This window comes from Pleurodeles waltl, chromosome 7 (assembly GCF_031143425.1).
Source record: "Pleurodeles waltl isolate 20211129_DDA chromosome 7, aPleWal1.hap1.20221129, whole genome shotgun sequence".
In the NCBI taxonomy this organism is placed as follows: domain Eukaryota; kingdom Metazoa; phylum Chordata; class Amphibia; order Caudata; family Salamandridae; genus Pleurodeles; species Pleurodeles waltl.
The window spans coordinates 25,810,358-25,954,536 of NC_090446.1; positions in this window are offsets into that span (position 1 = coordinate 25,810,358).

A 144,179-nucleotide genomic window follows, 5' to 3' on the forward strand; every position below is an offset into this window, starting at 1 on the left:
GTCTTTTTCTGCCCATCCACCTCCCCTCTGTCTTTGGACACAAGACCAGAAAGTACTAATTAATGTGGACATACTGCTTGAAAAGTCTTTTGATTTTGGTGTGCCTTATGGTATATGTATCCTTAATACCTAAGTCAAGCAAGTCAAGGAAACAGAGCATGGTGGAAGAAGGTTATATGTAGAGAATGAAGGAAAGAGGACAGAGAACTGAGAAATTGTGGCACAAGGCATAAAAGAGGAAGGCATGAGAGGAAAACATCCCTTTCCCACATCAGCTGTGTTGGAATGGAGACAAGCTGCCTGCAAAGAGAGATGACAAGACAGTGCAGGTGGAATGAGCTATAAAAAGAGGTCCGTTTATGAATAGGGTCAGGAGTGTGTGGGCATAACATTCATTAAGAGGAGCCTTGGCTTCCACAAAAGCACAGATCACAATGTACTACAGGTGCTTTGTGATTCACATAGATCTTTCTGTTTTGCAAAGAGAATTTGGTGACTCTTTCCAAGATGCAGATCTGAGGAACAAGAAAGGGTACCTCAAGCCCTCTGTGATTTTCCGTGAAACATACCAATGGGATGCAAGAACAATAGTGACATGGAATGGATACTCGTTCACAAAAGGGAAGTTGTCCTCTTGTGTCAAAGTCCAACTGGTGAATCATAATAGGCTCTCTTTGGGCAAAGATCACAATGGAGACTACTACATTATCTTCTCTTGACGGTCAACATTTTTGTAAGAGACATGTACAGCTTTACCAAACTGTTGGAAGAGATTGAAAAAGTGTATAAGAAGTTGTGCTAACTATTGCAGTCCTCCATCAGAGTATTCACAGGTATTAACAGGGGATTGCATGCAGATTAATGATCTTTTGTGACCTCTTGCAAGTTTGCATTTTACTGTGGTCATAATTAGTACATCAGTAGCATTGCAAAATGAAGGGCAGATCGCAAGCATCTAGGGGCAGATTTAAGAAAAGTAGCGCTGTACCCAGTGGCAGTTCCTTGCACTCCTTAGTGCCCCCCCTACCGCCACCATGTGTGCGCCGTATTCAAAATACGGCACACCATGGCACAAGGTGGCGAACAAGAGCATCAGAATTTCAGAGGCTATTGGTGTACTGTTCAGGGTTAGTGTCAAAATTGTGAACAGTAGATAGGGACCCATTGAAAAAAATGGAATGTCCCCTTTCAACACCTGCTCTGAGCAGGTGTAAAAAAAGCAGAGAAAAATGATGCAAAGAAACCTTTTAGATTTATTTATTGGCCCCCCTAATGTGGGAACACCACCTTGCATACATTAACCTTATGCAGGCATAATGTGGCGCAAGGGGTTACAAAGTGGCGCAATGAATGCATTGTGTAACTTTGTAAATTTAGTGCAATGATTTGGCCTCATTGGGCCACATTAACATAAAAAAATGACGCTAGTGTGGCACAAGGAGGCCCTAGGGACTCTTAAATATAAATATGCCCACTAATGTGCAAAAACAATGACTGTTTTGTGACCCACTCTTTGTACATTGGACTCTGTCCCGCAATAGATAAAACATTGGTAAGGTATATTAAGAAAGATTACATTTTGGTGATATATTTTGCAACAGAAATATTACAGCAAAACTATAGACAACTGAAATATCGACAATGCAAGTATATGTATGTAAATATAGGTTTCTGAACTCCACTTACATGCACATGTATATTTATGCAATACATCTCCCATACATATATAATATATATTTATAAATGTGCATCTATGTCCATATATATATATATATATATATATATACATATATGTGTGTGTGTGTAAATATATATAGATATATATGTATATGTATATATATATATATATATATATATATATATATATATATATATATATATATATATATATATATTATATATATATATATAGAGAGAGAGTTAGGAAGGTAAAGAAGAAGCGATAGGAAGATAAGGAAGATATATCTATATGTGTGTCTGTAGTGTGTGAGCTATTTCTCTCAGATGGTCCTACTTAGTAGGTTGTGTGCTAGATATTAATTGCAACCTTTGGCTGACACACATTTGTGCTGACAAGTTTCAGAAGCCATTAGTATCCTTCCGATAAAACTATGCAAATGCAATAAATATATAAATGTATGAGAATAGAGATTTTGGGCCTGATTTTGAGATCAGGGGAAGGGATGACAAATCCACCGAACGTCCAATAGGGAGGCTGATGCCATACTGACTACCTCCCCACTGGGCCCATTATGACTTTCCCACTGGGCTGACGGGTGGAAACCAAGGTTTTTGCCCGTCAGCCCAGCGGGAAAGTGGAGGCAGCATTTTTGCAGGCTCGCAATTGAGCAGAGAGTGAGTGCAGGGGCCCCCCGTGGCTCCCTGCAACTGTTCTTTGCCAGCCTTTTCATGGTGGAGAACCAGGTCATAATCAGCAGGGTGGCAGTGACTTCATCACTGCCCTAGCTGATTCCGACCTCCGCCACCGTCAGCCTTTCGGGATTGAAGATCCCGGTACATACAGCAGTAGGTTGGCGGGGCTACCCACCAACCTCGTAATGTGGTGGCCAGACAGCCACCGCCAGTGTGGCAGTCTAATGACTGCCACACTCATAACCAGGCTTCTGATTGCTGCCCCAACTACATTAAGTACAGGCAATGTATCACCAATCCAGTAAGTTTTTAGGTCTAGGCTGCAGACAGCATTAGCTGACTCTAGGCAGAGCTATTGTTTTTAATATAGACCATATATTATGACTTTCTGGTCAGCGCTTGTTACTCCCTCCTGTGTGGCTTCTGTCTGCTTTCTGTTTCTCCCTTTTCTTTTTCTACTTTTTGCTTTCTCTGGTTTTCACTCTTTCCTTGCATTTTTCTACCGCTTTTTCACTTTTGTGTGTCTCCCCTTTTACCAGCTCCCCTCCGTTGCTGCAGCCCCGCTTATACCTGTGAAGCATTGTTCCCACCCTCCCGCCTCCCAGCCACCCAGACCCACTAACCTCTCTCCCCTTCTTAAGGGTGGCTGCTGCGCAGTGAGGAGCAACTCCACTTACCTTTCTGGTCAGAGTTTGTCACTCCCTACTGCGTGGCTTCACCTGCTGCTGCCACCGCAACCCGTCTGCTCAAGAGCCTGCTGACCCTGAGATTGAGGCCCGCCTCTACTCGATGGCACCCACCTGCACCTCATTCCTTGTGGCCATCTGCTTCTGTTTGCTTTCTGTCTTTCTCTGTTTTTCTACCTTTTCTTTTTCTACTTTTTGCTTTCAGCTTTCTCTGTTTCTCACCCTTTCCTTGCGTTTTTCTACCGCTTTTTTGTTTTTGCGCCTCTCCCCTTTCCCGTGCTCCCCTCCCCACTGTTGCTGCCCCTGCAGCCCCTCTTCCACCGGGAAGCGTTTTTCCCACCTTCCTGCTGGTAGACCCTCCTCTTCTTAAGGGTGGCCACTGCACAGTGAGGGCCGACTCCACTAACCTTTCTGGGCATCGTTTGTCGCTCCCTCCTGCTTGGTTCCACTTGCTGCTACCACCGCAACTGATCTCCTCAAGAGCCTGCCAGCCCTGAGATCGCCCGCCTCAATCCGCTGACACCTGCCTGCGCCTCATCTCTGATGGCTTAGTGGCCATCTGCTTCTGTCTGCTTTGTCTTTCTCTCTTTTTCTCCCTTTTGTTTTTCTACTTTTTGCTTTCAGATTTCTTTACTTTTCACCCATTCCTTGCATTTTTCTACTGCTTTTTTACTGTTGCACATCTTCCCTTTCCCGCGCTCCCCTCCCCTGCTGCCCCTGCAGCCCCGGCCGACGAATAGCTTTTCCCACCCTCCCGCCTCCCAGCTGTACAGACCCTCCCAACTCCCTCCACATCTTAAGGGTGAACACCGCGCAGTGAGGTGCAACACCACTGACCTTTCTGGTCAGCGTTTGTCACTCCCTCCTGCGTGGCTCTACCTTCTGCTGCCACTGCAACTGATCTCCTCTAGAGCCTGCCTGCTCTGAAATGGAGGCCCACCTCCATCAGCTGGCACCCGCTCGTGCCTCATCCCTGATGGCTTAGTGGCCATCTCCTTCTGTTTGCTTTCTGTCTTTCTCTGTTTTTCTCCCTTTTCTTTTTCTACTTTTTACTTTCTGCTTTCTCTGTTTTTCACCCTTTCCTTGTGTTTTTCTACCACTTTTTCACTTTTGCTCCTCTCCCCTTTCCGTGCCCCCCTCCCTGCTGCTGCTGCCCCTGAGGCCCCACCTCTGCCCACAAAGTGTATTTCCCACCCTTCCAGCTGTCCGGACCCTCCCAACTCCCTCCCCTTCTTTAGGGTGGCTTCTGAACAGTGAGGGGCGACTACACTGTCCTTTCTGGGCAGCGTTTGTTGCTCCCTCCTGCGTGGCTCCACCTGATGCCGCCACCGCCACAGCAACCGATCTCCTCAAGAGCCTGATGGCTCTGAGATAGAGGATTGCCTCCACCCGCAGGCACCCACCTGCACCTCATCCCTGGAGGTCTAATGGCTATCTGCTTCTGTCTTTCTTTGTTTTTCTCTTTTTTTATTTTCTACTTTTTGCTTTCAGCTATCACTGTTTTTCACCCTTTCCTTGCAGCTTTCTACCACTTTTTTGTATTTGTGCCTCTCCCCTTTCCCACGCTCCCCCGCCACTGCTGCCGATGTGGCCCCACCCCACCCACAAAGCACTTTTCATTTCTCCTACCTCCCAGCTGTCCAGACCCTCCCAAGTCCCTCCCCTTCTTAAGGGTGACTGTGGTGCGGCTGTGCTGCTGGCCTGCCAAAGGCATGCCACAGGTAAGCCCATTGGTGCCCATCTGCACCTGTCCTTGCCTGGACCGTGTCCAGCACCATGGACCCTTGTCCTTGCTCAATCTGCTGGTTCAACTTCAACACACTATGGGGGTCATTCTGACCCCTGCGGGCGGCGGGCGCCGCCCACCTGGAGGGAGCCGCCATATGGCCGCTCCGCGGTCGAAAGACCGCGGAGGCCATTCTGGCTTTCCCGCTGGGCTGGCGGGCGACCGCCAGAAGGCCGCCCGCCAGCCCAGCGGGAAACCCCTCCCCACGAGGAAGCCGGCTCCGAATGGAGCCGGCGGAGTGGGTATGAGCGACGGGTGCAGTGGCACCCGTCGCGTATTTCAGTGTCTGCAAAGCAGACACTGAAATACAAAGTGGGGCCCTCTTACGGGGGCCCCTGCAGTGCCCATGCCATTGGCATGGGCACTGCAGGGGCCCCCAGGGGCCCCACGACACCCCTCACCGCCATTCTGTTCCTGGCGGTCAGAGCCGCCAGGAACAGGATGGCGGTGAGGGGGTCGGAATCCCCCATGGCGGCGCAGCAAGCTGCGCCGCCATGGGGGATTCCCAGGGCAGCGGAAAACCGGCGGGAGACCGCCGGTTTTCCTGATCTGACCGCGGCCAAACCGCCGCGGTCAGAATGCCCAGCGGGGCACCGCCAGCCTGTTGGCGGTGCTCCCGCATCCCCGGCCCCGGCGGTCCTTGACCGCCGGGGTCGGAATGACCCCCTATGCGTCCTCAACCTGGAAAGATCTTCAGCCTGCCACCTAACTAACCCAAGGAACACTCATGGACCTTTTTTGTGCAGTGCATGCTACCACACCCTCCACCAACCACCACATGATGCCAAACCAAGCACAGAGGACCGCCTCAAGTGCATTCTCCTCAACACACACTCCCTCGTCAAGCATGGAGTATATGTCTTGCTGTCCTCATAGAGATGTAAATCACCACCAATTTGGCCCTGGATATCGCCACAGCAATCCCAGAAAACTACAGAATCATCCACAAGGACAGAGCCAACACTCCAGGAGAAGGCATCTCCATATTCTACAAGAACACCCTCTGCCTCACAACCACCAATGAATCACAGTTTCAGCCAACCCAATAACATCTACACTTCCAGATTCAGACAAACCCCAACTCCTCCCTCCATGGCACACTCATCTACAGGGAAGCTGGACCCCGACCTCAAATCTGCGAAGACATCACCAACCTTGTCGCCCCCGAGCGCTCGCCTCCTCTGACTACATCCTACTAGCCAACTTCAACTTCCACCTTGATATCCACGATGACCTCAACACCACAAACCTCTTGGACAACCTTGCAATACTCGGCCTCAAACAACTTGTCAACGTCCTCACCCACAGAGCTGGACACATCCTTGACCCCATCTTCTCAACAGGGAACAACATCACTATCTCTCACACCTCCAAACACCATTGGACTGATCAGAAGTGCATCCACTTTACCTTCACGAAGAACACTGCACGCCACAATGCCCCCTGACCTCTGGCAGATGCTGGGGCAAGTTGCAGAAGGGCAACTCACTAATGTTCTTAGCCACTCCCCACCACCGGATGCAGTAAATGCTAATGAATCCCCATGTATTCTACTCCGCTGGTTATCAGACTGCGCTAATAGAGTAACTCCCCTCAGGAAACCCGAGGGAAACCGAAATACCAAAACACCTAATTGTTTCACAACAGACCTAAAGAGTCCAGACGCTCCTGCAGACAACGGGAATGGAGGAGAAGCAAATCAACCAAAGACCACATAGACTACAAGACACAGTCACCACACACCACCAAAACATCAGAGCTGCCAAAAAAGCCTCCATTCAAGAATGGCTCAGCCCTCACAACAGCATGGAGCTCTTCTCCATCATCAGAGTTCACAAACTCCAGGACAGACACCTCATCCATCCCTCCCTCCCAAGACCTCTGCGACAACCTGGCCACCCTCTTCCACTGGAAAATCCAGGACATATACAAAGGCTTCAACAACCCAAACCTGCTAACACTGCCCACAAATACCACCATGCACCACACCAGATCCTGAACTCCTGGATCTCCATCACAACAGAGGACGCCCAAAGACTCATGAACTCCATCACTCGGGAGCACCCTCAGATCTGTGCCCTAATCACATCTTCAACCTTGCCAGTTCCACCATAGCACCTGCTTCTGCCGAACTATCAACCCATCCGTCAAGACCACCACCTTCCCATCAGACTGGTAGCACACAGAGATCAACCCGTTACTCAAGAAACCCACTGCCGACCCAACAGAGCTGAAAAACTACATCTCTCTGCTCGCTTTTCCAGACAAAGTAACAGAAAAGGCCGTCAACCAGCAACTCACCGAATTCTTCAAGACACACCAAATCCTAGACCCATCCCAATCCGGATTCAGGAGCAACCGCAGCACCGAAACAGCATTTCTAGCAGCCACGGATGACATACGTGCCATATTAGGCCGCGGAGGCAATGGGATGAGAGCAGCCATCGCCTTGATGGAAGCCAGCTGCATCAAACTCAACTCAGACAAGATGGAAGTCTTCGTAATCGGGTGCCCACATCTTCCACCTGGAATGACTACTGGTGGCCTACCGCACTGGGAAAGTCCCTCGCTCCCACACACCACACAAGCAATCTAGGCATCATCCTGGACTCCTCTCTGTCCATGACCCACCAAGTCAATGCCGTCTCTTTGTCATGTTTCCACACCCTCCGACTCCTTCAAAAAATCTTCAAGTGGATCCCCTCCGACACAAGGAAGACAGTCACCCAAGCACTTGTCACTAGCAAGCTGGACTACAGCAATGCACTCTATGCCGCCATCACCAAGAAACTGCAAACAAAACTACAAGGAATCCAGAAGGCAGCATCCAGGTTCATCCTGGACATCCCCTGACACAGCCCCATCTCCTCCCACCTTAGAGACCTACACTGGCTCCCAGTCAACAAGTGCATCCCATAAAAACTTCTGATCCACACCTACAAGGCACCACACATCACAGGGCTGGCACACCTCAACCACCGCCTCATCTTCTACATCTTCAACAGACAACTCTGTTCTTCCAAGCTCGCCCTTGCAGCCGTTCCCAAAATCCGAAAAATCACAGCAGGAAGAAGATCCTTCTCCTACCTTGCAGCCCGGACATGCAACGCAGTACCTCTCAAACTCAGACAGACCGCATCACTGAAGCAGTTCCGGAAGGACCTCAAGACCTGGCTTTTCGATTGAGCAGCACTCCTGCAAACAACACCTTGAGACTCTACAGGTGATTTGTCGTGCTTTAGAAATATTGATTGATTGATATCATTTGAAGGGGCTTTGAGTCACTCAGGCTTTTGTTTATCTCAGTTGTCTCTTCTTAATTTAGTGGTTTTTCTCCCTGTCTTTGTGTCTGTGCTGCCCAGTAGCATTTCCTCCTCACATTGTTCTGATTCAATGAGCTGTATACTTCTACTGCTTACTAAAGAGTACTCTTTATTTTATTCTCAGCACTCCATTGCACTGCATGTGTTTGCTGCCTTCCGATGCTCTCATACACTTCCGCCTCTGCTCCCTAAAGACCCATGTCCTGCTCTCATCCTGCAATCAGTAAAAAACATTGGCACAGCCGAAAATATGGTTAAGCCGATACCTGTCAAAGTTTGTGTTTTGAGAGCTACACCTGCACAACATGGCACAACCGTGTCGCTTGGATTACTAGTTTAGTTGGATAACCTAGATAGTTTGTACAGTAGATTTTAGTGTATTCTGGAGATGCAAAACAAGAAATTCCAGCAGAAGGTAGTTGCTTGGGTGACAGAAATGTTTTTCATCTACTCTCCACAAAAACCATGAATTTGGAAACTAATGTCACCTAAATCTGTCTTGAGAAACTAAATAGCTTTCCCCCAGAAACAGTTTAGAAGCCTATACATAAAATAATAGCATTGAAGCAATTTATAGGCCACGTGCAGCGGTTTCCAGCTGTCAGGAAACAAAAAGTAGCCTTTAACCTAAAACTTACCGTAGAGATCCAATAAAAATGCAATAAATAAGAGAGAATAGTCGATTCATTCCTGTGTGCCACATACGAGTAACAGGTTACACTGAAGCGATAACACCTCTATCTTCTTTATTTTATTTGCAGGTTTTATATATTTTGGGGTATATGGTGTATGTTAGACCAGCCCACCTTAGGGTGGTCTTCCACTAGACTTATTGCCTTTCACTTCCTGTTTTTACTGATAGTTTCTGTTCGCCTTAGGACTCTGAGCACTTCACCACTGCTTAAGAGTGCCAAGGGGCAGGTGCTTCTGCCTATTCATGGTGATATTAGAGTATACACGATTGTCATATTTAGTTTATTTGTAAGTCCCTTTTAAAGTGGTATACCATATACCTAGGGCCTATAAATTAAATGCTACTAGTGGGCCTGCAGCACTTATTATGCCTCCCACATAAGTAGCCTTTTCAAATCTGTCTCAGGCTTGCCACTGCAGAGCTTTTGTGTTCAGTTTCCCTGCCACTTCTATTTGGCATTTAAAACACTTTGCCAAGCCTTAAACTCCCTTTTTATTAGGGTTGAGCCAAGCGCATGCGTATCACTAGCAAGACGCTTTAGGAATTAGAAAAGGGCTTGGAGCCCCGTACACGTCACGTCAGTGTATTTCATTGGTTCGTGGGCTTGCCTGTTAGAATTAGCTTGCTTTCATTAGTGGAAGGCATGCATACGTCATGCCTTTTCCGGTGGTTAGCCCTTCTCGAGCGCAACGATCAAGTACTAAAAACATGCAAGGCTCGCTGTTTTTCGTCCGGTTTGTGGACTACTTTTTATATTTTTTTGCAGTGCGATCTCGCTTGGCAGAAGTCGAGCGCTTTGCATATCATCGACCCTGTTACATACTTAATTGCACTTTTTCCGGTTACATAGATAATTGCACTTTTGCCAATAGATTTAACTACGAGTGAACTGTAGCAGCGTGATCGTGCTGTTTTTTTCCATTCAATATGGCAAGAAAAATCTGTTTGGGAGTTTACAACTGCTAATAGCTGTAACTCGGAGAAATGCGAGACCCTAGTGCATTGCAAATGCTTGTTATACTTGTCACCCCTAAGGTAGGCTCCAGATAACACATAGGGCAGGGAGCTGTGTAAGTAAAAAGTAGTACACGTACTTTCAAGTTTTGCCTGTCCTGGTAGTGAAAAACACCCAAACTAGTTTTTCACTACTGTGACACCTACTCCTCTCATAGGTTAACATTGGGAATTAGAAAGGAATAGCTGTGTCATGTTTCATATCTAGTGATGAAAAATACTCCTTACTGGTAAAGATTGAGTTAATCCTTACTATTTTACAAATGCCACTTTTAGAAGGTGGACATTTCTCTGCTCTTACTTCTCTGTGTGCCTGCCGCCTGTCTCCAATACACCCCTGTGATGGGTGACAGCTACACTCTGTACATTCCCTCTAGACAGCCGTAAACACAGGAAGGTTAGGGGTGTCTGAGCACTCATCTGCATTCTGATGGTCCTTCCTGTACAGGAAGGGATGGAGGAGCTGACACATGCACCTCAAAGGCCGGTATCCTGTCCCCACACAAAGTGCTAATTACCCCCCACATATAGGCCCTCATTATGATATTGGCAGTAAATGCTGCTTACCACCGCAGAGATGGTCACCAACATACCGCTGCGGTGGAGAATATCCGTTCACCATATTATGACATACACACACACTAAACCGACAGAATACTGCCCCATACACAAATCCGCCAGCCCAAAGGTCAGTGGTAAAGTGTCGGTACGAACACCCATACCGTTATGCCAACAAAACAATGCCCACCACATTATGACCCACGAATCACCGCTGCGGACATTCAATGGTGGTAAACCTTTGGCAGTACACACCGGTGCACTCAGAATGGCCACCCAAATACAAAACAACACAACATTGGCCAATACCAGAAACACACACCTGACACTGATACACACACCACACCCACTTACTCATAGCACTATAAAATACACACCCACATTACACACCACCCTTTACTAATACCAATAAGCGCCACAGTCTAACACAAAGACCACTGAGACTACACACACCACAAACACCCATCCATTCATCATGCACCCCACATTCTATACCCCACCACATCACTGAACACCCTCTGCACAACACACCACACAACATATCACAGATGAAGAGTTGCGTGTCATGGTTGAGGAAATAGGGTAGAGCCACAGCTGTTTGGAGCACAGGTATAGCAAATATCCATTGCCAGGAAGATGGAGCTATGGCAGAGAATTGTGGGCAGGGTGAATGCCATGGGACAGCATCCACGAACAAAGGATGACATTATGAAGAGGTATAACGACCTACGGGGGAGGGACGTTTCGTGGCAGCAAGGCACCAGCTCACAGCAAGGGAGGATCAAGTCTTGGTAATACTGCATCCTGAGGGACTCACTTGAGTTGCCAGAGGACTGCACGCTTGTGAGTCAACATTTACTACTTATCACCCCCCATACCTGCATGCCATCTCACCCCTCACCCTGACTCCCATCACTCCACTCCATCCCACACAGTGCACCTACACATCTGACTAACCCCAATGCCAAGCCCTGCATGCTATACCAATGCATGGACAGCCCTCCCAGCCCTGCATGGACACCCAATACCAAAGCATGCACAGCATGGAGAACTAACAATCACACAATACATCACCATACACAAACAAAGGTGGCAGGGCATCAGCAACAATAGAGGGGAAGCAAGGGATGTACAATATGTCACAGACATGAAGTATAATATGTCACTAACATCCCCACAGGTGCCCCATACAATTTCAGCGGCAAGGAGGTGCCACGACTATCCAGGCCCCCAACAGAAGATCCCCCCAGTGATGACAGTAACTCTGGGCTTCAGGAGCTGGATGAACTACCTGGTCCATCAGGGACCACTGGTCAGTCGGCCACCCCAGCCCACTAACAGTCCACCATAGAGCCTCCCCTTTCAGTATCCAACACTACAGCACCCACCGATTGTCCCCATGCATCTGTCCCAACAACACGTCAATTAGCAGTGTGCTCACCTGTACAGGGACCCCAGTCCGCACCTCACCCCCAAGACAATCAGGAACCTGGGGTCAGTGGCAGTGGGCACATCGTTCAGGAGACAGAAGCACAGGGGAACAGGGGCACTGGGAGGACCGCTGTGCACCAGGGGGAGGATAGGGCCAGGGAACCGACTCTCCAGGAGGCACTCACTAATGTCCTGGGGGCATACTAATAATCCCAGGACAAGATGGGCCAGATCCTTCCCAACATACAGGAGAACAAGCGGCTGCAGAAATGACACCATCAGGAGATCAGGGAGGATTTGCAGGCCCTCAACACCACCATGGTCTCCATAACAGGGGTGCTGGCAGATATGGCAAACATCAAGAGTGAATGGACAGCACACCAGCGGGCCCCTACCACTAGCCAGTCTACTGACCAGCCCACCACTTCCGCTGCAGCTAGTGGGCAGGAGGCCCTGCCACAGGACCCACAGACACCAGCAAACCTCCTCCTGCAGGAGGTGAACGACCCCGCAAACGTTCCCTGTGACCCAGACAGAAGCCAGAGACACTTGCCAAGACCACCACCAGGAAATGAGCCCCTCCTGAATATTCCCCTTGTGTCCCACCTTGTCACCTTGTCCACTTTGAACTGCCTTTGCTCCCCTTCCTATGGCCCCTTTGATACTGGACATGTGCTACAAACAGATTGGAACAAATACCCTGGACTTTCCTCAACCACCAGCCCATTCCATTGCACTTTTCTGTCAGTTATTTGCACTACAATAAACTCCCTTGAACACAACCTGAGAGAAAGTGTTTTATGTGATGAAAATGTGCATATATGGAAACAGTCACATCATGTGCAAATGATCTGAACACTGTGAAAGCATATATTTAATGGCCTGTATCGGTCTGTAGTCATCACATCAGTACACAGTAGTTATATCACCAACATCTGCAAAATGAGAAGCCATAGGTGCCAGTAAGTAACGATGCAAAGGAAGTGAATGCCATCCTACTACAGCCACACAGAAAACATCAATAATCAGAGGAATGGTCAGTTCCTCTGTCTCACCTGTTTGCCATTGGAAGTATTGATGTATAAATGATGTTCTGTTGTCCACATACTCATCCTCTGCCTCCTCATCCTTAATGTCCTCAGGGTCCACTGCTGCCACAGGGGCATCTCCAGTCTCCTCCTCCTGCAGATAAGACACATGTCATCTGAGGGCCAGGTTGTGCAACATGCAGCATGCTACTACTATCTGGCAGACCTTCTCGTGTGAGTAGCACAGGGATCCACCTGTTAGATGGAGGCAACGGAACCTGCCTTTCAGGAGGCTGAAGATCCTTTCAATAATTCTCCTGGTTCACCCATGTGCATCATTATAATGATTCTCAGCCCCTGTCCTGGCATTCCTCACAGGGGTCAGGTTTAGGTAGCCAGAGTCACCTGCAAGTATTGGGGGACAGACATTAGCCTTACGCAATGGTATTGGGTTAACACCAGAAGGCATACACTGACGTACATTGGGTGGGGAGTCAGGCTCACTAATTAGCCATTCCTTTGCCTCTGTAGTTCTGCCATCACATTTGGGATGCTGCTATTCCCCAGGACGAATGTGTCGTGAATCGACCCTTGGCAGTGACATGGGAGATGTACTGATCTGCGAGCCACACCACTTGCACATTGAGTGAGTGGAGCTTCTTCTTATTCCTGAACACCTGTTCATTCTGGTGAGGGGGGACATACGCAACAAGTGTACTGTCAATCGCCCCAATAATATTGGGTATATGTCCCATTGCATAGAATCCTTCCTTCACAGTGGCCAAATCTTCCACCTGGGGGAAAGCAATGTAGCTGCACATGTGTTTCACCAGGGCAGGCAAACCTCTTGCCAGCATGATTGAGAACATTGGCTGTGACATTCCTGCTGCCAAGCCGACTGTCACTTGGAAAGAACCAGTTGCCAGGAAATGGAGAACTGATAGAACCTGCACTTGAGGGGGGATCCCAGTGGGATGAGGCATAGCTGATATCAGATCAGGCTCCAATTGAGCACACAGCTCTGTGATAGTGGCCCTGTCCAGTCTATAGGTCAGTATTGTGTGCCTGTCCTCCAGTGTAGCCAAGTCCACAAGGGGTCTGTACACGGGGTCTTGTCTCCTCCTCCAATTCCTCCGCAGTGGTAGGTATCTAAGGGACACAAGAGTGAATGAGCTGTCACAATTTGAATGATGGAACCACCATCTCAGAGTACATAGAGCAGTAACGTGATAGGACAATGGCAATGGCAATGTAAGTGTAAATTATAGAAATGACGCAGTTCTTGATTATCTGAATGTTGTCCACCACTATAAAATGGTGACGCCTGTCCTGTATGTAGGGACAGGTGGAAGTGAGGTAACTCTGACGGAGCTGTGCGTCATGGCTGAAGGCGGTCTTGCACCGCTGTGCTATTCCTCATTGGATAACATGGGGCTCTATGGAGTATAGTGACCAATGGGGATCACCGGCGATGGTGACGGTGTACACCGCCGCGGTCGTGACTGCCATTTTCTGTCTATAACCTCACTTGATTCCTGACTTTCCACAGGACAACACCTACATTGGGTGTGCTGCTGTGACCTTTGTCTGGATCCTGCCATGGCCCGTGTGACTGGTGAAAGGGTCCCTGCCTTCACTTTGGAGGAGTTGGACTGTTTGGGGGATGGGGTCCTACCCCAGTATGGGAAGCTGTATGGGCCTCCAGACCAACAGGTGAGTACACCTTGGGTACGAGGCATGTGACAAGGTTGCATGGAGATGTATGTGCAATCATCATGTCATTTGGGGGGGGTCGTATGTCTGGTTGTAGTGTACATGGTGGGCGCTGGGTGATGTGTGTGCCAATGGGGATGAAAGGGGATTTGTGGGCCATGTGTGTGACAGGCTGGATTGTATGTGTAATGGTGTCCTCCTGTCTGTGTTTCCTCTGCAGGCCAGCGCTCATCAGAAGAAGGGATTGTGGTGTGCCATCGCCAAGGACGTGCTGACTCTGGAGTCTACAGCAGGTGGAGCATCCACTGTAGGAAGAGGTGGGAGGACCTGAGACGCTGGCCCTGGAAGACTGCGGAGGCCCAGCTTGGGATGGCCTCCCAATGAGGGTAGGGTGCCTATTGGAACCTGACCCCCCCCGATGGCCTGCATACTGGCGGTGGCCTACCCAGAGCTGGATGGGTGCTTGAGGGCATCACAGCAGCCACAAGCGGGTGAGCACAGTGGGTGTTACAACTATGATTGGTAGGTGGCATGGGATCCTGGTGGTGGGTGTCAGTTAGTGGGTTCCCCTTAATGCCAGGTCAGGGATTGCAGCATGATTCAGCTCAAGGGTAATGCTTGTATTGCTAAATCTGGTAACCTAGCTAGGTTTCACTCCATGTCAGACAGGGCTTAGTGACTCCCAGGAGGGTCGCAGTTGGCTCACATCTTGATGATGTACCTAGCCAATGGAATGCCAGTGTGATGCATGGTGCTCAATCCTGATCCCTGTATGTGACAGGAATGTGTATGCGTTCTGTGGTGTTGGTGCAGCAATTGACCCAGTGCTCCCTTTCTCCTCCCCCTTTTCTCTTCTGTCATCCTGTACATGTGTGCCTTAGCATCATCTGGTGGAGGAGCAGGGCACCGGTGACAGAGGGAGTTGCACCTCCCAGGATCCAGGAGGCAGAGTCCACTGACGCCGAGGGGACAAGTGGGACGGAGGGAGAGGGGAGCACCACGGCGGAGACAGGAGGTGACAACACTGACTCTGATTTCTCCTCCGATAGAAGCACCCTGGTGGTGGCGGACACCTCTGGGACCACCCCAGCTACAGGTACAGACGCCACCCCTCTACCAGCAGCGCCCTTCCAGCAGCCCCTCACCGAGTTGCCCGTGCCCGCTCACCCAGGAGGGTGGGCATCTCTTCGCCCGAGGCACCTCAGGCCCTGCCCCAGTGAGCCCTGCTGCCCTCATTGAGGAGGATATTGACCTTCTGAGGTCCATCTCTGTAGGGCAGTCAACCATTGTGAATGCCATCCAGGGGCTGGCATCCCAGATGCAGCAATGCAATGCATTCCTTGAGGGCATTCACAGTACATTGGTGGCCCAACAGAGATCGATCCTGGCTCTGGTCTCCTCTATGATTGCAGCGATTGTCCCTGTTCCTACCGTCCCCCTGCAACTACCACTTCTCAGTCCCAATCTCCTCAAACCCAACCCATCACATGCACACATACAGATAAGCATGCACACAAAACATCACACAAGAGTGACACAGACAAACACAGGCAGCACACTTCATGCCACAAGCACTCACACAAACAACAGACAGTTGCACACAACATCCACTGCCTCCACTGTCTCCCCCTCCTCCTCCCTCACTGTCACATCTACACTCACACCTGCATGCACTGCATCAACAGCCACCACCACCATCACCACACCAAGCAGCACACACACCTCACTTGCAGGCACCTCCACAACATCCATCTACATGTCCCATGTGTCCTCTCCCACCCTGTCTGCCCCCTCCTAAGAGACACAAACACACGCACTCAGACACCCAACAGCCATCCACCTCACATCAGCACACTGCCCATGCACTTGTACCCAAGTCCAGCAGACATACACCTCCAACAACCACTCCCTCCACCTCCACTCGCATCCCTCCTCCCTCATTCCACCTCACCATTCTCAAGAAGCTTTTCCTTGCCCAACTTGACCCAGTTCCAGCACCTTAGCCAAACAGTCCACGGGGACAGTGGAGGCACCTCCTAGTTGTGGAGGCAAGAAAGGAAAGGATCCCACTCCACCACGCAAGAAGGGGAAGGATCCCACTCCACCACCCAAGAAGGGGAAGGATCCCACTCCACCAGCCAAGAGGGGGAAGGAACCCACTCCACCAACCAAGAGAGGGAAGGATCCCACTCCACCACCCATGAGATGGAAGGATCCCACTCCACCACCCATGAGAGGGAAGGATCCCACTTTACCACCCAGGAAAGGGAAGGTTCCCACTCCACCAACTAAGAGAGGCAAGAGGCCCCCTCCAACAGCAGTCGGCAAGGAGCATCCCCACCTCCTGCAGAGGCTGGCAGGGTTTCCCATCTAACAGCATGGGCAAGGAGCCCTCACCTCCAGTTGGGACACAGCAGCCCTGAACTCCAGTTGGGACACAGCAGCCTTCACCTCCAGGTGGGACACAGCAGCCTTCACTTCCAGCTCGGACACAGCAGCCCTCACCTCCAGCTTGGGTACAGCAAAGCCTCACCACCAGCTGGGACACAGCAGCTCTCAACTCCAGGTGGGACACAGCAGCCCTCACCTCCAGTTGGGACACAGCAGCCTTCACCTCCAGTAGGGATACGACAACCCTCACCACCAGCTGGGACACAGCAGCCTTCACCTCCAGCTGGGACACAGCAGCCCTCACCACCAGCTGGGACACAGCAGCCCTCACCTCCAGCCGAGACACAGCAGCCCTCACCTCCAGCTGGGACACAGCAGCCCTCACCTCCAGTAGTTGGCATGTAGGCCACCCTCCAGGGACTGTTGTACAAAGAGCCCCCTCCAGAACCAGTGGGCAAGTTGCCCACCTCAGAGACTGTAACCTTGCACTCCCCAGCAAAGAGAAATGGGCATGGAGCGCCCTCCAGAACCAGTGGGCAAGTTTCCTACCTCAGAGACTGTGACCTTGCACCTCCCAGCCAAGTGAAATGGGCAAGGAGCCTCCTCCAGAACCAGTAGGCAAGTTCCCCATCCCAGAGACTGATCTTGCATTCCCCAGCAAAGGGAAATGGGCATGGAGCCCCCTCCGGAACCAATGGGCAAATTCCCCACCTCAGAGACTGTGACCTTGCACTCCCCAGCAAAGTGAAATGGGCAAGGAGCCCCCTCTAGAATCAGTGGGCAAGTTTCCCACTTCAGAGACTGTGACCTTGCACTCCCCAGCAAAGAGAAATGGGAATAGAGCCCTCTCTAGAATCAGTGGGCAAGTTCCCCATTTCAGCTGAGGTGCCCCCCGGCCCCCTTCCCGTGAGGTGCCCCCCAGCCCCCTTCCCCCTGAGGTGCCTGACCATTCCCAACATGATGCCCCTGCACAGTGTAGTGCAAATAAAGTCAGGTAACGAGTTGGGCATTGGACTGTGCCCTGTGACCATGTTTGTACTTTGGACTGGCCATTGGCCCTTTCTGAACAGTGACTCATGTATTTCTTGTCACATGGACAATATGGTGGCTGTTAGCATCAAAGTGCACTATCAGTTCTGGATAAATGTTGTCCTTGCATTTTTATGACGTGTGTCCTATGAGACTGGTTTTCCTCTGCAGCTGGTTGTGTGTATGGTGTGTGTGTGTCTGGTGTGTGTTGTCCGTGTGCGTGTCACTCTCCTTTTCCTCCCTCCCTCCCTTGTGTGCTAGACGGCTGTACTCACCGTCGTCGTCTTCGTCGGCATTGGTGTTCCAGGTGGAGCATGGCGTAGAAGAGCATCGGGAAGACTTGAAGTTCCAGTTCCATGGCGGTGATGGTCTTCTCTGTGTCTCTGATGGTGAGTCTTTCGTCTTCTGTGTTCTGTTTCTGCCAGGCTTTTGATGGCGTTGGTACTGCCCCAGAAATCGTGGCAGTTAGCTGTGTCTTAATATGGTGGGAGGTACCTTGTCTTCCTCCTGGCTATTGATGGCTACCACCGTGCTCAGTGGGTGTTAACACCCTGGCGGTTGGAGTGGAACATTGGCTGCCTATGGGAGTTATCATGGTTATAATTTGGCAGTAATTACCGTAAGCCTGTTGGTGGTATTACTGCCACTTTTAACAGTCACCACCAAGGTCAAAATTACCACCATAGTCTGAAGCCAGGGATGGGACAAAAGAATCGCTGTGCATTTAAAGACCCTTCTTTGAAGTCACCCTACTTTCAAGGCTTAACTGGGTATAAGCACTGGGCCTCTTTTTAAATTCTTTGAAGAATTCAATTGTCAGGTTGTCAGAACCAGGGGTGTTGTCACCCACAAAGCCGTCTAATGCTATTTTGATTTCTGTCAGAGTTATGGATGGTGGTTAATATTTGTGTATACCTCCCTCCAACATATCAATGTAATATTCTCCAGAACGGTTTGCATCTGAGCTTGTGAGTGTTGTAGCATGGTAGAGTAAAGGTCTGTTTAGTATGCATGGAAGGTTTACAGAATTTCTGCATTGCTGAGTACCAGCTCTCCAGTATGTGTTCTAAGTAATTTTGCAATTGTCTTGGGCTGGGCTCCCCTTAGTAACAATGATAATGTTCTGCTGGGTTTCTCATCCTCGCCATACATGTGCCTGTATATTTTTCCCTAGATAAGAAACCTCATAATCTGTGGCCTTTCTAAACATTTAGGGCCTCATTTCAACCCTGGTGGTTGGTGATAAAGTGACGGTAATACCGCCAACAGGCCGGCAGTAACCAAAATGGAACTATGGCAACAGCAGAAAACGCTCAGACAGACAGCCACCTTAACACACCGACCGCCACGTCGGAATCAACAAGCACCACGGTGGTAACCGCCAACAGCCAGACGGAAGACAATGTACCGCCCACACTATTATGACTGGCCTATCCGCCCCCATTTTCCGGGGTGGTACCAACGAGATAAAAAGCATGGCAGAAACAATGCACAGGAGTCAAAAGACTCACCTGTGGAGACTCAGGGAACAACCACGACGCCATGGAGCCCGAGCTGCACATACTTCCGGTGCTTGTCTACCTTCTGCTGCATCAACCCCGGCAAAGACGACCACAGTGAGTATTGCCCCCTAGCACACAAGGGAGGGGGGAGGAAAAAGAGAGTGACACACACACGCAACACACACCCCGCCACCCCCAACAACATACACACAACCAGATGCACAAACATTACATATTCACCCCGTACCTCTCAGGAATAATGCAAGGACAAAATGATTTGAAGAACGTGAGTGTAATACGATAAAATAACATGAATAAGTGCATCAAAATACAAACGGATATACATATTCCAAATGTAGGGACACTGCCCAGTCCTCAATGTCCATGGGCCACAGGGCCACAACACATAGGCCAAGTCCCCACCTCACTCCTGCAACAACACAGAGAGAACACTGCAGGGGCATCAGGTCGAAAATACACAGGAACCTCAGGGGGATGGGGAATGGGGGGGCACCGCAGCAGGAAGATGGTACAACACCACTGGTCCTGGAGGTGGCAACATGTCCTGTGCCCTGTCCTGGGGAGTGCAAGGCCACAGACTCTCAAGTGGGTGGTTTGCCCACTGCTGGTCCTGGGGAGTGCAAGGCCACAGTCTCTCTAGTGGATGGCTTCTCCACTGATTCTGGAGGGGGCATTGTGCCCAGTATGCTTCATCCTGGGAAGGATGGGGTGAGTGGATGGCTTTTTCCACTGGTTCTGGAGGGGGCATTGTGCCCAGTGTGCTTCATCCTGGGAAGGATGGGGTGAGTGGACGGCTTCTTCCACTGGTTCTGGAAGGGGGATTGTGCCCAGTGTGCGTCATCCTGGGAATGATGGGGTGAGTGGATGGCTTCTCCACTGGTTCTGGAGGGGGCACTGAGCCCAGTGTGCTTTATCCTGGAAATGATGGGCTGAGTGTATGTCTTCTTCCACTGGTTCTGGAGGGAGCATTGTGCCCAGTGTGATTCATCCTGGGAAGGATGGGGTGAGTGGATGGCTTCTTTCACTGGTTCTGGAGGGGGGATTGTGCGCAGTGTGATTCATCCTGGGAAGGATGGGGTGAGTGGATGGCTTCTCCACTGGTTCTGGAGGGGGCATTGTGCCCAGTGATGCAGATCTTGGAGAGTGCAAGGTCAAAGTCTCTCACCTGGGTGTCAGACCCACAGGATTTGCAGTGGCCAGAACACACAACAGCCCATGGAGGCAGGACTTCACACTGTCCGCTGGTGGTGATGTCTGCTCAGTGGTGGCAGTGGTGCTGGTGTCGGTGCTGGCAGTGGGGGGGGGGGCTCCAGCCCATCCCCTGCAGCCTCGGACTGCTGTTCCCTGGGGTTGCTGCTGCTGGCAGTGGTGCTGGTGGCAGTGCTGACAGTGGTGTGGGAGGCTCCAGCCCATCCCCTGTAGCCTTGGACGGCTGCCCACTGGGGCTGCTGCTGCTGGCAGAGGTGCTGGTGTCAGTGCTGGCAGTGGTGGGAGTAGGCTCCAGCCCTTCCCTTGCAGCCTCCGAATGAGTCCCAGCACCAAGCCTCCTGTCCTTCCTGCCTGCTGGTGCAGGCCCCTTGCCCTTCCTGTCAGCAGCCAGGGATTGCCCCTTGCCCTTCCCTCCTGCAGCTGGTGGTGCCTCCTTGCCCTCCTAGACACTGCTGGTGGTGCCTGTAGGAAAGTACCATCTTGCTTGGCATGTTACCCCCATTTTTACTGTATGTATGTTTGTTTTTGCCTGTGTCACTGAGATCCTGGTAGCCAGGACCCCAGTGCTCATAAAGTATGCCCTGTATGTGTTCCCTGTGTGCTGCCGAACTGTATCACTGAGGCTCTGCTAATCAGAACCTCAGTGTTTATGCTCTCTCTGCTTTTGAAATTGTCACTGCAGGCTAGTGACTAATTTTACCAATTCTTATTGGCACACTGGAACACCCTTATAATTCCCTACTATATGGAACCTAGGTACCCAGGGTATTGGGGTTCCAGGAGATCCCTATGGTCTGCAGTATCTCTTTTGCCACCCATAGTGAGCTCAGACAATTCTTACACAGTACTGCCACAGCAGCCTGAGTGAAATAACGTCCACGTTATTTCACAGCCATTTTACACTGCACTTAAGTAACTTATAAGTCACCTATATGTCTAACCCTCACTTAGTGAAGGTTAGGTGCAAAGTTACTTAGTGTGTGGGCACCCTGGCACTTGCCTAGGTGCCCCCACATTGCTCAGGGCAAATTCCCCGGACTTTGTGAGTGCGGGACACCATTACACGTGTGCACTACATATAGGTCAATATCTATATGTAGCGTCACAATGGTAACTCCAAACACGGCCATGTAACATGTCTAGGATCATGGAATTGTCACCCCAAAACCATTCTGGTATTGGGGGGACAATTCCATGCATCCCCGAATCTCCAGCATAGAGCCCGGGTACTGCCAAACTAACTTTCCGGGGTTTTCTCTGCAGCTACCGCTGCTGCCAACCCTCAGACAGGTATCTGACCCCCTGGGGCACGGGCAGCCCAGTCCCAGGAAGGCAGAACAAAGGATTTCCTCTGAGAGAGGGTGTTACACCCTCTCCCTTTGGAGATAGGTGTGAAGGACCTGGGAGGAGAAGCCTCTCCTGGCCTCTGAAAATGCCTGAAGGGCACAGGTGGTGCCCTCCTTGCATAAGCCAGTCTACACCGGTTCAGGGATGCCCCCAGCCCTGCTTTGGCCCTCTGGACAAAGGAAAGGGGAGGGACCACTCCCCTGACCAGCACCTCCCAGGGGAGGTGCCCAGAGCTCCTCCAGTGTGTCCCAGACCTTTTCCAACTTGGATGCAGAGGTGTGAGGGCACAATGTACAGCTCTGAGTGGCCAGTGCCAGAAGGTGACGTCAGAGACCCCTCCTGATAGGTGCTTACCTTTCTCTGTAGCCAATCCTCCTCTGAGGGATATTTAGGGTCTCTCCTGTGGGCATCTCACTAGATAACAAATGCAAGAGATCAATAAGGATCGACCGCTGACTGCTCCAGGATGCCTGCAAAACTGCAACAAAGTAGCAAGAAGACAACTAGCAACATTGTAGCGCCTCATCCTGCCAGCTTTCTCGACTGTTTCCTGGTGGTGCATGCTCTGATGGCTGTCTGCCTTCACCCTGCACTGGAAGCCAAGAAGAAATCTCCTGTGGGTCGAAGGAATCTTCCTCCTGCCAACGCAGGCACCAACTTTCTGCATCACCGGTCCTCTGGGTCCCCTCTCATCCTGACAAGCGTGGTCCCTGGAACGCAGGAGCTGGGTCCAAGTGTCCCCGACAGTCCAGTGTCCCTTCTGTCCAAATTTGGTGGAGGTAAGTCCTTGCCTCCCCACGCCAGACAGTAATCCTGTGTACTGCATAAACTGCAGCTGCTAGGGCTTCTGTGCACTTTTGCAAGACTTCTTTGTGCACAGCCTAGCCCAGGTCCCCAGCACTCCATCCTGCATTGCCCAACTCGCTGAGTTGGACTCCGACTTCGTGGGACCCACTTTTGTTGTGCTGAGTTGGCCGTCGTGCTCAGATCTTCTGAACGCCTGTTCAGGTGCTTCTGCGGGTGCTGCCTGCTTCAGCATGAGCTCTCCATGTTGCTGAGCGCTATCTCTGTCTCCTCCTACAAGGGGCGACATTCTGGTCCTTCCTGGGCCCTGGCAGCACCCAAAATCCTCAACCACGACTCTTGGAGCTAGCAAGACTTGTTTGCAGTCTTTCTGCAAGGAAACAACTCTGCATCCTCCAACATGCCGTGGGACATCTTCTGACCAAAGGAGAAGTTCCTGGCACCTTCTGTTGTAGCAGAATCTTTGGCTTCTTCCACCCAGAGGCAGCCCTTTTGCACCTTCATCCGGGGTTTAGTGGGCACCTGCCCCCCCCCCTGGAAACTTGCTTGACTCTTCGACTTGGTCCCCTTCCTTTGCAGGTCCTCAGGTCCAGGAATCCCTCTTTAGTGCTTTGCAGTCAGTTGTTGTCCTTGCAGAATCCCCTATCTCGACTTTACTGTCTTTCTGGGGTAGTAGGGTAACTTTACTCCTACTTTTCAGGGTCTTGGGGTGGGGTATCTTGGACACCCTTAGTGTTTTCTTACACTCCCAGCGACCCTCTACACACTACACTAGGCCTGGGGTCCATTTGTGGTTTGCATTCCACTTTTGGAGTATATGGTTTGTGTTGCCCCTAGGCCTATTTTTCCGTATTGCATTCTATCGTGTTCTACAGTGTTTGCACTACTTTTCTAACTGTTTACTTACCTGATTTAGTTTGTGTGTGTATATTTTGTGTATTTTACTTACCTCCTAAGGGAGTATATCCTCTGAGATACTTTTTCGCATATTGTCACTAAAATAAAGTACCTTTATTTTTAGCAACTCTGAGAATTGTGTTTTCCTTATGATATAGTGCTAAGTGATATAAGTGGTATAGTAGGAGCTTTGCATGTCTCCTAGTTCAGCCTAAGCTGCTCTGCTATAGCTACCTCTATCAGCCTAAGCTGCTAGAACACTACTAATCTACTAATAAGGGATAACTGGACCCGGCAAAAGGTGTAAGTACCACAAGGTACCCACCACAAGCCAGGCCAGCCTCCAACAGTGCCTCCTTGCCCTTCACTGTCGCAGCTGGTGGTGCCTCCTTGCCCTTTCCTGTTGCAGCTGGTGGTGCCTCCTTGCCCTTCTTTGAAGCACCTGGTGCAGGCACCCTCTCAGTGTTGCACCCTGGTGCCCGGGATCCTCTTCAACCTGCAGTAGCTGTTGACACTACTGTGGCTGTCGACTGGGTGGCTGAGGTGCTCACCTGGGTTCTGACCACCCTGGCCCGACGTGAAGGACAGGGGGAGTGGTAGGGAAGAGGTCAACAGTGGAGAGGAAAAGCTTCTTAGGGACATTGGGGCAGGAAGAGGGTGAAGGTTTGGGAGTGGAGGAAGAGGAAGTGTTTGTATGAGATGTCTGCTGTGTTTGGGTGCAGGTGCACGGGCTGGATGCTGTTGTGAGGTGGATGGCTGTTGGGTGTCTGAGTGCTCGCATTTGTGTACTTTGGGAGGAGGGGGCACAGACACACTCGGAGAGGACACAGGGGACGTGTGTATGGATGTAGGGGTGATGAATGCCAGTGACGGGCGAGTAGTGATAGGCGTGATGGTGGTAGTGGGTGAGGATGTAGTGCATGCAGGTGTGAGTGTAGGCACAACTGGGAGGGAGATGGATGACGAGGAGGAGGGGGAGACAGTGGAGGCAGTGGATGTTGGTATGTCTGCATCTGCATGGTGTTTGTGTGAGTGCCTGAGGGATGATGTGTGGTGCTTGTGTTTACCTGAACCACTCCTGTGAGTTGTCTTGTGTGCATACTGGTCTGTCTGCGTGCTTGGGATAGGTTGGGGGTGAGGGGAATGGGATAGGGTAGAGGAAGTTGGAGGGGAGCGGCTAGAAACTGAGACAATGGCTGCCATCAGGGAGGAGGACAGAGCCTGGATTGATCTCTGTTGGGCCGTCATGCCAGAGTGAATGCCCTCCAGGAATGCATTTGTTTGTTGCAAATGGGCTGCCATCCCCTGGATGGCATTCACAATTGTTGACTGCCCAACAGAGATGGATCCCAGGAGGTCAATAGCCTCCTCACTCAGGGCAGCAGGGCTAACTGGGGCAGGGCCTGAGGTGCCTGGGGCAAAGGAGATGCCCACCCTCCTGGTTTAGCAGGCACAGGGAAAACGTTGAGGGGCTGCTGAGAGGGCGGTGCTGCTAAGGGGAGTGGTGGCTGTACCTGTAGTTGAGGTGGACACAGAGGTTTGTGCCACCACCAGGGAGCTTCCATCAGAGGAGGTATCACTGTCAGAACTGTCCCCTACAGTCTCCACTGTGCTGCTCCCCTTGCCGTCCGTCCCACTGGTGCCCTCACCATCGGTGGATTCGGCCTCCTGGGCCCTGTGGAATGCAGCTCTCCCTGTCGCCGGTGCCTCTGCTCCTCCGCCAGATGATGCTAATGTACATGAGGACATGGTGACAAAACAAAAAGGGAGTGGGAGACAAAGGATACCCTTGGTCAATGGCGGCAACAACACCACCACTGGCGTACACGACACACCCACACAGGGAACAGCCCTACGCACTAGGAACAGTCACAATGCTAGTCACCAGCCCATGGACAGGGATACCTAATGCCAATTGCAGCATACCTGAGACCCTCAGACCCCTGCCCAGTAGTGGCTGCCAACTACCTTGGTTGGAGGAGGTTTACATCAGACCCTGCCCAACATGAGTCCTACCCTGCAATGTCCGGCCTGGCGTAGGGGCACCCACAGGCCCACATCCCCCACCCGGATGCCACCCCACCATGCGCAAGTAGTATATTGGGGCACTGTACTCACCCCCTTGTGGCTGCTGTGATGCCCCCAAGCGCCCATCCAGCTCCGGATAGGCCACTGCCAGTATGCGTGCCATCAGGGGGGTCAGGGTTCGACGGGCACCCCTTCTAAATTGGGAGCTAATCCCCAGCTGGGCCTCAGCCGTCTTCTGTGCCCAGTCTCAGGTCCTCCCACCATTTCCAAAAGTGGGTGCTCCGCCTGCCATAGAACCCCAGGGTCTGCATGTCCTTGGCGATGGCACACCATATACCCTTTTTAGGTTGAGCGTAGCGTTCAACGTGTTATATACTTTTTAAGTATACTTATACTGGGGCTCCAGTGATTTCATTTGGTGGTTCCACTGTCATTCAAAAACCCTTGCTTGCTAGTGGTCAGTTCTGCCTCTTTGTCCTTCCTTTTTCTGTTTGGGAGCAGCACAAAGTACTGTCTTATTACGGTATATCCTGTTAATCTCTTCTGTTGGGGACTTTTTTTCTTTAGAATTTGTCTGTTGGTCTTACACTGTGGGTGCGTGTTCAGTCCCTCCTCCCACCAGCTCCCTCTGCAAATAGAACGAACAGCACAGAGGGGTTTTTCCAGTCCCCCTCATTTATCTTAGCTCCCACTTAGGTTTGGCTTGGAATGGAGAGCTTTAATTTCCTTGTTGCCTCTGACATAGCCGTAAAAGACCAGCTGCTGTGCTCCAATCGGAGCTGCTTCAAGGGAGCCCTGCTGATTAGTGTCCCCTGGGCATGGCCATTGGGCAAGAGGGCATGACTCCTGTCTTTGCTAAGACAGGAGTCATTTCAATGGGGGTTGGGAGTCGAAAAAAATGACGCAAATCGGGTTGAGGCGAAAAATTTGCCTCAGCCTGACTTGCCCCATTTTTTGACGCCCAAGCTCCATATCCCCCTACGCCGGCGCTGCCTGGTGTACGTCGTTATTTTTCACGCACACCAGGCAGCGCCGGCGGCTAACGCCGGCTAACGTCATTGATTAAATACGGCGCCCACATGGCGCTTCAGAATGGCGTTAGCCGGCGCTAATTTTTTTGATGCAAAACTGCTTTATCCACGTGATTTACAAAGGACCAAGTCAATATCTTGGCAAACAAACTTATGTCACATCACGGGAAGTCAAGGTTGAAAGTAATTATCTGGCAATCGCAGAATGAGTTGTAAAACGCTGCTACTTTCTTGTGCATAGCTGTCAGTCCTGGAACGTATTTACTATTAAAGGAAACCCATTCAAAAATTGTCTACACTGCCTTTTGACATAAGCATGTGCATTAATTAGTGAAAGACATGCATACATCATGCCTTTTCCGATGTTTAGCCCGCCTCTAGTTCTATAGGGTCACAGAAATGCTCAGTGACTTGCACTATCCTTTTAAGGTACAGCAGGGATACTTTATTCCATACCTAATAGCATATCAAGAATAACATTGGACAATGAGCAGAATAAACAGTGTTGAATATTTGTTTCTATAATTACCCAGGTGTTGCATTGCATGCAGCGCACATTCACACTATTTTCATTGCGCATTTATGCAGACATTCTTAGTGCAGCGGAGACGCTCATGAAACTACTGTTCTATGCCTTTTAAATAGTACTTTGAATTGAGTTAAGTAAACAGCCATGTGTTTTACTAATGTGGATAAAATTGCAGGTTAGACGTAAATCTGTGGACTATCTCAACACATCTAATGATATTGGGGCCAGTTAACAGACTCTGTGGATCCCCTACCATTTGCCCCCCTCCATGCAGCAGCAAATGTACTATGTGTCACATTTGGTGCAAAACGGCTTAGATATGACACGCCGCCAGTCTTCTCTTTCGTCATACTATTTGAATGAATCAATGAGGAAACAAATTGTATTCTGCGTGTAATTTAACTAGGCCAACATCTGCTGTCTGAGACAAAGTAAAGAATCATTAATTAATCATTTATGTGGGTGACTTAATTGTAGGCCCGAGTGTGGGTAGGCATCGGTGTGCTCTGCAGGAAGGATGCAGGCCCCAAAGAATGCCAAGAGGCTTCGGAGAGCTGCGTTAATTTGAAAGTATAACCTTAGGCAAGAAATGAACGTTGGTCTTCACACTTCTAAAGTCTGTAAATATAAGCTTATAGCGCTGCAGGCACCAACACAAAACTATTAATAAAAGCAATTGTCAAACCTTCTGCCGTCGCTCGGTGAAGGCGTCACACTGAGTGACTGATAGACGGCCATGCTAGGTAGGGCAATCTTGAATTAGTTTGCAATTGAAAGCAGTCTTATGACATGGGACCCGTTTATTCTCTGATGCGACCTGGACAACATAGCAAATATCAGCAAAAGCAAAGTTCATAATAGGAACACTTACACTACTACTAATAAAAACAACAATTATTATTAGAATTATTATTATTATCAGTATTATTATTAATAATATCATTCTATTTTCATGTAGTGTTCCATACCAGTTTCAAAGCACTGTAGGGAGAGGCTTCCGCCCTATTACTGGGTACAATGCCGTGCCACTAGAATTATATATCAGAGAGGACCAAATTATGCAGCACGGTTGAAAAATTTCTGTGGCAAGAAAAGTCCAGTTATGCATGTACAAAGCTAATAGCTCTAACTCAAGCAAATGCGAGACTTTTTGCATTGTAAATGCTTGTTTTGATGGGTGCTGACCTGCAGAGAAATACACATAGGAAAAGGTATCAGGCAGACCGCCTTGTCTGTTACTCTAATGGCCCACCATAGCCCTCACATCCCCTTACGCACAGACATTGCCCACCATACATGCAGCACACTGCCCAGGGCCCTTCCACCAACCCCCCTGCACGAGGCCCACACATACAGCACTCTATGCATTCATGCCCATGCATCATGCTCACAGTGTACTCACCTGTTGGTCTGGAGGCCCACACAGCTTTCGGTACTGGGGTAGAACCCCATCCACCAGTCTCTCCAACTGTGCAGCGGTGAAGACAGGGGCCCTTTCCCCAGTGACATGAGCCGTGTTCGGTTCCAGACACAGGTCACAGCAGCACTTGCAGTTTAGGTCCTCTCCTGTTGAAGGTCAGGTAGCAGTGAGTGAACAGCTAGAAAATGGCGGTCACGACCGAGGTGGTGCGTACCGTCACCGCCGGCGTACATCACCATTGGCCACTATAACCCATAGGGCCCAATGGTATCCAATGAGGAGTTGCACTGCGGTTCTCGACCGCCTCCCGCAACGGCGCACGTCAGCGCAATAACCTCATTTCCACATGTCCCTCCGTACAGGACAGGAGGACGCCATTTCAGGAGGGGGCAGGCCATGACACCTAACTGCGTCACAGTACACATAGGCACCATTTGGGCCTATCTAACAATATACTGTTACAGTCACAACATGCAATGCAGTGTAGTGTTTGCAAATATGGAATACTGACCAGCTGCTCACTGTTTTGCCCCCTAGATTGCAACTGCTGCGGGTGAAAAGGAGATGGAAACATCCCCCATGTACAGGCACCTTGTGGACTTGGCAACAACGGAGGACAGGCACATTATCCTCACCTATAGACTGGACAGGGCCACAATCACAGAGCTGTGTGCCCAATTGGAGCCTGACCTGGTATCTGCTATCCGTCAGCCCACCGGGATCCCCCCTCTGGTGCAAGTCCTATCTGTGCTCCATTTCCTGGCAACTGGCTCCTTCCAAGTGACAGTGGACTTGGCAGCAGGAATGTCTCAGCCAATGTTCTCAATAATGCTGACCAGAGTGGTGTCTGTTCTGATTAAACACATGCACGTCTACCTTGTTTTCCCTGGAGGTGGAGGATTTGGCCACAGTGAAAGCTGATTTCTATGCAATGGGACATATCCCCAACATTATTGGGGCTATTGATGGTACACATATTGCATTTGTCCCCCCCCGCTCCCCTGGAGAAATGAACAGGTGTTCAGAAATCGAAAGAGCTTTCAATCCATGAATGTGCAGATAGTGTGCCTGGCGGACCAGTACATCTCCCATGTCAATGCAAAGTATCCTGGGTCTGTGCATGATGCCTTTATCCTGAGGAATAGCAGCATACCACATGTGATGGCTCAACTCCAGAGGCACCGGGTGTGGCTAATAGGTGAGCCCTGGTTCCCACCCAGCAGGTGTTGGTGTATGGGTATGGTTTGGGCTCTAAGGATTAGTGTGTGTCTAACAGTTGTCCCTCGATATTTGCAGGTGACTCTGGTTACCCTAACCTCTCATGGCTACTGAGCCCTGTGGGATATGCCAGGACAAGGGCAGAGGAATGTTACAATGGGGCACATGGGCGAACAAGAAGAATCGTAGAGAGGACATTCGGCTTCCTGAAGGCCAGGTTTTTCTGCCTCCATCTAACAGGTGGATCCCTGTACTACTCACCCACGAAGGTCCGCCAGATCATTATAGCATGCTGTATGTTGCACAACCTTGCCTAACGTCACCAGGTGCCTTTTCTGCAGGAGGAGGAGGCTGGAGACGGCCGTGTGGCAGCAGTGGACCCTGTGGAACGTAAAGATGAGGAGGCAGAGGATGAGGATGAGGACAACAGAAGTGCAATAATACCACAATACTCCCAATGACACACAGGAAAGACACTGTAACTTCACTTTTCATTGACAGTTTTGTGTTTGACATTGTCACTGGCAGGCTGATTTTCCCACTACTATGGCCACTTACTGCACCCTTTGGCACCTCTATTTTCAGATAGTGTTAGAGGCTCGAGGGTGTGCCACCGCCTCCCTCATGGTGTTGGCCATGTCTGCCTGCACCCCTGCAATGGTGACCAGGGTGGTGTTGATGTCCTTCAAGTTCTCCCTCATCCCCAGGTACTGCCCCTCCTAAAGCCACTGGGTCTCCTGCAACTTATCCAGTATCTGGCCCATCTTCTCCTGGGAATGGTGGTATGCTCCCAGGATGTTGGTGAGTGCCTCCTGGAGAGTCGAATCCCTGGGCCTTTCCTCCCCCTGTCACACAGCAGTCCTCCCAGCTTCCCTGTTGTCCTGTGCCTCTCTACCCTGAACCGTGTGCCCACTGCCACTGACCCCAGGTCCCTGATCGTTCTGTGTTTGTGGGGTCCCTGTAGTGGTGGACACACTGCTGATTTATGTGTCCTGGGGACAGAGGTATGGGCCCGTTGGGGGGGTACTGTGCTGGTGTTTCCTGAGGGGGGAGGCTCTGTGGTGGTATTGGACTGTGCCTGGATAACCGACTGTCCGGAGGTCCCTGATGGGCCAGGTTGGGCATCCAGATCCAGGCATCCAGAGCTGCTGTCATCACTTTGGGCCTGTTCTGGGGGGCGACTGGATGTTGCTGGCACCTCCCCTCTGGTGACGTTGGGTGGGGGACCTGTGGGGATGTAAATGCAGTGTTATTGTTTCTGCGTGTGACATCTTGTGCATGGGTGTGTTGCCTTCTATGGTTGCTATTGCCCTAGCTGCTTTTCCTTGTGTGAGTAGTTATTAGTTGGGCTAGGTGATTCTCTCTAGTGTGCATGATTTAATGATGGGTGTTTATGCAGGTCTGTGATGGGGGTCCGTACATTGGTGTTACATGCAGGGCTTGGTACTCGGAGTGGTGGGTTGCGATAGTGGGGTGTGTGTGAGGTGGGGGAGTGATGGGAGTGAGGGTAAGGGTGGGGATTTGTGATGGCATGCAGGTGGGGTGGGTGATAGTAATAGAATTTTGACTTACCAGAGTCCAGTCCTCCTCCTACTCCTGCCAGGCCTTGAGGATGCATGATTGCCAAGACTTTCTCCTCCCATGTTGTTAGTTGTAGGGGAGGAGGTGGGGGCCCACTGCCAGTTCTGTGTACAGCTAGTTGATGTCTTGCTGCTGTGGAACACACCTTCCCCCGTAGGTCGTTCCACCTCTTTCTGATGTCATCCCTTGTTCTTGGGTGCTGTCCCACGGCGTTGACCCTGTCCATGATTCTCCGCCATAGCTCCATCTTCCTTGCAATGGATGTCTGTTGCATCTGTATTCTGAATAGCTGTGGCTCTACCCAGATGATTTCCTCCACCATGACTCTTAGCTCCTCCTCTGAGAACCTGGGGTGGTGTTGTGGTGCCATGGATGTAGTGTGAGTTGTGTGGGTGAGGGTGTGTGGGGTGATCTGTTGGGGTGTGTGATGTAAGGTACGTGGATGGTGTATGTGTGATGGTGTTATGTGGCTCTGGTTGTGTGAGTGCTCTTGCTGTATCTCTCTCTTGTGGCAATGCTTTCTAGTCATAAAGGGATGTGGATATTGTGGGTGGGTGTTTTATAGTGGTGTGTGTGTGTGGGTGTGGTGTGTGTATTGGTGTCAGGTGTGTATTATTCAAATCGTCCAATGTAGTGTTGTTTTGTATGTGTGTGTGTGTATTTTGAGAGCAGTGGTATGTAGCACCAATGGTTTACCGCTATTGAATGTCCGCTGTGGTGATTTGTGGGTCATAATGTTGTGGGCGTAGTTCTGTTGGCATAACGGTGTGGGTTTGGCTACCGCCAGTTATCACTGACCTTTGGACTGGGGGACTTGTGTGTGTGGCTGTATAGTGATGGATTGCTATGTGTGTGTCATACTATGGGTGGCAGTAATCAGCTGTGGCAGCGGTATGTTGACGGCAGTCAGCATGGTGGTAAGCAGTACTTACCACCAATGTCATAATGAGGGCCTTAATGTTGCCAGAGTGTCAATGTCCCTAGATGCTTCTGAAGTGCGTTGAGATGTGGCACATTTGTCCTCTACAGTTTGTAGATGTGTTTTGATGGAGTGGAATACCGCCTCCTTTTCTGATATAGATACACCAGGAATATAAACCTTAAAGGACTTTGTTACAGTACAATATGACAAAATCTATTTGTAGCCACAAAATTCATTGACAGGTGTTGCTATGTCAGCTCTGTATAGTGGGGCTTTTAGGGGAGCAAGGGTAAACACCAGGGCTTATCAGTACTCTGTTGGTCCAACAGTGCAAGCACCAACACCACTGGGGAGCACTCAGAGGGCATTAGGGGTAAATAATTAATAGATTGCGCTCATGGGACTGAGTCTACTGATTGATGCCAGAAGTTGATCTGGGATTTTGAGTTGTGTGCTGAGGAGTAAAATAATTATGCTGGAGTGTCATTGTAGATTGCACGCCAGCCATCTTCCAGTTGGTTATGGTGAAGGATGTTGTTAATATTGTGTCCTGCATTAGCGTTACCAACCTTTGCGCAATCAGGTATAGGATTAAGTAATAAATAAATGTCAGCACCCCATTTGTTGAGGTGATAATTATCAAAACAAAAAACTGGCAAAGTTGTAATGAAGGCCTAATGCAATACAAATTCTTCTTGTAACCTTTGTTAAACAGTCCTGGTGTGCAAATGCTAACAAATGAAAGGTCTAAGGAAAATCAAAATTTGAGAATGAAGGCACAACCTGTTGTCACCACTAAGAAAAACAACCCCACCCTGGTCCATCTATCTCTCAACATAATTAGGAGATCTACGCACAATAGATAGGTCCCTCTGCATAGCTCTACAGAGCCTGACCACTTCAAAAAGTCCATCATAGCATGATGTACAGTTTTGACTCACATCTCAATATTCACAACAATCATGCATACGTGTGTGCTGAGGACTACTTTAACATGGAGTGAGACATGGGGAAGGGATCTGAGAATGGGGTGTGTTTTATCTTATTTGCTTTAAGGATGGAGTGTACTTGGGAGTTCCATGTGGATTGTGGAGCTTGAGAGGGAGTCAGTTGCTGCCGTTGCACTGTGGGATTCAGTTATAGATGACTTAGCTGGAGATAATCTTTCTCAATATACACAATATCCAATCATGGGTGGATTCTTTCGCCGGCGACGAGGAGCTAAAGGACTGAACCCTGTTTACTGTCTAAATGGTGTGCGACTAAACAGGACAGAACATACGCAGAAGCAGTGACCCGTGATTTAATTGAAAGTGCTTTATTAAGTGTGAAAGCATAAATTGCCAAGAGAAACTAGCATAATCTACTGCCATTACGGACGGGCCTATTAGTATTTTTAGATTCCACACCTGGTGCCATGATGTGAGTGCTTATTAACTGTAAAAGATTATTGAACTAGAACTGCAGTGCTAAGAAGAATTTATTTAACCGTAATGAACTTTCCATTGGCGTTTCAACTAACTGCCACAACAATTCAACTAACTCCACAACAGTGCCTCATTTAGAAAGTTATGAATCAGCTCCTTGTGCCTTTAACTCATGCCATATCCAGTAGCCCCGCGAAAAGAAGCATTGCAAGATTATCACTGCATGAAAAGGAGATATCCGGCACTAAATATGTTCTGATGCTGTCCCCGATGGGACAGTGAAGGCAGTTATCTCAGCCAGGCGCATGCTGTGTTTGCAAAGCACTTATCCCTGCAGGGGACATTGCAGTAGTGAAGTCTGTTTACTTAAACTCACTGTGGAAGAAGCATTTAGCATTTAACCTAATTTTTCCATCATATGTGCCAAAGCAATTTTGTCTTCAGGAAACCTCTACACTCAGCAGGCAGTCTTGATTTTCTCAAGTGGTAAAATGTAATTGGCCAGTTATGAGCTTTTTTCACTACTAAGGTGAGTTTACTATGGGGAGGAGTTTCAAAGCAGTGAGACAGTTAAAAGACTACATTAGGAGTACTACAGCAAGGAGATAAAGAAAGGACTACATTTTTGGTCATAGCAAGGAAACAGATAAAGGACTACACTAGGAGTTACAATTGTAAAATAGGAGATTACAAAATCATAATAGAAACTCCAAGACACAGAAAAAGAACAGGCACAAGAACACAGTACACAGTACGTTCATTGTTTTAGTTATTTGTATTGGGCTTGTGTGTGAGTGGCTGTGTAGTATGAAATCTGTACTAGCACTACCAATGTTCCTGCATTATCCTGGGCAACCAGTGATGTTGTGGGAAGATTGTAAAGATGCATGTGAGGCATAACTTGAGGCTATTGATCTTACTCAAACATAATTTAGGTATCGAAAGTAGACACATTTGTTAGAAGTTTATCATCCCCTAACACTCAAGATGATGAAGATGAGGAGGAGGATGTTAATGACAAAGCTATCAAGGTCTTAAGTGATCACCATAGCAAAAAACTAAATGTCATAGAAGAGCAACATAAATTATTTTCAAGAGGTCAACAACCTGGTGGGACTACAAACCAGTACCAGGGATGTTTGTGAGTACTAGCGACGTCATGCAAGTTTGAGGATATGTATGATGAAATCATACTTGATTAATTGATTACCCGTACTCGTAGTCTTGAAATTCAAGAGAAATTATTAAGTATAGAAGAACCTGCATTAGAAAGGAAAATAACTATTGCTACAAAATTGGAAGATGCCTCCTCCTACAGCTCAGTATTAAAATCAGAAAGTAAGTCTGTACTGAAATCCAGAGTAAAGAATCGCAAGTTAATTGTTGTGAAACAAGATTTCAAGAGGTAAATGTGGTGACTAAAAAAGGAGTTGTGCAAATCAAAGTCTAATGTGGGTTGTACAAGAAGAAATAAAACTCAATGTTTTAGGTGTGGAAGTTTCACGCATGTGACTACATGTGAAACTAGTCCAGATGCAACAGCTAAGCGTGATCATTGTAAAAACTCTGGGCATTTCTCCAGAGTGTACAAAGATTTAGATGAGCATGGGTCAGGAGACAGAGGAGACAAAAGTTCAGTTCAAATGACTAGGAGGATGTATCAGATGATGATGAAGTTTTAGATGTCAGTGAGTCCGATTCACTTAATGATGTTTTATTTATACACTGAAATTAATCAATGTAAGGTACAGAACGTGGAGGAAATATATTATCCACCCAAATGCAGAGTAATGATTGCTGGAGTAAATGTGAATATGTGGGCGTACACTTGCTCACAATACACTATAATTGATAAAGATATGTATATCAAATTACCTCATGTGAAGTTGGTAGATTACCGTGCAACTCTTGTAGGTTATTGTGGTACAAGGTTACTCTTGTTGGGTTGCTTTGATTCTCAATTAAACTTCAAGAGTAAGCCCATTATGCGTAGAGTGTATGTAGAAGAGAAAGGCAAAATGCTATAGGAGTGGAGAGAGCAAAAGAAGTTTGGAATAACACTTAGGCCCTGATTATGACCTTGGCAGACGGCGGAGGCCGTCCGCCAAGGTACCGCCGCCAAATGACCGCACCGCGGTCAGAAGACCGCGGCGGCCATTCAGACATTTCCTCTGGGCCGGCGGGCGCTCTCCAAAAGAGCGCCCGCCGGCCCAGAGGAAATGCCCCTGCAACGAGGACGCCGGCTCAGAATTGAGCCGCGTAGTTGCAGGAGTGCGACGGGTGCAGTTGCACCCGTCGCGTATTTCAGTGTCTGCTTTGCAGACACTGAAATACTTTGCGGGGCCCTCTTACGGGGGCCCCTGCGGCACCCCCTACCGCCATCCTGTTCCTGGCGGGAGACCCGCCAGGAACAGGATGGCGGTAGGGGGTGTCAGAATCCCCATGGCTGCGGAGCGCGCTCCGCAGCCATGGAGGATTCTGTAGGGCAGTGGTAAACCGGCGGGAGACCGCCGGTTTACCCTTTCTGACCGCGGCTGAACCGCCACGGTCAGAATGCCCTCGGGAGCACCGCCAGCCTGTTGGCGGTGCTCCCGTGGTCGGTGACCCTGGCGGTCACCGGCCGCCAGGGTCAGAATGACCCCCAAAGTATCTTCTGAAGGAATTATTGAGCCCTTTGAGGTATCTGAATGGTTGAGTCCCATTGTATTAGCTAGGAATGTCAATATCAAGGTCAGAATATGTGTTGACCTTCACAGCCTCAATGACAGTATATGAGTGGATCGCCACTTGTTACCAAACATAAACCACATGTTGAGCACCTTGGAAGAGGGTAAGAGGGTCATTCTAACCCTGGCGGTAAAAACCGCCAGGGCGAATGACCGCGGTAGCACCGCCAACAGGCTGGCGGTGCTCCTTTGGGCATTCTGACCGCGGCGGTTCAGCCGCGGCCAGAAACGGAAAGTCGGCGGTGTCCCGCCGACTTTCCGCTGCCCTTGAGAATCCTCCATGGCGGCAGAGCGCGCTCCGCCGCCATGGGGATTCTGACACCCCCTACCGCCATCCTGTTCCTGGCGGGTCTCCTGCCAGGAACAGGATGGCGGTAGGGGGTGCCGGGGGGCCCCTGGGGGCCCCTGCAGTGCCCATGCACTGCACTGCAGGGGCCCCCGTAAGAGGGCCCCAAAAGGAATTTCAGTGTCTGCCTAGCAGACACTGAAATTCGCGACGGGTGCTACTGCACCCGTCGCACTCCAGCAACTCCGCCGGCTCCATTCGGAGCCGGCTTCATCGTTGCTGGGTCTTTCCCGCTGTGCTGGCGGGCGGCCTTTTGGCGGTCGCCCGCCAGCACAGCGGGAAAGCCAGAATGGCCGCCGCGGTCTTGTGACCGCGGTGCGGTAATTTGGCTGTAACCGCATGGCGGGCGGCGACCGCCGCCCGCCGCGGTTAGAATCACCGCCTAAGTGTTTTACCACACTGGATGTGCCAAAAGTTTATCACCAAATTGTTTTGCATCCCGATAGCAGATATCTCACTTAATTTGTAAAACCACAAGGAGCATTTAGGTATTTAAGAATACCATTTGGTTTGGCCTCTGCAATTTTTCAGCGACTCATGCAGAGGATCCAGGAAGGGATAGATCATGTCACCGTGTTCCAGGATGATACTTTTATCAATGGGAAGGACATGCAAGTGCATGATGGTGTATTAGAGCAGGTTTTGAAGAGATTGCATGTATCTGCACCAATTATAGGGATTGACAAATGCAGGTTTGCAGTGCCAGAAGTTGAGTATTTAGGCCATGTAGTTGGGGTAGAAGGCATCAAGCCCAAAGTAAGATTGTTGGAAGTTATCAAACATGCTCCCAGTCCAAAGAACAAAGATCAACTCAAATTGTTTCTTGGGCTGGCTGAATATTATGCAAAACTTGTAAATCATGCTGTGGATTGAACAAGAGCAATGAGGTTACTTCTAACAAAAGGTGAAAGATTTACATGGTCCGATGAGTGTGAAAAATCCTTTTGTGCTGTCAAGGAAGGTATTGGTAAGGCTAATTTATTGAAGTTGTTTAATCCTGAGAATAAAACTGTACTTAGCACTGATGCAGGCATATATGGGCTGCGAGTGGTACTTTTACAATCACATCAGGGTAAATAAAGAGTCATTGCGTTTGCCTCCAGAACTTTGATGGAAGATTAGGAGAATTACTCTTTCATTGAAGAAGAGGTGTTGGCCTTTTGGTGGGGGGTTTAACATTATAGAACACATTTATTGGGAACCAAATTTGAAATCAGAACAGATCACAAGCCTCTGGTGAATGTTTTCACAACAAAAGGAGGAGGGAGAGACACTCCTTGAATAGCAAAATGGCTATTTAGACTTCAAGAGTTTTCCTTTAACATGAATTATGTCTCTAGTTCAAGAAATATTAAGGCAGATTGCCTATCACGGTTACCAATTCAACCAAGTAAAGATGATCAGATGGAGCAACAGGAGGTGAATGATTGGATGGTGGCCACTGTAGGACTGTTAGAAATGGGGTTTTTGGTTGGTAGTCAGGTTATGCTCTGTCCAAGCAAGAACCCTCACTGAGGCCCATATTTATACTTTTTGATGCAAAACTGCGATAACGCAGTTTTGCGTCAAAAAAATGAGCGCCGTCTAACGCCATTTTGAAGCGCCATGCGGGCGTCAAATTTATACTTTTACGTACGGTGGCGCAACCAACAGGTGGGAGTCATTATTTTGTGACGCACACAGCGTCGATCTGTCGTAAAGGAAACCAACGTAAATGCGACGCACATCACTGTGGGTCGATTTACGACAGCGCAATTGTGAAAACGCTGGTTTGTTTCACGCTATTGCGTTACATTTTTGCGCGAAAACTGCCCTTTCAGCAGAGGAGAGCCAAAATGGATCCCAGATGCCCCAACAGACCCCAGGAGGATGAGAGCAGACCAGGAACCAGCCAGGAGGATCCATACAGGAACCAGGACATTTAAAAAAAAAAAAGAAAGTGTTGCTTCAGTGAAGAGGAGCAGGAAATCCTGGTGAAAGAGGTGACGGAACACCAGCACCAACTTTTCATCTCCTCAAAATTGCCACTCAGTAGGAGAGAGGCCATCTGGAAACAAATAGTGGACAAGATCAACAGTGTGGCTGAAGAACGCCGCACAGTCACTGAGTGTAAGAAACGCTGGCATGACTGCAAACGTAGGACAAAAGAGAAAATGGCCAGGAACAGGAAGGCAGCAATGCAGACTGGAGGGGGGAGTCCAGCACAACAGGAGGCCCTGGACCACATGGAGGAGATGGTCGCAGCCGCCATCCCGGAGGAGATCGTCACAGGGATTCAAGGACTGGACAGCGCAGACTACCACGACACAACGGACATGCAGGGTAAGTCGCATGGGGAATTAAAATGCAATAATGGGGACTGTAAGCAGGGGGGGGATACCTACTACACAATGCATGTAAGTTAGCACATATATGAAGTGGCATGGGTAAAGGGGCACGGCAGGGGGGCATGCCCAGTACTGACCGAAGCTGGGGCACGACAAAATTCAGCAACAACAACAGTCCCATGGGGACATCCTGTAATTAGAACAAGAGAGCCAAGGGAAAGCAGTGACAGGTGGGAAGGCCACTACCTCAAATCCACATCCAGGCACTTGTAGTGCAAAATCTAATCTACATCAACTAGGTCCCTATCTGTAATGCAGTAGCAAAAACAACAACTGCAATGTAACTGCCACAACAGTTGACAATAACACCTCTCATCTCTGTGCAGCTATAGTACCAAATGGCAGGAACCCCCCCCTGGAACATACATACCTAAATTAGGGGGTGAAGATGACATCCGCAACTACTCCTAGAAATAAGACAAAGGTACCAGTACACTCAAATGCCGAATGTCCATACCTGACACATACATAAGCCTAAGTAACCAGCAATAGGAGCCACACAGCACTAACGACACACACATGCTGCATACGTCAGGGTCCCTCACGTGCCTGGCTAACAAGGCTACATCACTAATGTCATACTGCTCAGACAACAACATTGAGGAGGGGACACAGGCAACTGGTCACTGAAACACACCTGCACAGTCTGACAAACAAATAGGACATTCATACGATAAACAGGCCAATCCAGTAAGACACACATGACCCAACATCCTCTTCAAACATCAGCAATGTTTACATCCATACCACATCCTAACATTGACATGCATAGGTAATGCCAAGTAACATGTACAGTTCATGCAATGTGAATAAAAAGTGTATGGGGCAGGGCCTGAGAGGCAAGTGTGCTGGCAGGGCAGTCACAACACCCACAGTCAGTCAAAGTGTATTGTGGCAAGTGAAACGTATACATTGCGCATTAGCTTCAGGCTTTAGGCCTTTGTGCATCTTACCCTGAATGTACTTATACTCATTTGCTCACATCTAAGAGCCTCAGAGCACTTTGCACTAAATGATTCTCATTGCCCTTCCTATCAGTTAATGTAGCAAATAGCCAGTCTTAAGGTGTGGTCAATTAGTCAAATCACACTGTTTTGCCTACTTCTGCACTGGAGTTTGCCAGAACATATTCACTCTGTGCCCCAGTCAAGGATACAGTCTGGTATGTTGCTGATAGATGTGGTAGGGGTTAAGGTTTGGCATTCCTGCGTAGGAAAACTTTGTCATCACCATGACATATGACTTTTAAAATCACTTCCTTGTCCCAAGACACGCAAGAGGGAGTTTCCAAACAGAAAATCACAACTAGATGCTGCCTGCCTTGCTGCTGATGCACAACCAGATCACAGCCCATTCCTCTGATATGAGGGATGATGTCTCCCCTGTGATTCAGACAGGCAAGCTCAAAACTTAACATGCTGTGCTATACATAGAACAAGCAGAGGGAGAGTAGAAACTGTTAGGCACCATGATAGCTGTGTACTAATGTATTACTCTCCTGCGGACTATTTCAATTCTAACAGTGTGTATTGTTTGGGTTATTGGGGCTCACACCTAAATTTCTACAAGTCAGTTGTACAATGAAACTTCATTTTAAACAAATACTGTCTTTGTCCTTTGTGTATGGGAACATACCGGAAAAGACATAATTGTGTAGGATCTGAGTGACCACGACTTCCCTGAGAAGTTCCAAAGATGTCATGCGCTCGGATGTCTAAACATTCCTTTGATGTGGGAGACCAGAGGCACTGCTAGTTAGTCTGAGCAAAATGAAATATCTAGGTGACAGAGTTATTTATAAGTGGGTCAGACTTAGTCCCCCACACCATTAGCTATCCTGCTGCTTAGAAAGCCAAGAATCACATGTAGGATAATGAGAGCACACCCAACAAAATGTCCCTCCATAACAATAGTTAAACACCGAGGGAGGAGTAGGACAAAAAAAAGCCTATTCCTAAATTATTACAAAGCAACACCTAGAGGCGACCTGGCAGACATGTCTGATAGCTCCATATCATACATGTGACACACAGGTGGGCCATAGGCCTACAACAATGCCCTATGACGGACAGCAGATACCAAAACAAACACAGAGTACAAAGTTAAGGCATCCAAAGGCTTGTATCTTAGTGCAAAATTGTCACAACACAGACACACTAATTGTACCCTGTTTCATTGCAGAGGAACACGGATCTCCTGCCGATCTGCCTGTCCATGAGTTCCCTGATGACATGGATGACGAGACCATCAACCTCCCACCAGAGACCATTCAAATGGTCCTTGAAAGCCTCCAAACCCCACCTTCAGTCACAAGGAGAAGCACAGAAGAAGCAGCCACCACAGGAGAACCACCCGCCACCCCAATTGTAAGACCTGCCAGCTCCAACACAGCTGAGGACTCTGACGACACTGGCACCAGCTTTGAAAGAACAGTCATTGGGGTCCAGCGGGAGCTGGCCAAGGAGGTGCGGGTGGGGATGCAAACTATGGCAGCCAGCCTTGAGGGGGTGCGTTCGTGCATGTTGTCAACTGCAGATCAGGCAGCTGCAATGCAAGCACGAACATCGCTCTTGGAGGAACTTTTAAAAAAACAGAAGGAAATCTGCACAGCTGTCATCCAGTTGACACAACAACTCCAACTGCAAGCCAGTCAACGTGTGCACGAATGCAACTTAGAACCCCTCAGGGCCGACCTGGCTGCCTACCATCGTGATGTGGCTTCCATTCTGAAAAACCAGCAGGCCCTCCTTGCTGCAGTACTGCCCTTCATTACTCGACAGGGAGCAGCCCCCGGGATGTCTGCCTCCATGTCTTCTAACACTGAGGTGTGTGTTGCCCCTTCACAACCAACAACCACAAGGACACACCAGGCAACACACACATCAGAAGAAGAAGACATGGAACAGATTACATTCACACGCAAGAGTACCCGGAAGCCCTAGTCCCTGCACCATGGCCTACTCTGACCAAGGTCCTACGTTTTGACACATGCCAGTCTCACTACAACTACACTCAATGACTGTTCGGCAATCCACTGTATGACTTGTCCCTATTGCCAGTGAATGTCTCTCTCCTACTATTTGGCAATTCCTGTTCCTCTGCACTGTCTGTGACATCACCCCAGCATGTCAGGAGCATCATCCACACCCCGTCTGTAGGATCACCATGTAAGAATGCACCAGAACGGACTCAGCTAACATTGTGAATGGACATTTTGCACTACACCACCTATAAAAAAATATCACTTGCACACCTATTGTGTCTCTGTGTTATTTCACACTTCAAATGTGCAGTACATAACTCCAAAGTGGCTGTGTGGCAACCATGTAGATTCTCTATAGTACTGTCCTGATTTCATGTATACTGAAACATCTGTGCATCGGCCAGGATTGCATCATAGCCTTACTATACTGAGGAAAATAACTGATGAAGGGACTAAGCACACACAATCATGCTGTGTTGGACAGAATGATGCACCATCTATAGCTATTCTAGACAACTAATGGTGGCTGAGAAATGTAGGCACCATGCAATACTAAAATTAGAATTAATGCTGTAAAATGTGAGGAATCTTAAACAAATTACACTGCATCAATCACCCTTACGGCGTATACTTCCATGAAGGAAATTCATGCTGAATCAGTACACACATGATGTAGGTCAGCAATGACAGCAACAAGACAAGAGTGTGAACAAATCCTCATCTACAAAGATCTCCCTGAACTTCACACTGCTGTCCGACCTATCTATTTACCTACAATAACAAGTCTGGAAGCACTCTTTGTGAAGTAGGATACATGCCAACCCAAAACCTTGATGATCAATGCACACTACTAATGGTGGGTCTCCCACATGGTGGATACTTACCAAGTTAGCACACGGGTAGCTGGCATGTTAAACCTCAGTAGCCTGGGGATAGCGAGCATAGGACACAAATGTCATACTAAAACATTCTGCTACACTGATGTCAAGGCCATGATAATGTAGCACCTAACGCATCATGTAAAGGGTTAACTAAATTTTTATTTCAAAGAAGTAATAAAAGAGGCAACTAAGGGAAAGGTAAACCTACACTAATCTAACCTGACTACTACTAACCCACAACTGTCCCTAACTAACCTAAGCTAAACTTACTCTACACATGTAACGAAACGATCTAAACATCAACCCCCCACCCTCCATTATGAGACAAGACACATGCAGGACAACACTTACTAACCTACACACATACTATACTATCCTATACAAACATATATTTTTTGGGGTATTTTTATTTTTTTATTTTTATTTTTTATTTAAACAGGAATCCCAACATTGCCCCCCACCCACCCACCCACACAAATATAGAAGATAGAAAGAATAAGGACCCACCACCCTCTTACCTAACACTAACTAAGCTAATTACCTACACTTATCCTATAACTAACCCCCCAAACCCAACTAACAGTATAAAATAGGAAAGAGGTGAGAGGGGAGGGGTAAAAGTTCAGGAGGGCAAACGTACTACAGATTTGCCCTCCGTAGTGTGCGCCTGAAGGAGCGCACCTTCTTTTTGACCTCATTCATGTCCTCCGTCAGGTTGTCCACCTTTCTAATCAAGTTGTCCAATTTTCGGGACAATGCCTGGAAGGCCGCTGGGTCGATAGGAGGGTCAGTGCTGGTTTGCGTGCCTGTGGAGGTGGATGTTGTGGCAGGAGTTGTGTGGCCACGGGACAGTCCTGCTCCCACCACACGGCTGGGTCCAGGTCTGGAGGAAGATGCTTGGTCCGTTGCTGGTTCCACTTGGGCAGACCTGGTGGATGTAGTCTCGGTGGTTGTTGGTGGCACCGTTGGGGAAGCCTGTGGTGTGGCCCACCACGCCCCGGAAGCCCGATCTGAATGGTACTTGCGGGCCATCCTCCGATACCCACACTGCACCTGCAGGATGTGCCTGTATCTCATCGCACGGCGCTCAAAATGGTTGCGATCAGCGGCACTCAGGTTTGCAGCTGTGAAGAGAAAAGGCAAATATTTAGCTTTGGATTTCCAGTGGGTGGAATACCACAATGGGTCATTTGTCCATTACTAGAAATGTATTGGTTGCAGCAATTGTTACAACATAGTTCACGGAAAGGCTCAGAGGAAGTACATGTGAAGCATGCATACATAAGTGCATATCACACCTAGCATATCCATGTCTCTACATGATGTATGACATCACCCTAAACTACTCATCCAAATCATACCTAAGGCATTTGACATTATGGCACCACCTCTTCCGCATACTGACTTCACTACATATGTCATTCTATGTGATAACAATCACACTCCTCACTCAATGGCATTTGGAATTAGTTGTGTGCTAAGATTGAACCCCTGGCCCAGAATCACATGTCCACACTAGGGGCCAGATGTAGGAATTTGGAAAATGCAACTAGCAATTTGCAATGCAGAATGGTGTCTCTGACACCGTCTGCGAGTCGCTATGGGGTCCCTAAGACCCACCTCATGAACATCAATGATGTGCGTTCCAAGTTGCGCCACCTTAGCGACTATGGGCACTCACGGGGATGGAGGCCTGCTGGGAACAGCAGACCTCCATGGACGTGACTGCTTTTAAATAAAGCAGGTTATTTTTCCCCAAGTGTAGGCCGTTTACCTGAAAGGAAAATGAGCTGCAATTAGTTAAACATCACAACAAATTCAATCTTGGATCATTTCACGGTAATTAGTGGTCCCTTAGACCACTGGCTGTTTTGTGCAGGATTATTTTGGTCCACTCACAAAGGTGAAGGGTTACAATGGGGACCCCTTCCAGTTAGCAAGTGGGTTACCATCCACTTCAAGTGGATGATAACAGCGACTCACTTTGCAACCACGTACTCGGTTGCAAATGGGATTGCCTACCACTGTGAGTTGCAAGTAGGTCTGGTAAACCCCTTAATATTTTGCAATTTGAAAAGCATTTTGCTAATATGTTCATGACCACCAATAACAATTTGGAATCGGAAACAGACGTTTGCAACTCACAAACAGAAATTTATGCCATTTGCAACGTGTAGACATTTTGCTACATCTGGCCCTAGGTACTCCCTCAAGTCACAAAAGGTGTCAAGTACGTGTAACATACTGGTTGCTACAGTCCTAGGTACCCTGTTTCACAGTAACATCCCAGTCTTTGTGGGTGGTGTGGGAAGAACAACCAACAATCCCATGTTCAATGCACACCCAGGAGTGTTTACAAAGTTCCACAAGTATGTGCCTTCACACACAACACCTATGAAGGGCTAGCAACACATTGTAGTCAGCCAAACATTGTCACATCCCAGGTCCACACATGTCAAAATGATATGACTTAGGCCAACATGACATACTATCAGTGAGGCATGTTTTACAACACACACAGAGGAGGTCGAACACCCATTCTGATGATTCCACAGAACACCTAGGCCATTGCACTCAAGTCACACACACTTCTAGTTCACCTTGTGGAAGTACATGCCCCCGGAAGATCCGACCTACAGTGTACACAGTCCATCCTCAACTAGGAAGAAGCACTTGTCATCAAAGCCATGTGCCTAAGCTATCTGGGAGACTGTCAGTCTGATATGCAGACTCAGTTCATGGCAAGTCCCTGACCAAGTCTAACATTGACCAGTGAATTCCAAATGAGTCATACCATTCCCCATTGCCACACAACTGGAATGACCTACAGCCCCTCAAACTGAGAGATGGCTAGGTATTGCTTTACAGAAACAGAAGTCCTATTTGATATCACACTAAAACAACAATGCCAATGAACGGCGAGCGCCTCAAATCATGAATTCTCTTGAACACACAGTAATCCATCATGCTTCTTTACCAAACAATGAAAATGGCACTCAGGCGACACTCACTGTAGGTATTGGGTTCGTCAAAATGTGCCACCTCTCCCACGGTGTACGGGGCTGGTCCACCTGTAAAGCATGAAAGGAAGAATATACTCAGACTGGGTGAACTGACAAAATAATTTAAGTTACAATGACACTGTGTGAATATGACATGGTAATGATAGACTTTCAGACATGCTCATACTGCATGGATGACTTTGTATTCAATATTATCATTGGATGAGTCTCCTGCTACAGTGACACACCCTACTACACACATGCAGTGGCCAGGACAGTCATGTGTTGGCCAAGTTAATCCTCCATTAGTATGCCCCACCAATAATGTTATCCATACATCTCAGCATGTGCATCCCAGAGAGACATTCCAAAACTGGTTCCATGAGGACTGCATGACCCCTCACAATCAAACAGGCTAGGTGGACATGTTCAACACACAGCAACCACACACACATGTGACATATGTGTGGACAACATAACTAACTTCATGTGACGTGAAGCCAACACACATGTATAGCATCATCATGGGTATCTAATTTTCTGTCTAGCTATGGCGTCTACATATGTAGGTATGTTGTTTCAACATGACTTACTCACTGGCCATTATGACCAGTAGAGTACAAATAGAGCCGTTCACGTGTTGCTTTTCTGACACAAATGCAACACTACATTACATACAGCTACAGGCATCTGGTATGTGTTGCAAAAATGAGCCATCGGACTGGTAGCATTGGTCTTCATACACATTCTGCAACAAATACACATTAGGGCACATATGTATACCTTTGTAGCGCATCATTTGCATCATTTTGTTACGCAGAGAGGGGGCTACTTAGCAAAATACGGTTAGAAGTTGCAATTTTCTGCTCTTCTTGAGTGAAAATGTTTTGCAAAAATGGGGATATATGTGTATAACCATGGGCCTAGGTTTACCTAGCATTACACACAGTCTGCTACTTATTTAGCAGATTGGGTAACAATCATCACATGTTCCCACACAGATTTCTAATTTTCCCATGTAATTGATTTGTACTCACCAACATGGCCACCAATCCGGAGTCCCAGGTGGTCCAGCAGGTCCTGTTCCCTGGTGATCAGATCTGCCCAGCGGTGCTTGAGTTGATGGACATTTTGCATGCTCCCGTAGACCCGGACCAGGTGATGGCGCACCTTCTCCCACCGGATTTTCCTTGCCTCCGTGTGATACCCCTGTATCACACGGCCCCCAGCCTCCAGCATCAGTGGGAGGAAATGGCTAACTAGCCATATGAATCCCCCCAATTCATCTTCACCCATCCTGGAAAGGCGAGGCCTACCTGACATATTTAGAGCTCTAAAAATGGACAAATGAAATATGAAAGTAAAAGTGGGAAATGGGGAAAGGTAGAGGTGTGAAAGAAAAAGAAAAAGTAGAAAAATAGCCCAACTAACCCCCCAAACTATGCTACCCACAACAGACTCCCACAGACAATACAAACTATCACAGGAATAGACAAAACAATACTAAACAGACAGAGACAATGTTATACAACAAGAATAGATTGACAAAAAGACAAAATACAAGGGACACAGGACACAAAAGCAGTAAAACACAGGACAACACCTTTCACACAACCACACAGTCTAGATAAATCTGAGACTGCAAAGTGAAAGTGAAAGTTAACTCCCAGTACAGATTTGGTAAACAGGATATCCTATTACATCACTTCCTGCATAAAATGGCCGCCGTTTTTATTTTCCCGTTATGCGTCATATTTTCACGCATACACAATTGTGCGTCATTTTGCAGTAGTGCACATGATGCCGAGTCAAAAAATATGATATGAATATGAATATTTTTTATTGTACATGAGATGACCAACATATTGTCCATGTAGCGTCAATTTTACCACGCATACATCATGGGTGTCATTTTTTTTCCACGTACAGTAGTGCACATGATGCGGAGTCAAAAAATATGATATGAATATTAATATTTTTTAATGTACATGAGATGACCAACATATTGTCCATGTAGCGTCAATTTTACCACGCATACATCATGGGCGTCATTTTTTTTCCACGTACAGTAGTGCACATGATGCGGAGTCAAAAAATATGATATGAATATGAATATTTTTTATTGTACATGAGATGACCAACATATTGTCCATGTAGCGTCAATTTTACCACGCATACATCATGGGCGTCATTTATTTTTCCACGTACAGTAGTGCACATGATGCGGAGTCAAAAAATATGATGAATATTAATATTTTTTATTGTACATGAGATGACCAACATATTGTCCATGTAGCGTCAATTTTACCACGCATACATCATGGGCGTCATTTTTTTTCCACGTACAGTAGTGCACATGATGCAGAGTCCAAAAAATTGATGATGTAAATTATACTTTGAAGGCGAAATATTAAGACACTTTTGGATACATTCGTATTTGACTCTGCATTGTGTGCACTCATGTACGTGAACAAATTATGACGCCCATGCTGTATGTGTAGAATATGGAGCAAATTTTTCCTTATGTCTTCATGTTTTTACCTTTGGAAAGGTGATTTGTCATGGTCAAACGGTGCGATGTGATACACATTTGTGTTTGGATATGACACATGTCCATTGTTTTATGTATAGAAGGCATTCACACTGTAATGTTTTGGATAGGTTAACTAATGTATTTACCATATTTGTCAACATATTTGGGTTAATTGCTGATGGCTATTTTGAAATGATGGATGGGATACCATGATGTATTCCTTCTCCAAAATGTGTCCACAATTAGGATGGTGATGCTTTTATCTGTAGTCCTAACAGGGAGTGGAAGAGTTGAGGTACTGGGTTTTTCAGAACCGGTACTGATCCGGTAACCCAGCGGTGCCAGGGTACACCCAAAGACCTCGGGTACTTTCCTGATTCAGACTACAGAAACTCAGAGTCTTCTAGGTGAAGTCAAAGATCGAATTTATTGGCTGCAACCAATTGACAAGTGTCCTAGAAGTACAACAGCACGATTTGTATGTTCTCAGGAGACTGTGTTTCAATGCAAAGTCAGGTTTCCTTATATACAGTTTTTTAAGCTTCAGGCAAACATTCTTGACATTTTGGTTGGTCATTCACATGTTTTCACTACAAAGGAAAAAACAGTGTCATGATGAAACCTCATATTTCATGTCATCCAACCCATAATAAATTACCCGGCAAGGCCTAGTATTTTACATCAGATAAGTGTGGACCCCTAATAAAAACGGGCACCTCCCCCTCGTAAAGTAAGAAGAAGAAAAGAGCAGGTGCAGGTGTGAGCAAGTTAGGCAGGGTGTGTGAGCGATAATAAGGGTTTTATGGCCTGGTGTGCCTTGATGCTATCTGATTCGGCCACTGGGAGAGGGACTGACCAAACAGGTTTGGCCTGAGGCAATGGTTCCAGCTTGCCCAGGTCAGAGAAAAGTCAATCAAGGTGTACGTGTCCTTGGAATCAAATCTGACTGTATTATAAGCCTATGTGAGGGCAACTTTTAAAAATGGCTGCTGTGTATAAAATGGGAGCCACGAGTGCAGGACGAAAATGGCGATTTCGAGGTGAAAACGTTGCTGGAATTGAGCGAAAATGCTCATGCTTAGTGTACTAGTCATTATCGGTCTTTTGATACTAAAATCGTACTGCTGTGGCAAAGTAAATTACATGGGTCCAGAATTTTTAGAACCACAAACCCTCCTTTTGCCCTTACATAGGCAATAAACCTACTCTCATGCTAATCTGAGTCCAGGTCTATGTTTATAAGGCCATGGAGATGTTGCTGGAGCAAAATTCTAGTACTTGGTAACTCTCTCTGGACAGGTCTCCTCGAACATGAAGTAGCACAAAAGGGCCACATATGGCAGACACCTCTGTGGCAGACACTATAAACAATGTGCTCTTCATTGATCAAGGGCACAAATCATCTCGTGCAGAGGCGAGCACCATTAATTGGGAAATAGCTCAAGCTCAGCAGCACTTTCAGACTCCAACACTCATTATTTAGTGTCAGAGGACGCTCAAGCTGCTCTTTCATGGGCACCACAATATAGTGCCTTTTTCCAAACTTGAAATCTCCGGTGCACTGCCCTTCTTCCGTTGGAGCAAAGAAAAGGGGGTGTGTGGCCAAAACTCAGGCCAAGGGGCTCAAGGGATTGCACACTGTCAGAGGTTACCAGCACATGACAGGTAGAGAAATGAAACCTCAAAACAGCTCTGCCATCAACAACAGGAATCCTTCTCTTTAGCTCTTTTACACTGAAACTTTAGTTTTGTGATGTCCAACGCCGTCTGATGGAGCAAGTACGATACCCTGCGCTGGCGATCGCTGTCCAGCTTTGCTACTTCCTGGGTGCTGAGACTGTAGGGCCAAGACGTCCATCTTTCATCTGTAGCTGTCACTGATGGGAATTAGGCTTAAGTCAATGTCCTGCAGGTTATTATGACTTGATACCTGCAGAATCTAGTGACGTAGGAAGTGTGCCACAGCTGTTAGTTTCCTTCAATTTAGTACAAAAACAGTTCATGGTTTTTAACAAGGGGACTGCAAGCAGGTGGTCTGCAATCTTCAAAGGAGTAGCCATACACCATGGGCATAAAATACAAAGACAAAGGCAGAAGGGCAAAACAGGGTCTCTAGCATCTTTAATTGGGTTCTCTCCATTATTCTCTGCCATCTATAGCTACATGAGAATTCTATCTGAATGGATTTCCTCACACAGTGGCATTGTCTAATGGGGTAAACACATATTTGCCTCAATGATTAAGTCTAGGTGTTCCTCCTTACCTTAGAACATCTCAATAGAGAAATCACATGATACCGATTATCAGGGACATGTAGAAACCTTCCTTTAAAAACTGTGCATCAGGTACACTATGCAATACACAGGCTAATAGTCAAATGTGCAAACAAAAAGACAAGAACTAGAGGGTCCTGATATTTGCATGATTAGGACACATCAGATCCCACCAAAAATTAAAGTAGCAGGAACAGAAGGGAACCGAAAACCAAATTGAAATAGACATTGAAAATTCGTCATGTTCAAAAAGGTAAACATAAGACATCTCCTATTGAGATGGAAAACTTGTCTTACTATAATATTGAGTCAGTTAACCAGTCTATCGCTACCCTGACAGTCAGGCTGGAAAACATTGAAGCAGGCCTAAGGCAAATTCTTGAAAACCAGTCTGGTCATACCAAAGGGAATTATACATAACATGGGGGTCCCTGGTATATCACTGCAGTCTGGAAATGTGAACCTGAACAATACATCAATAATAATAAAAGGGCTGACTGGTGAAAGGAATTCGAAAAAGAGAAATGGGACTAGGACATAGCTAAAATCTCAATAACTAAGCATGATGCGACATTGGTCAGGGGAAGTAACAAAAGAAAAAATCTATAGGAAGAACAAAAAAAAATTATTTGGGTGATAGTCAGGCATGTGACACAACACCGAGAGTACGGGTGATACACAAAGGCCAAAGTTACACAAATTTTAACTCTACCGTTGGCGACTACAACATAAACGGTACTCCTAGCTAATGTTTCAGTTCCTTCTTCAGGAAAAAATGAAAACCTGGTTTTCTTTTAAGGAACGAAAGCCATATGCTACTTAGGAAACACAACATCATTAACTAATGTAATATAGAAATTAGGCCACCTTGAGTCACAGATCTATAATTTCATCCTTAGGTCCAATCAAGGATACATAAATGTAGGGCTGCCTGTTCCTTTAAGGGAAGGGGCAGTAACGTGACTAACTGCAGGTGACACACTTTGATCCTGTATATCTCTTTTTATTTTCCTTCAATACCATTATAGCCAAATAGACATTCACTGGTGAAGTGTTGTCTTTTATGTTCACAGCATGAAATATCATTATCTGTGGAATTTAGTAACCAGAACAAGTTCAACCAACTGTTGCGTAGCGATGGGCATCGTCATGACCATCCCCTCACAACACAGGGGAGCTTGTAATAGTATCAAAAGCAGCAACAAACATGCAAAAAACAAATAAAAAATAATAAAAACGCACAAAACGTCAAGCCATCAGATATACTTGCTGTGTATCAAGCACAAAAAGCATAGACAAAACAATAGCATGTGTGAATAAGCGGTGACACACAACACCATGTCATGTACTTTATGCACTGTAAACCTGCAGCCCAAAACCCAATTTTTGGGCCTGTTTAATTTGTCAGGTTTAAAATCCTTACCCTCCTTTTGACAGTAGATCACCAGGCAATGGAAATCTGCTGTCAAATATAACTTTACTGTTTCTCTTCTAACATACAGGACCAGCAAGAACAATTCATGATAGGACCAAATACATGAAAATAAATTTCCATTACTTAACTGTTACCCTCTTGTCAGTTACTTCGCAACATCAAGCCACCTTAGTTTTACCTTTCTAAAAGTAAAAATTGTTACACTGACACTCCATATTAATTTGGCACCTACAATTTCCACTGTGAAAAATAAGTCTTAATTAGCAAATCGTTCTCATTAAGGCATGTAGCCTTCAAAATTTGAGAAAAGGGCTGCATCTTATTTTCGGTCTAAGACTTAATGCAACACTTCGTTTTCTGTCAAATAAAAGCAACTAGCAGGCATCATTTTATTTTTTAGAGCGGAGACACAAATGTATCAGTTCTGCAGAGCATTTAACATGATGTTGGGACTTTCGAAGAAACCCCTTTTTTTTATTCTGTAGCTCTCCTAGCTTCTGCCACTCTGAATCTGTCAAAGACAGTAGGCCTTTCTATTTTCATTCTAACCTGCAATAATTCACTCTATTTAAAAAAAATATTTTTTCCTTTTTAGGCGCTAAAAAAAACTATCTCTATTTTCAGATTATTAAACTACATTTACTGTGAATAATTCACAAACCTTAATAACACACATACCAGTTGTTAGAATAAATGCTTGTTGCAATCCCATGCAATGGTACATATTTCATCAACCTCGAATGAATGAACGTCTCAGTAGGCCCAGCTGAAGTTAGAACCTTCAACCTCGATATTAAAACAAGCCTTTGTACTGGCACATTGACTCATTGAATCATAAGAAGGCACAACCTGCAAATATATATCAAACCTAAATGTATGCATTTACTGAAGCCTGAGACACTTTAAAAAGTACTCTGAATGAAAGAAAATGCAGTTTAAACAGTGCTTTTGCCCAAAATCGACTTTGATATTTTAGGCATTAAAAAATCAATATCCTACAATTTTCTTGCATAATATGCATTACCAGAATGTCTATTACACAATCCATGAGTCAGCCATTGAAAATATTAACTTATACTTTATAGAAATGAGCTTGTTTGCTCCTGCGCCAAGGGAAAATTGCACATACAAATGTCATTTTAGTGGTGCAACATAACTTGAATTAAATTTTAATGTTAGGAGGTCATAGTATAGGTATTAAGCTTTATAAATATTAAAAAACGATTTTGAAAGGCACTTATTTTTTTAAATAATTTTTCCATAATTAATAATTTTCTTTAAAAAAAAATAAAAACCCAATTATTATTTTTTTTGGTGATAATTCCACATATAAAAGCAAGCTGCATCCCTTGCCTATTATTTGGGATATATTAACTCACAAGCCTAAGCGCATAAGCCTAACTTGAAATGCGTCACATTTTTGCGCCACTTTCATTTAAAAGGAAGGTTATGCAAAATTCCACCCATGTTTAACTGGGAAAGTGCTGGCTGAATTGAAAATAGATAATTTCGTTTTTTTTTTGGGGGGGGGGCCTATTTATATCTATTGAATGTGTTTTCTAATTTATTAAGCATTTAACGGCAGTTTTGTATATGTGCACAATTGCTCATTCTATAAATTAAAGAGCAACATATAGCTATGTTAGCACATCACATGGTTCATTTCTGGATTTTTTCTAAGTTTCTACTTAATATTAATTAACCAACATTTTACTTAACAAACTGTAAACATCAAGAAGACCCACAAACACACATTGAGCTCATTTCAGATATAAACAGAAAACACTCAGTACACATAATACAGCGCGCTTTAGCCATTTTTCATAAATAGCGCCGTCGCAATTTACTTACAGAACCGTTTGCAGATCCTAGTTGTAAGTCATATTTACAAGAAAAAAAAAGAAAACTTTCCTCAATTATTTCCAAGAATAGCGGACCCATACTTTATTAAACGTGATGGGGCCCACTCCGTGCTTCACATATAGTTCATAGGTTGGAGTTCCAATCGGAGGAACCGGACATGAGTCCTCCAACCGGGAGTCCCTTTTACAACCAAGACAAAACAAATTTCCAAGTCTGCTAAGACCAGGCATCTTCGCTCACTAGTCTAGCTTCAAACTTCAAAGGATTATCGTTTACGATAGTCTCGTGAATACACGAGTCCTTCGGCTTTGGTACTTGCAAGTTCCAAATCAAAGTGATCCCAAAGGGATACCAAACCAAGTGTCCAACTAAGGACCAAACCAAGTGTCCAACTAAGGACCAAACCAAGTGTCCAACTAAGGACCAAACCAAGTGTCCAACTAAGGACTGGGAGACGCTCCACTTATACTTAACTGAAAATATCAATGACGTCACCAGAAGACTCGTCTTATCGTTTCGCTCTACCAAAAATCAAGGGTCCAAATCAGGGCGATAGCCAGGGCAGCAGTCCTTCATAGCCGTCGGGAAGCGGGGAACCTCGCAACAAAGACTTTCGGACCACGTCGACATGCAGGGGTCGATGAAGTGGCGGCCTTCCTCCAGAATTTTCACACGAAGCTCCCCACGGACCTCAGGCTTGGACCGGTACCGCTGGTATGCCCCACGTTGGGCGCCAACTGAGGTACTGGGTTTTTCAGAACCGGTACTGATCCGGTAACCCAGCGGTGCCAGGGTACACCCAAAGACCTCGGGTACTTTCCTGATTCAGACTACAGAAACTCAGAGTCTTCTAGGTGAAGTCAAAGATCGAATTTATTGGCTGCAACCAATTGACAAGTGTCCTAGAAGTACAACAGCACGATTTGTATGTTCTCAGGAGACTGTGTTTCAATGCAAAGTCAGGTTTCCTTATATACAGTTTTTTAAGCTTCAGGCAAACATTCTTGACATTTTGGTTGGTCATTCACATGTTTTCACTACAAAGGAAAAAACAGTGTCATGATGAAACCTCATATTTCATGTCATCCAACCCATAATAAATTACCCAGCAAGGCCTAGTATTTTACATCAGATAAGTGTGGACCCCTAATAAAAACGGGCACCTCCCCCTCGTAAAGTAAGAAGAAGAAAAGAGCAGGTGCAGGTGTGAGCAAGTTAGGCAGGGTGTGTGAGCGATAATAAGGGTTTTATGGCCTGGTGTGCCTTGATGCTATCTGATTCGGCCACTGGGAGAGGGACTGACCAAACAGGTTTGGCCTGAGGCAATGGTTCCAGCTTGCCCAGGTCAGAGAAAAGTCAATCAAGGTGTACGTGTCCTTGGAATCAAATCTGACTGTATTATAAGCCTATGTGAGGGCAACTTTTAAAAATGGCTGCTGTGTATAAAATGGGAGCCACGAGTGCAGGACGAAAATGGCGATTTCGAGGTGAAAACGCTGCTGGAATTGAGCGAAAATGCTCATGCTTAGTGTACTAGTCATTATCGGTCTTTTGATACTAAAATCGTACTGCTGTGGCAAAGTAAATTACATGGGTCCAGAATTTTTAGAACCACAGAGTCACTTACAGTTTTTATGGGGCTAACCATGCCCCATTATGATTTTGTGTTTCAGATTTGTGTTGGACTTATGACATGTAGGCCACACATGTGCCTTATGCATGTGTTTAGTTCACAAGTACATGATTCTTGTATGTTTTGGGGGCGGTAGAGGTGGACTTAGGCCCCCAGCACCCTAGGATTTGACCATCCAGAATAGCTACTGTATCCATGGAGTATATTTATTATATCATGGCAAACCTGCAGCAGCAGGCTAATGTAAGGCCATATGGTATGAATGACTGTTGACCATTCATTCATCTCATTAGCCCATTTGACGTTTGCAGTAGTGATGAATTGGAGCAAACTTGCATACCATTTTCAAATGACTATGTTTGCAAGACTCTCAGCGTTCCCGATGTGATAATGAGAATAATTTTGTTGTTGTCTGTGTCCCTTTCTGCATAAACTGGTTTAGTGGCATGTTACAATCTTCCTGCTAGGTTCAAACTGGGACACAACTGTGATGGTCTACTTTCAAATATTAGGTTGATTGTATGACATATGTGTACATGTGTGTGGGAATGTGGATCCACTATCACCTGTCTGGGTGTATGTTGTCACTGTGACTTCAAGGTCTCCTCCTGAGTTAGTGGCAGCTGATGTTGTACCAATTGGGTATTGCTCATATCACACACTTGAGAGAAGCCATTGATGACATGGTCACGTACACATGGATGGTCCCACCCTGTCTCTGAACACGTGTGATGTGACTTTCAAATGAGCTCCAATTTTGGGCTGGATGAGAGACTGTTTCAGTTGTTTGGTTCCGGCATGTGTAATTGCCACATTTGTACTCCTGTTGTGCTCTGTGTATGGTAATGTATCATGTCACATCCTACCCTCTGTGCATACATTTGTGATGTTTTTTTTTGGTGTGATGAATGTTATAGCATTCTTGCTCAATGAGACGACATTCATCTTCAGCAATTTCAAAATAAAGGTGGTCAGAAATGAATAGGCCAAAGCATGATGTGGTGTCTCTTATCTGTGTTTATTTACAAGTGTGGAATACAAGTCATTATAATAAATTATGAATTTTTTTTATAGACAAGCTGTTGGCGCCTACGCACTCCTGCTGCCATGTTAGGTTGTTCCCCCTCCTGTTGCAGGCCAGCATCCTCCTCTTCGTCATCCTCAGGCATGTCTGGGTCCGGTTCAAGGAGGGGAATGTTCCTTTTCACACAAATATTGTGTAATATGGCACAAGTGAGTATGATCTTACAGACCATCTCTGGGGAATAGAGTAGGCTACCGCCAGTGATGTCAAGGCAGCAGAACCTTGACTTTAGGATCCCAAAGGTCCGCTCCACAATGCTGCGTGTCCTCTTGTGGGCGTCATTGTATGCCCGCTCAGCAGCAGTATTTGGGTTCCCATATGGTGTCATTATCCAAGGCTGGATGCCATACCCCTGATCAGCTGAAAGAGAAACACAGAATGGTATCAATTAGATGTAGGAGGCACTGTTGTACGTATCTTTGATGGCAGTAGTTGTGTTGTGTTGTCTGTGACTATTTTGTGTACTAATGTGACAACCTATGGTTGTTGGTGAAAACTTTGGCATTGTTTTTTTTCCTTGGCTGAGCAAGTGTTTGTTGGCTAACTGTTTGTCAGCAGGATGTATTGGTTTCTCCAGTACAGTGTGCCCTCCCTTGCATTGTGACTTGTGATACAGGTGTCCGTGTGTCCTCACTGGGGGTGTGATGATAGTTCCATGCAGAGTTGAAACATGAAAGTGTATTAGAAACGTTCATATGAACATACCCAGGCCATCCCATCCCTTTCAACTTATGCATTGTATTAGTGTACAGGTTATTGTGAGCCTTCAAATTTGCAAGGTGACATTTAGGCAACCACAGTCTTTAATGTCTTCACACTAAGCTGTAGAGTAAATTCCAATGTGTGAGAGGTTCAATGGTGACTTGTGAAACATGGCTAGTGATGTGAGTACCTCAGTGTGTTCCTGTCTAGGTGTTGCTATTGTGGTGTATGTGTTGTTTATCCTAGAGGGTTTCTGGGCAGTGTGTATATGAGTTTGTTTTTTGTCCTTACCAACAAGTAGTCCATTGCCATACCGTCCATCCTGGAAGTGTTGGTTGATGGTGGAGTGGCGGAAGATGAATGCGTCATGTACACTCCCAGGATATTTAGCCACAATGTTGCTGATCAGTCCTTGGTGATCGACTATGGCCTGCACGTTGATTGAATGTGTGTGCTTCCTGTTGCGGTAGAGGTGTTCACTCGCAGCAGGTGGCACAAGGCGTACATGTGTGCAGTCGATTGCACCAAGGACGTGCGGAAAGCCACTGATGGCGTAGAACCCCTGTTTAGTTTCCTGCTGCTTCTGCACTGTGTTAGGGAAGCAGATGTGGCGGGTGTCAGGCGAATGATGGCATCGAGTACTTTGGGTAAAAAGGCGGAGAATGAGGGTTGTGATATTCCACCAACCAGGGCACCAGTTGTCTGAAAGGAACCACTTGCCAGCAGGTGAAGTACGGCAAGCAGCTTTGTTTCTGTTGGGATATTGGGTGGAGTCACTAAAGTGGGGGCCAATTGCTGTTCAATATTTGTCAGCAGCTGCTGAATGGCCTGCCAGTTCAACCGGTACCTCTGGATGATGTCCCGTTCCCTGAGGCCAGGCAGGGTTGTTCTTGGCGGAATATCCTCTCCTGCCTTCTGCACTGTCTTTGGGGTCCCTGCTGTTGTTGTTGTAGCTGCTGTTGTTGCTGCAGGGCTCTGCGTCTACGTGCACGCTGAAGAAAAAGCACCTCCATGTCTCCCTCTTGCTGCTCTGCTGCTCTGCTGCTCTGTTGTTTGTTCTTTGTGTTCTGATTAAGTACAGGTGTATTTGCCCCATTTTAACGCCTGCCCTGACCCAGGCGTTAAAATTTCACGATATTCGTGCTTTGCGCCATTTTTTTGCGCCACCTGCCACGTGGGAGTGATTTTTGCCCTGAAGCATAAATACGACGCAACGCTGTGTGCGTCGGTTTTTGGACGGGAACGCCTACCATGCCATTAACGCAGGGCGGGGTGCCGCTTCCAAAAACTGGCGCACATAGTGCCATTTTCCTTGTGCGCCGGCTCGGGCGTCAGGGTTTAAATATGGGGCAACGTTTGCGCTGAAAGTGCGTCAAAATTTTTGGCGCACATTCGGCGCAAACGGAGTATAAATATGCCCCTCTATTCAGGGTAAGTCACACACAATCCAAATTATCTTGTACCCACCCTCTGGTCGCTTGGCACGAGCAGTCAGGCTTAACTTAGAAGGCAATGTGTAAAGTTTTTGTGCAATAAATCATACAATAACATAATATAGCGCCACAAAAATACACCACACAGTGTTTAGAAAAATATATAATATTTATCTGGGTATTTGGAGGTCAAAACTATCAAAGATGCAATATGAATTTGTTAGGATATCACTAAAAAGTGATATGAGGTGACTTAAGTCTTTAAAAAGTAAACAAAGTCTCTTTCAAACACGAAGTACCTGGTTTGGAGTGGAAAATCTCTACAGAGGGCCGCAGAAGAGGAGATGCGTGGAAAAATGGTGTGTGCGTCGGTTACGCCCCTTCACACACGGACTTGCGTCGGTATTTTTCACGCGGGGAGAAGTGCGTCGTTCTACGGGAGGAAAAATGGTGTGTGCGTCGGTTGCGCCCCTTCACACATGGACTTGCGTCGTTATTTTTCACTCGGGGAAGACGTGCATCGTTTTCCGGCACGTGGAACGTCTCCTTCTATGGATTGTGGGATTACCAGATGTCCCAGGGTCTGTGCATGGATTCCTCAGCTTGTTATCCGGCTGCGTGTCGTTCCGGGAGGCTGTGCGTGGAATTTTCTTTCTCACAGCAGGCGTTGTGTTGACTTACTCTCTGGAAGTCGGGCGGCATTGTCCATGCGAGGCTGTGCGTCGAAGTTCTGGTCGCACCGCAGGCGTCGCGTCGAGTGGCGTCTTTCTGGATCGGCGTGCTGTGAATTGTTCACCGTGGAACAAGCTGTGCGTCAAAATTTTCACGCACGAAGAGTCCAAATGAAAAAGAGAAGGCTTTTTGGTCCTGAGACTTCAGGGAACAGGAGGCAAGCTCCATCCAAGCCCTTGGAGAGCACTTTTACAGCCAGACAAGAGTTCAGCAAGGCAGCAGGCCAACAGCAAGGCAGCAGTCCTTTGTAGAATGCAGACAGGTGAGTCCTTTGAGCAGCCAGGCAGTTCTTCTTGGCAGGATGTAGATTCTGGTTCAGGTTTCTTCTCCAGCAAGTGTCTGATGAGGTAGGGCAGAGGCCCTGTTTTATACTAAATTGTGCCTTTGAAGTGGGGGTGACTTCAAAGAGTGGCTAAGAAATGCACCAGGTCCCCTTTCAGTTCAATCCTGTCTGCCAGGGTCCCAGTAGGGGGTGTGGCAATCCTTTGTGTGAGGGCAGGCCCTCCACCCTCCCAGCCCAGGAAGACCCATTCAAAATGCAGATGTACGCAAGTGAGGCTGAGTACCCTGTGTTTGGGGTGTGTCTGAGTGAATGCACAAGGAGCTGTCAACTAAACCTAGCCAGACGTGGATTGTAAGGCACAGAAAGATTTGAGTGCAGAGAAATGCTCACTTTCTAAAAGTAGCATTGCTAAAATAGAAATATTAAATCCAACTTCACCAGTCAGCAGGATTTTGTATTACTATTCTGGCCATACTAAATATGACCTTCCTACTCCTTTCAGATCAGCAGCTACCACTTCAACAATGTATGAGGGCAGCCCCAATGTTAGCCTTTGAAGGGAGCAGGCCTCACAGTAGTGTAAAAACGAATTTAGGAGTTTTACACTACCAGGACATATACACTACACAGGTACATGTCCTGCCTTTTACCCGCACATCACCCTGCTCTAGGGGTTACCTAGGGCACACATTAGGGATTAATTATATGTAGAAAAAGGGGAGTTTTAGGCTTGGCAAGTACTTTTAAATGCCAGGTCGAAGTGGCAGTGAAACTGCACACACAGGCTTTGCAATGGCAGGCCTGAGACAAGGTTAAGGGCCTACTGAAGTGGGTGGCACAACCAGTGCTGCAGGCCCAATAGTAGCATTTAATCTATGGGCCCTAGGCACATACAGTGCACTCTACTAGGGTCTTACAAGTAAATCAAATAGCCAATCATGGATAAACCAATCAACAGTACAATTTACACAGAGAGCATATGCACTTTAGCACCGGTTAGCAGTGGTAAAGTGCCCAGAGTTCAAAAGCCAACAACAACAGGTCAGAAAACAAAATAGGAGGAAGGAGGCAAAACCTTTGGGGATGATCCTGTCAAAAAGCCAGGTCCAACAAGGACTATTAATGAAACGGGATATAACTGAACATGAATGGAAGTGTGCTCTTGATAATGACATAGAATTGGATAAAGTAAGGAACAATTTATCCAGTGTTTGGAGAAAGGAGTGGAAGGGTGACGAATTACTTGGAAAATACAAATTGCAGCGGACAGAATTGTCTGTGAATAAGAATATCTTGTGGAGAGGTGAGAAACTGGTGGTTCCTTTTTTTTTTTTTTTTTTTTTTTTTTTTTTTTATTGGAAAGGTATCATACAACAAATACAAATAAGAAAATAAAGCAAATAACACCCAGCGGGGGATAAACCTTTGGAAGACAAATGTCCATCTCTTAAATGGTGACATACCATTTTGGTTTAAACATTTAAACATTATGAGCAAAAATCCAATCCTGAAATGCCCCCCATATTACCTTCCCTTTCCTCCTCGCATATTTCCCTTTCCGTTCATACAATGCTGTTTCCAAATAATACACTGACAATAATCTTGCCAACCTTTGTTGCCAAGTCGGGGGTCGGACATTGAGCCAGGCGGATGCTATACATAATCGAAATACTGCCATAGCCACAAATATAAATGCTTCATAAAGATTGTCCGTATCACCCAACACCCCTAAAACCATTACTTCGGGGGTTAGGATTAGATCAAATCCCAGGACTTCTTTCAATACAGATTGAATGCCCTCCTTCAGATCCTTCAATTCCCCGCATGTAGCCATCATGTGTACAATATCTATTCCATACATTCTACATCTTGGACAGCTGGTTCCCAATAAACTGCCCCATTTAACAAGATGAGCTGGGGTATGATACAAATCAAACACAGTTTTATAATGTTGTGCTTGGAGGGAGGAAGAGAGTAGAATAGTGTGTCCCAATTCTAATGACCTTAGAAAGATTTTACTCCCGTCTTCCAGTTTCCTACTCCACTTTTCACAATTCTTCTCTAAATCATCGGGCTGTTCTAACATTAATAATCGATAGATTGACCTGATTGATATATTAGGATTAGTCACAATATCATCCAGCAGTTGAACGCTCCTAAATCCCTGCACCCCTCCTGTTTTTCTTAAAAGGAAATCTCGTATCTGAAGGTATTTAAAAAAATCCCTACGCTCTAAACCATAACACTTCTGTAGATCGACAAATGCCTTAACCCCCGAGTTATCAAAGAGATTCCCCAACCTCTCTATACCTGCCGAAACCCAGCTTGCCATACATTTATCCTTGAATATGTCGGGGAGCAATGGGTTCTTTTTGATCATGGTATAACAATTATATCTACCAAAACCTTTCTTTTTATACCATGACCGCCAGCACTTATAGGCCGCCTCCAATACCTTATATCGAGTTTTCTTATAGTACCCGGGCTCATGAAAAGTTACCAAACATCCATTAGCTGTTGCACCCATCTGCAGCTCATATATATTAGGACTATCCTCTTCTGGAATCCCTCCTTTTTTAGAACCCCATAAAGGGCGCATATACTGAAAGGCTGCCGCCATTTGGTATAATTTTATATTCGGCAAAGACCACCCCCCCCTTTCTCGGGAAAGTGACATGAATTTACTTGCTCTTCTGCATTTACCATATGCCCAGATAAATCTCATAACCACTCTATCTATCTCTTTAAATCTCGAGTTAGTAAAGCTCAATGGTACAGCCCGGAACAAATACAACAGCTTAGAGAGGAAAATCATTTTTACCATATTACACCTCCCCATGATGGTTAAATGTAAATTATTCCATCTGCACATATCTTGTCTTGCTTTAGCAAGTATGGGATCCAGATTTAACTTAACAATTTCTCCTACTTGTGGCGTGATATCTATTCCCAAATATACTGCATGGTCGACCCTTCGTGTATCCTGAGTGCTGGTGTATTGATTAATCAATATCTGTGTTTTATCTCTGTTTAGACGATATCCAGAAAATCTTCCGAACTTCATTGACACCTTTTCAACCTCTCTCAATGCCGGATCAGGGGTGGGAGTTAGTATAGCAATATCATCTGCATATGCTAGAACTTTTATATCCCATCCCTGCCTATGAATTGGTGGAATCTTGCTGTTATCTTCAATCTGTCTAAGCAAGGGATCTATATAAACAGCAAACAGGAGCGGAGAGCATGGACATCCCTGTCAGAAACTGGTGGTTCCTGATTCATTTTGAGGAACATTGATTGTATTATTGCATAAAGGTCATGGGGGTATGACCTCAATGATGCACAAAGCGCACATGGATTTCTGGTAGCCTGGTATGGACAGGGACACAGAAAGGTATATGAGAGAGTGTGATGCTTGTAGGAATAGTGATACATTATTTGTGGTCAGGGAGTGACCAACTGTGCCTATAATAAGTCCTGATGGTGCTTGGATGTTTGTGTTCCTTTTGGTCAACGTGAACTGAGAGGCAAATGTGCTATAGTCTTAGTTGACTATTACTAGAAGGGGCCAGAAGTGTGGATTGTAAACAAAGTAAAATCTGATGTGGTGGTGGGCTTTGTGGAGAGGTGCTTGCTAGAGAGGGAATCCCTCAGGATATTGTTACGGATAATGTTCCACAATTTGTTGTGGAGAAAATGTCTGAATTTCCGGAATCCCACAAAATTCTTCATCATAACACTGCCATGCACCATCCCAGAGAAAATGGTTTGGTTGAGAGATTTAACAGAGTATTGGGAGAGTGTTTGCAGATAGCCACTAAGAATGGATTGCAGTGGAAAGATGAACTGAGGAGCACGTTGTGGAATTATAGATCCATACCACATTCAGCAATAGGAGAATCTCTTTTCATGCTCCTTAGAGGGAGGAAACCGGCAACTGTCGCTTGAACTGCATGGATGAGAGGGATGGACAATGGCTACAATGCAGGAGAGGTTGCAAGAAGAGTGAGAGAAAAAAAGTATGAGTATTGTTACAGACATAATAGTAAATTGAAAGGAAGACCTCATACATTTATGAAAGGAGAATTTGTGCATGGGTAATTGGGAACCATGGTAAGGAAGGGAGGATCAACGTTTTTAGATGCAATGAAAAAAGAAGACGTTTTTGGCAACACTGTGATTCTTGACGGTGGTGAGAAATGGAATGTCAAGAGACTAGTCTTGTGGTACAGAACAAAAACATAATTTTGATCTTCTTCGCGTCATATGTATTTTATGTATTCACATGAGGAAATTTCCAAATGTTTTAGAATGTTCCTGGAAACATATTTATCTTGTAAATAGTTTATTATTTCTATGGGGGGAAGATGTGTTGTATCTTATGTTGGGTTAAATGGGACAGCTTTAAGGATGGAATGTACTTGGGAGTTCCATGTGGAATGTAGAATTTGAGAGGGAATCATTTGCTGCTGTCGCACTATGAGGTTCAGTTGTAGATGACTTATCTGGAGATAATAAACCTCAATATATCCAATATCCAATCGTGGATGGATACTTTCATATTGGCTAACCATTTGTACCCTTGTTGCTCAAGTGTGTCTAGAGTTATCTCACTGGGCTGTAGAGGACAATGGTTGAAGTGATACTGATTTTAACAAGCTGTGCTGCCTTTGTAACAGTTGCATGCTAGAGAAAGGGCCAACCGGACTCTACCATATTTTTCAATTGCTTGGCAGTCCAGGCAACCAGTTAAATTGCATATTATATGCAAGATGAATAGATTGTGCATATGTTATGGGTGAGTTACCATTGTGGGTGAAGTATATGTGGTTCATGTGGCCATGGCCACGCAGGCCTGTATTTTAAGTATGTTCAAACCTTGTGGTAACTAGCATGGAAAGAGAGAGAGAGCCCAGACATCTGATATTAAGTAAATGGCCCTTTCAGACATTGTAGGGTTCCTTGTAGTGTATCAGATTAGTAAACATTTAAGAGAGGAGGCAATGGGTCCCTGTGAAGTCAATAAGTTTTAATCTTCCATCTCATAGCCCCTTATTCTTAGAATGTCGAGCCCTGCTAGTTAACAAGTAGCTAAGTGGGACTGTCTGCATACATTTGGAGCCCTTGTTTTGGGTTTCTTCTGAGAGGAGACCCCCAGCTTCACCCTAATTCCATATTCACATTTTGGACAAAGACCATATCTGGATCAGTCTAAGTATATCATATATAGATACTGAATTGCCTAGAACCAGTCACTGAATTAAATTTCTCTAATAAAAAAAGTCTGTCTGCAACTAGGGTATAACAATGATATAGAAATGTTCAGCAGTGTGTTAAGATTTATTTGCCAGGGGCCTGGGGTTTCACAGTAGTGGTGACTGAGAGGATCATCTGAGCTCCAGGTTTGGGATACTCTTTGCCAACTACCTTAGGCAGGTTTGGGCCCAGAACCTGGGGAAGATCTGACTATCCTGCCAGAAGGGGCTGCCTGCATCCAACTTGGTGGGAGGAAGCTGGGGAAAGAAGAGAGGGAGAGAGAGTGCTGGAGAGGTGTTTCTGAGAAGCTCTTGCATGAAGAAATGCTGCTCGGAAGAAATGAGGACAGTAATGGCCTTAGAAGCAGCTAGCCGACTAAACTATTTGCACATGTGGCATGACCCACATTAGGATAAAGAACGTGAGGTCTGTGGTCCTGATGTGTCTCTCCTGCAGTAGTTACAGTGACTCCCTATTATTGAGGGACCCCTGGAATTCAACTGAAGGTCAGTTGCACTGGTCAATTAGTGCCAAGAGATATTGAAAATCTATTAAAAGCTGCCATTATGAGACCTGGTCGAACTCTGTCAAAGACAAGTCTAAAAGAGCCTGAGACCATGGCCGGACTCCTGTTTAACTTTGAGTGATGGAGTTTTTCAATTTAGTTTGAGGAAGACTCAAGCAGCACAATCCTGCAGCCACCTCTTTATCTGCTCTTGTGCACACTTTGTGGAACTATGCTGGTTCATCTGCTACTTACTCAAGCATGTGGTCGGATGGGCTGGAGTTAGAGTTTCAGGGCTTGATTAATATTCTGCAGTACACATAGAAGGAAGAGTATGCCTGCCAGGATTGTTTTTGAGCAGGAAGGTGTCCCTTCCTGCACCAAAACAATCCTGCATGCTATGCAGGCATGCTTGCACCATGGTACAAGGCTGCCTGCATTGGCATTAGGCAGCTAAGAGGGTGCCAGCACAGGAAATAGGACAGGAATGTGCCACATTGCCTTAAATATGGCACATTCTTGCCCTTTCCCTGTCACACAGTGCAGCACAGCAAGATGACTTGCTGTGCTGCAATGTGTGACTTCCCCATAAATAGTCCCATTGATTCATAAACTGATATCAATCCCAGTGTCAGTTCCTAACTTACTGATCATGTTAGAACTGCCCACAGTTTTATCTGGAGCAATAAGATCCTGGCACAAATAATATTTAGTCTGGGTATTGGGTGTGCTTGTGAGTCATATTGCGTCTATGGCATCAAAAACCTCTCCATGAGTAAGACACCCAGCAAAGCATCCCCACTTGTGCTGCAGAATTGAGACTGAAAAAAACAGCATCACCTTTGAGACCCTCAAACCCATTGCATCGATCGGACATTCAGCTTGTTTACAGTACGGACACCAATCCAATTCAGTGGAGAGCCACTTCCCTCTGAACAAATAACACTACCAATGAGCCGTAGCAGTAATTCTCCACAATCAGTGAGAGCCCCAATTTGCTGCAGAACTGGGAGCTACATCTCAGTGCAGCACTCTGAATACTCCACTTCCATGATGCAATAACACTATAATGTTTTCAATCCGACAGCAGCAACATAAATCACCCACGAGAGGTGACACAAGGGTCCATAGGGCCATATCTGCTGTATCATTTCACTCAAGTAGAGAGTGTTTTAATAGGGCAATGGAAGAACCTTTTGAAAGAGCATGTTACAATAAAAGGTTAAGATGCCAGGTCTTGTGCACACTCAGGCACAACTAAGAGTGAATGTATTTTGGCTTAGAACCAGAGGTACCTCCCGAGAGCACTATGGGTGCCACATCATGGAGAACAATATACTAGTGATGAAGCTGGACTTCAAACAATCCTGTTCCTTGCACATGGTCGGTGCTTCTTTCTTGCATCCCACCGATATCCCAACCTGATCTGTTCCAAGTGGTGCTATCACCTATTCACTTTTTCCTGGTTCGGGACTCCTACAGTCAGTGGTTTAGTTAATTGCTTGTGTGTACCAGGCAGGTGTGTGAGTCCATTCCTGTGACATTCAAGATTTCTGGCTCCTCTGCTGTTGAAGCTGTGATTCTGTGTTTGGTGCTATTTGAAGTGTGTGAGTCTCTCCCTGGTACAGTAGCTGCTCTTCATGATGGGGAGAATTTGATTTTGCCCCTTTGAAATATGGCATAGCGTCTAGGGGTGGACGGAACCCTTGGAGTTTCACTCCAGGGAATTCCACGTAGTTACATAAAAACTGTGAGATTCTGGAGAGTTCTGTGAGTGGGGGGAAACTGACATGTTGCGCTGGCTTCACTGATTTCTAGCACCAGAAGCTTGTTCCATTCTGAGAAATCAATGTGAACTGCACCACATGGTGTGCCAGTGGGTGCTGCTGCTCAAGTTGGTTTTGCTCCTACTCAATTAAATTTTCTACTCGAGCAGCAGAATTCCCACATTTGGAAAATCTCACCGACTGCCCTCCTAGCACCTGAAAATCACACTAAGGGAAGCCAATTCTTACTCTCGCTCGCCAGCTTATCAATAGCGAGCTGCTTGAGAGAAAAAACTCTGCCAGACGACGGTCAACGGAATTTGACCAGAACTCTGCGTTATATGCATCATGGGGAGTGGTCAAAACTTTGCGAACTCCGCCAGTGGAGCGGAAGTTATCGCTCACCCCTAGTTGTGTCTGCTGTGCCCTGTGGAAGGGATGATGCTGCTGTGTATAGGCAAACAAGCATGAAGTCTAAGGTGGTCATTATGACCCTGGCGGTATTACAACACCAGGGCCAAAACAACGGGAGCACCGCCAACGGGCTGGCGCTGCCTCCCGGTGTATTTTGACCACGGCGCTACGCCGGAGCTGGCGGTTTTCCACCACAATGGCCCCGGTCGGTTGTAATCCGCCAGGGCAGCGCTGCTTGCAGCACTGCCCAGGGGATTACGAGTCCCCGACCGCCAGCCTTTTTCTGGTGGTCTGAACCGCCAGGAAAAGGCTGGCGGTACGGGGAGTCGTGGGGCCACTGGCATGGGCAGTGCAGGGGCCCCCTGACAGGGCCCCATGCGGCTTTTCACTGTCTGCTCTGCCACAACACCTCCAGCTCCATTTGGAGCCGGCTCCCATGTTGCCGCCCACATCCCTGCTGGGCCGGCGGGCGGAAACTTGGTTTCCGCCCTCCGGCCCAGCGGGGATGTCCAAATGGGCACCGCGGGAGTGCGGCTGCATTGGCGGTCGCCCGGCGGTTACAGCTTGTTGTAATGAGGCCCTAAAGCTAAGAAGGGTTCCAAGGAATTGACGGATGTCTTCCACTTTTGACTACATGGGCAACTAACACTTGTGGTCTGGCTGATAAGTAGATATACATGCCCAAATAAGGTAGGGCTTCACTCCTCAAAAATATGCAGAGTGATACTGAAAGAACATGATACTACTGGACATGTTCAGTTTTGGACAATTGCCTGAGCTTTCTGAGGGTCGCAGTACTAGCACTGAAAGAACACCGCCTACTCACCCTATGAAGCCAGATCCTGCTACATCAATGAGTAAACTTTACACTCTGCCAAAAAATAAGGTGGTGCTAAAGCTCGGAGTTCATGTGGCTGTGAGCTGGGTGAGCTACAAGAGATGCTGTTTGCGCCACAAGATTATTTAACATTACTCTTAAAACTGTTAAGAAACTTGCCAAAGGAGTTTGCTAATTGGGTCTGGTCAGAAGAAGAAAGACGGTCTGTAGATACTGGTTTGTAACTTTGCGACCCATCACTCTGAGACCCATCAAGACCGACCAAACTGTTGGTGGCATTGCCTATGGCCCAGGTGCGGTTCTCATTTATCCACATGGAGCCGAGTGTCACCTGTAGCAACAGAGCGCTTGTGAAACTGCACAATTATACTCTCACATCAAAAAAGAAGTAATAGTGATTTTTCAAAAAGAGATATGAGAAAGAAGAAAAAAAATGCCCAGAGCTGCCCAGTGGGTTTAGGGATTCTTTATGTAGATGCTACAACGCAAAGAATTAATGTACCCACAGAATACAGAAGAAGATGGAGATGTGAAGAGAATGTCCAGTGACGTCCATTTTATTTCATGCTTTTCCTGATACAACAGTGGATCAGAGGAATCTTGCCTTCAACCATCTACATTCTGTTTCTTTGGGACAAACAATGTTCTGCATAATATGCTAGTCCTGTATTCATGATTTATAAATGGCAAACATATCTTTGTGGGTGTTATATAACAGTGCTGTACATCCTTCTCTTATGAGATGTGAGGATCAGACCTTTGGATGTATTCATTATTTGTTGTTGAAGACTATTAGTAAAAATCATTACAGATGTATGTTTAAAGTTTGGCATCACCATCGAACATAATTAATGGCAATGGACATGCATTTGCTGATCGTTTCCTTTGAACTGAAATTTTTTTCCATAATTCTCAATGTTTTTCGGGTGAAATTGCAACTATGTCATTACTGCATACCTTTGTGAGTACAGATTCATTTCTTTGTTCCTCTACACGTTCTCTTGGAAATCAAAAAAAGGATACACCCTCCTGATTATTTGGAGAGGTATGGCATGACCCTGCTTACAAGGACTATGGGTGTCTCAACTTTTTTTACTCGTAGTATTACATGAGCATACTGTAATAGGGTAAGGGCAGGATGACTTTTCTTCTGCTCATCTAGATATGGCTTATTTTCAATACATACATTTGGGATTTTTGGCATTAGCAATGCTTAATAATTTCCTATATCTAATACATTTTAACAGTGTGGAACCATTAACCAATTGCCAGCATCTGTCCACTCAATCAATCAAAATATTTATAAAGCGCGCTACTCACCCGCTAGGGTCTCAAGGTGCTGAGGGGGGGTACGGGAGGGAAGAGGTTACTGTTCGAACACTCATGTCTTCAGTTTTTTTGTGAAGAGCAGGAGGTCGTGGGTCTTGCGGAGGTTGGTGGGGAGGGAGTTCCAGGCCTTGGGGGCGAGGTAGGAGAAGGATCTGCCTCCTGTGGTGGTGCGTTTAATGCGGGGTAATGTGGCGAGTGCGAGGTCAGCAGATCGGAGGTGGCGGATGGGAGTGTGGAAGTTCACTCTATGGTTGAGGTAGGTTGGACCGTCGTTGTGGAGGGATTTGTGCGCATGGATGAGGATTTTGAAGGTGATCCTCTTGTCGATGGGGAGACAGTGAAGGGATCTTAGGTGTGGTGAGATGTGTTCATGGCGCGGGAGATCCAGGATGAGGTGTGTGACTGTGTTCTGGATTCTCTGGAATTTGAGTTTGAGTGTGATGCCGGTGTAGAGGGCGTTACCACAGTCTAGCCTGCTGCTGATGAGTACGTGGGTGACGGTCTTTCTGGTCTCTAAATGAATCCATTTGAAGGTTTTTTTCAGCGTGCGGAGGGTGTTGAAACAGGAGGTGACGGCGTTGATCTGCTGGGTCATGGAGAGGGAGGGGTCAAGGATGATGCAAAGGTTGCGTGCGTGGTTAGCAGGTTGGGAGCGGGGCATATCGCAGTGGGCCACCAGGAGTCATCCCATATGGTTTTGTTGGGTAAAAAAATGATTATTTCAGTTTTGTTGGAGTTGAGCTTGAGGTGGTTGGCTGTCATCCAGGCGGCGGTGTCGAGGAGTTGGGTGTCGTCTGCATAGGAAAGGGTGGCGATTCCGTGCAGTTGGAGGATGTTGGCGAGCGGGGTCATGTAAATGTTGAAGAGGGTGGGGCTGAGGAAGGATCCCTGGGGGACGGCGCAGATGATTTTGGTGGCTGTGGATTTGAAGGGAGGGATACAGATTTTTTGGGTTCTATCAGTGAGGAAGGAGGTGAACCAGTCCAGGGCTTTGTGTTGAATCCCTGCGTTGTGGAGACGTGTGCAGAGTGTGTGATGGCATACTGTGTCAAAGGCCGCGGAGATGTCTAGGAGGATGAGTGCGATGGTTTCAGCCTTGTCGACTCTGGTTCTGATGTTGTCAGTACATGCAATGAGGGTGGTTTCCGTGCTGTGGTTCTTGCGGAAACCGGACTGGGAGGGGTTGAGTGTGTTGTTTTCCTCCAGGAAGTGGGATAGGCGTGTGTTTACTAGTTTTTCAGCGACCATGGTGGGGAAAGGGAGGAGAGAGATGGGGCGGTAGTTGGCGAGGTCGTCCGGGTCAGCTTTGGGCTTTTTTAGGAGTGAAGTGATTTCTGCGTGGTGTTGATTATGTCGCAAAGCTTGGGGGCAATGGTGGGGCTGGTTTTGTTGTAGATGCGGTGGGGGCAGGTGTCGGAGGGGGATCCAGAGTGGATGGAGTTCATAGTTGTTTTGGTTTCTTTGTTGGTGGTTGGGGCCCAGGTGGTAAGTAGGCTGGAGGGGGTGTGAAGGGGGTCTGTGTTGGATGGGTGGGGGGTGTGTGCGGTGGATGTGTGTGTTGTGAAACTATTGTGTATGTCTAGGATTTTGCGGTGGAAGTGGTTTGAGAGGGAGTCACATAGGAGTTGTGTGTGTGTGGGGTCTATGTCGCTGGCTTTGGGATTAGAGAGCTCTTTGATGATGGTAAAGAGTTCTTTGCTGTTGTGGGAGTTGCTATCTATGTGTTCCTTGTAGTATGCTCTTTTGGTGGTGCGTATGAGTTGGTGGTGAGTGTGAATGGTGGTTTTGAGGGTAGAGAAGTTAGTGATTAAGTGTTCCTGTCACCAGGCTTTCTCAGCTTTGCGGCATTTGTGTTTGGAGTCAAGGAGTTCAGTGGTGAACCATGGGGTGTTCTTGATGTTGCGGGTGGTGATGTTTTTTCTGAGGGGGGTGAGTGTGTCTGCGCAGGTGGTTATCTAATTTGTGAGGTTGTGGGCAGCAGTGTTGGGGTCGTTGGTGTGGGCGGGGGGGTTCTGTGCCAGTTGGGAGTTCAGGTGTTCAGAGGGGATCTTGTCCCACACGCGGTAGGGCCTGGTGTGTTGTTGGTGGTGTGAGGGGGGTTTGGCGAAGGAGTAGTGGACGCAGTGGTGGTCGGTCCAGTGGAGTTCAGTGGTATGGGTGTAGGTTATGTGCTGGCTTGAAGTGAAGATTGCGTCTAGAGTGTGTCCTGCTGAGTGGGTGGATGCTATGACCAGTTGTATGAGTCATAGGTTGGTGAGGTTGTCTAGGAGGGAAGAGGTGTTGTGGTCTTGGGGTTCTCCAGGTGAAAGTTGAAATCACCGAGGAGGATGTAGTCTGTGGAGATGAGTGCGTGAGGGCTGATGGTGTCAGCGATGGTGTCGCAGAAGGGGGGCGTGGCCCTGGGGGTCTGTATATGAGTGTGCCTCTGAGGGTGGTGTTATTGTTTATGTGGATTAGGAAGTGCATGTGTTCTGCGCTATCAAGGGTGTCGTGTGTGTTGGTGGTAACCTTAATGGTATCTTTGTGCATGATGGCGATGCCACCCCCTGGTTTGTTTAGGCGGTCTTTGTGTTGGAGTTTGTATCCGTCAGGGGTGGCTGTGGCTATGTTGGGCTCAGACGAGTGGTTTGTCCAAGTTTCTGTGAGGAAGATGATGTTAGGTGAGTGTGATGTGATGAGGTCCCAGAGTTCTATGGCATGCTTGTGTAGGGAGCGGGTGTTGAGGAGTAGGCAGTTAAGATGTTTGTGGGGGGTATTGTTGTTTTGTTGTGCAGTGGTGGTGGTGTGAGTCCTTGTGGTGATGTTGTTGGTTTTGAAGGTGCTGTAGTGGAGTGTGTTGGGGTTGTGTTTTTTTTTGAGGTGGGGCCAGTTGGGGTGTGTGGGGGTTGTGCGTGAGCCTGTTGTGTTGAGGTTGTGGTGTTTGGTGTGGGGGTGCCGGGGGTGGTGTGTGGCGTGTGGGTATTGGAGGTGTGAGAGGTGGAGCAGGAAAAACAGCAGGCGTAACAGGTGAAGGGTCCTTGTGTGTGTGTGGGGTTGGTTAGGGTGCATGCGGGGTGTGTTCCTGGGTTGAGGGAGTGGAGTGTGTTTGTGGAATAGTGTTGTCTGGGGTGGTCTGGGCTGGGGGGACCAGGGGGATTGGCGCTGGGCCTGGACGGGCACAGATGGGCTTGCCTCTGGCACGCCAGCAGCGCGGATGCGTAGCGGCCGCCATTAAGAGGGTGGGGTGGGAGGGTGGAGCAGCTGGGAGGAGGGAGGGAGGGCCAATGGGTGTGTGCGGGGGACGGGGCCGTAGGGGAGGCAGCGGCAGGGGGATAAGAGACCAGCCAGAGCCGGAGAGGGAGAAAACAGGCGGGGAGAGGGAGAGGGAGCGGAGCGAGCGGTGAGAGCGGGGGGTAGGAGGGCAGAGGGGCGTAGGGTAGAGGAACGCAGGAGGAGTGGGGGGCTATGAAAAACACAGCAAACAGCAGAATGCGGAGTACAAAAAGCGGCAAAGTACAGATTGCTAGAAAATACGTACATGGCAACTATAAGAGTACAGAAGTGGAAAAACACGACTAAATACAGACTACAAAAAATACGTACACAGCAACAATAAAAGTATAGAAATGGAAAACACAAAAGGGTTATCTACTCGGTAACCGGAGCTGCCTACTACTAGGCACCAGGGATGAGGCGCAGGTGAGTGCCTGCGGGTGGAGGAGGGTCTCGAACTGCTGTCCAGGCGGCAGTCGGATGGGTGAGGGGCACGGGGCAGGCTGGTGAAGCCAAGTGGACTTCTCGCCGGAATCAGTTCAGGGAGTCAGAAGGGTCTCCGCGCAGCGGTTGACATTAAGAGGGTGGGTGGGACGGTGGAGCAGCTGGGAGGAGGGAGGGAGGGCCAATGGGTGTGTGCAGGGGGCGGGCCGCAGGGGAGGCAGCGGCAGGGGGATCGGAGACAGGCCGGAGAGGGAGAAAACGGGCGGGGAGAGGGAGCGGAGCCAGCGCTGACAGCGGGGGGCAGTGGGGCAGAGAGGCGTAGAGCAGAGGAACGCAGGAGGAGTGGGGGGCTATGAAAAACACCGACAAACGGCAGAATGCGGAGTACAAAGAGCGGCAAAGTACAGATTGCTAGAAAATACATAGACAGCAACTATAAGAGTACAGAAGTGGAAAAACACGGCTAAATACAGACTACAAAAAATACGTACACAGCAACAAAAAAAGTATAGAAATGGAAAACACAAAAGGGTTAGTTACTCGGTAACCGGAGCTGCCTACCACTAGGCACCAGGGATGAGGGTGCCTGCGGGTGGAGGAGGGCCTCAAACTGTTGTCCAGGCGGCAGTCGGATGGGTGAGGGGCACGGGGCAGGCTGGTGGTGCCAAGTTGACTCCTGGCCAGAACCAGGTCAGGGAGTCACACCCTGGTACCCAGTATCTTCTCCTATCATATTTTTAACATATGGAATTAAACTCAATTTTCTTTGGTTTCTTTTTCTTTCAAAATAATGTTCTCACATGTGGTGGCTCTTTCTTATTGCACCATATCCGAAAAAATTAAATCTTTGAATTATTGATTCTTTTTCGCACTTTGGGTGTGAGTGAGAGTAGGTAATCTCTTATTTTTCTTATTTATTATTATTACTAATTCATTTTCGTATTTTTACAGGCTTGAGAAAGCCCCAGGTATATATAGCCCAGGGTGCGAAACACGTGTCGGCTGTTGCCTCTGGCAGTTGCCTCTCAAGTGTGCTATAATAAACGTTCACTGGATTCATTTACTTGACTCAGTGCATTATTCAATAATATTTTGATAGTGTGAAGATTTGTACATACACACTGGTCTCATGGTGGGCCTACCAACCTCTTTTTTGCAGCACCAAATGGCTAAAAGTATGAAAATGCCTACCTTTCTAAAAGTGCCATTTTCAGAATATTAACAATAAATCCGACTTTGCCATTAGAGAGGATTTAGCATTAGCATTCCATAGGTACTAAACATGCAGATCTACTTACTCTCAATTAGAAATTATAGCTTACTAAATGTAATAAGGAATCTCCAATGTTAATCTATGTGTGGGGTAGTCCTCACAGTAGTGAACAACAAGTTCGAGAGTTTTTCACTACCAGGACATGTAAACCTTAACATACCACCCTGCCCTATGGGCTACGTAGGGCCTACCTTAAGGTTGACCTAAATGTAATATATAAGGGGAGTTCAAGGTTTGGCAATGGGTTTTAAATACCAAGTCAACATGTCAGAGTAAACTGAATACTGAGGCTATGCATGGCAGTCCTGAGACATGTTTAAGGGCTAATTAAGTGGGTGGCACAAATAATGCTGCAGGCCCACTAGTAGCATTTAATTTACAGGCCCTGGGCATATGTAGTGCACGTTACTAGGGCCAATCAGTAAACTAAATATGCCAGTTGTGCATATATCAATCGAACCATGTTTAAGGGAGAGAGCACAAGCACTTTAGGACTGGTTAGCAGTGATAAGGTGCTGAGAGTCCTGAAAGAAACAACAATTAATCAGCAAAACATGAGGGAAGCAGGTAAAATGTTTGGAGGATGACCACCCTAAGGCTGTCAGGTCTAAAAGGGGCTGACTCGAAACCCACTGAGAAGTGCACTCTAAAGGTCTTTGACTTCATCAGGCCTGCAAAAGGGGTGTTTACAAAGAGTTAAACAAATGGTCTCATGTTTCTTAGAAAAATAAATAACTATGCTGTGCTCAGGATTTGGTAATACTAAATGAGGGATTTCAGCAGTAGCTATATGTATTTCTTTAAAGCTTACTTCAACCATGTTTATTTATTTAACACCTGTCAAAAGGTGCTCATTCATGGAGCTATAAAGAAATGGAGTTTCTTTGCTTTTTTCAGGTCTTCCATTCTCTCTCTTGCTTCTCATAATAATGGGGTACACCTCCATCCATGTCTTCACACAGAGGCAGACAAGGCAATGATTACCAACGAGAAGAGGCATCTTTAGCTCTTAAATATAAGGTAGTTCCTAATGTCAGTCAGTAGTTATCGTGGGGGCCCCCACCACTCATTTTTAGGAATCAGCACTTTCTTTTCCTCATCAGAGATTAACTGCAAGTAAGCGAAGGAAAACTTACAAAAGTGGGAGAGAAAGGTGGAAACACCATCACAAGGGGAGAAAGCAGGAACCTGCAGGAGTGGGATAAAGGGGCAGGGAGTCTCCTATAGTGGATGGAAGAGTCATGACGTTGATTCAAGTCTAGGCAGTCTTGGTGTTCAGCACACCAACATTTAAAAGCATCAGCTGAGGGATTCTGGGAAGAGCTTTGGGCACCGGCACTCATTCTTTTACAAATTAAGCACTGGTTGTATGCAAGAAGGACAATATAGGGATTAGAGAGGATGTGAGAATTTTACTAGCGAGGAAGTTATTATTTGAACTGATTACAATATGAGAATATACCGGGAGGATAAACTAGCAGGTAACATCCTCCTCTAAATCGATTTAACAAAATATGGGTACATAACTCACTGTACATACATGTTGTTGTTTCTTTCACAAGTGCACAAAGAGTCACGCTACCAACCACACAACAGGATTACAACCCTGCGCTTTTTAAGTAGAGATTCTATTTGACTCAAGTAATTGGATTTGGTTTGTTTTAGACTGAGGGGTCACAAATTGTTCACGAAGTTGGTTTGACCCTTTCGTTTTTTCAGGTGATTGTACATTATTGGATTAAAATTGGCACAAGTACATAGATCCTAATTAGATTTCCCTGGGAGCCTCCTTTTCCCAGCTTGTTGTGATATTATTTATGACATCAGTGTATATCATTTTGGTCAGTGAGATAACACATTGCATTAGATTCCCCTGGCACATATCCCACAACAGCTCGTACTGGGACTGTCTAAAGATACCAAGGACAGGCGCTGGGCCCAAAGCCCTCCTCTTAAACACACGGCTGCTGCAATTAAATGTGCGAACATAGAATACTGTGGCAGCATAATCCTGAAGCCATCTCGGGCCTCTTTAATCCATTTACAACCACTCACTGCCCCTTCAGCTCACTCTTGCAGTTTTCCGCTTTCTCCGTTTGTGACGCTTTTTCGTTTTTCTCTTGTTCCGCCTTTCCATGCGTGTCTTTTGCTCGCAGTAAATGCTTGAGGCAGAAGAATAAGTGCCAGTCTCAAAAATAAGTGCTGGTGCTCAGCACCGAAAACAACAAGCACAAGTAAAGCACTGCTCTGCGCAGCAGACAACTCTCTGCACTATGCTGCATAGTAGGGAGCAGGCAGATGTTAACAGACTGACTTACAATACTTTTAAAACGTTTTGAAATATAAAATGCCTATTTTGTTGAGTGATGTGCATCACATGTCTAATCTTGCTTCTTCCCTCTTTTGGTGTAAGATCCAGGTGATTGATCACTGACATGTCTGTGCTACAAGTACACTTTCCGGTCCTCCTCCTGGTAGTGGCTTCCGTCACGTGCGCCTACCAACACTGTAAACCACCTGCCGGAGAGACAGGTTATGAACAGTTCCTCAGACAACACTATGACAACCCGAAGAGCCCTGGTGGCAATGACTACTGTGACAAAATGATGCACCAGAGGTGCATGACAAACCTAGACCCTCCGAAGGATAAATGCAAAGTAACTAACTCGTTCATCCATGCCACCAAGAATCAAATCCAAGCCGTCTGTGACAAAGCTGGTAAACCTTATGAAGGTAGGGGGGACCTGAGAGTAAGTCTGCAGCCTTTCAGTGTCACAACCTGCAAGAACCGAGGCAATCCACATGTGCACCCCTGTGAATACAGAGGCAGCACCACCACCAGAAGAATTGTCATCGGCTGCACGGGTGGGCTCCCCACCCACTTTGGAGAAGGAATAGTTGTGCCAAACTAAGCAGGACCATCCCCGCTGGCACCTCTTTTGTCTTTAATAAATATGATGGTTGGAGCAGCAACTCATGCTCCAAAAAATGTTTTTTTTTAAATTAAGTCTGGACAAAAACAAAGTTGAAAGATAGAATAGTGAACTGTAACAACACAAAAAGTACAGTGATGGTATTGTGGATTGCTTTAGGATGTTGTGTAGAAAGTTGAGGCTGTGTACTGTTGTAACGTTATACGTCTCTGTTCAACTAATAAAAGGTATGACACCATAAACCATGCATAAATAACTGTTTAATGTCTCTGAGAATTTAGACAGATTTGTGTTTGAGGCTCAACATCTATACCTCTAGTTCCAGTTCTTTTGATGTTTAGGTGAGCCATAGCCACATCACACCACAGTTTAAACATCCATTCACAGTTCACAATAAATGTGTCACTTTCCTCTGAGATGCCTGATTGCTCCTTAAAGTGGAATACCTGTCATCACAGCAAAACAAACATGAAAAGAGGTAACTTCGGGAGCACGAGCTGCAGTGGCGGCCCGTCCTATAGGGCGGAGGGGCCACACCCCCCCACCTTTTGCCCCTCATAAAGAGTGTCTGTCAGGCTGAACTAAGGCCAGACTGACAGACACTCTCTATGTTCAGCTCAGGCAGCCAGGAGTGAGCCATGTGCGATTTACGCAGACTCCTGGCTGCCTGAGCTGAACTTTGCTGGGCTGAGGAGGTCACAGCTCCTATGGGTATGATCGCCTCGGCTCAGCAAAGGTGCCTCGAGGCGCTCCCCTGGGTGACGAGGAAAGCGTCACCCATTGGCACTCTCCCTGGGCGCTTCAGTTTAAGCCCTGAAGGGCCCAGGGTGAGTGTCAATCAGTGACACTTCGTCACAGAGTGGGGTGGGGTCAGCAGTCTCACTGACCCCATCCCACTCTGCAACGAGGCTGGGACTGCTGCCTTCCCTCATTGGCTGACCTAAGATGTTCTTCACATGGTCAAGAAATCTCTCCTACCAAAAAGAAGGATTAGAACATGTTTGGATTCGTGTGACAATATCGCACGCTTTAAATTACCGTCACTTCACTTTTTATGAACTCAGTAAAAGCAAAACTTTTCCAACACCTGATGTGGGTTTCGCTGTAAACAGTTCACACACACCCAGGTCTCACCGAAAATGGAAAGTAAGAATTCAGGCGCAGATTTATGTGGGCCTAGCGCCATTCCAACGTCACATTAGCGTAATTTTTTTACGCTAATGTGGTGTTGGAAGGGCAAAAATGCTGTGCCATATTTAGAAAGTGGTGCAACGCTTGCATTAAGCCACTTTGTAACTCCTTGTGCCACATTATGCCTGTGCCAGGCATAATGTATGCAAGGGGAGGTGTACCGGTGCTGGGTGGGGGCCAAAAAAATGGCACAAAAAAATCTACGTGATTTCTTTGTGCCATTTTCATCAACATTTTTTAACGCCTGCTCAGAACAGACATTAAAAAGAGGCACTCCATTGTGTTTTTATGCTGATTCTGCAAAGTGCCGGACCAGCATTAAAATTTATGATGCTAGTCCCCTTGACTACTGCCATGGTGCGCTGTATTTTAAATACAGTGCACACATGGTGGCGCTATGGGGGCGCTAAGGAGCGCAAGCAAAGTGGCGCTGCACTAGGTGCAGCACACTTTCCATAAATCTGACCCTTAATGTATGTGCATATAAGAAACCATCTTTCTATTATGTATGTTTAACATTAGAGCCAAATGAACTAATTATGCTAACCAATTATGACTAATATTTTTGGATATGAGTGAATAACCTGTGGGATCTTTAAGGACAGGAAGCTTTTACGGTGTGTGTTGTGTCCATAAACTATCTATATTAGTTAAAATGTGTATGTTTTTCTTATAATTGTTTCAAAGAATGTGTAACATGTTGATACATGATGAGACATTCGTTTCCATGAATTAAGAGATTCAAAACATTTGGGGACAGAGGGGCAGAGTTAAGAAAAGGGGCTTTGCACCCAGTGCCGCGTCACTTTTTTTGCTCCCCTTAGTGCCCCCCCTAATGCCACCATATGTGCGCCGTATCAAAGATTCGGTGCACCATGGTGGTAGTTAGGGAATTAGCTAGTTTGGCGCTTTGTCGGATTAGCGTAAAAAATGTTTACGCTAATCCTGCAAAGCACATTATAAATAATGGTGTGCCTCCTTTTAACGCCTGCTCTGTGCAGGTGTTACAAATGCTACAAAAATGGTGCAAAGAAATCTTTTAGATTTCTTTGTGCAATTTTTGCACCCCCCCTAACAGGGGAACACCCCTCTTACATACATTATGCCTGGTGCAGGCATAATGTGTTGCAAGGGGTTACAAAGTGGTGCAATGCATGCATTGCATTACTTTGTAAACCTGGAGCGGAGATTTTGGTCTCGTTGGGCCACATTATAACATTAAAAAACAAGCATTTGCAATGCAATAGGTCTCGCATTTGCGAGAGTTAGAAGTATTGGCATTGTAAATGACAATGGGGGTCATTCTGACCCTGGCGGTCACCGACCGCCAGGGCCAACGACCGCGGAAGCACCGCCAACAGGCTGGTGGTGCTTCCATGGGCATTCTGACTGCGGCGGTACAGCCGCGGTCAGAAACGGGAAACCGGCGATGTCTCGCCGGTTTCCCGCTGCCCCAGGGAATCCTCCACGGCGGCGCTGCTTGCAGCGCCGCCATGGGGATTCCGACCCCCTTACCGCCATCCTGTTCCTGGCGGTTTTCACCGCCAGGAACAGGATGGCGGTAACGGGTGTCGTGGGGCCCCTGGGGGCCCCTGCAGTGCCCATGCCAATGGAATGGGCACTGCAGAGGCCCCCTAACAGGGCCCCACATTGATTTTCAGTGTCTGCCAAGCAGACACTGAAAATCGCGACGGGTGCCACTGCACCCGTCGCATGCCTTCAACTCCGCCGGCTCCATTCGGAGCCGGCTTCCTCGTTGAAGGCGCTTTCCCGCTGGCCCGGCGGGCGGCCTTCTGGCGGTCGCCCGCCAGCCCAGCGGGAAAGCCAGAATGGCCGCCGCGATCATTTGACCGCGGTGCGGTCATTCGGCGGCTCCCGCCGGGCGTGCGGTTACCGCCGCCGGCGGGAGTCGGAATGACCCCCAATGTCTTTTATTTATGTGTTTTGGTTTGAGTGTAGGGGATGTATGTATTGTGGAGTGGAAATTTGTGATTTGTATTTTAATTGTTACTTGTGGAATTGTGCAGTGCAGAATTGTGTGGTATGAAGTGTACTTGTGTAGTGGAATTATGTGGCATGTTGAATATATATGGGTGAGAGCTGCATAGAATAGATGGAAAGGACGATAGAGATGGATAGGTAGTTTATTTAGGAACTGGTGCAAGCTTCCCTCACACAAAAGTTACAATGCATGCTTCCCTCACACTTAAGGTACAATGCAAGCTTCCCTCACAGGGAAGGTACAATGCAAACTTCCCTCACACAGATGGTACAATGCAAGCTTCCCTTATAGCAAAGGTTCAATGCAAGCTTCCCTCACAGAGAAATTAGAATGCAAGCTTCCCTCTCACACAGCAGATACAGCACAGCAGCAGTTCTAGCTTCCCTCACAAACGGCACAGATACAGCACAGCATCAGTGCAAGCTTCTCTCTCACACAGCAGATGCAGCACAGCAGCAGTGCAAACTTCCCTGTCAGAGAATGTACAATGCAAGCTTCCCTTACACAAGGAACAGGTACAGGGCAGACAGCAGTGCAAGGTTCTCCCACAAAGCAGATACCACACAGCAGCAGTGCAAGCTTCCCTCACAGAAAAAGTACAATGCAAGGTTCCCTCACAGAGAAGGTACAATGTAAGCTTCCCTCATACGGAAGGTACAATGCAAGCTTCCCTCACACGGAAGGTACAATGGAAGCTTCCCTCACATGTACCAGCAATTTAAAAAATTTAAAATTGTGAAGGACTCAACACTGTGTGTGTACTGCGGGGCTGGGGCGGAGAGTGAGCAGATGCTTTACCCATACTGCCATGAGGAGGCAGCATTATGACACTGTGGCTCTCTCAGTCAATCCTTGTCCTGCAGAGTATCAACTATAGCTTTATTATGCTTATTGGTAATATGCTTGTGCAGAATATTAAGGACGGCGTGCTAGTGACTTTGTTGCTTTGTATTTATATTGCAAATGTTGCATTCTGATGAGATGGTTAGATAAATATGTGTTATTGTGTATGCAATTTGTTTCTATTGTAAATCATTTTTTGAAGTTGGGAAGCGATTGTGTAGGCGCATTGGTTGGGTCAATTGTTTTTCATTGGGGAAGAGAAACAGGCTGTCAGCATGCAGGCTGTTTGGTAAGCGCTGATACATTATTGTATTGGCAGTGAGAGGGTGTGACAAGGAGGGAGGGGTGGTGGAGGAGAGCTGAAAAGTTTCTGGTTCAGTTGTGAAAGCAGACACATAGCTATAAAGATTACTATCGCTCTCTGCATACAGGTTTTATTTGGGAATGTAAACCTTTACTGGATTGCCCGCAGTTACAGGATGGGAAACTTCCCACTGATCTAAGTTTGGTGAAGCTAATAAACCACATCTGGTGTATGTATATTTTAGTCTTTGTAAAGTAAATAGTTAAGTGTTTCTTGGAGGACAACATCCTTTAAGAGTATGAATAAAACTGCTTCTGTTTTTTTTTTTTGCAAATTAGAATAAAAGATAGACTACCTTTTAGATGCCTCTAAAGCACATTACCTTACAAACATTTTTAAAAGAGACACACAACCTTTTAAATTGCATAAATGCACTCATAATGGTGTAAAATGTAATAAATATGCACAAACTTTGTAGTAAAGCATATACATGATGTTGAATGAAAATACAGCAGCAGTTTAGTTAATGAGGGAAAGAGACGCTGCCTTTCTATTTGGACACACTTTGTAAATTAAAACGCAGGGTGTCTCTTGTGTTTGCTAAACTGCAAACATATTTTAATGTTATGTCATGTTTGCACTTAATGGAACATAAAAACATCGCATTGAAGAAAAATACGTTTCTCAAATATCGGAGTGTAAATGCTCTTGCTGATTAAAAAAAAAAAAAAAAAAGCAGGAAAGTGATAAATAAAAAGCGACTGACAAAAGAGACACGGCGCCATAGATAGGCGCCTTTATGCGATTTGAAAGGGGGCGGCAGGCTTGGAACACGAGCAGCAAACTAACCAACCTGAACCAAGCAGTGTGATGGGTCGCACTTCGGAAAACAAGCAGGAAAGTAATCAAACAGAAAATTAGCTCTGGTAGGGAAAGAAAAGTCAGCTTGGCTGATAGACTTGAAGCGGAGTTCTGAAAATGAAAATTCAAGTAAAGGCGACACACTGCCATTTTGGAAACAGACACAGAGCCATCTACCATTACCTTTCTGAGACTGGAAAGGGGAAGGCAGACAGATGCAGTTCAGGGCTGTTTCAAAATCCCGTGTAAATGTCAGAGCGAGAATGCTCTTCACAGTAAAAGAAAAGTGACATGCTGATGGAGTCCCAATCACAGAGCCAAACTCGAAAAACAAGCTGGAAAATAATAACACGAGCAGGAAACGAACTGAAACGATAAACACTAACTTTAAAAAAAATTGATAACGTGCATTTGGTGCATTTTAACAGCAGCGTGTAAGTTCTTATCTATACTTTTAAATTGCAAGTGTTACGAATGCCTACATACGCAATGTTTTCAATTTAGAAACAACACTTTGAAGGAAACACGCTCAGCCAGGTAAACGCAAGTTGGATTTAAAAAAAAAGTTCCTGAACAGAAAGTTAAGTAGGGGAAAGCGGAAGCCAACAAGTCCTGGGGCGATACTCCAGGGGCGTGAACCTCTTGCAAAAAGGACGGACCGGGAAGGAAAACTAACCACTGGAAAGCAAGGATTTTTAAAAGACAAACGAGTAGACAAATCCAAGCTGATGGGAGGAGTTAAACTCCACATAGTACATACAACCGATCATCACCTGACAGCGCAAGCGCTGTCTAGGCTCGACCTAAAAATGACACTAATGTGACACAAGGAGACGCTAGGCCCTCTTAAATCTGGACCAAATTACTTCTATGCTCCAGCTCCTTCTCACATTCCAGATTTTACTAGGCCAAGCACCTTTCAAACATATTTTTATTGATTTTGTTAGAATGACTTTTCAGTAAAATCACCATAGATTTACATTCATCGGTTGTATTGCGCATCTGTTAATTGCCATCAACAGCAACAAATTATAGAAATAAAGTCAAAAACAGTCCTTTCAGGGATTTTCGTTCAGTAGACCTATCTTTTTCTGTCAGAGTCTGCGCCACAAGAGAGGAGTCGCCGCAGTCATAAAATTACAGTAAGTAAAATGAAGGAATAGATTTAGCAATATTTCACGCAACACAGCGTAACAAAACACCTTGCTGCACTGCTCTGCATGAAAGGGAGAAGGCAAGAATATACTATACTTAACATTATACAGAACATTTGTGCTTTTTCTTTGCGCTGGCACACTGATTGCTCTTGTGTAGTGGTGCAAGGGTGCCTGCCTTGAAGGCAGGATTGCTTTTGTGCAGGAAGCGACACCTTTGAGGCATGTCCTCTTTCTACATCTGCTGCAGAATGCAGCACATGAAGAAAGAAAAAACATCAGAGAAATAAAAACATATCTCCTTGTTAAGCTTCCCCTGGGAAGGTGTATTATTTTGATGTTTTACCAGATCTACCACTCATTGTAAACCTGGAAAAGCATCAACAATTCATGGGTCAAATACCCACGCTTCACCCATAGAACGCCTCCTTGGGGAAGAGTAACACAAGGAAGCAAATTTTGCTCCTTTGAGTTACTCCAGATTTACCAAGCACCACAAGGGGATGAAAGAAGAGGGCAGGAATGTGCCATATTTAACAATATAAGGGTAATTAGGGCTCCCTTTTTGTGATGGTACACTAAGTGCTGTAGGCATCCTTGTGTAATGGTGCAAGTGTGCCTGTGTTGCAGGTTGAATTGGTTTTGTACAGGAAGGGTCACCTGCTTGCCCAAAAATATTCATCTGACGCTTTTTCCTCTTTCTACTTATGCTGCAGAATGCAGCACACATATAAAAAGGAAAAATGAGAAAAAATAAAGATATTACTCCTTGTTATGCCCCCCCTGGGAAGGCATAGCATTTTGACTCATTCCCAGGTCTACCACTCATGGTAATTCTGGAAGTGTATCACAATCCAAGGGTGGATGCATGAGAACTTCCAAGTTCCACCCATAGAACACCTCCCTGAAGCAGAGTAATGAAAGGCAGCAACTTGCACTGGGTTACTCCAGGCTTACCAAGCACCGCACAGCCATGCAAGGTGGCCTTGCATGGCTTGGTAAATCTGACATTAGTGTTGCACAGCCCTTGTGCTGCCTTATGTTTTGATAAATCTAGCCCTGAACACATAGTTTATGAATACCAAAAAATAGCAAACCTGTACAAAAGTGTAAGTTTACCTTTGTGAATCAGGCCAACTCTGTCTTCTCGGTAGTCTGTTTTGCTAGATAATCTTTTACTCATTGCAATTGTGCCTCAAGGTACTGTAGCGCATGGCGTGAGGAAGTTTATCCCACCCTCTATTATTGTTAGCTGTTATTTTTTAGTGTTCCTCTTTCCTTCCCATATTAGATTGAGAAGTATGAAATTCAGGGTCTTAAATATCTGCCTCAGTACTTTCATAGGGATATTTGTAAAAGTATATAATAATTGTGGGAGGACAATGCTAATTTTCCCAACACTGAAATGGGGGACTCTTCCAGAAAATATCAGATTGTTTTATTGCCATTAGTGACCTGGTGGTGTTTTCTTCTATAACAAGTCCTGTGCAGTGATTGACTTGGTATGTGAAGGTAGCTTGCTCTCAAGAATATGGCATTGGTGGCAGTTCTCGACAATTCTGGCACAACCTGTCTCTCTTCCATCTCCGGTATGACCTGCCCCAGGTCAACTGAAGTTTTTCTTAGATGTTGCCTGCTTCTAAGGAGATACATTGTATATATTTGAATAGTTTTCTTAAAAATATATTTCTATTTATTATTGGCTTTTTACAGTACCAAACCTGTATCATATACAAACATATATTTGAGGGATTATGTCATTGAGTACTCATATATGACAGTATAACTGAAAGAAAGAAAAGGATTCTCCAGCGAAGATAAAGGAGAGGGATAAGAAGCACCTGAGTGGGTAGATGTAGGAAGCTGGCCTGATGTGTGGTGGTTACCTATGGTACCTACACCTTATATCAGGTCCAGGTTGTAGGAGGCTGGCCTGGTTTGTAGTGGGTACCCTAGGTACTTACACCTCACACCAGGTCCAGTTATCCCTTATTAGGTAAATGTAGTGATGTTCTAGCAGCTTGGGCTGATAGAGGTAGCTATAGCAGAGCAACTTAGGCTGAATTAGGAGGCATGCAAAGCTCCTGCAATACCACTTATAGTTACACAGTACTTATGCACAAGTAAAGACAATACTCAGTGTTACCAAAAATAAAGGTAGTTTATTTGGGTGACACAAGGCCAAAAATATCTTGGAGGCAATTCTCCTTCTGGAGGTAAGTATTATACACAATATATACACTAGACACCAAAATAAGGTAAGTAATTAGTCACAGAATAGTGCAAACAATAGGAAAATGCTATAGAATGCAATAGGACAAAATAGGTCTAGAGGCAACACAAACCATATACTAAGAAAGTGGAATGTGAATCACGAAATCCCCCCTAGACAAGGGTAGTATATAGAGAATTGCTGGGAGTGTAAGAAATCCACAAAGGTAAGTAAAATACCCCACCACAGAGCCCAGAAAAGTAGGAGTAAAGTACTGCAAGTGTCCTTTGGACACACTACAAGTCGTGATTAGAGTTATTGCAAGAACCAAGCAAGACTTCAAACAACAACTGGTGGATTCCTGAACCTGAAGATCTGTACAGACCAAGTCCAGAAGTTGGAAGATGTTCCAGGAAGGACAGGAGCCCCTGTCAACCCAGAAGAGGGTGCAAAAGAGGAGTCCCCCGTTGGACAAAGACTGCAGAAATGCACCCAAGGAAGATGCCAGCAGGATCCTGCATGATGCACAGGATGTCCCACAAAGAGTTGTTGGATGCAGGTGAGTTTCGGCGCGAGATTCGTCAAACAAGCCTTGGTTCAAGCAAAGTTGCGGTTTGTGTCAAGGTGGCGCTGCCTGGACCCAGGAGGGACCCAGGGGCCTCAATTCAGACAGAGGAGGCAGAGGGGGTGCTCAACACTGGAGAGAGCCCACAGAATACCAGGCAGCCCACTCAGGAGTCCCAGGACACCAGGACAAAGAAGGTGCAAATTGTAGTTGGTGCAGCACAACAAAGGAAGGTACCACGCCACTGGAGAACAACTCAGTGAGTTGAGCATCGCAGGATGGAGTGCTGGGGACCTGGGCCACACTGTGCACAAAGGATTCCTGCAAACAGTACACAGAGACCCCAGGAGGAGGAGATGACGCAGTGCACATGGGTACTGTTGCAAACAGGGAAGGCAAGCTCTTACGTCTGCCAAATTTGGACAGCTGAACCTTAGGACAGTCTGTGTCAAAGGGGTCCACCGCCTGTGTTCCAAGGAGCACGCTCGTCGCCAGGAGAAGTGTCAAAGAGAACCGGTCGTCAACTTAGAAGAAACCTGCGGGAGCAGGGAAGTGACTCCGTGACTTCACGGGAGATTTCTTCGGTCCTGCTGGTACAAGATGGAGACACAGGCGGTCATTCTGACCGCCGCCCGCCATGCGGTTACCGCCGAATGACTGCCCCGCGGTCAAAAGACCGCGACAGCCATTCCAACTTTCCCGCTGGGCCGTCGGGCGACCGCCAAAAGGCCGCCTGCCGGCCCAGCGGGAAAGCCCCTGCAACGAGGAAGCCGGCTCCGAATGGAGCCGGCGGAGTTGCAGGGGTGCGACGGGTGCAGTGGCACCTGTCGCGATTTTCACTGTCTGCAAAGCAGACAGTGAAAATCTGTATGGGGCCCTGTTAGGGGGCCCCTGCACTGCCCATGCCAGTGGCATGGGCAGTGCAGGGGCCTCCAGGGGCCCCACGACACCCGTTCCCGCCATCCTGGTTCTGGCGGTGACAACCGCCAGAAACAGGCTGGCGGGAAGGGGGTCGGAATCCCCATGGCAGCGCTGCAAGCAGCGCCTCCATGGAGGATTCCCTGGGCCAGGGGAAAACCGGCGGGAAACTGACGGTTCCCCTTTTCTGACCGCGGCTTTACCACCGCGGTCAGAATAGCCCAGGAAGCACCGCCAGCCTGTTGGCGGTGCTTCCGCTGCCCTCCGCCCTGGCGGTCACAGACCACCAGGGTTGGAATGAGGGCCACAGTGTCCCCAGAGCATGCACACCATGGAAACTCTTGCAGTAGCTGGCTGCAACTGAAGTTGCAGATGAAAATTATCCTTCCTGGATACTTTGTTGCTGTTACAGCGGTTCCTGGAGCAGTCTGAGGTTGATCCGAGGTCAGAGGATGAAGCAGTGGTTGCAGAGGATTCCTGATGGAAATTTGCAAGCAGAATCTGAAGAAGAACCCATAGGAGAGACCCTAAATAGCCCTGAGAGGGAGATTGGCTACCTTATCAGGTTTGCACCTATCAGGTGGGGTCTGTGGCGTACCCTGCTGGCACTGGCCACTCAGAGGCCTCCAGAGTTCCCCCAGACCTTGGAAAACAAGATGGCTGAAGTCTGGGACACACTGGAGGAGCTCTGGGCACCACCCCTGGGGTGGTGATGGACAGAAAAGTAGTCACTCCCCTTTCCTTTGTCCAGTTTCTCACCAGAGCAGGGACTGGGAGTCTTAAAACTGATGTAGACTGGCTTATGCAAGGAGGGTACCGTCTGTGCCACATGGAGCCGAGTGTCACTTGTAGCAACGGAGAGCTCATGAAACTGCACAATTATACTCTCACATCAAAAAAGAAGTAATAGTAATTTTTCTATAAGAGAAAAAAGAAAAAAAATGTTTACTTTTACTAATGGTAGGTCAATGCTGTGTGGTTTATTATCGTTTCCTGTAATCTGAGCAACAGGGTCACCAGGAACCTGAGTTCCCGAGAAGCACCCTGGCAGCATGACAATATTAGTTTTCCAAATAGTTTTGCATCTTGTTCCTGGATACGTGACAGGACCAGGAAGATAAAAGGCCCCCAGCTGGTGCTGTGACTTCGTGGAATCAGAGACTCGTCTTCGTCTGCACCACAGAGACCTGCGCTGGTATTTAGTGGACCTTCGGTAAGTTTAAAGAAAGTTAGTTTTTGTTATTTACCACATTTTCTCTGTCTTTATGTTTTCCCCACTGCTAGCGCTACCAAGAGTGTTGCCCAGTGAATTTAGGGAATCTATATGTAAATGAAGAGAGGAGGGTGAAAGTGAGGACGTGTGTTGACCTATTTCTTTGGCCACCTCACTCATAGAATCACCTCTGAGGTTATGACGTGTCCGCTTTCAAAGGGCTTCATTAAGCATCAATTAATGTCATGTTGAATTACACCACAAGATGCTACAATGCAAGGAATTACGGTACCCACAGAATACAGAAGAAGATGGAGATGTGAAGAGAATGTCCAGTGACGTCAACCAATGTGAACTAGCGGTGATGGTATAGTTGGACTCTAGACTCCTGAGGGCCCTCTCCTGAGTGCCATGTCCCGAGCGCCATTGCTGCAAATGCTAAAGGTTCACAGTTAAAATTCTTAGGGGCATATTCATGGGGATATGGTGTAAGGCAGCACAGCAAGTCATCTTGATGCGCTGCCCTATGCCAAAGTGAAAGGGCAGGAAGGCACCGTATTTATGCAATCTATTGCACTCCTGTCCTTTCCCTGGCACCCTCTAGGCAGCCTATCGCCAGTGAAGGCAACATTGCACCAAGGGTGTCCCCGTTGCATGCAGGATTGTTTTTGGGGCACCTTTCTGCTTAAAAACGATCTCCAGAGGCGTTTTTTCTTTTGATGTGTGCTGCCTATGGTAGCTTGTATTCTGTCGACTCTTGCAAGCTTTACTGTTCCCATACTTAAACAATCCTAGTGATGGTTGACGCCTGGTGCTAGTGTCTCGTGCATTGAGATGGCTGTGCGTTATTATGTTCTTAAGGCCTTGTCTGTGTGTTAGGTGATTGGTGAACGTGCAGTAATTTTCCTCATTATGATGTTATCCACTTTCACAACTGGCCATTATTTGGAAACCATTTCCCCGGTGTTGCTAGAATCTTGATTGAAAGTGGTATGAATCTGGTGATAATTAGTTTACTTTCCTTCTTCCTTTGGGCAAGATGTATGTAGCTTGAGGTTTGTGAATTCCTAATAGCAAAATGTTCTTGTTTGTATTAATAAATAAATATGGCGCTGGACTAGGATGCCAGGCCCTCACCGCGAGCACCCGATACAAGGGATTTAACCCGAGACTAACAGATGCCTTTTCGCAGTAAGCGACCTTCGGGACTATCGCGGATCCCTATAGTCACCTGTAATCTGCTCTTCCAGGATATTTAGTTATGATCAACCTTTGGATTCATGTTTGACCCGGCCTAATTAGATCTGGGAGCTCTCACCTAGGTTCTTGTGCCTTCCATTCGTGATATATGGTTATTTATGAAGTCATATTCTCTATTCATGATGTATGTTTCTTTAAAGATGTGTAACTTGCCATGACCTTTCAAAATGAGTAACATTTCAATAAGATTTATGGTGATCATATGTTTTTTCCATTTTATTTCATGCTTTTCCTGATACAACAGTGGATTAGAGGAATCTTGCCTTTAACCATCTACATTCTGTTTCTGTGGGACAAACAATGTTCTGCATAATATTCTAGTCCTGTATTCATGATTTATAAATGACAAACATATCTTTTTGGGTGTTATATAACAGTGCTGTACATCCTTCTCTTATAAGATGTGATGATCAGACCTTTGGATGTATTCATTAATTTGTTATTGAAGACTATTAGTAAAAATCATTACAGATGTATGTTTAAAGTTTGGCATTACCATTGAACATAAATTTTGGCAATGGACATGCATTTGCTGATCGTTTCCTTTGAACTGAAAATGTTTTCCATAATTCTCAATGTTTGCAACTATGTCTTTACTGCAAACCTTTGTGAGTACGGATTGATTTCTTTGGTCCTCTACACGTTCTCTTGGAAATCAAAAAATGGATACACCCTTCTGATTATTCGGAGAGGTATGGGATGACCCTGCTTACAAGGACTATGGGTGTGTCAACTTTTTTTACTTGTAGTATTACATGAGTATACTGTAATAGAGTAAGGGCAGGATGACTTTTCTTCTGCTTATATAGATATGGCTTATTTTTCAATGTATACATTTGGGATTTTTGGCATTAGCAATACTTAATAATTTCCTATATCTAATCCATCTTTAACAGTGTGGAACCATTAACCAATTGCCAGCATCTGTCCACAATTAACTCAGGTAATCAGTATCTTCTCGCATTATATTTTTTACATATGGAATTACACTCAATTTTCTTTTGTTTCTTTTTCTTTCAAAATAATATTCTCACATGTGGTGGCTCTTTCTTATTGCACCATATCCGACAATGAATTATTGTTTCTTTTTCACACTTTGAGTGTGAGTGAGATTGTGTAATCTCTTATTTTACTTATTTATTATTATGACTAATTCATTTTCATATTTTTACAGCCTTGAGAAAGCCCCAGGTATATATAGCCCAGGGTGCGAAATACGTGTCGGCTGTTGCCTCTGGCAGTTGCCTCTCAAGTCTGCTATAATAAACGGTCACTGGATTCATTGACTTGACTCAGTGCATTATTCAATAATATTATGATAGTGTTGAGATTTGTACGTACACACTGGTCTCATGGTGGGCCTACCAATCTCTTTTTTGCAGCACCAAATGTCTAAGAGTAGCAAAATGCCTACCTTTCCAAAAGTGCAATTTTCACAATATTAACAATAAATCCGACTTTGCAATTAGAGAGGATTTAGCATTAGCATTCCAAAGGTACTAAACATGCAGATCTACTTACTATCAATTAGGAATTACAGTTTACTAAATGTAATAAGGAATCTCCAATGTTATCCTATGAGTGGGATAGTCCTCACAGTAGTGAACAACAAGTTTGGGAGTTTTTCACTACCAGGACATGTAAACCTTAAAAGCACATGTCCTATCTTTAACTTACATACCACCCTGCCCTATGGGCTGCGTAGGGCCTACCTTAAGGTTGACCTACATGTAATATATAAGGTGAGTTCATGGTTTGGCAACAGGTTTTAAATACCAAGTCGACATGTCAGAGTAAACTGAATACTGAGGCTCTGCATGGCAGGCCTGAGACATGTTTAAAGGGCTGATTAAGTGGGTTACACAATTAATGCTGCAGGCCCACTAGTAGCATTTAATTTACAGGCCCTGGGCACATGTAGTGCACATTACTAGGGCCAATAAGTAAACCAAACATGCCAGTTGTGGATATATCAATCAAACCATGTTTAAGGGAGAGAGCACAAGCACTTTAGCACTGGTTAGCAGTGATCAAGTACTGAGAGTCCTGAAACCAACAACAATTAATCATCAAAACATGAGGGAAGCAGGTAAAATGTTTGTAGGACGAACACCCTAAGGCTGTCAGGTCTAAAAGGGGCTGACTCGAAAGCCACTGAGAAGTGCACTCTAAAGGTCTTTGGCTTCATCAGGCCTGCAAAGGGGTGTTTACAAAGAGTTAAACAAATGGTCTCATGTTTATTAGAAAAATAAATAACTATGCTGTGCTCATGATTTGGTAATACTAAATGAGGGATTTCAGCAGTAGCTATATGTATGTCTTTAAAGCTTACTTCAACCATGTTTATTTATTTAACACCTGTCAGAAATTACTCATTCATGGAGCTATAAAGAAATGGAGTTTCTTTGTTTTTTTCAGGTCTTCCATTCTCTCTCTTGCTTCTCATAATAATGGGGTACACCTCCACCCATGTCTTCACACAGAGGCAGACAAGGCAATGATTACCAACGAGAAGAGGCATCTCTAGCTCTTTAATATAAGGTGGTGCCTAATATCAGTCAGTAGTTATTGATGGGGGCCACCAACACAAATTTTTAGGAATCAGCACTTTCTTTTCCTCATCAGAGATTAACTGCAAGCAAGCGAAGGAAAAACTTACAAAAGGGGAGAGAAAGGTGGCAAAACCCTCACAAAGGGAGAAAGCAGGAACCTACAGGAATGAGATAAAGGGGCCGGGAGTATCCTATAGTGTATGGAAGAGTCATGAGGTTGATTCAAGTCTAGGCAGTCTTGGTGTTCAGCCCGCCAACATTTAAAAGCATCGGCTGAGGGATTTTGGGAAGAGCTTTGGGCACTGGCACTCATTCTTTTACAAATTAAGCACTGGTTGTGGGTAAGAAGGGTAATATAGGGATTAGAGAGGATATGAGAATTTTACTGGTGAGAAGTTACTATTGTTACTAATTACAATATAGGAATATACCAGGTGGATCGAACTAGCAGGTAACATCCTCCTGTCCATCGATTTAACGAAGTATGGGTACATAACTCACTGTACATACATGTTGTTGTTTCTTACACAAGTGCACCATGAGTCACGCTACCAACCACACAACAGGATTACAACCCTGCGCTTCTTAAGTAGAGATTCTGTTTGAATAAGCTCAAGTAATTGGATTTGGTTTGTTTTAGACTGAGGGGTCACAAATTGTTCACAAAGTTCGTTTGACCCTTTCGTTTTTTCATGTGATGATACATTATTGGATTAAAATTGACACAAGTACATAGCTCCTAATTAGATTTCCCTGGGAGCCTCCATTTCCCAGCTTGTAGTGATATTATTTATGACATCAGTGTATATCATCGTGGTCCCTGAGAGAACACATTGCATTAGATTCCCCTGGCACATATCCCACAACAGCTCGTGTTGGGACTGTCTAAAGATACCAAGGACAGATGTATCTTTCTTTCACGCAGCTCAGCGCCAGTACTTAATTTGTAAATAAAAAGGTGCCGGTGCCCAAAGCCCTCCTCTTAAACTCGCGGCTGCTGCAATTAAATGTGGGCACAGAGAAAACTGAAGCAGCCTAATCCTGAAGCCATCTCGGGCCTCTTTAATCCATTTACAACCACTCACTGACCCTTCAGCTAACTATTGCAGTTTTCTGCTTTCTCCCTTTGTGACGCTTTTTCGTTTTTCTCTTGCTCCACCTTTCCGATGTGTGTTGTGCTTGCAGTAAATGCCTTAGGCAGAAAAATAAGTGCCGGCCCTCAAAAGTAAGTGCCGGTGCTCATCACCCGAAATAAGAAGCACAAGTAAAGCACTGCTCTGCGCAGCAGACAACTCTCTGCACTATGCTACATAGTAAGGAGTGGGCAGATGTTAGACTGACTTGCAATACTTTTAATACATTTTGAAATATTAAATACCTATTTTGGTGAGTGGTGTGCATCACATGTCTAATCTTGCTTCTCCCCTCTTTTGGTGTTAGATCCAGGTGATTGATCACTGACATGTCTGCGCTACAAGTACACTTACCGGTCCTCCTCCTCGTGGCAGCGTCCGTCACGTGCGCCTACCAGCACTGCAGACCACCTCCCGGAGAGACAGGTTACCAAGTGTTCCTCAGACAACACTATGACAACCCGAAGACTTCTGGTGACGACTACTGTGACAAAATGATGTATCAAAGGTGCATGACAAACAGGGAACCTGGAGAAACCCCGAATCGTCCATTGACGAAGTGCAAAGAAATGAACTCGTTCATCCATGCCACCAGGAATCAAATCCAAGCCGTCTGTGAAAACGCAGGGACAAATCTGGGTGTCAGGGACCTGAGAGAAAGTCTGCATCCTTTCCGCGTCACGACCTGCAAGAACCGAGGCGATGCAAATGTGCACCCCTGTGAATACAGAGGCAGCACCACCACCAGAAAAATTGTCATCGGCTGCACGGGTGGGCTCCCCACCCACTTTAAGGAGGGAATAGTTGTGCCAAACTAAGCAGGACCATCCCCCTGGCGCCTCTTTTGTTTTTAACAAATGTGATAGTTGGAGCAGCAATTCATGCTCCAAAAAAAGTTTTATTATTTCTTAAATCTGGACAAAAACGAAGTTGAAAGATAGAATAGTGAATTGTAACAACACAAAAAGTACAGTGATGGTATTGTGGATTGCTTTAAGATGTTGTGTAGAAAGCTCAGGCTGTTCACTGTTGTAACTTTATGCTTCTCTGTTCAACTAATTAAAGGTACGACACCATAAACCAGGCATAAATAACTGTTTAATGTCTCTGAGGATGTAGACAGTTTTATGTTTGAGGCTCAACATCTGCACCACTAATTCCAGTTTTTTTGATGTTCACGTGACAACAACGACCCATGGCCACATCACACCACAGTTTAAACATCCATTCACAGTTCACAATACATGTGTCACTTTCATCTGAAATGTATCACAGCAAAACAAACATGAAAAGAGGCACCTTCTGGAGCATGAGCTGACAGCAGCACATTGAAGACCTTAACTCTTCTGTGCCAAGACATGTATGTAACGAGATGTGCTTCACATGGTCAAGAAATCTCTCCTACCAAAAGGAAGGATCAGAACATGTTTGGATTCGTGTGACAATATGGCACGCTTTAAACAGTTCACACACTCCCCCAGGCTCTCGCCGAAAATGGAAATTCAGGCCATTCCAACGCCACATTAGCATAATTTTTTTTAACGTTAATCTAGTGTTGGAAGGCTAAAAACGCCGGGCCACATTTACAAAGTGGAGCAATGCTTGTAACCCTGTGCGCCACATTATGCCTGCGCCAGGCATAATGTATGCAAAGGGGGCATTCCAGCACTAGGAGGACCGAAAAAATGGCACAAAGAAATCAAAGTGATTTCTTTGCACCATTTTTATCAGCATTTTTTAACGCCTGCTAAGAGCAGATGTTAAAAAGATACTCCCATTGTGTTCAATGGGCCTTTGCGTGCTTTGCAGGATTGGCACCATAACTTTTTATGCTAATCCTGCAAAGCGCCGGACTAGCATAAACATTTATGACGCTAGTCCCCCTGACTACTACCCTGGTGCAGCGCCACTTTCCATAAATCTTCCCTTAATGTAAGTGCATATAAGAAACCGCCTTTCTATTATGTGTCTTTAACATTAGAGCCAAACAAATTAATTGTGCTAACCAATTATGACCAATATTTTTGGATATGATTGAATAACATATGGGATCTTTAAGGATCGGAAGCTTTTATGGTGTGTGTTTTGTCCATAAACTATCTGTATTAGTTAAAATATGTGTGTTTTTCTTATAATTGTTTCAAAGAATGTTTAACATGCTGATACATGCTGAGACATTCGTTTTCATGAATGAAGAGATTCAAAACATTTGGAGGCAAAGGGGCAAATTTAAGAAAAGTGTCTCTGCACCCAGTGCTGCGTCTCTTTTCTTGCTCCCCTTAGTGCCCCCCCAATGCCACCATATGTGCGCCGTACCAAAGATAAGGTGCACCATGGCGGTAGTTAGGAAATCAGCTAGTTTGGTGCTTTGCCGGATTAGATAAAAAAATGCTTACGCTAATCCTGCAAAGCACATTATAAATAACGGTGTGCCTCCTTCTAATGTCTGCTCTGTGCAGGCGTTACAAATGCTGCAAAAGAATGGTGCAAATAAATCTTTGTACCATTTTTTCAGCCCCTCTAACAGGGGAACGCCCTCCATGCAAACATTGTACCTGATGCAGGCACTATGGCCCTGATTCTAAGCGGGAACCGCCAGAAGACCGTACCGTGGTCAAAAGACCGCAGCGGTCATTCTGGGTTTCCCACTGGGCTGGCGGGCGACCGCCGAAAGTCCGCCCGCCAGCCCAGCGGGAAACACCCTTCCCACGAGGAAGCCGGCTCAGAATGGAGCCGGCGGAGTGGGAAGGTGCGACGGGTGCAGTTGCACCCGTCGCGAATTTCAGTGTCTGCAAAGCAGACACTGAAATTCTTTGTGGGGCCCTCTTATGGGGGCCCCTGCAGTGCCCATGCCATTGGCATGGGCACTGCAGGGGCCCCCAGGGGCCCCACAACACCCCATACCGCCATCCTGTTCCTGGCGGGCGAACCGCCAGGAACAGGATGGCGGTATGGGGTGTCAGAATCCCCATGGCGGCGCAGCAAGCTGCGCCGCCATGGCGGATTCCCATGGGCAGCGGAAAGTCGGCGGTACACCGCCGGCTTTCCGCTTCTGGCCGCAGCTGTACCGTCGCGGTCAGAATGCCCGGCGGAGCACCGCCAGCCTGTTGGCGGTGCTACCGCCAACCTCCGCCATGGCGGTATTTACCGCCAGGGTCAGAATGACCCCCTATGTGTTGCAAGGGGTTATAAAGTGGCGCAATGCATGCATTGCATTACTTTGTAAACCTGGAGCGGAGATTTTGGTCTCGTTGGGCCACATTATAAATTTTTTTTAAATGCCGCTAATGGGACGCAAGGAGGCGCTAGGCCCTCTTAAATCTGGTCCAAATGAATGCTCCAGCGCTTTCTACATTCCAGGTTTTACTAGGCCAAGCACCTTTCAAACATATTTTTAATGATTTTGTTAGATTGACTTTTCAGTAAAATCACCATAGATTTACATTCATTGGTTATATCGCGCATCTGTTAATTGCCATCAACAAATTATAGAAATAAAGTCAAAAACTGTCCTTTCAGGGATTTTCGTTCAGTAGACCTATCTTTTGCTGTCAGAGTCTGCGCCACAAGTGAGGAGTCTCCGCAGTCATAAAATTACTGTTAGTAAAATGAAGGAACAGATTTAGCAATATTTCTCGCAACACAGCGTATCAAGACACCTTGCTGCACTGCTCTGCATGAAAGGGAGAAGGCAGGAATGTACTATACTTAACAGTACACAGCACATTCATGCTTTTTCTTTGAGCTGGCACACTGAGTGCTCTTGTGTAGTGGTGCAAGGGTGCCTGCCTTGAAGGAAGGTATGCTTTTGTGCAGGAAGGGACACCTCTGAGGCATTACCTCTTTCTACATCTGCCGCAGAATGCAGCACATGAAGAAAGAAAAAACATCGGAGAAATACAAACATATGTCCTTGTTAAGCTTCCCCTGGGAAGGTGTATTATTTTGATGTATTACCAGGTCTACCACTCATTGTAAACCTGGGAATGCATCAACAATTCATGGGTCAAGTACCCACGTTTCACCTATAGAACGCCTTCTTGGGAAAGAGTAACACAAGGAAGCAAATTGTGCTGCTTTGAGTTACTCCAGATTTACCAAGCACCACAAGGGCATGAAAAGAGAGGGCAGGAATGCGCCATATTTAACATTATATGGGGAATTTGTGCTCTGTCTTTGCAATGGTACACTAAGTGCTGTAGGCACCCTTGTGTAATGGTGCAAGTGTGCCTGTGTTGCAGGCCGAATTGGTTTTGTACAGGAAGGGTCACCTTCTTGCACATAAATATTCCTTTGATGCTTTTTCCTCTTTTTACATATGCTGCAGAATGCAGCACACACAAGAAGAGGAAAAATGAGAAGAAATAAAGACATTACTCCTTGTTATGCCCCCCCTGGGAAGGCATAGCATTTTGACTCATTCCCAGATCTACAACTCATGGTAATTCTGGAAGTGTATCACAATCCATGGGTGGATGCGTGGGAACTTCCAAGTTCCACCCATAGAACACCTCCCTGAAGCAGATTAATTAAAGACAGCAACTTGCACTGGGTTACACCAGGCTTACCAAGCACTGCACAGCCATGCAAGGTGGCCTTGCATGGTTTGGTAAATCTGACATTAGTGTTGCACAGCCCTTGTGCTGCCTTATGTTTTGATAAATCTAGCCCTGAACACGTAGTTTATGAATACCAAAAAATAGCAAACCTGTACAAAAGTGTAAGTTTACCTTTGTGAATCAGGCCAACTCTGTCTTCTCTGTAGTCTGTTTGGCTAGATAATCTTTTACTCATTGCAATTGTGCCTCAAGGTACTGTAGCGCATGGCGTGAGGAAGTTTATCCCACCCTCTATTGTCATTAGCTGTTATTTTTTAGTGTTCCTCTTTCCTTCCCATGTTAGATTGAGTGGTATGAAATTCAGGGTCTTAAATATCTGCCTCAGTACTTTCATACAGATGTTTGTAAAAGTATATAATAATTGTGGGAGGACAATGCTAATTTTCCCATCACTGAAATGGGGGACTCTTCCAGAAAAGATCAGATTGTTTTATTGCCATTAGTGACCTTGTGGTGTTTTCTTCTATAACATGTCCTGTGCAGTGATTGACTTGGTATGTGAAGGTAGCTTGCTCTCAAGAATATGGCATTGGTGGCAGTTCTCGACTATTCTGGCACAACTTGTCTTTGTTCCATCTCTGGTATGACCTACTCCAGGTCAACTGAAGTTTTTCTTAGATGTTTCCTGCTTCTAAGGAGATACATTGTATATATTTGAACAGTTTAAAAAAAATATATATTTCAATTTATTATTGGCTTTTCACAGTACTAAACCTGTATCATATACAAAAATATACTTGAGGGATTATGTCATTGAGTATTCATATATGACAGTATAACTGAAAGAAAGAAAAGGATTCTCCAGCGAAGAGAAAGGAGAGGGGTAAGAAGCACCTGAGTGGGTAGATGTAGGAAGCTGGCCTGATGTGTGGTAGGTACCTATGGTACTTACACCTTATATCAGGTCCAGGTTGTAGGAGGCTGGCCTGGTTTGTAGTGGGTACCCTAGGTACTTACACCTGACACCAGGTCTAGTTATCCCTTACTAGGGAAATGTAGTGATGTCCTAGCAGCTTAGGCTGATAGAGGTAGCTATAGCAGATCAACTTAGGTTGAACTAGGAGACATGCAAAGCTCCTGCAATACCACGTATAGTTGCACAGTACTTATGCACAAGTAAAGACAATACTCAGTGTTACCAAAAATAAAGGTATTTTATTTGGGTGACACAAGGCCAAAAATATCTTGGAGGCAATTCTCCTTCTGGTGGAAAGTATTATACACAATATATACACTAGACACCAAAATAAGGTAAGTAATTAGTCACACAATAGTGCAAACAATATGAAAATGCTATAGAATGCAATAGGAGAAAATAGGTCTAGGGGCAACACAAACCATATACTAAGAAAGTGGAATGCGAGTCACAAATTCCACCATAGACAAGTGTAGTGTGTAGAGAATCGCTGGGAGTGTAAGAAACCCACAAAGGTAAGTAAAATACCCCACCCCAGAGCCCAGAAAAGTAGTAGTAAAGTACTGCAAGTTTCCTCAGGACACACTACAAGTCGTGATTAGAGTTATTGCAAGAACCAAGCAAGACTGCAAACAACAACTGGTGGATTCCTGGACCCGAAGATCTGCAAAAGAAGGAGACCAAGTCCAGAAGTCGAAAGACATTCCAGGAAGGACAGGAGCCACTGCCATCCCAGAAGAGGGTGCAAAAGCAGAGTCCCCTGTTGAACGAAGACTGCAGAAATGTACCCAAGGAAGATGCCAGCGGGTTCCTGCATGATGCAAAGGATGTCCCACGAAGAGATGTTGGATGCAGACGAGTTTCGGTGTGGGATTCGTCAAACAAGCCTTGGTTCAAGCAAAGTCGCGGCTTATGTCAAAGTGGTGCTGCCTGGACACAGGAGGGACCTGGGGGCCTCAACTCGGACTAAGGAGGCAGAGGGGGCGCTCAACACTGGAGAGAGCCCACAGAAGACCAGGCAGCCCACTGAGGAGTCCCAGGACACCAGGACAAAGAAGGTGCAAATTGTGGTTGATGCAGCACAACAATGGAAGGTCCCTCGCCGCCGGAGAACTACTCAGTGAGTTTAGCATCGAAGGATGTAGTGCTGGGGACCTGGGCCACACTGTGCACGAAGGATTCGTGCAAATAGTGCACAGAGGCCCCAGGAGGAGGAGATGATGCCGTGCACAGGAGTACTGCTGCAAGCTCCTACCTCTGCCAAATTTGTGCAGCTGGACCTTAGTACCTTAGAGACCGCACCAACAGACCAGGAGGAGGAATCGCCATAGTCCACAGGAGCTCCATCAGAATCTCAACCGACACCCACGACACCCTAGATGCCGCTGAACACCTGCACTTCCAGATTTACATCAACGCCAACACCACCCTGAGAGGAACCCTCATCTACAGACCCCGGGCCCCCGCCCACAATTCTGTGACGCCATCGCCGACACAATCAGCACCCATGCCCTCGCCTCCACCGACTACATGCTCCTCGGCGACCTGAATTTTCACCTGGAGAACACCAGCGACAGCAACTCCTCAGCCCTACTGGACACCCTCGCCAACCTCGGCCTCAAGCAACTTGTTACAACGCCCACCCACTCAGCCGGCCACACACTCAATGCCATCTTCTCCACCAGCAGCCAGGTCACCTTCACCCATACCACCAAACTCCACTGGACCAACCACCGCTGTGCCCATTTCTCCTTCCAGAAACCCACCGCACATCACCAACAGCATCGGACCCCTCTCCGCAAGTAGAACAAGATCTGCTAGGACCAACTGATCTCCACCCTCGCCCATGCCGCGCCACCCAACACCAGCAACCCCAACACCACTACCCTCAACCTCAAGCAATGGCTCGACAACTGCGCCAACACGCTCGCTCCACTTAGGAAAACTACCAACACCTGCACCAGCAAGAAAGTGCCCTGGTTTACCGCAGACCTTCAGGCCTCCAAGCAGGATTGCCGGAAAGCCGAGAAGATCTAGGGCCAAGAACAAACAGAAAGCAACACGCCACCCTCAAATCTCCCATCCGCAAACATCACCAGCTCATCCGGACCACCAAAAGATCTTTCTACAAAGAACGAATTGACAACAACGCACACAACAGCAAGGAGCTCTTCAGCATCATCAAGGAACTCACCAACCCCAGTCGTACTCTGCCGACCCCCCACACTCGCAAGACCTTTGAGACTCCCTTGTCACCTTTTTTCACCCCAAAATCACAGACATCCATGGCAGCTTCGCACCGGCATCCCCCACCACAACCACTGCCAACGCCGACCCCAACGCACCCATCCACACCAACATCCTGAGTGCCTGGACCCACACCAATGACGAGGAAACCACCATGACCATGAGCACCATTCACTCCGGCTCACCCGCCGACCCCTGCCCTCACCATGTCTTCATTAAAGCCAGCCATATCATCGCTCCCCAGCTCCGGACCATCATTAACATCTCCTTCGTGACCGCCATCTTCCCGGAGAGCTGGAAACACGCTGAAGTCAATGCCCTGCTCAAAAAGCCCAAAGCCGACCCCAAAGACCTCAAAAACTACCAGCCCATCTCCCTACTCCCCTTCCCTGTGAAAGTCATGGAGAAGATAGTCAACAGCCAACTATCTCGCTTCCTAGAGGACAACAGCCTTCTCGACATCTCCCAGTCCGGGTTCCTTAAGAACCACAACACCGAGACCGCCCTTATCTCTGCCACCGACGACATCAGGAGCAGACTCGACAAAGGTGAAACCGTTGCCCTCATCCTCCTTGACCTTTCTGCAGCCTTCGACACCGTCTTTCACCACGCACTTCGCACACGCCTCCACGATGCTGGAATCCGCCACAAAGCCCTGAATTGGCTCACATCTTTCCTCTCTGGAAGAACCCAAAGAGTCCGCCCCATTCCTGTCAAAAGCCACCAAGACCATCTGCGGAGTCCCCCAGGGATCATCACTCAGCCCCACCCTCTTCAATGTCTACATGGCACCGCTCGCCAACATCGTCTGATCCCACGGCCTCAACATCGTCTCCTACACGGACGACACTCAGCTGATCCTCTCTCTCACAAAGGACCCTGCACCCGCTAAGACCAACCTCCACACCGGACTTCACGCCATCGCCAACTGGATGGAGGCAAGCCGCCTCAAACTGAACTCGGAGAAGACCGAGATCATCATCTTCAGCTCCAACAAGGCAGAATGGGACGACTCCTGGTGGCCTGCCACTCTGGGAGCCACCCCAACACAACCTCGGCTTCATACTGGACTCATCGCTCACTATGACCCAGCAAGTCAAGGCCATCTCATCCTCATGTTTTAACACCCTTCGCATGCTTCTCAAGACTTTCAGATGGATCCCCATTGAAACCAGAAGAATGGTCACCCACGCCTTCGTCAGCAGCAGACTGGACTACGGTAATGCTCTCTACGCGGGAACAATGGCCAAGCTCCAGATAAAACTTCAGCGCATCCAGAAGGCCTCAGCCCAACTCACCCTCAACCTCCCTCACCACGAACACATCTCAGCCCACCTCAGAGACCTCCACTGGCTCCTTGTCAACAAAAGGATCATCTTCAACCTCCTGATCCACTCTCACAAGGCTCTCCATGACGCCGGACCTGCCTACCTCAACGAGCGTCTCAACTTCCACACCCTGACACTCCAGCTCTGCTCCGCCAACCTCGCCCTCGCCACCGTCCCCCGCGTTCACCGTACCACAGCCGGCGGCAGATCCTTCTACCACCTTTCCACCAAAACCTGGAACTCCCTCCCCGTCAACCTAGGTCTGACCCAGGACCACCTGACCTTCAGGAAGTGCCTCAAGACATTGCTCTTTGAGCAGTAGCACCGTCCCAGTGCCTTGCGACCCTACCGGGTGAGTAGCACGCTTAACAAATTACTGATTGATTGATTGATTGAGTACAGTCTGTGTCGAAAGGGTCCACCGCCTGTGTTCCAAGGAGCATGCTCGTCGCCAGGAGAGGAGTCCAAGAGAACCGGTCGTCGACTTAGAAGGAACCTGCAGGAGCAGGGAAGTGACTCAGTCACTTCACGGGACATTTCTTCTGTCCTGCTGGTACAAGATGGAGACACAGTGTCCACAGAGCATGCACACCGTGGAAACTGTTGCAGTATCTGGCTGGAGTTGAAGTTGCAGAGGAAAAGTATCCCTTCAGGATACTTTGTTGCTGTTACAGCGGGTCCTGGAGCAGTCTGCGGTCAAACCGAGGTCACAGGATGAAGCAGTGGTTGCAGAGGATTCCCGATGGAAACTTGCAAGCAAAATCTGAAAAAGAATCCACAGGAGAGACTCTAAATATCCCTGAGAGGGGTATTGGCTACCTTATCAGGTTTGCACCTATCAGGAGGGGTCTCTGACATCATCTGCTGGCACTGGCCAATCAAAGGCTTCCAGAGTGCCCCCACACCTTGGAAAACAAGAAAACAAGAAGACTGAGGTCTGGGACACACTAGAGGAGCTCTGGGCACCACCCCTGGGGTGGTGATGGACAGGGGAGTGGTTCAGTTTCACACCTGAGCAGGGACTGGGGGTCCCTGAACCAGTTTAGGATGGCTTATGCAAGGAGGGCACCATCTGTGCCCTTCAAAGCATTTCCAGAGGCTAGGGGAGACTACCCCTCCCCAGCCTGTTACACCTATTTCAAAGGGGAGGGGGTGTAACACCCTCCTTCCAAAGGAAATGCTTTGTGCTGCCTTCCTGGGACTGAGCTGCTCAGACCCCAGGAGGGCAGAACCCTGTCTGTGAGGTGGCAGCTGCTGTAGCTGCATTGCAAGCCTCAGAGAGCTGGTTTGGCAGTACTGGGGGTCCGTGGTGGAGCCCCCAGGATGCATGGGATTTGCCCCCCAATATCAGATTTGGAATGGGGGGACAAATCCATGATCTTAGATACCTTACATGGCCATATTCGGAGTTACTATTGTGAAGCTACATATAGGTATTGACCTATATGTAGTGCACACGTGTAATGGCGTCCCCGCACTCATGAAGTCCGGGGAATTGGCCGTGAACAACGTGGGGGCACCTTTGCTAGTGCAAGGGTGCCCTCACACTTAGTAACTTTGCACCTAGCCTTCAGCAAGTGAAAGTTAGACATATAGGTGACTTATAAATTACTTAAGTGCAGTGAAAATGGCGGTGAAATAGTGTGTGCACTATTTCACGCAGGCTGCAGTGGCAGTCCTGTGAAAGGGGTTGTCTGAGCTCCTTTTGGGTGGCAAAAGAAATGCTGCAGCCCATAAGGATCTGCTGGAACCCCAATGCCCTGGATACCTAGGTACCATATACTAGGGACTTATAAGGGGGGTCCAGTGTGCCAATTGAAATTGGTAAATGGAGTCACTAGCCTATAGTGACAAATTTAAAAGCAGAGAGAGCATAAGCACTGAGGTTCTGATTAGCAGAGCCTCAGTGACACAGTCAAACACTATACACACCACACAGGCCATAAACTATGAGCACTGGGGTCCTGACCAGTAGGATCCCAGTGAGACAGGCAAAAACATACCGACACACAGGTAAAAATGGGGGTAACATGCCAAGAAAGATGGTACTTTCCTTCACAGGTATCCCCTATTAGTGAAATGTAGGCAGTGTGTAGAAGCCAGGCACTCTAGAGGTAGCTGTGGATGAGCAGCCAAGCCTTATCCAGGAGGCATGCAAAGCACATGCAATACCACCATAGTCACACAGTACTTACACACATGAAAGAAATCACTCATTGTTACAAAAATAAAGGTACTTTATTTTGGTGACACAAATACCAAAAATACCGTAGAGGTACTCCTTTAGGAGGTAAATACTACACAAATTAAGTACACTAGTATGCAGAAATAGGCATAAAAACAGTTAAAAAACACTGCAAAATAGTGTAAAACACAATAGAGGATAATTCCCCGTGGGGGAACACAAACCATATACTAAAGAAATGAAATGCGAATATCATTCCCCCACCTGGGTAAGTGGAGTGTGTAGAGGGGAGCAGGGAGTATTAGAAAAGCAGAAAGATAAGTACCACATATCCCTCAGTGCCCAGGAAAGCAGGACTAAATCACTGTAGTTTCCCCAAACCACCCACTTAGAAGAATAGAAGAGAAATGCAAACCCCAGAAGAGACTTCAAGAAACCAACAATGGATTCCTGGAGAGGAAGACCGGTGGAATGAAGGGGACCAAGTCCAGAAGTTACAGCAGAGTCCAGTGGCAGCAGGAGCCCCTACCCACCAAGCTGAGGATGCAGGAGTTGGTCGACGGTGAGGAAGAAGAGTCAGTACTGTAGCCCTGGAATCGGAGTTGAGTTCCTGGAGGATGCAGGTGATGTCCCATGCCGGAAGGAAGATTGCAGTTGGGTTTGCGTATTCGGGTTCCACCAAAAAGCCTTGGCAAAGACAAAACTCGTGGTTGGCAGTAAGTGGTGCTGCCGGGGACCAGGAAGGCCCAGGAGGACTCTACCCAGGAGGGGAAGTCATACGGGTCCCTCAGCATCTCAGAGAGCCCACCGAAGCACAGGCAGTACTCACAGGAGTCCCACAGGACGGGGACACAGAAGTCAATGTAGGAGCCCATGCAGCACTACGACAAGGAGTCCCACGCTGCAGGAGAGATACTCAGGGAGCTGTGCATCACAGGATGGAGTGCTGGGGGCTGGAGCTTTGAAGAGCCCTTGGAAAGGATGCCAGCACGCCTTGGCAGCTGCAAGTGATGAGGTGCACGGGGGTACTGTCCCGCATTGGAAGGCAAAGCCTTACCTCTTTCCAAATTGTACAGTTGGAATAGAGGACCGTCGGGACCACTTCAGTCCACTACCCATGTTGCAGGATCCACGCAGCTCAGCAGGAGATGTGATCCACGCAGCCAGTCGTCATTCCAGTCGGTGCCTGCAGATGCGGGGGAGTGACTCCTTCACTCCAAGGGAGATTCCTTCTTCTTTCCGGTGCAGACTAAATACAGGCTGTTCTCAGAGGATGCATGACCGGGGAAATGTTGCAGTTGCTGGAAGGAGCTGTGGAAACAATGTTGCAGGCGAAGTCTTCGATTTTGTTGCAGATTGTCAGGTCCTGGAGAGTCCAGATGCAGTTTCTTTTGTCAGAAGTCAAAGTGGAGGCTGCAGAGGAATCCTGCTGGAATCTTGCAAGCTGAATCCGAGGAACCACCCTAGAGAGAGACCCTAAATAGCCCTGAAAGGGGGATTGGTCACCTAGCTGGGTGACCACCTATCAGGAGGGGGCTCTGGTGTTACCTGCCTGCACTGGCCACTCAGGTGCTCCCCAGAGTTCCTTGCCAAACTAGAATACAAAATGGCAAAACCCACAGACCCTCTGAGGAGCTCTGAGCACCACCCCTGGGGTGGTGATGGACAGGGGAGTGGTCACTCCCCTTTCCTTTGTCCAGTTTTGCGGACTGGGGACTGGGGGTCCCTGAACCAGTGTAGACTGATTTATGCAAGGAGGGAACCAAATGTGCCCTTCAAACCAGACCAATGGCTTGGGGAGGATACACCTCCCAAGCCTGTAACATCTATTTCCAAAGGGAGAGGGTGTAACACCCCTCTCCCAAAGGAAATCCTTTGTTCTGCCTTCCTAGGCTTGAGCTGCTCAAGCAACAGAAGGGCAGAAACCTGTCTGTGAGGTGGTAGCAGCTTGGGCTGCCTGGAAAACCTCAGAAGGCTGTAATGGCAATACTGGGGGTCCTCTAAGGAGCCCCCAGAGTGCATGGGATCATACAACCAATACTTGCAAAAGTATTGGAGTATGATTCCAAAATGTTTGATACCAAACATGCTCATGTTCGGAGTTACCATTATGTAGCTGGACATAGGTAGTGACCTATGTCCAGTACACGCATAAAATGGCATCCCCGCACTCACGAAGTCCGGGAAAATGGGCCTGGAGTTTGTGGGGGCACCTCTGCTAGTGCAGGGGTGCCATCATACACAGGTACTTTGCACTCTGCCCTCTGGGCTAGAAGGGCCTGCCAGAGGGGTGACTTATAAGTGACCTGGTGCAGTGCAATGGCAGGCCTGCAGACCAGTTTGCATGTGCTCCCTATGGGTGGCATAATATATGCTGCAGCCCGTAGAGATCCCCTGGTACCCCAGTGCCCTGGGTACCTAGGTACCATACACATATACATAGGGGTACCAGTGTGCCAATTGTGAGATGAAACTCAGAGTTTTGGGAGAGAGAGCATAATCACTGAGGTCCTGGTTAGCAGGATCCCAGTGAACACAGTCAAACACACTGACATCAGGCAGAAAAAGGGGGTAACCATGCCAAGAAAGAGGGTACTTTCCTACATGGGGTATAAGGGAAGGACGGGGACTGATCATGGTCCTGCCACCTCCCCTTGAGAAATGGTCTCCTACGCCATGTTGATCTAAAGTCCTGAAACATTAGCTAAGTCTGAATCTGGTAGCTCCATTGTGTTAGAAGGAAGGTAGAAACATATTCCATTCCACACTCATCACTCCCTAAGTTCAGCACCCTCACTATGTTTGTAAAGGCCTTTCTATAGTTTCCTATTTTCCAGTCCTCCGTTATCTAACTGTGTTGTGAATGCATCATGTATCAACCCTATAAAGAGGCTATATTTGTAAAACACCAGGCCAGCCGAACACTCTCAGGTTTGTGTTGCTCATCCCTGGAGGTAAAAACCATCTCAATGCCCTAGGCTTGACAACGATGTTGTATCATTAGAGACATTGTGCCCTTGCTTCCCCGAGGGCAGACCTGGTCATATGTGTAAAATTGTTCCTCAGACCTCCTCCAATTTTTGGATCTGATGATTAAGTTTGTATATCATTTTTTGCAAGAAGAGATTTCATGCATGTTAGATAGCCATGTTTTGCAAGATGGTGGGATGGCGGATTTACAATGGAGCAGGATCTCCACTTTTACCACAGCCAGGGCCGTGGACAGCCATGGTTTCTTATGACAGGTCGATTCCGGGAAGGCTGCCATATCGTGCAACAAAACCAGTCGCTAACCATGTCACTGCCCTAAGTTCACCTTTCAACCTATCCCGCAGTGAACTCCAATAATGCAATAATGCCAGAGAATCGTACAGTCCCACAGGACATGTTTATTTCACAATCTGGAGCAGCGCATCTCCAGTGCTTAGGTGCATATTTACAAGTCCTTTGTGGCTCCTTGTGATGCCCTAGAGTCATTTTTTTTATGCAGAGGAGGAGTTAAGGAGGCCCCCACTGTGCATCAAATTTACAAAGTGGCCCAATGCATGCATTGGCCACTTTGTATTCCCATGCGTCACATTATACCTGTGCTAGGTATAATGTACTCAAGGGGGGCGTTCCAACGCAGGGATGCCCCAAAACTAGCACAGTGAAATTTACAAGATTTCACTGCAACATTTTTTCTGTCATTTTTGACTACTGCACAGGGCAGGCATTAAAGTGATGCTCCTATAATAACCTATGGGCATCCCTGTGCTTTACTGGACTAGCACCATAATTTATTACGCTAATCCAGCAAAGCGCCACAATAGCATCATAAATTATGACGCTATTGTGCTAACGTGCGCCATGGTGCGCTATATAGTGAATACAGCACTTCCATTGTGACATTAGGGGGTGGAGGGCGATGCAAGAAAAGTGGTGCATCAGAGCTGATGTGCCACTTTCTTGTAAATATGCCCCTTAGCGTCTGCTTGCATATATGCCCTGTGGAGCTACTCCGGAGTCCAGTGCTATCCGTGGAAGATCTTGGAGTAACTATATTGCAGCTTAGCCTCTCTAAGTAGTAAATCGTGATCCCCTACGATATTGTTCCAAATCTCCTCAAGTATGGGGAGTTTGAGCTTATATTCCCACCAGCAGTGGAGACACTGGGCATTTTGGTCAGAGAAAACGGCATGGTGACATATAGTCCCAGCATGATCCCTGTATTTCCCTTCAAGGTTATGACATATTCAGGTTATGATATATTTTAGAAATGGGTCAGCTTCAAGTTCAAGGGGTGATGACCCCAGTGTTTCCCTAAGAGTGTAAGGTGGTGATATTTTCAACGTGGTGAGGGCGGGAACCCAAAGTTGTGCCTGAGGGAATCAAATGGAATCATGTCAATCTTGTGTAGCATGTCGTCAATGTGCTGCATTCCCTTTTTCCTCCACAAAGGCCAATCAATGTCCTCTCCTCCGAGTGAGATGTTCTTACATTTCCATGTTGGTCCCCTAAGGTGAATCATATACAAAGATCGAGTCTGTTTATGGGCCCGACACCAGGTGTATAGCATGGCATGAATGATTTGATTACCATAGGGTCCTGATTGCGTGTGTCCCATGTGATTAGCCATGAGGGGTTCGTTCATCTGCAGTATGTGTTACTCCAGAAAGAACCATGTAAGTTTTTCATTATGTGGTTTAACATGTGCACGGTGTGTGCCAGGTGTGAGGCTAAGCAGTAGGTCTTTGCATGTGGTAGGTGCAGCTCCCCTGGGTTGATCTTGGCATACAGCTTAGTGGCTTTGAGGAGGTGCTTACAGCACCACCACACAAATTTCAGAATAAGGTGGTAGATCTCACAGACCATAGTATGTTGTATTCTCAAGGGGACATTCCAAATATCAAAGTAAATATAAGAATCACATTAATTTAAAAAATCTGCACCCAACCCTAAGGGGGCAATTGAAGTTTTGCGTAGTTTGCAAACACAGTTTTCCCTTTATCAATGATGGGTATAAGGATATCTTGCATTACAGAGGTCAGAGTACTACTCAAGTACATGCCTAGGTATTTTAGACGGGTGAGCCACCAGCTGAACAGTGCGGTCCCTAACGGTGAAGCTGTGGTTGTCAGAGTTCTCTAGCGCCACACTTCAACCAGTTTATTTTGTAAACCAAGAAACTGGAGAATGTCTCAGTCAGCATCATGAGGGCTGGTACCAACACTAGGGGGCTGGAGAGGAGCATCCTAGTATTAAAATACCTTCTGTTCTCCTTCTGCCGTGGGTATCCAGTGGATGTACAGTATATTGAGATGGTTCTAGTGGCATCAAGACAATTAGAGGGGGAAGTGGACACCCCTTCACGTTCCATATCAGATAGCAGAAAAGTGTGAGGAGAAGCCCCTTTAGGACACCAAGGCTATGAGAGAGGCATAAATCCAGCAGACTTTACTAACATTAGCCATCAACGGATTGAGAGCCATCAAGAATAATAAAGGTGTGAGCGGGCACCCCGTCTTATTCCACACCTGATAGAAGTGTGAGGAAATGCCCCAGCAGGACACCGAAGCCTTAGGAGAATCATAAGGCCAGCAGATCTTCGTCTATGAATGTTGTACCCATTCCCATCTTCTCTAAACAGATACGGTCATTTTACATGATTGAATACAATCTCAGCTTTGCTGCTTCAGTCATTGTCTTGTCATACTTGCCAGAGGAGGTGATAAAGCATTCTCAAGTTGTTTGACAAAGAATGACCTGGTATTAACCCAACTTGAAAAGGATGGCTTAAGCGTGGGATGTATATCTTTAGTCTAGGGGACAAGATATTTGCTAGAATCTTCATACCCTCCAAGTAAACAAGAGCTACCCAAATGTTCGTGCAACCATGGGTTTAAACATTATAACATACACAACTGTGACACTCATCTGAAATCATAAATGATAAAGCAGAATATTCTGCACTGAGTCAATCAAAGAAACACCTTTTTTTTCAATCATAACAGTATGCATCAAACCCATCAAAGAAACAGCAACCAGTATTAGTAGTAAATATCAAACACATTTTTAATTAATAAATGTCAGGGAAACAAAGTTTGCTGCATCCATCAGCATCTAGCATCATTGTAGGCTCCCACCCACTTATGACTGTGAGTAATTTGTGCATCCCACACAATTGCACACCGGTGTTCTGGGCATGTTACATGCTGGGTACCGTCTGGACCCCTTATAATGTGACTGTTTTATACAGACTTAGACTTCTTGCTCTGAGTCCCTATTGATTGGGAAAACCTCCCCCAAGGTTGTTTCTTGTCCTGATGAGACCCTGATATCCTTACGTATGGTTTGCATCACCTGTGGTGCACTTATCACCATTTCACCTTTTCACCACTCAAGTAGTCTTTTTTTATGGCATTTATGAATTAAAAATGTGTTTGATCTTGCTATCAATATTGATAAAGGATATCAGCACACTAAAACAGGTCCCTGCGGGAAATGTCCAGAACAACGAGTCCAAAACAACGCTGTTGTTTACAACGCAAGCGCCACCACGCTTGCCGCAACAATTACTTCCTTTTTCTCTGCCTTAACCACGCCTGTGCTGAACAACACACATGCATGGTTAAAAAGGGTTTTTAGGATGGGCAGGGGGTTAGAGTAGTTATTTTTTTAGGGCTAGTAGGAGAAGGGTAGCTATGTTTTTCGGGCACATTGGGGGGTTGGGTAGTTATGTTTTTAGGGTGGGTGGTGGGTGGTCAGAGTAGTTATTTTTTAGGGTGGGTGGGGGTCGGGGTAGTTATGTTTTTAGGGTGGGTGGGGGCATCCGGGTAGTTATGTTTTTTTCGGGCGGGTGGGGGGCATGGTAGTTATGTTTTTAGGGCGGGTGGGGGGTCTGGGTAGTTGTATTTTTAGGTTGGGTGGGGGTCGGGTATTAATGTTTTCAAGGCAGGGTACTTGTCTTTTTAGGGCATGTGGGGGGCAGGGTATATATAGTTTTAGGGTGGGTGGGGGTTTTCGGGTAGTTATGTTTTTAAGGTGGGTAGGGGCGGGGTGGATATGTTTTAGGGTGGGTTGGGGTGACAGGGTAGGTATGTTTTTAGGGCGGGTGGAGGGGTCAGGTATTAATGTTTTTAGGGCAGGGCACTTGTGTTTTTTGGGCACGTGGGGGGCAGGGTAGATACAGTTTTAAGGTGGGTGGGGGTGTTCGGGTAACTATGATTTTAGCGCAGGTTGGGGGATCGGGGTAGTTATGTTTTTAGGGTGGGTGGTCAGAGTAGTTATGCTTTTAGGGTGGGTGGGGGCATCGGGTAGTTATGTTTTTTCTAGCTGGTGAGGGGCAGGGTAGTTATGTTTTTAGGCCAGGTGCAGGGGTTGGGATAGTTATGTTTTTAGGGTGGGTAGGGACGGGTTGGGTAGTAGTGTTTTTAGGGCAGGTGGTAGGGGGTCAGGGTACTTGTGCTTTTAGGGTGGGTGGGAGGTCAGTGTAGTTGTATTTTTAGGGTGGGTGGGGGTGGGGTATTAATGTTTTTAGGGCAGCGTACTTGGGTTTTTAGGGCACGTGGGGGGCAAGGTAGATATAGTTTTAGGGTGTGTGGGGGTGTTTGGGTAACTATGTTTTTAGGGCAGATTGGGGGGTTGGGGTAGTTATGTTTTTAGTGTGGGTGGTCAGATTAGTTATGTTTTTAGGGTGGGTGGGGGCATCCGGGTAGTTATGTTTTTTTTGGGCAGTTGGGGAGGTTAGTTATGTTTTTAGGTGGGTGCGGTGGTTGGGGTAGTTCTGTTTTTAGGGAGGGTGTGGACGGGTTGGGTAGTAGTGTTTTTAGGGCAGGTGGTAGGAGGTCAGGGTACTTGTGTTTTTAGGGTGGGTGGGGAAGTCAAAGTAGTTATGTTTTTAGGGGGGGTGGGGTATTCATTTGTTTAGGGCAGGGTACTTGTGTTTATAGGGCATGTGGGGTGCAGGGTAGATTTAGTTTTAGGGTGGGTGGGGGTGTTCGGGTAGTTATGTTTTTGGGGTGGGTGGGGGCGGGGTGGAAATGTTTTTAGGGTGGGTGGGGGTGACATGGTAGGTATGTTTTCAAGGAGGGTGGAGGGGTCAGGTAGTTATGTTTTTAGGGTGGTTGCGGGGTGGCATGCTAGAACCACGCATGCCATTCCCACACATGCCTTTACTAGGTATGCTTTTACAACAAAACATGGTTAAGCATGGGTGGAAACAACACTGTTCCGACCGCGTTGTTCAGGCATGCGTGGTTCGCGCATGTGTTGTTCCATCATACAACCATACCTGCCTGTCTTGGGTATCGAGGATACCCGCCCTCTATTAAATTCCAGTAGGGGAGCATTAGCATTTGAGATTTCTCTGAAGACATTGTACAGCAAAGGCACCAACAGATGATTGGTTGTTTTATAGAATTCTATCGGAAGACCATCATTTCCTGGTGCCTTCATTGTTGCCAGATCATTTATTGCCTGAGCAATTTCTTTGTCACACATGTTGTCCCCCAGTTGCCCCCAGTAATGCTGTCTGATCATGCGTGAGTGATGGGAGAGTGAGCATGCCTTGAACTCCCATTCTTTGTGTGTGGTGCCCTGTGTTTCCGACGAGTATAAGTATTCATAAAATGTGGTGACTTCCCAGGGAATTTCATGTGGGTCAGTTAGTAATATATTATCAATCATATTTGTAAAGTGCTGCTATTCTCCTGTAAGGGTACCCAGGTGCTAGGTTGCTGGGAAAAGCCAGGTCTTAAGTCTTAAGTCCCTTCCTGAATTTCACCAGGGAGAGTGACGTACAGAGGTGGAGAGGAAGGCAGTTCCAGGACTTGGTAGAAGAAGGTAAGGCCTCCACTGTGGCTATGGCAGATGAGTGATGCCTGTGCAAGGGTGAGAGAGGCATAGCAAAGATTTCTGGAGGGTTGGTGGAATTTCAGGCAGTGGTTGAAATACTCTGGTCACTGGTCGTGGAGGGCTTTGTTGGTGTGTGTAACATTTTCAATTGGTATCTTTTCTGGATGAGGAACCCAGTGGCGGTTCCTCCTGTGGAAGGTGATGTGGGTTCACTGAGCGGTCCTTATATCCAGTATCATGCTGCAAGAGTGCATCTATTTCAATTGCGCCACTAGTAGCCAGCAAGATTTTTCCACTGTCTCATAGTGCCTGTTTCAAAATTAAGAGTGCGGATTCTTCTTGTGTCATGTATTGAGAATTCAGGTCGTATTTGGCCTTATGCAATTTTTTCAGGAATCGCTACCAATTTACATGCCGTGGTCAGCTGGTGTGAAAGCAGTCAGCTTAAACTATTTAGGCTCACAACATCTTTCAAAGTCAGTGAATTATTTTATCATGTGTCCCCTTTCTTGCCCCTCATAACATTTGAGAGGAGGTGACTGTGTCAGTGTTATCTTCTAACTATTGGCTCAAATACTGGCACTATCGGCATTTGTTGTCAGAGGCCTTATTGCGTGTCTTCTTCATGAACCTTTGGGCCTGAAGAAGTTGCAAAAGTTGGAGGTCATTGTCAGGGGAACTATTGGGGAAAATAGATGGCATCACCAGATTGCCAGTCAGAGTTGCTATCACTACAAAAGAAATGTATGTGTGAACAGATGTCATGGACACAAGAGGTGAAAATGTAGTCCTTATCGCTTGGGTGTGTCAGTCACCATGGTTCTGTTAATGAGGGTTGCTAATGATATTGGATAGGGTAAAACTGTCTAAGGGTTGTCTAACTGCGTGGGTTCCAGATATTTTGGGTTCCGGGTCCAGTAGCAGGTTCCAGTCACACCCATGCCTAGCTTGGTTGATCCAAAGGAAAGGAGAAGTTTGGTCAATGTGGTGCAGAGATCTGTATTGTCTCCCACAGGAGCATAGATGGAGCCAAATATCAATATCTCACTCTGGATCCTGAGTTTCACAACAACGTATCTGTCCAAGAGGTATTTTCATGTCCGCAATGTGCGTGTTTCCATGGATTTAAATAGCAGGATGGTCAATCCATTCTTCTATTGGACTAGCTGAGTGACAAGACGTCTGAGGATGTTTATTGTTCTGCTAGCATTTATTACCATACCCACCCAATCTCATCTCAGTTTGTCAGGTTTGATATCCAACAAATATGTTTTCTGGATTAATGCCACATGAGGTTGTTGAAATTTCAGGTAAGGTAGTACTTTCATCCTCTTGATGAAGTGTGTTAAACCACTCATGTTGAGTGAGGTTATCTATAAAAGTCTGGGTGATCCAGAGGAAGTGAAAGGCATTTAGGAGATGTCAAGTGGTGTCAGTGGGGAAGACCCAGTGTAATAAAGGAAAATACAAAGGGCAAACTAGGGGCAATCACTGGTATCATGTTGAACGCCACTGTAGTGTTAGAAACAGGATACTGTGACTCAAAGAACTATGTATAAGACAGCTGTCTCCACTCCCAGTTGCAGAGAGCATAAACAACTACTTCTATAGATCTGGGATGAAGCAGGGTGTCTTTCAGCAGCTGTGGGTCCTGGTTCCTGATTTGTCTTAGCATGCTATTGAAACTTAGTCAACACACTGTTCGACTGTGTTCACTGGGATCTTGCTAACTAGGACCCCAGTGAATATGTTCTATCCTTGTAAGCTTGGTTGCTGGAACCTTTTTCACCCCACAGTTTGGCATACTGGTGCCCCCATGTAAGACCCTAGTATAAAGTACTCAGGTACCCATGGCATTGGGGTACCAGGGGATCCCTATGGGCTGTAGCAGTCACTATACCACCCACAGGGAGCCCACACAAAATATTCTGCAGGCCTGCTATTCACCCATTTTCACTACAGGTCACTGCACCAGGTCACTGTAAGTCACCCCTAAGGCAGGCCCTCTCTGCCCAGAGGGCAGGGTTCAGGTGCCTGTGTGTGATGTACACTAGCAGATGTACACCCACAAACTCCAGCTCCATTTTCCTGGACTTCGTGACCATTTTACATGTGTACTGGACATAGGTCGCTACCTATGTCTAGCTACATAATGGTAACTCCAAACCTGGACATGTTTGGTATCAAACATTGTCGGAATCATACCCCAATACTGTTGCAAGTATTGTAAGTATAATCCCACACACTATGGGGGCTCCTTAGAGGACCCCAGCATTACTACCACCAGCCTTACAGGGTTTTCCATGCAGCCCAAGCTGCTGCCACCCCACAGACAGGTTTCTGCCCTCCTGCTGCTTGATCTAATCAAGCTCAGGCAGAACAAAGGATTTCCTTTGGAAGAGGGAGGTAACACCCTCTCCCTCTGGAAATAGCTGTGACTGGCTTGGAAGGGGTAGCCTTTCCAAGCCACTGGTTATGCTTTGGAGGGCACTTTTTGTGCCCTCCATGCTTAAACCAGTCCACACCAGTTCATGGACCCCGTCCCTGCTCTGGCATGAAACTGGACAATGGAAAGGGGAGTGATCACTCCCCTGTCCATAACCACCACAGGGGTGGGGCTCAGAGCTCCTCCAGAGGGTCCCTGGGCTCTGCCTTCTTAAAACCAAGTTTGGCTGGAACTCTGGGATCATCTGAGTGGCAAGGCCAGGCAGATGACATCAGAGGCACCTTCTGATAGGTGATCATCTGGCTAGGTGACCAAGCCCATTCTCTGGGCTATTTAGGGTCTTCTTCTGGGGTGGGTCCTCAGATTCGGGTTGCAAGACTCTAGCAGGATTCCTCTGCAACATCCACTTTGACTTCCTCCAGGAATCAACAAAACTGCAGTCAACAAAGAAGACTATTCTACAACTTTGTTTCCACGACTCCTGCTAGCTTTGTAACATTTCCCCTGCCCTGGATCCTCAGAAGACAGCAACTCTTCAGCCTGCACAAGAAGAAGAAGGAATCTCCCTTGGAGTGAAGGAGGCACTCCCCTGCATCCGCAGGCACCTGCTACAATGATGACTGGCTGCGTGAATCTTCTCTCACGCTGAGCTGCATGGATCCTGCATCACAGGTGGTGGTCTGGAGTAGTCCTCTTGTTCCTCTCTGCCAGCTGTTCAACTTTGGAGGAGGTAAGTCTTTGCCATCCCACGCAGGACAGTACTCCTGTGCACCGCATCTGTTGCAGCTGCCAAAGCTTGCTCGCAATTCCTCCAAGGGATCTTCAGGCGATAAGTATCTCCAGCCCCCAGCACTCCTTCCTGTGAAGCACAGCCTGCTTTATGGTTCTCCTGTAACGTGGGATACCTTCCTGAAGTGCTGCATTGCCTTCTTTAATGACTTCTGTATCCCCATCCCGTGGGGCTCCTGTGGGTGTTGCCTCTGCTACTGTGGACTCTCTGCAATGCCGAGGGTCCTCTGTGACACACCCTCCTGGGTTGAGTTTTACTGGGTCTTGCTGGTCCCCGGCAGCACCACTTTTACACTAACCGCAAGTTTACCTTTGCCAACGCTTGTTGGTGGAATTCCTGCACCCACCCATCTGCAATCTTCATTCCAGCATGTGACATCTTCTGCATCCATCAGGAACTCTTCTCCGGCTCCAAGGGCTGCAATGCTGATCTGTTCTTCTTCACCGTCAACAAACTCCTGCAAGTACAGTTTGGTCAGTAGTAGATCCTACTTTTCCTGGACTCCACTATGAATTTTGGACGTAGTACCCTCTCTCCACGGGTCTTTCTCTCCATGATTCAACCTCTGGTTTCTTGCAGTTTTGTTTGGGTGTCTTCTTTTCTTCATTTTCTTCCTTTTGGGTGGTTTGGGGAAAATTCCAGTGATTTACTCCTGCTTTCCTGGTAGTCGGGGATATGGTGCTACTTACCTTTGTGGTTTCCAAGTACCCCCAGCTCCCCTATACATTCCAGTTACCTAGTTGGTGGTCCTGTGTTCACATTCCATTTTTTTAGTATATGGCTTGGGGTCCCCCTATGGTCACTATTGCTTATTGCTATTTGAACTGTTTTCTAACCTTTTCTATGACTATTTCTGATTACTAGTATACATATTAAGTGTGTTTTACTTACCCCCTAAGGGAGTTTTGCCTTTTTAGTAATTTTGGTTTGGTGTCACTAAAATAAAGTACCTTTCTTTATGCAACACTGTGTGGATTCTTTTATGTGGGTTAGTGGTGTGTGACTAAAGTGGTATTGCATGAGCTTTGCATGTCTCCTAGATAAGCCTTGGCGGCTAATCCACAAGTACCTCTATAGAGCCTGGCTTCTAGACACTGCCTACACTTCACTAAGAGAGGATACCTGGACCTGGTATAATGTTTAAGTACCTTGGGTACCCACTACACACCAGGCCAGCTTCTTACAGCACACTTCTTAGGGCAGGTCTCAGTGATTAGATCGGTAGGCTAAGTTAAGTAGAATAGGTGGCCTACAGCAGGTGCACCCTGCAATGTCAATTTAACACCAGTAAATCATTGGGCCAGGGCGCAGTCCAGCTGATCTTCACTAGACAAGCTGTCGCCATGCAGAATCGGAGCTATGTCAAACTTTTACTCAAACTGTAATTCAAACTTTACATTTTAAACTATAAGCAGGGAACATGATTTGTCTCTGTGTGCGCTACGTCCCTTGACTGAATGTTTTTCTCCCTTCTGACGGCCAGTGCAAGACTCTCTCCAGCCTCCAGCATTCTTCCTCCTGATCTTCAGTTGGTTGATCTTCTCTCGTTTTGATGGGTAGTGCAGAATTCTTAGGGTGTTCTTTAGTACCCATGTGTAAGTGACTTCTTGGCAGCCATGTACATCTCCAATTGTTATAGGGCAAGCATAACCCGAAACACTAAGTAGAATTTTGTTTGCCGATCATCACTACTTGGGGCTGATCACCGTCCACATTATTAATTGCAAACTTAATAGCAGTGGCCTTAACAGTTTTTTCAAAATCCTTCATTTGTGATGTTATGAGTTTCCTTAGCCCACTCAAATTCACATAGTTCTACGATGCATGTGTAGATCTTGTACCAGTTAGGAATACAACTACCTTTAATAAAGGTGTTTGTACAAAATAGTGTGTCAAAAATATATTGTGTGGTCAATTTTTTGACACAACATTCGGTCCACCCAATACGTTTTGCATCAATATTATATCAGACACCCTAAAATAAATATACATTGGCCCAGTAATTTTGGTCTACAAGTGGTTTACTTCACCTTGTATTTTCTTAGTGTTTTTTTATGTTGTATCTTCCTCTATCAACCATGCTGTGGTTTTTGCTTTGTATTCTCTAGAGTCAAGGAAAGTCACTTTACATTTCGGTAATGTAATTTTGAAGTTTTTTTTGTTTTCCTCTGCATCTCACATTCAGCTATTTCTGCATGTTGCTTCTAACTCTCATATCATCCTTTGGTGATGTCATTTCCATTCTTAAGACTGCTCTCATCCCATATGTTATTTTTAGACTCTTACTGAGGATTGCTACTTTGAAGACTCTCCTAGCAAAGTATTTCCCGTGGATCCTGAATTGTCTGTAAAATATTTGATGATGATTTCTTGTAGCTCACCTCTCAATACACCATGCTATAGACAGATTGCCTGCATCCTGCAAGTTGGTGTGCATGTGATGCAATTTCCTCATGAAATTTATATAAAAAGGGGGTTATGTTCAGACCAGGTCTTGCCTAATATTTTGCTCCCTAGACTCCCTCCCTGCAAGTGTGGAACACAAAAGTACCTCTGATCAAGAGTGCAGTTTGTGCACCAAAGAATACAATGAATACATCCTGACCTGTGGGTTCACAGCTCTTCATATCTATGTCACGTCTTAGTTTTCTAACCAATTATGGAGTTTCGATTACTCTAGTCTGTTGCTGGTATTGGGTGATGCAGGAGACATCTGGGATGCTGTTAAATTCTCTGGCACATTCCTGTCCTTGTCTCTGGTCTGGCACACAATGGACTGTCATGCACCAATGCAAACACTCTTGCACCATCCTGCAAGGCTGCCTGTGTTAGTGCCAGTCCGCCTGCTCCGCATCAGTCAAGGAGACCCAGGCAAACCGCTATTTCCTCCTGTTCATGGTAGATTCATGACCTCTCCCTCCCACAAAATGCAGGCCATGAACTTGTTTAGCTTGCCTGCATAGTGTCAATAATTAGCCGACAAGGGGATCTGTGATAGCCCAGGAAATGGAAGTTTGGTGCGCCATACACAGTGCAAAATGGAGGTGTTTTTAAAAGAATGCTCTACTTAACACTTCACTGTGCAGACACTAAGGCAATGCAACTCTGCCCCAACCCTGGCCTTAGATCAATTTAAAAAATGTGTGCATTTTCAGAGTTAATACAGGATAGACCTTTGGCAAGCTGTGTGGTTAGTCAATTGTCAAAAATGGCCAACAGAGGTATGGGCTTATTTACAAGCCCCGGCATCGCAATTGTGTCATATTTTGTGACACAGCAGCTGTGTGTTATGAATCCCCAAATCTACGACTCCATGCAAAGGCACTTTGTGTGATTTTTCATGACCTCATACTTATGCCCACCCAGGTGAAGCGTAACAAGTAGTGATACATGAATTACTTCTCGTTTCTCCTCTTGCTATGTGTGCTGCATTCTGAAGCACACATATAAAGTGGATTAAGGGCCTCATTTATGAGGTTTTGGCTCAGGGCAGTGCTACAAGTATTCTTGCTGTGCTGCCCTGCGTCAAAAGAAAAGAGCAGGAATGCTCTGTAACTACAAGATATGGCGCATTCCTGTCCTTTTCCTCTGCACTGGTGCACAATGGGCTGGCATGCGCAAAGGCAGGTACCCTTGCACCATGGTACAAGGGTGTCTGTGTTGGTGCAATGCAGCCCATTGCACTCAAATGCAGGGGGAGAGTTCTGAAATTCATCATATCATTTAGATACAGCCCTTTCCCTGTGGTGCAGGGCAGCACAGCAAGGTCACTTGCTCTGCTGTCCTGTGCTACAGTGCTTGCAGATACGCCTCATATTGGCTTTACAGTGATGTAATTACTCACACACATGTTCACTTCCAACATGCACATGCCACACATTCATTTACACACCAAACATGTCCTCTCCAATAGTCTTCTGCAATACACGGATCTATGTACTTCTTACATGCATTTCAACACATAATACACTGTAAAATACACATTTGCACCATTGAGTCAAAAATATAAACACATTTTTGCTGCAGATTCACCTGAAGTACTGCATGGTGCCTTGTCAGTTCTTGTGCAAAAATCAAGCATTGTCTATGTTTCCATTGGATGTGTTAAAATATAATGCATTAGCTGAAAACTGGGCATCCATCCAGGAAATGATGCAATGGCTCTGGCATGTTTCAAACAAGGAAGTGAGCAGTTAGTTTCACTTTGTCTCACAGTCTTTCTGCCTGTGCTTGGTTGAGGGTGTGTTTGGACTGAGTTGGAGAGTGTCTTGGTGTTGTTCTGCTAGTGTTGTACTGTGTGCTGTCCATGTACTGTTACTGAAGTTTTATATTTTACCTTATAATTGTGGTTTATATTGTTTTGTGTTTTGTATTGTTGGGTGTCTGTCTTTTGGGGTTTCAATGTATTTAGGAGTAGTTTTGGGTTTGTTGGGGTAAACAAGTAGTGTTGGAGTTAGTTTCATTTTGGAGAGGGCAGTGTCTGGTAAGGGAAGGGCAAAGAACATGACTGCTCAGGAGTTTGGAGGTTTCCTGTGGCTTCTGTCACATTATCAGCCAAGCATGATAGCCAGTTGTGGACGGGTGATACAAAGCTACTGCACACAGGAGTGGAAGGAGAGGAGGGAGGAAGTGCGCAGACACATGGTTCACATATACAAGACTGAGCGGACAGTCCAAAACTAAAACATCGCTGGATGGAAGTGGTAAGCTGTGTGCGTGACCTCCTGAACTACATCCCATTGAATTTGCCTGCAAATGAGTTGGGTTTGTAATTTGAGTGCCCCACATATGTGTATGCACAAAAGAATCATTCCCCCACTAAACTTTGGGGCACAATTGCCTTTTTCTTGCACAGGGCAGCACTGCACAAAATCTTGCTGTGCTGCCCTCCAGCAAAATAAAAGTGCAGGAATGAGCCATAAATATAACATATGAAAGGTTCCTGTCCTTTCCTGCTATAATCAAACCCAGCCATTCTTGCACTATGGTGCAGTTGTGTCTGCATTGTTGACACAGTTGTATTTGGACAGTAAGAGACACCTTCCAGCACCAAGACATTCAATGCAGGTGTTTGCATTTTACAATGTGCACAGTGTAATGCAGCACACATACAGTACTGAAAATAACAAAGATAGATGGTGATGCTCCTCCACGTTATACCTCCCCTGGGTAGGCCCCCAGTGATGAGGCCTTACATGCTCAACATTGTTTGTGAATCCTGAAAAGGTGTAAAAAACAACTCTGTTGTGGGACAGTAATTGCAATGGTAAAAGTATGACTCCAGGTTGTTGAGTATGGCTACACTGTGCTTTGCACTGCCTTGCTTCACTCCATACCTTTGATTGCATGACAAGTCATGCAGTGAGGCATGGCTTTGCCTCACACACATTACTAAGAAGGCTGAGCCACTGAAGTGCTACTCAGAATTGGCATTCCAGTTGATCATGCATTGTAAAGAAGTCTAAATGTATGTTAAATGAGGTAGGCACAAGCCTAGAACTCTGTTCCACCAGTGGAATTTGTGGAATTTTGGCACTTTTCTATGCAGAGTAAAGCAGAGTCCCCAAAGTCCGACTCCGGGTGCAGAGCGAACTACCATGGTTCTTCTACTGAGCACCCGAAGACTTTGCATTCTATTGCACTGCTTCCGGACACGTGTATGAGACTTCCCATTCGATTGCGCTGATTTTAGATGCAACAGTGGCCAAAACAGTGTGAAACAGAGTGCAAATTCACCTGGTCTAGATTCTCTACTTGAGATGCATCTAGATCTAGTCAAAAAGTGTTTTTTGACTAGATTTTCTCCAATGGACCCTGTTTGGAGCGACCCTTCAGGCAGGTCACTCCCCCGCACCGCATGCCGGTTTCCTCCGCTGCTCCTTATCGGTTTGGTCCTGCCTGATGTTCCCTGCCTTGGTGTTCCCTGCCGCTGCATCCCTGCGGCCCCGCCCCCCTCCCACACATCGTTTTTTTCCTTAGCCCGCCGCTGCTTCCCTGCCCCTCTCCCTGCAACGCGTTTTTTTGCCTTTTCCCGCCGCTGTGTCCCTGCAGCCCCGCCCCCTCCCTCCACATCTTTTTTTGCCTTTTCCCACCGCTGTGTCCCTGTGGCCCGCCCCCTCCCTCCACATCGTTTTTTTGTCTTTTCCCGCCGCTGCATCCCTGCGTCCCCGCCCCCCTCCCTCCACATAATTTGTTTGCCTTTTCCCGCTGCTGCATCCCTGCGGCCTCGCCCCCTCCCACCCTATTCACTGCCCACTCCATCACCCCGGCTGCCCCTCCCTCCCACCTCCCCTTATATGGCAGCCGATGCATGCGGCCACACCGAAGGCGTGCCTAAGGCAAGCCCGTCTGCGCCCATCCGCATCCAGACCGCGCCCATCGCCAGGACCCCTGGTCCCCAAGTCCGCCACTACAACCAACGCCTCTACACCGCTAGCACCCTCCACGCACTCAACACCGGACAAGCACACGCCTGCTTCCTGGCCTCCCCTAAGAACACCCAGGGACCCTTCACTTGCTGGAACTGCAGCCTCACCAGCCTCCAAATCGCCAAATCTCCTGCCAAGCCAGACCACAACTACCTTCGATGCATCCTACTGAACACCCGCTCTGCACGCAAACACGCCGTCAAACTCAGGGACCTGCTCGACACCTCCACCCCAGACGTCGCCTTCCTGACGGAGACTTGGATGAACGCCTCATCAGCCCCAGACATCACCATAGCCATTCCAGATGGCTACAAGATCACCCACAGGGATTGCATCAACAGAGTCGGAGGCGGAATAGCAATCGTCCACAAGAACACCATCAGGGTCACAACCGGTACCGACGACCCCCTCAGCACCGACAAACATCTGCACTTCCAGATCCACACCTACCACAACACCACCCTCAGAGGCACTCTCGTCTACAGCCCCCCGGACCATGACCTCAGTTCTGCGACTCCATCGCCGACATTGTCAGCAGGCACACCCTAGCCTCCGCAGACTACATCCTCCTCGGCGACCTGAACTTTCACCTGGAGAATAACAACGACCCCAACACCACCACCCTAATCGACAACCTCGCCACCCACGGACTCAGACAACTCGTCACCACTCCAACACACTCCGCCAGCCACACGCTTGACCCCGTCTTCTCCGCTAGCCCCCACGTCACCTTCAGCCACACCACCGAACTCCCATGGACCGACCATCGCTGCATCCACTTCACCTTTCAGAAACCCACCACACACCACTGTACCCAACAGCTCCCGCACCGCAACTGGAGCAAAGTCAGCCAAGACCAGCTGAACACAAACCTCACCTGAGAACCTCCCACCGAGCCCACCAATCCCGACCTCGCAGCCTGCAACCTATAGCGCTGGATTGACGACTGCGCCAACACCCTAATCCCACTCAAGAATCTGACCAACACAGATGCCAACAAGAGAGCAAGGTGGTTCACCTCGGACCTTCAAGCCTCCAAGCAAACCTGCTGAAAACTGGAAAGAAAGTGGCTCCACGAACAGACACCGGACAACCAAGCCGCCCTCAAGAACGCCATCCGCAATCACCATCACCTCATCAGATCTGCCAAGAAAACCTCCTTCAAAGACCGCCTGGACAACAACGCACACAACAGCAAGGAGGTCTTCAACATCGTGAAGGAACTCGCCAACCCCAGCTCCAGCAGAAATGACATCCCGCCATCGCAAGACCTCTGCAACTCCCTTGTCACCTTCTTCCACCACAAGATCACAAACATCCATGACTGCTTCTACAGTCAGACCTCCCCTCCACTCACCGACTCCGCTGACTCTCCACCCACCTTCAACCATGACCCCCTGCTCGTCTGGGCCAATGTAAACGACGATGACACAGTCAAAACCATGAACACTAGCCACTCTGGACCTCCGTCAGACACATGCCCGCACCACATCTTTAACAAAGCAAGCGCCACCATCGCACCCCACCTCCGCAAAATCATCAACATCTTCTTCGAGACCGGGACCTACCCCGAGAGCTGGAAGCATGCTGAAATCAAACCCCTACTCAAGAAACCCATGGCAGACTCGAGAGACCTCAAGAATTTCTGTCCCATCTCCCTGCTCCCATTCCTGGCCAAGGTCATTGAGAAGATCGTCAACAGACAACTGACCCACTTCCTTGAAGAAAACAACATCCTGGACCCTTCCCAGTCAGGGTTCCGCAGAAATCACAGTACCGAAACCGCCCTCATCGCAGCCACCGATGACATCAGGGTCCTGCTTGACAACGGCGAAACCGCGGCCCTCATCCTCCTGGACCTCTCGTCCACCTTCAATACCGTCTGCTACAGCTTCCTACGCACATGCCTCCTGTAGGAAAGTCCTCCTTTTTTGCCTGATCACCCCCACTCTTTTTGGATAGGTACTGGTGGTTACTGACTCTTGGCTGTGCCCTGGGTACTGCTAACCAGTCCCAGGGCCTGTGCTCTGTGTAAAATGGATATGCAAATTAGGCTAATTATAATTGGCTAAGTTAACCTACCTATAAGTCCCTAGTATATGGTAGGGCATGTAGGTTTAGGGACCACAGCATAGGTGGTGCACACCTAGGTGCACTGCTGAGGTGCCCAGTGTCATTTTAAAAGCAAGCCTGCCTTGCTGGCTGCTTTTAAATTAAAGTTATATGCAAATTCGACTTTGGAATTAAAGGTACTTCCAAAGTCTTAAACTACCTTATTTTTACATATAAGTCACCCCTAAGGTGTGCCCTATGTGCCCCTAGGGCTGGGTGCCATGTAACTATAAGCAGGGACTTTATAAAAATAGATTTATAAGCCCTGGTGAGGTAAAAACAGCAAAATTCGTTTTTCCCTCATTGAAGTAAATGGCCTTCATAGGCTAGAATGGGCAGACTTTATTTTAAATTTTAAAGTCTCCTTAAATGTTACATACCAAGAATTTGGTATCAAATTAATTGTTATAATAAATCCCACAACTCCCAGTTGTTGGATTTAATATAACTTGTTCAGGTAAAAAGTTTAGACTTTACCTAAAAAGTTGCCAATTTCAGCTCTGCATTGTTTTTGCTGCTGTGCTCTGATTGGGCAGCCTGCAGCAGCTTCTGCCAGGCTACTTTGATGAGGTGTGAAGTGGCCTGGCTTCACACAAAGGAATGTGCTTGGGGGAGAGAATCTCCCCTCAGCAGATGGTGAGGCAGGAAGGGGGAGGTCTGCCAAACTGGTCTTCAAAGGGAGAGAAGGACATCTGGAGCACCCAGCAACACCCCCACATCCTGCAACCCCAGACAGCTAGGTGCCCCCTTGATTAGATTAGGAGAGGGCAGGAGAGCGGTGTGTTTATGATTTTTAGCCACACCAGTGGGTGGGCTCAGCCAGATGTAACCTCCAAAAATCAGATTCAGCCATGTTGGATTTTTAGAGACTGTTGCCTTTTGGGATGGATTTTTGCCACACTTCCCAGGAAGTGGTCATCACAGGGGGACGACCCTGTACCTGATTGGAGAACCAGGGCCCCCCTGCTTTTCACCCAGGAGCAAGAATAAAACTGGCAGACCTGCCCCCAAACCTCAGATCCCCACCAAATTTCAAGAAGAAGGAACTACAAGGAGAAGAAGGACTGCCCTGCTGGACCCCTGGCCTGCACCTGGACCCTGCACTCAGAAGGACTGCACCAGCTGCACACTTGGGCTTCACCACAAGAAGGACTTTGCCTGGCTTCAACTGGTTCAAGGAGGGACTCCCTGTTTGCTACAGGTGAAAAATTGCTAAACCAGAGTCCCCTGCACCAACTCCTGAAAAAAGAGACCAGTTGACCACTGCCCAGTGGCCAAAAAGGAGTTTGCGCCAGGTGCATTCTGGGAGTTGAAGTCCGCACCCCCCAAGGACCATCACAGAACTTCTGGACCCTTGGGGTGAGCTGTGGACCCCAAAAGAACCTTAAAAGAACATCTGGGTGAAGCCCCAGAAGTTTGGAAAAGATTTGAGAATTTTTTTAAAAAAGCTCCATAAAGTGACCGACCCGCCGCGGAAATTCTAGCCGGCTTGCCTCAACCGCGACCCGGCCTGACTTCGTGGTTTGTCCCGGTAAAGAAAAACATCCGAAAAAGAGACTAAGTCCGAAGGTAAAAAGTTGACCGGGACCTCCCAGCCATCGTATCCGAGAAGGGCTCCACGGACGTCGGATCAAGATCCAGGTTTACCCCGGTCGAAGGATTTTCATCTCGAAAAAACGACTAAGTCCGAAGGTAAAAATCACCACTGAGGAAACTGACTTCGCGTATCCGGACAAGGGCTCCAGGAGGTCGGATTCAACTGGCAGGTTCGTCCCGGTGAAGAAAAACTTCAAAAAAAAGAGACTAAGTCAGAAGGTAACTTTTTAACCGAGGCCTCCCGCGACTTGTAGCCGAGCAGGGCTCCATCGCGGTCGGCCTGAAACTTTGACTTTGCCCCGGTCCTGGTGCAACCAGATGACCCGATTGGCGCTTTTTGTTTCTAAGCGCTAGAAAATAATAATACTTTAAAAATTCATATCTCCGGTTCCCCTGAACCGATTTTATTTGTTTTTGTGTCATTTTAAAGATAAAAATATAAACTATTTTTATGAATTGTTTTTGCATTTTTAAACTGTTTCCTGTGTTTTATTTAATTACTGTTTTGTGATATTTGAATGCTTTACACACTGTCTCCTAAGTTAAGCCTTGACGCTCGTTGCCAAGCTACCAAGGGTTGAGCTGGGATTAATTTACTGAGACCTAACTGTACCTAGGTGGAGGTTAGTGGCTTGTTGCTAGGTGTAGGTACCTACCTGCCCTTACCAATAACCCATTTTCCAACATTTTTGGTGGCAGCGGTGGGATCCTGTACTTGTGTTCAGTATCACGTTACAGTTTAAGTAAAACAAATTAAAAATCCTTTAAATTGTCTTAGTGCAAAAATTATTATTTGTTAAATCTTTAATTTTTAATTTTTATTTTTTTTATTAATTATTAATTTGGATTAATTTCAATTATTTAATTTTTGTAATTTTTCTAAATTCTTGTTTCCAATTTTTGCAAAAGTTTTTGTTGACACAAAACTAGGGAACCATGGAGCTTGATCTGGCTAGCCTACCCACACTGACAGTAGTCCAGCTTAGGGGGTTGTGTATTGAGAGAGGGTTGCCTGCAACCACTGATCTCAGGAAGCAAATCCTGATTAAATCCCTGACAGCATGGGCTGAGGCCCAAGAGGTAGAGACAGAGGAAGCTCCAGAGGAGGAAGAAAAAGGGGAAGATGCTAACTCTAACCACTCAGGGGAGGGAAGGCATCTGAGCCTAAGTGAGGAAGCGGAAGAACGGTCCTCAGTAGATACAGTTACTAGGGGCAGACCCAAAGCTAGTGGTAGGAAGGGGGTCCCTTCAGGAGGAGAGAACCCATCCATTAGAGAAAAAGAGCTGGAAGCCCAGCTAGCCTACATAGCTTTGGAAGCAGATAAGCTTGCCCTAGAAAAGAAAAAGTGGGCAAGCAAGGAGAAAAGAGATGGTGGCAGCGATAAAGAGGCTGAGGTGTCCCTGGGTGGGGGTTTTGCCCCCAGATTACCCAAAGGGGTGGTTCCTGCCTATGTAGAAGGGGATGACATAGATAAGTGGCTGGGGGCCTTTGAGAGGGCCCTCCAGATGAGGAAAGTCAAGCCTCAGTACTGGGGTTCACTTCTTTGGGAGTTAGTTCCCAACTCTTGGAGGGATAGGCTCCTAACCATGAGTGGGGAGGATGCAGACTCATACCCCAGTATGAAGAGTTGCTTGACTAAAAAGTTTGGTCTAACCCCAGAGCAGTATAGGCTTAAGTTTAGGGACACCCAAAAGACAAGCACCCAGTCCTGGGTGGACTTTGTGGACATTTCAGTAAAGGCACTGGAGGGCTGGATACAGGGCAACAGGGTAAGTACCTTTGAGGGGCTGTACAATTTGATTATGAGGGAGCACCTTCTAACTAATTGTGTCCAAGAGAGGCTCCGCCAGTATCTAGTAGACTCTAGGTTGACCAACCCCAGAGAGCTGGGGGAGGCAGCAGATGACTGGTTAAGAACTAGGGTTAACCAGAAGCCCCCAGGGGGTGATCAGAAAAAAGGAGGACATGGTTCTTCTCAGGGGAAGAACCAGGGAAAAGATGACAAAAAACCCAAAGAGTCCTCACAAGAGTCCCCAAAAACTTCTCAGGGAGAGGGAGCCCCGAGCCAATTCACTTTTAAAGGGAAAGGGTATCAGGGAAAGAATTATGACCCTGCTAAAGCAGGAAGGTTTCAGGAGCTTGCTAAGGCCGGCAAGTGTTTTGATTGTCATCAACCTGGACATAAAAGAGGAGATGCTATCTTCTCCAAGAAGCCCCCCACTGGTGGGCAATCCCAGGGGATTGCTAGTGTAGGGTTGGGGGTGGAAGTTGGCCCAGGGGTGGAATCAGGGTACACTGAGGTCACCTCAGTATCCGTGGGTGGGGTGGACATTGCAACTATGGCCACCTGACCTCCCATCATGGAGAGGTATAGGCAGAGGCCTAAAGTCAATGGGACTGAAGTGGAAGCTCTGAGAGATACAGGAGGCAGTGTGACAATGGTCACAGAAAAGCTGGTTTCTCCAGAGCAGGTCTTACCTGGTGTCTTCCACCAGGTGACTTATGCAGATACCAGAACCAAACTCCATCCCATGGCTATGGTGAGTCTGGAATGGGGAGGTGTGACTGGCCCTAAAAAAGTAGCTGTAGCTCCTGCCCTCCCAGTAGAGTGTCTGCTGGGAAATGATCTTGAAGCATCTGAGTGGTCAGAAGTGGAGAGAAGGGTCCATGCACAGATGCTGGACCTCCCTGAATGGGTGTGTGCTGTGACCAGGTCACAGGCAGCACAACAGGGAAATGCTGGACACTTGGACCCTGGAACAATGGGCCAAGCCTCCAAGAAGAAGAGAAAGCGCACTGGGTCTGGCTTGCCAGCCCCAACAAGTACAGAGGGTCAGGAAGAATCCAACCCTGAGGGGGAGGATCTGAACTCTGAGGGAGGGACACTTTCCCTGCAAACTCTGCCTGACTTGGCAGAACTGCAAGGGGCAGGTGGGCCCACCAGAAAAGACTTGTGCCAGGGACAAAGAGAGTGTCCCACTCTTGAGGGCCTGAGGCAGACTGCTGCCAGGCAAGAACAAGGGGATACCAGTGGTACCCACAAGGTTTACTGGGAGGATGGAGTTCTCTACACTGAGGCAAGGGCCCTCAAAGAAGGGGCTACTAGGAGAGTAGTGGTCCCCCAAAAGTATAAAGAATTCCTCCTTACCTTAAGCCATGATATCCCCTTAGCTGGTCATTTGAGACAGACCAAGACCTGGAACAGGCTGGTCAACCATTTTTATTGGCCCCAAATGTCAGAGAAAGTCAGGGAGTTTTGCAGCTCCTGTGTCACCTGTCAAGCCAGTGGCAAGACAGGGGGCAAGCCAAAGGCTCCCTTGATACCACTGCCAGTGGTTGGGACTCCCTTTGAGAGGGTGGGGATTGACATTGTTGGTCCCCTAGACCCACCAACTGCTTCAGGTAACAGGTACATTGTGGTGGTAGTGGACCATGCCACCAGGTACCCTGAGGCAATACCCCTCCGGACAGTCACTGCTCCCACAGTGGCTAGGGCCCTACTTGGTGTGTTCACCAGAGTGGGATTCCCAAAGGAGGTGGTCTCAGATAGGGGCACAAATTTTATGTCAGCCTATCTGAAAGCCATGTGGGAGGAGTGTGGTGTTACTTATAAGTTCAGCACACCCTACCATCCACAGACCAATGGTCTGGTGGAAAGATTCAATAAGACCCTGAAGGGCATGATAATGGGTTTGTCTGACAAACTCAGGAGGAGATGGGATGTCCTCCTCCCATGCCTGCTGTTTGCCTACAGAGAGGTGCCACAGAAGGGGGTTGGATTCAGCCCCTTTGAGTTACTGTTTGGGCACCCTGTAAGAGGCCCATTGTGCTTGGTGAGAGAGTCTTGGGAAAAGCCTCTCAAAGAATCCAAGGAGAATGTGCTAGATTATGTACTGGGCCTGCGGTCATGCATGGCTGAGTATATGAAGAAGGCAAGCAGAAACCTGGAGGCCAGCCAGGAGCTCATGAAGCTCTGGCATGATCAAAAGACTACCCTGCCTGAGTATCACCCAGGTCAGCTGGTGTGGATTTTGGAGCCCATGGCTCATAGGGCACTACAGGCCAAATGGACTGGGCCCTATCCAATTCTGGAGAAAAAAGGTGAGGTCACCTACTTGGTGGACCTTGGCACCCCCAGGAATCCTCACAGGATCCTGCATGTAAACAGGATGAAACCCCACCAGGACAGGGCAGACATGACCATGCTAATGGTCACTGATGAAGGGAAGGAGGAGGAGGGTAAACCTCTGCCAGACCTCATGTCCTCAAAGGCAAAAGATGGGTCAGTGGAGGGAGTGGTACTCTCTCCCAAATTGACAGACCAGCAACAAAAAGACTGTAAGCAAGTTTTGGGACAGTTTGCTAGTCTGTTCTCCCTGACCCCAGGACTCACCAATTGGTGTGTCCATGATGTTGACACTGGTGACAGCTTGCCTGTCAAGAACAAGCTGTACAGGCTGTCTGACCAGGTCAAGGCTAACATCAAAGCTGAAGTGGCTAAGATGTTGGACCTCAAGGTAATTGAGCCCTCTGATAGTCCTTGGTCCAGTCCAGTGGTACTGGTGCCCAAAGCTAATCCCCAAGGTGGGAAGAAAGAATTGAGATTCTGTGTGGACTACAGAGGTCTAAACGCAGTCACTAGGACTGATGCTCACCCCATACCTAGAGCTGATGAGCTCATTGACAGGTTGGGGGCTGCCAAATTCCTGAGCACATTTGATCTGACCTCAGGATATTGGCAGATTGCCTTAAGTCCAAGAGCTAAGGAGAGGTCAGCATTTTCCACACCAGAGGGCCCCTTTCAGTTCAAGGTGATGCCCTTTGGCATGAAAAATGCTCCTGCCACCTTCCAACGGTTGGTGAACACAGTCCTATCTGGGTTGGAATCTTTCAGTGCAGCTTATCTGGATGATATAGCTGTATTTAGTTCCACCTGGAAGGACCACCTGGTCCACCTGAAGGAAGTGCTTCAGGCCCTGCTTCAAGCAGGCCTGACTATCAAGGCAAGCAAGTGCCAGATAGGGCAAAGCTCTGTTGTGTACCTGGGCCACCTTGTGGGTGGAGGCCATGTACCACCTCTCCAGCCCAAGATCCAGACTATTCTGGATTGGGAGGCTCCAAAAACCCAGACTCAGGTCAGGGCCTTTCTTGGCCTGACTGGGTACTACAGGAGGTTTGTTCAGAATTTTGGGACCATAGTGGCCCCTCTGACTGAGCTTACCTCCAAGAAACAGCCCAAGAAGGTCATTTGGACCCCAGAGTGTCAGAAAGCTTTTGACACCCTAAAACAGGCTATGTGTTCAGCACCAGTGTTACTGGCCCCTGACTATAACAAGGAGTTTGTAGTGCAAACAGATGCTTCAGAGGAAGGGATTGGGGCAGTGTTAGCACAAGTTAATGAAGAGGGCCATGATCACCCAGTTGCCTTCATCAGGAGGCGACTACTCACCAGAGAGAAAAAATGGAGTGCCATTGAGAGGGAGGCCTTTGCTGTGGTCTGGTCCCTGAAGAAGTTGAGGCCTTACTTGTTTGGCACTCACTTCCGTGTACAAACTGACCACAGATCTCTCAGGTGGTTGATGCAGATGAGGGGGGAGAACCCAAAACTGTTAAGGTGGTCCATTTCCCTACAGGGGATGGACTTCACAGTGGAGCACAGACCTGGGACTGCTCATGCCAATGCAGATGGCCTTTCCAGGTTTTTCCACTTAGCTGATGAGGACTACCAGGGTGTAGGTTAGTACCCATCACCTTTCATCTGGGGGGGGCAGTGTAGGAAAGTCCTCCTTTTTTGCCTGATCACCCCCACTATTTTTGGATAGGTACTGGTGGTTACTGACTCTTGGCTGTGCCCTGGGTACTGCTAACCAGTCCCAGGGCCTGTGCTCTGTGTAAAATGGATATGCAAATTAGGCTAATTATAATTGGCTAAGTTAACCTACCTATAAGTCCCTAGTATATGGTAGGGCATGTAGGTTTAGGGACCACAGCATAGGTGGTGCACACCTAGGTGCACTGCTGAGGTGCCCAGTGTCATTTTAAAAGCAAGCCTGCCTTGCTGGCTGCTTTTAAATTAAAGTTATATGCAAATTCGACTTTGGAATTAAAGGTACTTCCAAAGTCTTAAACGACCTTATTTTTACATATAAGTCACCCCTAAGGTGTGCCCTATGTGCCCCTAGGGCTGGGTGCCATGTAACTATAAGCAGGGACTTTATAAAAATAGATGTATAAGCCCTGGTGAGGTAAAAACAGCCAAATTCGTTTTTCCCTCATTGAAGTAAATGGCCTTCATAGGCTAGAATGGGCAGACTTTATTTTAAATTTTAAAGTCTCCTTAAATGTTACATACCAAGAATTTGGTATCAAATTAATTGTTATAATAAATCCCACAACTTCCAGTTGTTGGATTTAATATAACTTGTTCAGGTAAAAAGTTTAGACTTTACCTAAAAAGTTGTCAATTTCAGCTCTGCATTGTTTTTGCTGCTGTGCTCTGATTGGCCAGCCTGCAGCAGCTTCTGCCAGGCTACTTTGATGAGGTGTGAAGTGGCCTGGCTTCACACAAAGGAATGTGCTTGGGGGAGAGAATCTCCCCTCAGCAGATGGTGAGGCAGGAAGGGGGAGGGCTGCCAAACTGGTCTTCAAAGGCAGAGAAGGACATCTGGAGCACCCAGCAACACCCCCACATCCTGCAACCCCAGACAGCTAGGTGCCCCCTTGATTAGATTAGGAGAGGGCAGGAGAGGGGTGTGTTTATGATTTTTAGCCACACCAGTGGGTGGGCTCAGCCAGATGTAACCTCCAAAAATCAGATTCAGCCATGTTGGATTTTTAGAGACTGTTGCCTTTTGGGATGGATTTTTGCCACACTTCCCAGGAAGTGGTCATCACAGGGGGACGACCCTGTACCTGATTGGAGAACCAGGGCCCCCCTGCTTTTCACCCAGGAGCAAGAATAAAACTGGCAGACCTGCCCCCACACCTCAGATCCCCACCAAATTTCAAGAAGAAGGAACTACAAGGAGAAGAAGGACTGCCCTGCTGGACCCCTGGCCTGCACCTGGACCCTGCACTCAGAAGGACTGCACCAGCTGCACACTTGGGCTTCACCACAAGAAGGACTTTGCCTGGCTTCAACTGGTTCAAGGAGGGACTCCCTGTTTGCTACAGGTGAAAAATTGCTAAACCAGAGTCCCCTGCACCAACTCCTGAAAAAAGAGACCAGTTGACCACTGCCCAGTGGCCAAAAAGGAGTTTGCGCCAGGTGCATTCTGGGAGTTGAAGTCCGCACCCCCCAAGGACCATCACAGAACTTCTGGACCCTTGGGGTGAGCTGTGGACCCCAAAAGAACCTTAAAAGAACATCTGGGTGAAGCCCCAGAAGTTTGGAAAAGATTTGAGAATTTTTGAAAAAAAGCTCCATAAAGTGACCGACCCGCCGCGGAAATTCTAGCCGGCTTGCCTCAACCGCGACCCGGCCTGACTTCGTGGTTCGTCCCGGTAAAGAAAAACATCCGAAAAAGAGACTAAGTCCGAAGGTAAAAAGTTGACCGGGACCTCCCAGCCATCGTATCCGAGAAGGGCTCCACGGACGTCGGATCAAGATCCAGGTTTACCCCGGTCGAAGGATTTTCATCTCGAAAAAACGACTAAGTCCGAAGGTAAAAATCACCACCGAGGAAACCGACTTCGCGTATCCGGACAAGGGCTCCAGGAGGTCGGATTCAACTGGCAGGTTCGTCCCGGTGAAGAAAAACTTCAAAAAAAGAGACTAAGTCAGAAGGTAACTTTTTAACCGAGGCCTCCCGCGACTTGTAGCCGAGCAGGGCTCCATCGCGGTCGGCCTGAAACTTTGACTTTGCCCCGGTCCTGGTGCAACCAGATGACCCGATTGGCGCTTTTTGTTTCTAAGCGCTAGAAAATAATAATACTTTAAAAATTCATATCTCCGGTTCCCCTGAACCGATTTTATTCGTTTTTGTGTCATTTTAAAGATAAAAATATAAACTATTTTTATAAATTGGTTTTGGATTTTTAAACTGTTTCCTGTGTTTTATTTAATTACTGTTTTGTGATATTTGAATGCTTTACACACTGTCTCCTAAGTTAAGCCTTGACGCTCGTTGCCAAGCTACCAAGGGTTGAGCTGGGATTAATTTACTGAGACCTAACTGTACCTAGGTGGAGGTTAGTGGCTTATTGCTAGGTGTAGGTACCTACCTGCACTTACCAATAACCCATTTTCCAACACCTTCACAACGCAGGGATCCGGGACAGAGCTCTGGAGTGGACCTCCTCCTTCCTCTCCGGCAGAACTCCTCCCCTCTTTCTGCTCCGAAGCATCCAAGATCATCTGCGGCGTTCCCCAAGGATCATCCCTCAGCCCTACACTATTCAACATCAACATTGCCCCTCTCCCCCACATCACCCGGCTACACAACCTCAACATCATCTCCTACGCCGACGACACCCAACTGATCCTTTCTCTCATCAAGGACCCCCTCACAGCCAAATCCAACCTCCATGAAGGAATGAAGGCCGTCGCAGCATGGATGAGAAACAGCAGACTGAAGTTGAACTCAGACAAGATGGAGGTCCTCATCCTCGGCGCCAACCCCACAGCCTGGGATGACTTCTGGTGGCCGACCTCTCTGGGAGCAGCCCCAAGACCCACCGACCACGCACGCAACCTGGGCATCATCCTCGACTCAACACTCTCCATGTCCACGCAAGTCAGCGCCGTCGCCTCATCCGGCTTCAACACCCTCCGCATGCTCCACAAGATCTACAGATGGATCCCCACAGATACAAGAAAAACAGTCACCCAAGCCCTCGTCAGCAGCAGACTTGACTACGGAAAGACCCTCTACGCAGGAGCCTCGGCCAAACTCCTCAAACGACTGCAACACATACAAAACACCTTCGCACGCCTGATCCTCGATGCCCACCGCCACACCCACATCACCCCCCTCCTGAGACATCTACACTGGCTCCCGGTCAGCAAAAAGATAACCTTCAAACTTCTCACCCACGCACACAAGGCGCTCCACAACACCGGTCCAGCCTACCTCAACAGACGAATCACCTCCTACACCCCATCCTGCCAACTCTGCTTCACCGACCTCGCTCTCGCCACCGTTCCCCGCATCCGAAGAGCGACAACCGGAGGCAGATCCTTCTCCGACCTCATCGCCAAGACCTGGAACACCCTTCCTCTGCCCCTAAGTCAGACCGAAGACCTGCTGACCTTCAGGAAGCAGCTCAAAACCTGGCTATTCGAGCAGTAGCAGCACTCCCCCTCCCTCCAGCGCCTTGAGACCCTCACGGGTGGTAGTGCGCTCTACAAATACTTGATTGATTGATTGATTGATTGATTTTCTAGTATGAGAGAAGACTTTTTTTCAAACAGGAAGGAAGAGACTCCAACTTCCTGTTCCTATCCAGCAGGCTCCTCCTACTGCTGTGTCCATCGCTTGGTCACTTTTCACTTGGCTGTTAAGGCAGAAGGATATCTCTCTTTGTCTCCTGGACTGCCTTTGGATTTAAGGACTTTGTTTTTGTGAAATCACACAAATTAAAAAACTATTGTATAGGGGTTTTGTTGTTTGCTTGGGCATGCACCAGAATTTCTTTGTGCTATAATGTGACATTTACATTTTATAGTGGTGGGTGGCCTGGTGTTTAATTATGGGCCTTTGTGTTATTTATTTTGCATGTCATTGATTTTTCACCTTTTGTATAGTAAAATTGTTGCACAACTCAGTACCTTTTCTACATGTTTGTAACATTTGCAATATTATTTAGCTATGTGGAATATATTTCCAAAGGGCTATCTAGCCAATAGGAGCCAGTACTCGTAGTCATCAGTGTATGAAATAAATGCTTCACTGGTATGTTTAAAAAAAATCATTTAGGGCAGGGATGACATTGGATTACATGATTACATTAAAAATGCTGGCTACTATTTGCATCTAATGTGTTTTTTGCAAAGAGTGCATATGTTGTTAGGTAATATTTGATAGCGTAGAAGGATGTGTGTAGTGAAACTTTTATAGCCCAGTTAACTTTCATGTTTTGCATTGCTGAGTTAGTGTTTTCTTCAGTATTACCACCATGCCTTCTAATGGCCAGTGCATGTGTATGTGTTTGTATGTGGGTGTGTGCATGTGCGTTTGTCATCATCCACCATTTGTCTTTGTTTTCCATTCTGTGTGGCCAGGGGCCATTTTCTGTAGTATATGTCCATAGGCTTTCATGTGTTCTTTGTTCTCAATGCCTCCTTGTTTGTAGTTGTTGTTTGACCATGTAGCTGCCAGCCATTTTCGGCATTCAGCCAGCTTACCTTTGCAATAGGCTTGCATGGGTTCTTCTTTGTTCCCCATGCCTTCTTACTTTTTGTTGTTGTTGTTTGGTCATGTGGCTGGTGGCCATTTTGTCCATCCAACCAGTGTCCCTATACAAAAGGTTTGTTTGCCATGCCTCCTTTTACCATGTTGTTGGCAGCAATGCTGTACATCCAGCCAGTGTGTCTTTGCCGTAGGCTTGCATGGGTTTTTGTTGTTCTCCATGTCTCCTTGCTCCTTGTTGTTTTTGTTTGATTGTTAGAAAATGGGTCTTTGGTTGCTAGTCAGGTTACCCCATCCAAGCAAGGACCCTCACTCTAGTCAGGGCAAAGGAGAAACACACCTGGTTAACCCTTGCTCGCCCCCTTGGTAGCTTGGCACGAGCAGAAAGGCTTAACCCAGAGATGTGTAAAGTATTTGTACCAACACACACAGTAATACAGTGAAAACACTACAGAATGACTCAACACCAGGTTTGGAAAATAGCCAATATTTATCTAACAAAACAAGAACAAAACGACAAACATCCAACATACACAAGCAAAGTTGAGAATTTTTAAAAGATAAAACTTCAATATAGCGCTTAGAAACACAAAAGCTTTTATTTGGTAATAGCACAGCGTCGTGACAGAGTCATTCCTAATGATTTGATGCCAATGGCGTCGGTCACAGAGTCACCTGGACCCCCAGGTACAGTACCTTGTCAAAATGAGGACACAAGCTAGTGCACGGAGTCGGGGATCGCAGCGTTGCTGGATCTGAAGTGGTGTCAGTTCCGGTGCTGCAGAGCCGAGGAGCAGAGTCGTCGCGAAGAGACATCGGGTCCTTACTGTGGAGCGGTAAAGGTGAGGCGGCATCGGTGAAAAGCATTGGATCTGCGTACTTCCAGCAGAGTCGGTATCTCGCGGTCACGACGTGGTGCGGCAACTTTCACAGCGTCGTGGACTTCAGCGAGGCTGCAACGGCGTCGTGCCTGCGGGGTCATCGCACTCCAGTGTAGACCAAGGCTTCTGTTGCAGGCAGAGTCACTGGATTCGGCAGCGGCATCAGTCCAGAGTCATCCAAAGTCTGTTTACTTGGTTTTTCTTGGTTTTTCTACCAGCTTCTCCTTTCAAGGGTCCAGGGACTGGATTAGGCACCACTTGGCAGGGCAGGAGTCTCAGCATAGAGTCCAGGTGCTGGCAGAGGAAGTCTTTGATGGCCCTGAGACTTCAGAACTGGGGGCAAACTCAGTCCAAGCCCTTGGAGATTCTCTCAAGCAGAAATATACCACAAAGTCCAGTCTTAGTCACATTTCACATGTAGAAGCAGCAATTGCAGCATAGCCCAACAAAGCACAGTCACAGGCAGGGGCAGTACTTCTCCTCAGCTCTTCAGTTCTTCTCCTTGGCTGAGGTTTGTCTCGGCTCCAGTAGCAAATCTTGAAGAAATCTAAAGTCTGGGCTTTCGGGTCCAATACTTATACCTCTTTCTGCCTTTGAAGTATCCCAACTTCAAAGATAAGTCTCTGTTGTTTAGAGGATCCTTCTTTGCCCAGCCCTGGCTCCAGACACACACCAGGTGGTTGGGGACTGCATTGTGTGAGGGCAGGCACAGCCCTTTCAGGTGTAAGTGACCACTCCTTCCCCCACTGTAGCCTAGATGGCCCATCAGGATATGGAGGCTACACCCCAGCACCCTTTGTGTCACTGTTTAGAGGAGATTCACAAACAGCCCAACTGTCACTCTGATCCAGACAAGGAATCCACAAACAGGCAGAGTCACAGAATGGTTTAAGCGAGAAAATGCCCAACAGTCAATTTAAAAACCAACTTTACCAAAAGATGTATTTTTGAAATTGTGAGTTCAGAGACCCCAAACTCTATATCCCTTTCTGCTCTAAAAGGGAAACTACATTTTAAGGATATTTAAAGGCAGCCTCCACGCTAACCTATGAGAGAGATAGGCCTTGCAACAGTGAAAAACAAATTTGGCAGTATTTCACTATTAGGACATGTAAAACACATCAATACATGTCCCACCTTTACAATACATTGCACCCTACACCTGGGGCTACCTAGGATCTACCTTGGGGTACCTTACATGTAGAAAAATTGAAGGTTTGGATCTGATAAGTGGGTACACTTGCCAAGTCAAACTGACAGTTTAAAAACTGCACACACAGACACAGTGGCAAGGCTAAGCCATGTTTACATGGCTACTCGTGTAGGTGGAACAATCAGTGTTGCAGGCCCACTAGTAGCATTTGATTTATAGGCCCTAAGCCCCTCTAGTGCACTTTTCTAGGGACTTACTCGTAAATCAAATATGCCAAGTATGGAAAAGTCAATTACACATATAATTTCACTTAGAGAGCATTGCACTGTAGCACTGGCCGGCAGTGGTAAAGTGCCCAGAGTAACAAAAACAGCAAAATCAGAGTCCACCACACAGCAACTACCTGGGAAGCAGAAGCAAAAAGTTAGGGTAGACCATGCCATGGATGCCAGGTGTAACATTGACCCTGTGGTTGGCTGCTATTTGTTTCACCCTGCCAGTGTTCCTTGGTCATAGGCTTACATGTCTTATTTGTTTGCCATGCCTCCTTGCTACTTGTTGTAGTTTTACCATGGTGTTGGCAGCCATTCTGTGCATCCAGCCCATGCACAACTATGGAAAAGGTTATCTTTTCCATAGTTGTGCATGGGTTCTTCCTTGTTCCCCAAGCATCCTTGCTCCTTGTTGTTGTTTGACCATGTGGCTGGCAGTCATTTTTGGCCAGCCATCCAGTGTCCTTTTGCCATAGGCCTGCATGGGCTCCTATTTTTCCCCTTGCCGCCTTGCTCCTTGTTTTTGTTGTTTGTTCATATGGCTGGCAGCATTTTTGTGCATCCAGCCAGTGTACCTTTGCCACAGGCTTGTATGTGCTTTTTATTTGCAATGCCTCCTTGTTCTTGTTATTTTACCATGTTGTCAGCAGCCATTTTGTGCATGCAGCCAGTGTGTCTTGCATACAAACGTAGGCAATAATTGATCACCTTAATTGTTTAATTCAGTTTATATTTTAATGTTTTGCTATATTTAAATGTTCTTTTTTAATTTGTTAATTTTAATTTTTATTTCAATTTTTTATTACATTTTGTTTTAATTTGTTGTTTTTATTTAATTTTTATTTTTATTTTTTAACGTCTTGTTTTAATATGAATTGTTTTTAATTGTTTCAATTGTTTTTCATGTTTTAATTTATTTCATAATATTTAATTCGGCAATATGCCTTGTTCCATCCATCCATTCCTCCATTCATCCACCCACCCATCCACCAAAAGCGCACAACTGCACTACAGCATTCAGTTCCTTTAGGTGTATAATAATTCCATTTCCTTATGGACAACCTAGATGCGGTGCACTGCAGACACATCAGCAGCATAATTAATTTTGTAATGAGTATTCCATTTCGCCTCAACCACCTTGTCACCATAGGGTTTTTACAGATTATTCCATTTACCTATGCACCTCTCTCTGACTACCACTGGTGTCTCCTTTAAAACAGTTGAATAAAAAGCAAAGAGCATTATATGTATGTTGTGCTGCTGATTTAAAATGATCTTTTATGGTGTGGTGGTGTGGTTTGACTTTACAATGTGCACACGAGAAGAGACGTCACACCACCTGCAGTGCCAAAGAGAAGGTCTGTACAGTTTCTTCGGTCCTCCAAACTCTTCAGCTTGTGCATCTTAGTGCCACTGCCAGGTGAGAGCTTAAGATGGCCCCAAAGAAAGTTGCTCCCAAGAAAGTGATCAATGAGCAGAATCAGCTTTTCAACAGTGGCGTGTTGACCGCAACCTTTTTTGGGAGATGAGTGCCTGCCACACCAGCCTCAGGGAGGAAGTTGGGAGCAGCACTCCTGCATCAACAGCACCACCTCAACCTAAGCCCAAGACCATGTCTGTCACTGAGGCAGCCACTACAATCTAGGCAATGCCGACGAGCAGTGACGTAGAATTGGATTTGTCCCTTTAGCAAAGCGGTACCCAATCATTTCAGGAAAGTGGACAAAAACCGCAGCTAGCAATAGTAGATCTTCCTCAAGTTGGAGCAGAACAGGTCAAGCTTCCTGATGAGCAAGAACCTCCTCTTTTAGAATCAATGGCTCACAGATTTCCAGCAAGAAAAAGGAAGGGCACTACTCCACCTTCTTCTCTAGGCACCACTTCTGATGACAATGATAGGGACATGAAATAGACCTTGGTGGAGATGCCAGAAGAGACAAGGGAAAAGAAAAGTTCCATAAAGCCTCAGGATCATGGAAGGTGATGATGATGAGTATGAGCCTGTCACTGTTGAAGCTTGCACAGAGGAGTCAGAAATTACTATCCAGCCTGCACTGAGGGATGTGGCATAATCAGTAATGCCAGCTACCATATTTGTAAGGCCCAGGCAGAGGCCTACTCCAACCCATACCTCAATAGAAGTATAGACTGCAGAGAGACAATCGACACACCTACCTTCCTCCAGTTCTTCAGGCTTTGGCAATGGCCCAGAAAGAAAGTACTTCTCCCCAGTGTGGGACTTTTTTATGATCAGCAAACAGGAGGAGAACATTGCAATATACTCCATTTACCACATGAGTGTTCGTCGAGGTAAGCCTAATTCACATTATGGTACTGGAGGCCAGACTACCGATGAGAAAAAATATCACAAAACCCGGTGGGAGGAGCACCTTAAAAAATTGTTGAACTGAGCCGCGGTGATGAAAGTGAGGAGAGCCAGGAAACATCAGCTACAACTGGTCAAATCACAGTGGAAGGGGAGGAAAAAGAGGGTGGCATCCTCAACAAAGCAGCCCTGTCCCCATCAGATTGTCAGAATCACACATGTCAGCGACCACACAATGGCAAAGGAAGACTCAGAGTCAGATGGAGACACCACAGCATACAGTGACTGCACCACAATGCACATTGAGTCTACCACCACCTACACCTCAAAAGTCACCTGCATCAGTGGCCCCACAAAAGAAGAAAATCCAAGCTACTATTATGGACATATTTAGGCAGGGGGGGGGCTAGAACCACAACCAGCCAATGGCATGTTTGTACAATGGGAAGTTGGGAAAAAGGTTAGCGCTGGACCTCCTCCCTTTTTCTTTTGTGGAAGGAGTGGGTTTCTTAGAGTTTCTGGCAGCCATCTACCCAAATTGGAAGGTTGCAAGTCGGACCTATTTTGCCAAAATTGCTGTTCCAGCACTGCACCACGATGTGCTGCAATTGGTTGATCAAGTTTTGCAGCAAAGTGTTGTCCACACTAGTCACCTAATGTAGCAACGTCTGTTTGAGCAGTACAAACAGATCAATGACTATGTTATTCAAAGAGGGGATGCAATTGAGAAAGCTATGGCCATGGATGCAGATAAGTGGGGCCTAGTCAAATGCCTGACACAGATGCTGCTTACTTTTGAGGTTTTCAAGCAGGAAGTTAGCAAGGAGAACAGTACGAGGGGCCAAGCTATCCCATGGCTGCATAAGCTACAGAAGCAGCTAAAGAAGGTGTGTGAAAGGTTTGCACTTGGAGGTGTGAACGAAAACCCAGAAGCCCATGCTTTAGTTGAGAGCATAGTCCTTAGCTTGTTTTGTAATAAAAGGCTGCAAAATTACACTATCTCATCCAAAAAGTTAATCTGTGCAACCCTACTTGATCCACGCTACAAATAAATTCTTCACACTTTCAATCCTTTTTCTGAAGGAGACGTTTCAAATTACAAGAGGTGGATTGTTGAGCAAGCCGGAGAAGTGGAAGAGGAATTGCTGGAACTTAAAGTCCCACTCCACAACTCTTAGGCTGAGGTGCCGCCTTCAACTTCCACATAGGGCAGACTTGT